Source organism: Aptenodytes patagonicus, chromosome 24 (genome assembly GCF_965638725.1).
Source record: "Aptenodytes patagonicus chromosome 24, bAptPat1.pri.cur, whole genome shotgun sequence".
Lineage (NCBI taxonomy): Eukaryota > Metazoa > Chordata > Aves > Sphenisciformes > Spheniscidae > Aptenodytes > Aptenodytes patagonicus.
In genome coordinates, this window is record NC_134972.1 from 5,537,597 (window position 1) to 5,672,975 (window position 135,379).

The following is a 135,379-nucleotide window of genomic DNA, read 5'->3' on the forward strand; positions in this document are numbered from 1 at the left end:
ACATAGAGCACACCCATAGAGGTGGGCAAGCGTCAGAACATGTGCGTTACAAATAAGGCATACAGAGTTAAGACCTTCCTTTGCCTTCTCAGAGAAAGATGCCTCACATTAAAAATCTTGATTCATGTGGCATGAAAGGTAGAAAGAAAGAAGGAGGACACAATGAATTTGCCTTCTTTAGGGGAAGAGGAGTCTAATTAGTAGGATTTACAGAGTTGTTCTGTTCCTCAAATAGTCATCCATTTTTCCCAGTGCATAGCCAGGACTGGCTAGAGGCATCACATTGAACACTCAGGTGGATGAAGCTTTGCTTCAAAGATGCATACACAATATAAACACAATTATTGATCCATGTAAGACAATGCAAGATTCCCAGCTGTCTCCTCCCAAACACCTCCAACTCAGCCTTGAAGATGCAAAAAAAGCAGGCTTAAGTTTTCCTTCCTTAATGCTGCAATGGCACTGTAAAGGGAGATGAAAGACTTATTCCATTTATGCTGCCAGGGACATGTAGAAAGAGTCTTTGCGCTTTCCTGATAGCTAGTCCCAGATTCTCTGTATGTCCAATCTTCCAGTTATATAAGTAACATGAGTCAAGCCAGGATTACTGTAATGTTTCTGCTGAATTAACAAGGACATTTGACAAAGTGTTTATGTCAGATTTGTCAGCTCGAGGCTGAAGACAAACAATCCCCTATCTACTTTGACCCAGCATGAAGCTTGCTGATATAAAGTTAACTTTTTTTTTAACAAGTGGGGACTGGAAGGATGCATTTATCTTGGACTGTTGTCACCTAACAACAATTTTCCCCTCCCCGATCCTGCAGTGGACACATAACCCCAAATTTCTTACATGGTCAAGCCAGTGTCATAGAGAAGAATCAAAACTTTAGAGTTAGAAGCCAATCCCAAGCATTTGAAAGCAGAGAAGTTTAGAGGGGAATGAAAGTACAATTTTTAAAAGAGAGTAGGGCCATTAAACACTAAACCTTTAGTAGGGCAAGGTCCCTATTGCTCGAAACTTTAAAATCAAGATTATTTCCTCTGTTCTAACAAAAATGGCAGGATGCCCTGGGTTCATCCAGGTGAATACAAGTCTGTATTTAAGAAGGATACCAGCCATGCAACGTCCCTCAGTTTCTATTACCCTCTTGCTGATCCCCAGAGGCTTTACTCTGTAGCAGTTTGAAAGGATATAGAGTTCACTCAGGCACATCTCAGGCAAAAGCATCTGAATTATCTGGATTAACACACATCAGTCCTAGCAGAGGAGAGACAGACAGTAGTTTGTAGCTGCTAATCTCCTTCCTTTTTGGTATTACAGAAGTTTTTAATTCCTTTACACACCATCAGTTCTCATTTTGCTCAGGCTGAGGCTAAACATGACAGAAAGAGGCAAGAATCAAAGTTTAGGAGAGATTATTTTTAGTCATTATACAGTATCCTAACAAAATCTTTCAGCTCTTGTCATGCCCTATTTTGCCGCCTTATTGGCATTTCTGTATTTAACTCCCTTTCCAGTAGGGACTGGAAAGAAACTTTTCAGTAGTAGTATGTGCGTTTTAATGCCAAACATACATGAGTGAAAGAGAAGGAAACTTCAGCCACCTAAAAAACCATAGAAACTTCTCAGCAGCAACAAAAATACACCTGTGATGCTTACTGCAAAACTGGAGTACAAGCAATGTGAAGAAACAGATTTAAGACAAGGTCTCAGATAAACCTGACGCTTCAATAGAAACTTTACTGCTTGTTACTGAGTGGAGCTGTTATATGTCATTACCCCAGCCCAGAGTCTGTGTCTGCCAGCACACCACCACAGCATATGTACACATTTGCTTCATGCTGCTGGGATGAGAGTCCTGAAGAACAAATACAGCAAGAACAGCCTCACTACAAGTCTTCCAGCCCATACCATCCTCCAGCGCTGCAGAAAATTACTGTAGTCCAGCAGGTGACATTTAACAGCAGAGAGCAGTTCACAGCAGATGTCCACAAAGCCATCTCCCAGGCTCTGATACACAATGATTTGGGATTTTAAAAAGCCACGGTTGCACCCTGCATATACTCTTCTGCATTTTGTCCTGTAAAATCTAAAGCATATGTTAATAAGTGCAGTAATAAAGACAGTAGACAATAGTCAAAGGAGATCTGTAAACATGATTAGGAAAAGGATAATTTGACAATACAGCATAGGCTGAAGAGGGAAAAGTTTTCCATTTATCACTCCAGTCCAAACTCCAGTTTGGAGCACATGTCAGTATAATTAACCTCTTCCAAAGGAAGTCTTCAAGGGGGAACAGGGTCAGTTAAGATACCTTGCCTCATAGATAAATGGTCACATTGTCTATGTTTACAGCACTTTGAAAAGGGTGAGTCAGGCACTGCAAATCCAACAACGTGGTAGGATTTATTCTTAAATCCCGTAGGATTATTAAATATCTGGATCTTCCATTCCATGCAGCTCTGCTCCCTCCTGCTGGGCATGTGTGCTTATCCTTTTGCCTTAAAACCAGTGGAAACCAAACTGCAGAAGATCCTAATATTCATTTAAACAAACAGTGCTTCATCAGTGCTGTTTGCATATTCCCTTGCTCAAAGTTAGATGCATGTTTCTAGATCATCACTGTTACCTTAGACTTAATTGTTTCAGGATTCATGCACCTTAATGCCTCCAGGGGGTTAATTACTGCTGTCTAAATATCTGGTCAAATTGAACAGACTCCTAAGGAGAATACTGAGTTTGCATTCTTGTGAGTCACAGGGGACTGAGAATCTGGACACCTGTGCTGTGGTTTGCACTTGGTCATTAGAGTATTCAGACTTTTAAACTCAGGTGCTTAGAAAATACTCTTAACTGAGTGCTTTCATTTTAGAAGGGAGGTCAAACTCAGCCACCCAATTTTCAGAAATGCTGAAAACCAGAAGCCCCTAATGATTTCCTCAACATTTGCTCCAAACTCAGGATCAGTGGGAACCAGGCTGATCATCTTTGTCTAAATTCAATTAGAGAGAAAGATACCATTAATGATAGCTGTCCCTTTGAGTTGATTGGGCTTAATTTTGTCCAGATATAAGTGAATGTAAAAAAAAAACCCCAAGCACTTGCGGAGGCGCTGCAAGGATGCTCCAGCCCTGGCAAAGTGCTTGGAAATGGTCAAAGGCAAACAAAAGCTATATACGTGCAACACTGAGTAGAGGAGGGCAGGCTGTTGAGAAGCGCATAGCCTTATTACACAACCCTGTTTCCTACAGCACTAACCAAAGGGGACAGCAGCTCGTCTGACTGCACCCCCTGCTCCTAGGCAGGTTTAGGCAGAAATTAGAAAAACAAGACTTGGAAAGCAAATGCATTGCCTTCTTAGATTATGGCAGAATTATTATCTACATCGTACTTTCTCCTATTTTATTTAATACATTACAAGCAATATATTTTTGTCTGTATACTTAGTGTAATAGTCCTCTTCAGGAAGAAGTTACATACGTATGCAGAGTTAACAGCCCTTGTTAAAAAAGCTAGTGGAACAAACTCTAATCGCCAGAAAAATCATGCAATACAGCCTTACACGTTGCAGCAGAGGCAAATAAAATCAAAGCAGGGCAAAGTCAGATAAAAGCAAGAGACAAGGGAGTTATTGATCCCTTGAAAAATTAGAGCAATCCAGGGAAAAGCCTTTTTGGCCACCGGGTGTCAGCCTTGAGTTATATGTTGTACAATTGAAATGTACAGGCACACAACTGCTACCCAGAGAAGTCTGTTGTCCTACACCATGTAAGACAGTGTAGCTCTGCTGATACTAGCAGAGCTGTGCTGAATTACACCATCTGAAAACATGGCCAGTGAATTTAAGGACATGTCTACACTGAAGACAGGGAAGTAATTCCTGTACAGTGATGATATATTTGTGATAATAATATTGGTCATCGTAGGCAATTCGTTACATCTCAATTACCCATGCAGACTGCTGTGACAGCTTTCTGAAGTACCATGAAAACTAGGGAACATGCTTTTGAGACCTGGACAGAAGCCATTATCCACCACACAGGTCAGACATTTGTGAGCCAAAGGGAACCACCCCCAAAGACACCCAAGTGAGCACTCACAAAACCCACACGATGCTGTCATGTGCTGTGTCTCACCTATCAGCAACACCGTTACCACAAACTGACAGAACCAGCTTCTTCCAAGCTATGAGTTTCAGAAAAGGTCCCATAGATACATATAAGGGAGTAGATGATAAAACAAGAAAACCTGCTGATACCACTTCCCCCACCATTTACATATGCAAATTCTATTCACAAACCAAGGGCATCAGTTGGAGCTTAATTAACCATTGAACTGCTGTACGCAATTAAAACACCTTACTTCTTGTCTTTTTCACAGAAAGAATACAACACACCCAGTCTCTGCAAGAACTATTAGGTCTTTCACAAAAAGAATGTAGTCTTCATAATATTTTTGTTTCTAGCATTTTTACTTAGGGAGGGACAGACAGAAATTCCAATGCCCCCTCCTGTGTCTCACAGGAGCTTCCTATTATGGAGCTGCTTTTCTCAGAGCATTGATGCTGCTATTACCAGATCATAAACAAAAAGACACATTCTTAAGATAGGCATATGAAGAAGACTAGCCCTGAAGAAAGTCAGAGTTACAGCACAAAGCATGGTGTTTCACTTTGTCAGCAGCTCCCTCCATCTCAGAGTGCTCTAAGCTTCATCTGATGCCTCACTCCTTGGCTTTTCCCCAAGCTTTCCTAGACCGTCTGTCAGCCTGAATCCATAGCTACACAGAGAATCTGATCTCTTCCCCCATTCCCCCTCCTAGTTTCAGGCCAAAGTTATTTTCCTGAGATACAGCTTTTTTTTTTTTTTTTTTTTTTTTTTTTAAAGCTCTAAACATTTGTTCATCTCAGGGCCAGTCAGAAACAAATGGGAGATTATCAGTCTGCTTTTAATCTTTAGGCAGACACAGGTCATAAGCTAGTAACAACAGGATACTTTATCCGGTTGTGGCAGGAGCGCTAGCTGTACCTCAGATCAGAAGCTGGGCCTAAGTACTTTTCCAAAATTTCTCAAAAACAGCACATCAGTCTCTAGAGAGGAAGCTTTTCTTCTACCCTTCCTATTTCTACATCCTCCATTCAGCTAATTTTCTTTTAAAATACCAAAAAAAAGCCATAGACTAGTCTGATCCCCTTCCTTCGGTCAGTACAATATTCAGATACATACACAAAACTCACTAGGCATAACCCCATGTTTGGTGCAATTCAAGCTTCATAATTATAAACAGATTTGTTCCAGAGCATCCATATGAAACTTTAAAATCCCTGAGCCCTACTTGCTTACCTAGCACACCTATACTGGCTACAGGAACTACAGCTCTGCACTTTGCTATCTCCCAGCAGCCTCATCTCACAGGATTTAAGCAACTAGATCACTCAGATATGCAAACCAGGAGGTGGCAGCTCCACCTTTTTTTCCACAGCTACCCAAAAAGGACCACCTGCCCTCACATTTTGCCTGCCCAGGACTGGTGCAGGTGCTAACCCTCAGCTTGGGCAGCATCACAGCTACCTCAGCAAAAGGCTCTCATATACGTTTCTGACATTGTGCCTTGTTTCTGTTTGTTGTAGAAAGCCTGATACCCTGACACAGATCTTTTGCCTATGCAGTAACAAGCTGTGTTACTACTCTCCTTTCAGACTAAGAGATAAATTGGAAGACTCACACGCACACTCCCAACTCCCCCTGAGTTTAGGTATGGAAGCCCAAAATATCCATCTACAAAACACCTGGTTCTGCTCCTGTCTAGCCCTAGAGAAGCTTTGACTTCCAAGGGATCTCCCCTTCCTTCAGGTCTGATCAGGATTTGGCAGCAGGACCGAGGAGGTACCACTTGCCCATGTCTCTATATTATCCACATTACAGGTGATGGAGCTGGTGTACTTGCTGAGCATAGCCAGGTGCAGGAGGGAGAACGCTCCCAAAGTTTTAACCATCAGTGCAGTAAGGTGCCTGACTAATTTGTAATCCAGATGTTTCCACTTCTGTCAGAAGTCTAGTATCATGCTGTTTGTCGTTTTCCCTTGAAACCTATCCTGCTGCTTTTCCTGGCCTTTCCTCAGGTTGTTTGCTTTCGCTAAGAATTTTTTAAAGAAAATTTAACTCTTTAAGCAACAAAGAACAGCTTGAAAGCCTGACTCAAGTGCACTTGCATCCCCTGTCCGAAATCTGACCTGGTCCCCCCACGCTTGATGCAACACCTGAAGCTGCTCCACTAACCAGCAGTTGGTACTTGGAGAACAGGTGTGTTGCTGTAGCCTGAAAGGATTTGAGAGGGAAGGCTAGGAGCCCCTGCTCCTGGGATCTCTAGTTTAGCTCCTGCTGGCATAGGGAGCTGTTCTGACTGGGGAATGCTCTTGCTTTTGAGCTGTCTGGCTCAGGTTTTAGAGCTTGTGGTGCTGTTTGTGGAAGGAGACAGAAAATGCAAATGTAGATGAAGTTACATTTTTCCAGTGAGTTTTCTTGGAAGAGGGAGGGTTAAGGCTCTAGTGGCTGAAATGAACTTGCTAAGGATGGTAAGAGGGGGAAGCCTGTTTCATAGGCACAGACGTTGCTTGGTATTTTTCAGAACTGAGAAAATAGAAGGGATGAAACCTGGCATGGCTTGTCACTTTAACTTTTGTGAAGCTACTCTGGGTTTTTAAAGGTCTTTAAACTCAGATGTTGCCTATGTGAAAACAAAGATGTTTCTGCACAGTGCTGTGTGACTGCTGCAAGCAAACCGCTTCTGTGTTCGCATCGAATGCTGCTGTGGTATGTGTTTAGTATGCTCGGTGCTCAAATGAGATGCTTAAAACCAGAGACTCCCGTCAGCTTGAGTTTTTGCCACAAGGTGGCATTCTCTGAGCTTTTTTTGCTAAGGAAAAATAAAACTTGCCATCCTGAATAATAACAATAATAATTAAGGGGGGGAAAAAACCTCAAACCCTCCCTGTATTTTCTGAAGTCTGTGACAAAGCAAGATTTGTTAGGAGGCTGCTCCTTCTCTTGCAAAACAATGGTGCTGCTTTCAGAGCGCTGCAAGTGAGGCTGAGGGTCAAGTCCCTTTAAAAAAAAAAAGTGAAATACAGTATTGTGCATCTTGAAATCTGAAACCAAGAAACAGAAGTGCAAGGGAAACAAGGGGGAAAGTCTTGCAATTCCTGAGGACAGCTGTTGCAAGTGGAGTTTTAAGGAATAAAATACATAAATATACACATTTAAAGGTCATTGAATGGCTTTTGTGGAGAAACCTGTGAAATAAAGGAGCCTTGGAAGAAGAGATTTCTTTTTCTCCTCCTCTCTGGATATAATGGCCATTGCAAAGCAAAGCATCTTGAGATTTGGCTTCAAATGGCTCTTCCTAGCAACTTTTATGCTAGCCTGTGATGGACAAGGTGGAAAGAGAGAGAACGGTGGTCCTGCCTGTTACGGAGGATTTGATTTGTATTTCATTCTAGACAAGTAAGTCAGTTCTACTCTGTTCTTTTTCAAAGAAATCTTTCTCTAGGCATGAACTGGAATGGCATATACTGATACTGAGGAGGTTTTCTTTGGATTTTGGTTTTGTAGAAGTCACTGTGTCCCTGAGGGACCTGCGAAACTCCGTACTACTTTGGCTTTGTTTTTGTTGTGGTAACTTCTTTGGTAGGTCTAGTATATAATCCCATTGTGCTCTGTAAATCAAATTGTTATAAATTTTGCTGTGGCTGATACAGAAACTTTATTGTGTACTTGACCCTGTAGTTTCTTAAAAGAGTGGTTGGGAGAAGGGCAGCACCCTGGTCACCTCTGATTTCCGTATGAACCGTGAAGGTTGAGGCACTCATGAAAGCAGGGGTTGGAGAGTTATTATTGCAGGCTTTAATTCTGTAGCTGAAAACGTGGAGGAAATGCTCGCCTGCCTGGAGGTGTGCTTCTGTACCGCTTGCTCCTTAGCTCTGAACGTTCTAGAGCAGCAACTTGCAGGTGAAGACCCGGCTCTGAGAGGTGGCTACTCCCTTTGAAAGGGTCTGATTTTGTCTGTTGTGATGGAAAACAGCTAGAGTGCCTTATTTAAAGAGAGCTTTATTTTCTCTAGCTGAGTCACGTTTTCTTTGTTTCCTGTTAATCAAATGCATATTTTGACTGCTTAACTGTTTGTACTGAAGATAACTTCCTACCTCACTTTTTTCATCACCAATTGCGATAGTGTCATCTTCTTGGCACTGGTAAGTTTGCCTATTTACAGGCCTTCAGGTTGTAGATGGAGCAATGTGAAATAGATATGTGCTTAGCTTTGGAAAGCTTCATGTTGAAGCAATATGATAATTTACAAAGAAGTTTTAAAAAAGTACTAGCTAAAATGATTCTCCTAATTTTCTTGATTAAGAATAGTTATTTTGAACCAAAGGTTTGGAAATACTGGAGAATATGCATGCCAGAGGCATGGTACTGACATTATTAACCATAAATTTCAGAGACAGGAAAGTATTTGTAAGTTGCCAAAAGTGCTTGCGGATGAAGCTTTCTGACTGATCCTCTTGAGTGTTTTGCAGTAGCTCCCATGTTCCATTAGTATAAATGACTTGGAATTACATAACACTTTATTACAAAATACTGGGTAAAATGTAAGACTGAGACACTGGATATTTTAGTATGCCAGTTGTCCTAATGCTCCAGGGGAAAGATTATTATTTTTTTTTTTTCTTCTTTTTTACTTTATTCAGTGGAAAGATCTACCTGTCTAATGCATTTTGTTGCTTTGGCTGTTCAGTTATTAGTTGGAGTACTTTTATTGCTACATATGGAAAAAAAAAACAAAAACAACAGAGCATGATTTGTACTGCAGACAGCTTTTGCAAACTGCATTTCCCTGAAAGTTGAAGCAGAATTGAAGGTTTTCTCAAATCTGATGGATGTGCTGTGTTATACCTCGGAGCTAATGTAATTTTAACAGCCGCTTATTTCAAGTTCTATGCTGTCCTCTTTCTAAAAGGCATGACTTTCTAGGCTTGCTCAAGGGATTATGAATTTGGGCGGAAATATGAAGCTTGGCACAAACTGTACAGTAGCCAGGCTTACCTCAGTGTACATATCAAGGTATGCAACAAAAAAAATCCCACTTTGACAGTTGCGGGATTCCTATTTCTGGGATTTTTCTGGTGCAGAAATGAACAGGGTCTGATGTAAAAATGTCCTTGGTTTCCAGTGGAATTTGGAGGAGAGTTACGGTGTTTAAGTTACTGGTATGTACAATATGTCGTGGACCTGATTGTTTAGCCTTTGAGAAGGCTGATGAGATACTTACTGTGGCGGAGTAGGTTATCCTATATCCTTTATCTTTAAAACTTTCTTTCATTCCTCAGATGCTAAGCTAAAGTTCTAAAAAGCTTGAGTCTTATTTAGCCTATAAAACTAGGGTTTTCTACCTTCTAGTTGTTTAGAGAATGTTTTCAAAAATGTTGCTGAAGTCCTGAATGTGGCGAGAGATGATGCCTATAGAGGCCTTCAGGCAAACTATGAAATGATAATAATAGATTCAGGGCTCACTCCTTTTCTTTGAAATAGCTCTAAAAATGTTTAAAAGTTATTAAAAGTGATAAAGGACACTGAAGCAGAAGAGATTTAGATTCTGAAACATGAAATGTTAATTTCAATGGTGGAAGAAAGCCATTAAAATATTAAGCAACCTACTTTCTGGGATCAAAGGAGTAATATAAAAACAATAAACACAGCCCTGGAAGTCACCAGTGCTAGAGCCCTCTACTGACCCTTCTGCCTCAGTGCCTGGTTGGATTTAGTGACTACTTAAGTCCATTTAGCACCGTGTATGTGTGCTGCTCATAGGAGATGTTCCAGCTGCTGCACTATATGCAGTCCTTGTCACAGCACTGGCTCTTGAAGCATACTTCCGGCCACAAGAAGCCCTTCAAAGTGAACACGTAACCCACTGGGGAAAGGGCACGTGTTATAGGCTGTTCTCATGAAGTGATGCTCTAGCTCCCTGCAATGTTCTCCTTAGGAAAACCCTGCAAACTTGCTGTGTGAACTGTTGAAGGGAAACCAGGTTTCCTCCGGCTGTCTGCAGACAGCTGGAGACATGACTCCCTGCAGATGGCATGCTCAGAGGACCTCAAGCAAATCCGCCATTTCTCATGGTCATGAAGGAGAAGAAAATCCAGTATACAGCTATTCAGAAATAATCCTGGTATGCTACGCAGCCTTGATGTGCATGTAACAAACAGAACAGAAGCTTGAATGATACCAGATATGCTTGCCAGGTTACAATAGCATCCTTAATCTCTGTGCGTGCACTCGCATGTCTCTTATCACTTCCAAGAGTTCTCACACAGCTTAGGTAGCAATAGAGAAGGCCTCTCATGCTGTGACCGTTGGACCTCAGGCTAGCAGAGTTATGTTCCAAAAGTGATGCAAAGACACCCCAGAGGACTGCAGTTTGAGTTGGGCAAACTCCTTGCCAAGTAAAACTGAAGTTGTCACGCTTTTGTTGGTGCAGTGCTCCAACTTTGGAGGAAACTAAGGTTTGCCAGCTCTCTTGAGAATTGTTACCTGACATGCAGCAAACTTAAAAGGACAAAAATAGCATTACACACACAAACACCTAACTTGAAATTCTGAGCTGCTGAAGGTATTGTATTCACATGAATTAAGACCAGATTAATCCGTTTCTCTTGTGCTTTGATTGCAAAAAGGAAAAAAAAAAAAAAGTGGAGAGGTCTGCAACTCAAGCTGTATGCTATTTAGAGTACAGTTGTATGCTATTTGCTATTTAGGTTATATGCAGGATCTAGTCGTACAGGGTGCTGAGCACCTCAAATTGGAGATGATACCAAGATGAGCCCAGTGTTGTGGAAGGTAAGGCCCACTTATCTTGGGAGAATTGTTGAGAGAGCTGGTCCTAGATGGCATGTCCTTTTGTGTTACTGTGGTGCTGAGGGGTTTCATGGATTGAGGCTCCCGTAGACTGAATGGTAGCAAAACATATGGCAGAAGATGGTGCCAAAGAATTTACGGCCTGGATGTGAGATAAGATATAGGGCCTTCATTAAGAAGGAAGAATGAGGACGCAGTGAGATGTTGATAAACATAAAGCAAACATTTGTTTTTTCTGACGTTGTCCAGTTATTCTAAAAATATCATCCATGTGACTAATTAATGAAGACTGTAACCCACTCCCTAACTGACATGGTGTCTAGTGCTGTAGTATGTAAACACCCCCCCCCCACACAGTTGGAACATTAGGTAGAGGCAGCTCCCAGATTAATTTATTTGCAGGTAGGGAGGAAGGAATAACAATGAGTAAGTCTTCTCAGTAATCTTTTGCTGTATCCTCTGTATGTCAAAGGTATTCTTTCCTATGCTCTTGCCTGTTGTGTGCAACTAGTAGGCATTTTATACCCATGTGCAGAAAACATGCAAGGAACTGTACATGTGTGAAAGAAAACTTGGCTCTAAAAGATCCTTGGCAAAATGAAGCAAGTAATCCAAGCTGTTTCCTGTGATCCCTTTGTTATTCAGCCAGACAGCTGATCTATTTTTAACCAGTTGTATTGAAGCGAAACTCCTGCTCTAGAGAGGCTAATAGTTGTTTCTTTGAATCTAGCTTCGGTAGCTGTAGTTACCATGACTTAAGTGGGACTAAGTCCAGATTTACACTCAGAGTGTAGAAGAATATAGGGGCCACAGTGGGATGGAAAGCAGACACTCTGCATCACCAGGCAGGGAGACTGACCTACATGAACTGCTTCTGGTAGTAGTGACTCTTCCCCTGGGAAACATGAGCCCTCCAACAGAGCAAACCACAGGACCCTTACAGAGCTGAGTAATATTCTAGCTGCTCTAATCTGAAGAAATACAAGCCTTTACTAGGTAATGGTAAAACTAACTGAGTGTCTGTGGAAATAGATTCAAAATCATCTCTGATCTTCATTGACCTAGTCAGTGATTCCTTGATTGTTTTTCTGGAATCGCAGGCCTGAATCCAGAGCAATGTATGAGTTTTGTTTGGATGGCAGGGGGTTGCAAGTATATGGAGGCATAGTTTTTCTTTGTTTTAGCCTGGAGAAAAGGAGGCTGAGGGGAGACCTCATCGCTCTCTACAACTACCTGAAAGGAGGTTGTAGTGAGGTGGGGTCGGTCTCTTCTCCCAAGTAACAAGCGATAGGACGAGAGGAAACGGCCTCAAGTTGCGCCAGGGGAGGTTTAGATTGGACGTGAGGAAAAATGTCTTTACTGAAAGAGTGGTTAAACATTGGAACAGGCTGCCCAGGGAAGTGGTTGAGTCCCCATCCCTGGAGGTATTTAAAAGATGAGTAGATGAGGCACTTAGGGACATGGTTTAGTGGGTGGTGGTGTTGGGTCAATGGTTGGACTCGATGATCTTAGAGGTCTTTTCCAACCTCAATGATTCTATGGTTCTATGAGGGTTGAGGGATATTAGCAAGGTTTTTTTGCTCATTGCCTGAAGGTATGTAATTCACTGCTAAGCCAGCTCTAGGCATGCAGTTGCAATGAGCTAAGTTAGTATGTGAAATCCATGCCCATCAAGACCTGTGTACATGTTTTTAGCCCGTGGTGAATCTAAGGTTAACTATTCCTTGGTAAAAGGGGTGGGTGGGAGCTGCCTTACATCCAGGATTAAGTGTGTGCCTGCAGTGCTCTGCACTTTATTTACTGCTTGATGTAAATTCAGTCCATGGTTACTTGCCTTTTTTTATGTATCCCCTGCCAATCAGGAAAAGAAGAATGTTCTTGGACTGTGTTTGGGCTTAGAGGCTTGTCCTGCTCTGAACTGGACCTCTGTAGACCCTGTAATCTCAAATGCTTGACAATATCTCTGGTGAGCTGTCTCGTGTGAAGTGTGGAACAAGATAGTAGTGTTTTCTCGAAGAATTGCATCACCTCTCTAACATCTTTGTGTTACGTAGTGTTTTCAAAATTGCTCCTGAAGTATTTGGAAAGACAAAGGGCACTTTTTGGCTCATTTGTGTTATTTTTAAAGAGTTCAGTAAAAAGATGCTGCAAAACTTCTTGGGTCAATGCCACCTCTGACAGCTATGAGACTTCTTGAAGTTAGTCCAAAACTGTGGAAATTTAAGGAGAATTTGGATCAATATCAGTCTCTGCATCAGGTGTCTTTATGTACTTCTGTCAGCTGCAGTGCACGTAACTGGTGTGAAGTCTTTGTATAAGAGTTTGTGGGCTTGATTCTGTTTCCTTCTAGTTTGTGAATTAAAGGAAGCCATGGGTATTCTGAGAAGGTACAGTGACAGAAATGGAAATAAGACGTCTAAAAAGTATAAGAAAGTCAAACTGTAAGGAGGTTTGAGTTGCTGCAGCTTTGGGTTATGGTGCATCTTGTCACGGTGAGTAGGAGAAAAGCACCTGCTGGAGGGCAGGGTTTAGCTCTCTGTCTGAAACCACTGAACAACTGATTCTCTCTCACCCTTGGATTTAGTTTAGATGTACAAAATTCCAGCACAGTTGACCACAGAATGTATCATTCTCTTGTTAAAGTCATAATGGTTTACTAAGTCTTAATGTCCATTTATTGGGCTTTTCTCCAGCAAGAGAATTTGGCATCCTCAGGATGAGCCTTTTCTTAAATTGCAAGTTTGTAGCATCAGCCATTCAGCTGCGAAGTGTTGGCTCGCTGATCATCTTGTTTCTCTTTGGGAATATGAAGAGGTAACGATTTTAAACTTGGCTTTTGTTGCCTTACAGTTAGGCTTTAGAAATACTTGTCCTATTAAGAGTTCTTGGCCTGCCTTATGAGAGGCTTTACAAGTGACAAGTGTCTCTTACTGCGGGGCTTCTGACTAACACAGCGGAAAGCTGTGAAGGTGAACACTGTAAGCTAATGCTGGTTTTGTAAACCTTCCATTGACTGCAAAAAGGTTAGTTTTATTGGTTTTGTCCGTTTTATGCCAAGTGAATACTGTAAGAAGTCTGAAGTGTGTATCAGAAGATGTATTTTATGTATTAGAGGAGTACTTTTTTCTAAAAGCGGACCTGGGCATTTATAGCCACTGACAGCTGGGCTTGACTAGATGGAGAAATTAACTGCAAGTAGACTGCAAGCTGTCTAGCTACAGATAGAAAACTTGCTGCGCTAGAAGGAACGATGTATGGTCAGCAAAAGTGTGAACCTTCATTTTGGGACCCTTTTATAGCTTGCTCTGGTAGAGATGAAGAATAAATGGATTATAGACTATTCTAATTGCCCCACTTCAGTGCCTTTGGAACTGAAAGCAGAAACCGTCCTCCTTTTGTAGGATAGAGTGGGTTTGTTTTTATGATTGTAGCAATGGTAAGAAGTTTCCTTAAAATAGACATTTAATATTCTGCGGCTCTTGAACTTCAGGTTGTTCCTCTTGTGTGTTAATAGATGGGTGGGAAGGTTTCACGGAAAGAGAGCTGTAACTTCAGATGCTTGGAGTTTTGTTCCAGAGGGCATAAAGATGGGACTGTTGGTGGGAGAACAAGAGTGAGGATGATGAAGGGGAGGAGGTGCAGCAGAAGCTGAAGCCATACTTGTGTGAAGCATGAAAAAGCACTGCTTACCTGAAAAAACTGCTCAAACAATTTAAGACCAGCAGAACAACAGTTGCAAAGGCAAACACTTGCCTTTGTGCTATTGATGTGCTATTGACCGGCACATCATTGAATTGAGCTATTGGGTTTTAACCTTTATTCTGGCAAATGCTGTTTTCAGAAAATGCATGACTTCTCAGAGCCGTGGAAAATGACAGGAGTTTTAGATGACGACCTACATACCTCATGTGCTCTGTGACTGGATCTCATTCCCAGCTGCCTTGCTGCAATAGTAATTTTAAGTGATGATCAACTTTTGTTCAGAGGCTTATAATGAAGGGGAAGAAATAACCATACCTTTAAAGGCTAATGCAGCTTCTAGGGCAGTGTCCTGTTGTAAGTGGGGGCTAGCTAGACCTTCTGTGTTGACAGAGGCCGAGAGCTAAGTTTTCCCTTAAGATGAAGTGTAGTATAGTTGTCTTATCTGATGGCTAGGAGAAGGTTGGTTAGGGTATGCTTCTGAAAGGGTCCTAACTTCACATCTCTGCTACCAGATGGTTCAGAAGACATGTGAAACTTCAATGAGGTGCACTTTTATTGAGAGGTGGATATATTGTCTAAAGCAACATATATTTCACTGAAAGAGGTAATAATTGTTTTATGGTTAACAAAACCTTGGCTTCATGTGTCTTCTGGTGACTGATGTAACCATTGCTATAAAGTCAAGTGTTTCTTTTATGCTTCACCATATAAAGACAATAAATACTTATTTTCCAGGCCAGTTCTTGGAAATGATTTGGGCTATTTGGCATTGATGGGACTGGAGTGCCTGTCATATTCAAGGTCTCGGAGTTATTCCATACACATGCTCTTGTACCTGTGGAAGGGTCCTCATTGCATGTCATCTAAGGTTGCCTTTGGATGTATTGGGGTCACATAGAGAAAGAATGGCTTAAGGTATCATGGAGCAAGTAGGTAAGGCCAAGGTTTTTACTGAATGGCTGTAAATGAAAACCAGGTGTGGGTAGAATAGGGAAGGAAATTTGTATGACCTGCACAATGTGGTTTGCATGCTTGCTGTGCTGCTGGAAAGTGAAGTAATGCTATTTGCAGCCAGGCTGGGGTTGGCTGTACCAGGTGTGCAGTACTTGGGTGAATCTGTTCATGGCTATTCATTTGCATTCTCAGATCTAAGGTAGAACAGAGTCAGGTCAGATGCCTTTTCTTTCTGTGAAGTGAAAAAACATTCTCTCGAATGTTCATCTTCTTCCTCAGGCTGCAGATCAAGGAAGTTTCTATTAAAGCTGGAATGGTTATTTCCCCTATAAATATTTTTAATTGTAGTCAATGAATTAAATAAGTGATGACACATTTATTTTCCAACTCTAGGAGGGAATTTTTTTCCAATATTAATATTCCAGTGTTCATAGAAGTGTTTATGCCAGAAGGGGCATTTAGTGCTGAAAGATTCTGATTAATGTAATTTTTTCCTGGTTCTTACAACATAAAGAAGAATAATCCAATCCCATTATAATCCATGGTTTATCTTCCTGAGAGCAAAATGAGCTTGTTTTGCCTTTAACTGAGGTGTGGAAGAATTAGCCAGAACAGTCGAGATGTGGACCTAAGATGTTTTATTTTTCATAGTCTCCAGCACAGTGGAAATGCTAGAGAAGTTTAATAATCTGTTCCTTCAACTGCATTTGATTCTCAAAATACACTTGAGCTAAAAGCTCTGCATAATAGTATGGCAAGTGAGTTGGTGGAATTAATCTAAAATACTGTGCAGAGAGACAGGTCTTCACTCACACAGGGTTTATTTGTATAAGGCTGTGCTAAAGGTCTAGCGTAACTGCCATGTGTTATTGCCAAGTGTAGCCTCAGTCACTTGCTTGGAGTGTAAATTATTCTTGCTTTTCAAAGTTAAGTAGGAAATGTCATTTAGAGTTTAATATCTCTTTAAAGGAAGAATGTGAACAGTGAGTGTTAAACAAAATAAAAACAAATTACTAGCTGAGCAATGTGTAACAAAACGTTAGGCTGGGAAAACTACAATAGCAGCAATTCAACTAATATCTCCTGTAATAATTGTTTCCCTAGATCAGGAAGTGTCCTGCACCATTGGAATGAAATATATCATTTTGTGGAACATTTGGCCCGCAAGTTCATAAGGTAAGAAGTGCTGCTTTGCAGATAACCGAATGAGGAGGTGTGTGTGTGCCAGCAGCTAGGAGATGTGCTCTCAGTTGCAGTCAAGTAGCACATGCTGCTTTCCACCAGGGGACCTGGTGGAGAGAGAGTTCTTAATGCTTTTCTCGGATCATCCCATTGACTGCTTTTCCCCAGGTTTCTGTCCTGCAGGAAATAGGAGTAGATAAGCTAATTGTTCCCTTTTTTCCTGCCTGACTTCCATGGATCAAATTGTTTTTGTGGGGAAGGAATCCTTTTGTTTCTGAGATGGCTGACTACTGCCTGAGGTACAGAAGTTTGGGTCTGCAGGGAGAGGCCTGAGGCTGTAGCTTTCAGGCACTGAATGACTTGAGACTGGATGAAAAATCCCCCAGGCCAGTGGGTGGAATGTGTTATGATAAACATAATTAGCCTTCCTTCGTCTCCATGGTGATCCCAGGATGCACTTAAGCCTTTCTTGCTTTAGCAATCCTAAGGTCATGATGCAAGTGCTATTTACATCTTTTAGAAGGATTCCTCATGGTTTGCCTTGACTAGGAAGGCCCAGGGAAAACACCTTTTGCTGCCTAGTCCTGTCTTTCATCCTGTTGAGTTATAATCTAGATAGCAATCAGAGCATCTTGTGTGTTTGGTGTTACGCATACAGTAAGCTCTGGTCTGGACCACCAAAATAATTTACTTTTTTTCTCTCCTTCTCCAGCCCTCAGCTGAGGATGTCCTTCATTGTTTTCTCAACTAGAGGGACAATTCTAATGAGGTTAACAGAAGACAGGTAAGAAGAGGTTTAAAGGTGCACTGCAGCTTTTGTGTCCTTGTAGTTTCCTTGACCTTCCTTCCTCAATGATTTCCAGTCCACTGTGAGCAGTGTTGTGACACCTTTGTGCTTCTCAATTTAATTGTTTGAATCACCTGCCCATTTTCACATAGGACACTCATTCTGCTAGAATGCATTAAGGCCTCTTAAGGCAGAGGTTGCCTTCTTAATTTTAACTTCTAAATGTCTTTCTGTCAGCAATTAGGGTTTTAACTCAAACTCCTTTCATTGAGGGAGTCTGCCTTCCGCAGATTTTCAGGTTTTCATCAGAGAACAAGAGCCTTATTGCCTTTGAAACATCCTTAGGGAGTTTCTTCTGCAAACAAATAGGTGAAACTCCCTTCCCATAAAAACAACCTTGAAAGCCGTAGGTCATACCCATACCCTTGAGGTAGAGGTGAACATGAGTTCTTCAGAGGTCTGAAGGTATGTTATATATAGGCAAACAGTGTTTAGGATGGATTGCAAGGGTGTATATTTTTTGGCAATGACAGTTTGATTGCCATGTTTCTGAAGCATGTTCCTGTCATCCCTTTGTAGATCCCCAAGTTAATCCCAGTAAAATCTATGGGATGGATTATTTTTTTTAATCTGACTTCAAGGAGAACTGGATGAGGTCCTTTAATTGCTCTTGCTTCCTCTGTTAACTTCATTGCCACGTGGAGCAAAAATATATGTAACACATGTGAAGACTGTATAAGTCAGCATGTGTTTTACATATTGGATGTCTATGAAATTGCATACCAGAGCAGCTACTATAGAGGAATGAATAGGAAACTGGCTGCTTTCCTAAAGAGCAGTCCACATACATATCAACCTTGAAAAATGTCATTAAACCCAGCCAGCCTAAGCATCTCTTGCCACTTACTGCAACAATAAGTATAAAGAGAATGAACCATATCCACCTTGGTGCCAGAGGAAAACCTGTTCCCTGCCTCTCTCTGTTTCCCACCCTGTGAGCACACCCCATTGCAATGATCTCTAGTCTGTTAAGGCTCTAAGCTATGAGACTTAAGTGTTTCCCATGTGGAAATGTATTTCATATTTATCCAGCTGTCCTAGAAATGTTGTCTGGGAACAGGATATTGATATGGTATTAGTCTAAAAGCCATCTGACTGGAGAGCTGCTGGTTTTTATTGGAGGACTGACAAACAAGGTGTGGGCTTCACGCTGGTCCTTTAGTTAACACTGGCCTTTCTTAATAGGGAAGCTGGAGTAGTGGCAAAACCTTTTCTACCTTGCCCATGCCTCATGTGGTGTATCAGCATCTGAACGTGAAGATTGAGGATACTCAGCATCCCTTTTGGAAAAAGTCTGTGCATCTAATGGGACTGGATTGACATACTTTAAAGACCTTTGCTGTCTATTTTAAAATTTCAGTGTTCGCATTTGAAATCACAGGAAATGCTCTTGATTTTATATTCAGCTTTGGCTTGTATGTGCATGGGTAGCTGAATGGAGGAAATATCTGCCCCTAGCCCACTTATGTTATATAGCTCAGTGTCGAACTAGTTTGGGATATCGCAGTTCTTGAAAGTTTGATTATTCAACCCATTGCAAAAGCAGATACTTTTTTCTCCCTGTGGGAGTTACTGCTCTGTAGACTGGATAATATTAATGCACTGCTGCAATCAGCCTCACAAATGTGAGGTAGAGTACGTGATCACACAAACTGGATTTTCTGAAGTAGTTAAAAAATGCAGGGACAAAACTGACTTCTGGCATTCGGTCTTGCAGTGTCAGTATGGCCCTGCATGCAGTGACTTCATCTGTTTCCCATGAAGATTGTATAGTTTGCTCAGAGATATACCCCACACATTGCAGAGAAAGGCTTTAATCTTCAAGTCAGTTTGAACAGGAACTGAAGGTGTAATGTCCAAATAAACTGGAGTTGCCAGGATGGTTTGAGATTGTGTCATTTTTTTGTGGCTGTTTGATTACGTTTGTATAGTCAGCAAGCATAAGTGAGAAAAGTGATCTAGGTGCAAGTCAGCTGCTCTGCTTCTGCATCAGAGGCTTGACCAGGGTTACACAGGGAATATTTATTTAGAAAGAAATGTATGGATATTGACATAGGAGATGCTGCTGTTGTGATGCTTTCCTGAGGCTGTGGGAACACTGGGAGCACATCTGCTGTATTTTCCACATCCTTAGAAAGGTATCTACCCAGACGTTACTGTAGCCTATAACATTACCTTAGCCTATATAAACATTGGGTTAACTCTTTTTTCCCCTCACTGTATCTGGTTCTGCCATGCATGTCTTCACCTGGATATCAGCTCCTGATAAATTTGACCCTGGATCTAACAATGCATCTGCATTAATTTCAGGGAACAGATACGCCAGGGGCTAGAAGAGCTGCAGAAAGTCCTTCCGGGAGGCGACACATACATGCATGAAGGATTTGAAAGGGTAACTAGATGCATGCTATAGTGGCTCTAAACTGTGTCTGGGTGCTCCTCAGGAATTGTTAAACAAAGGAATCTGGTTAATAAATCTCTGGTAGGTAAGTGGGGCTATTTCCCTTTTATGCAATAGGTACACTGAAGGGTATGCATTCAGTGTTGGAGCTGGTACAAGGGAGCTGCAAACCCTACTACTTATCTATCTTCTTGCCTTCAGCTTTTATGGGGGAGCTGCCTTTTCAGCTTAGGACAAGGCAGAAGGCTTTGGCCTTGCAATCCTACATGGAACAATGTTCATGAAGAGTGGAAAGCTGTCTAGAGTCCTGCATGGGTGCTATAGCGGGCTTGTTAGAGTTGGGTGGGGGCTGAGGCCATGGCTTTAACCTGTTCTCACTGGTGGACAAATAATGCTGCGCGGAAATTATTGCCTGCTCTGAGCTTCTCCTTCTGTATATTTTACAAGCCCGGGAGTTTCTCTAAACCTGAACTCCTGAACCCCCTCCCACTTCTGTACTACACATGCATTTGGGAGGATTGTGGAACTGTCTGCCTATTGAAAATGCATGTGAACACACAACAAAAATTCAGGAGACCTGACAAGAGATGCTGGCTCTTAACTAGGAGTCCAAAACCAAACCCTGGAGTTTGGTGACTTCAGAAACTTTGCAGGAAAAGTAAAAAACCCCAAATTTAAATTCAGAACAGAAGTGAAATTCATAAGCCAAATATGTTCAGGGTGGCCTACTTCTTAATTTTGAATTGATGCACACTGAGGTGTTTGCTCTTCTACCTTGAAATGTGCTTGTGCATAGATCAAGTGGGAGACAGAAGCATAAGAATATCTCTCTGCAGTTGGTTTATTTGTGATTAGAGTAGTTGATCTAGACGTGCTGGGGAATATTTATCAATGGACCTAGGATGTTTCTCAAGGAGGAAGATGAATGTGATTTTCAGATAGCAGAATAGTGGGAGACTACATTATTGTTGGCCAATGGCCTTAGGGTTGGTTTGACTGAGTTATGCTTTAGATAAGACCTTGAAGTAATGCAATCAAAACCATAGGCAAGAAACTTGTGCTATGAAGCAGATACCTCTGAAAGCAGAGGTTATGTGCAGACTAGAAACATGACATCCTCGCTGCCATCTTCTCTTTCTTTCTGGTGCATGTGTAGATGCCCACAAAGTATTATTATTATTCATTTATTGCTAATAATCTTCTGATTTAATTTCAGGCAAGTGAACAGATTTACTATGAAAATGTTCACGGTGAGAGACTTTCTTGATCCATTGAATGTTTTTTCTCTCTTTCTTTTTGACTGATAACTTTAATGGATTTGAAATGCAGCTTCACTGTGGGAAAGGTGGGGGATGGTACCTATTCTTACAGGAATGCAATGCTATTCAGGGTAGTTGTTCCTGAAAAGGAAAAAGAACAGGTGGAGCTCTAAGGATCCAGAGCTGGAATGAATGTGTTTCAGGCCAAAAGGGAGAAGCCAGGCTGACTGAAGGTGCCTACTCTTACCAAACTGGTACCTTACCTTGTTCGTTTTGCTTGAGGACTCAGGTAACCATTTCTTCTTCTTTCTGAAACTTGTGGAGATGCTGTTAGGTAAAAGGTTTTTGGTTTGGTGGTTTTTTTTTTAATAAGCAATTATTAAATCCAGTCGTAAGTGCAGACAATTGTAAAAATGTTTTGTCCTTTCCTTCCTTGTAATTAATGTAAAAACTTTCTGCACTGCAAAGCCTGAAGTAGAAATATAAACATTGCTTCTTGGAAACCAAAAGATAGGTGAGCAGATGTTTGAGTACCAAGCCAGTCCTAATGGTTTTGCAGGGCCACTCATGAATAAAATGAAGTAGTGACTAAGCCTGCACAGCTTTGGGACTCAGCTGTAAAATATGACTGCAGCAGAATGGAATAGATAGCTAGAACGATTTGATTTGGGATTGATAATACTTTTACATGCTAGTATACGTATTACATGTAAACAGGTTGCCACCATATGCAAGAAGCAGTGGACAACTGGGTCCTCAAGTCTGAATGTCGGCCTGTGTATTTTGTCTTTAGTTCTGTGTGTGTGTCCTTGCTCCACTAAAGGAGTGTTTATACCACCTGCAGTAGGTCCTAAGGCTCCTGCAGTAGTCAATGGAGGGAGAAAGGCATCTCTGGAGGTCATTTGGGCTCCTAAGTTTGTACAAGAAGTGTTTGCTTTTCTCCCATTTCCTACAAAAAGAGCCTAGGCACTTGAGTTGGGCAACTGCAACATGAATGACGCTGCATGTGGCTTATTGTTTGTCAAGCACTCGACTTTCTTGTTACATCATTACCACGTTATTTAAAACTGAGGATTTACTAAGCGGCACCAAGAAATTTAGGTATCGGATCTCTGTTCTGCAGTAGTTGAAGTTGCTTGTTTGGATTTTTGTCTCTTCAGCAACAGCTTGTTAAAGGCATGGCTACTCATAATGGCAGGAAAATGCCCTAGATGGTTGAAGAAATTTAAAGGTTGATAATTTACACGCCTTGACATATTTAGCCTTTATCATTGCATAACAGTGTTTGTGCAAGATGTACCTACGGAGCTCCTTCATATCTGTAGCAAGTCTATTGTCAGAAATATGAATTAATTCTATTTGGGCACTTGTGAAAACTGATACAAGCTTGTAAAACCCAAGCTAGAATCAATACAAGGGAAAGACTGCAAGGTTTAACTATGTTGCTGAAATATGTTACATAGGAAGGTTGAAGATTTTTAGGCCATTCTCCTACTGTATCTGTTTAAATCCCAATTGAGCTTTTTATCACAAGCTGAAAAAAATCTCTGGATTTCTTGAATTGACAGCATTAATAAAATCAGGAAATAACTAGGAACAATTTGGGTTTTTGATGGGTGCAGTCTAATCTACTGGTCTGAAATATTGAAATAGTTATGAGGGGCTGTCAAAAATCATTGGCACATCAAAGGAATGTGATATAAAACTGGTATTGAAGGCAGGTGCCCGAGTAGAAAAAGCATGCAGAAATTCATGTCTTCTGAAAACTGGTTGGCTGAAGGGAGTTAAGGACATGGGCTTGATGTCCACTGTTTCTGGTCCTTTAAGTGTGCTAACAGGTCACTAGGAGGATGTTTTCTAGGCTAGTTTAACAAATATGACTCAAAAACAAGGGACTAAAGAAGTTTGTGTATTTAGGTTACAGAACTGCAAGTGTCATCATTGCATTGACAGATGGAGAACTCCATGAAGACCTGTTTTTCTACTCTGAGAGGGAGGTAAGTGTCTTACACATTTTTTAGCCAGGGAGACAGTGAAATGTCTGGGCTTGCTGCTTAGAAGGCAAAAGATAGGGAAAACCTTTTTCACTAGCGACAAAACTTCACTTTGGTGCTCTTTAGACATGAATCTTAAGGATAAACATTAACAGCAGCAATGCTTCTGACTCATCAAAACTGAGACTGTTCATAGGAAAGGAGGGGGGTTTAAACTTCCAGTTAAAAAGAATAACAACTGGAGGAAGGAATAGTTCACAGCTGAAAAGTTTCGTTATTTACTGGATTGTTCTGGGAAATACCTGAATCTCCTCCCTTTGACTTTTCTTCTTTCACAAAAAGTAAAGACTGCAGAAGGAGGATGACTGTTGTTCCTGTAATCTTCTGTCACGTCAGAAAGCCTTTCAGATGATCTAATCCAAAATTTCCACAAATGTTTCCAAGATTCAAGCGTGTATTCTCAACATCCTCATTAAATTAGCATATTATGCAAAATGTTAGATAAACAGTAGGTTGAGCACTTGAAAGCTTTGCTCCATAATGTTCCTACTGATGTCCTTTTGATAGTCATCTCTGAAGAGATGAAACAATGTTCACTTGTCAGTCAAACAACTTAAGATGACCTAAACTTGGAAGATCATATTGTTACAAGAATTTGCTATTGACAGGTTTTTTCCTCTCAATCTGTCCAAAGTGCAGCTTTAAATCCAATAACAACAAAAAGAATGGTTTTGTAGAATAAAACCAATATTGCTACAGCACAAACAAATGTCATGAACCTAGAGTTCCCCTCCTTACTGTTCATCTCCTTTTCTTCCCTTCTGAAATCAAAAACCCACAAGAAAAACAAGTTTGTTTTTAGAGGTGAATGAACAAGTTGAGAGGTCAGAAGTGTTATATTTGTTTTGGTTTGGGGAGGAACAATTAGCTAGTAGAACGGAGATCCTGACCTCAGCTCTTACACTGCAAGTTGCTTCAGTTGTTTGGGTTTAAGTTTCTTGGTGTAAAACTGGAATGATGCTTTTCTTGTAAAGCACTTTGTAGTAGTTCAAATTGTTAGATAGCAGTCTTCTGATATAATCTGACTTGCTACCATCTTTTCTGGGAATGGGTTTTCAGTCGGGTGTTCCTGTTCTAATGATATATGATTAAATGACTTAATTCATACTTACGCAGACAAGAGCATTTAGAACAGTTTTTTTTTTTAATAGTAAGTGCCACTTCATCTGCATGTCAATGAAATAGCCTGGAAAAATCAAACCTGTGGATGTTCTCCCTTTATTACTTTGAGATGCTGTGTAAATAATGGGAGTGATACAGTTTTGTAGCAGATGGAATGAAATGTCTCTTCACCTATCGATATCATGAGTCCAGGCACAGATGTCTGAAATAGAAAATACCAAAACATTTTAGGTTACTATTATACTGGGATATGTCCTAAATGATGAAAAGAAAATGGATTTAGTCTGTCTTACATCTGTTGGACAGGCAAATGTTAGGAAGTTGGAGAAGCCTGGAAGGTGAGCTAATCAGGTATAAAAAAAACCCTACCAATACCTTGGGTTTTGCTTTACTAAACAAATAGCTACGCTAGTAGCAGATAAAACCTGTTTCTGCAGAATCAGGAAGGAAAGCTTTTAAAGCTCTTTTTTGACAAGCTCATTTTGCAGAGAAGGACTAAATTTATGATTAAGACCTTTCAGAAAACTGCATCCCATCACATTTGCATCCATGTCATCCTACCTTTCCTTGTTCCAGGCTAATCGGTCGCGTGACCTGGGAGCAACAGTATATTGTGTTGGTGTGAAAGACTTCAATGAGACCCAGGTAAATGAGGCACTTGTCGTGTTTACTGGGGTACTTGGCAAAGGTGCATGTTGAACACAGGCACACGCTCCTGAATCATTTTCTCAAGACTTCTCAAGTGGTCTTTCTCTCCTTCTGTTGACTGTTTGACAGTCTGAAGTGTCTTGGTCTGGGTGTTGGGTTTAAGCCCCTTTCTGTCTTAATCCCCATATGTGGAGAGCTGTCCCTCTGTCTGTATGACTCTTGCTAATGGTGGAGAAAAGCAGAAGAAAAGACACGTGAAGAATAGCAAATAAGTCCAGTTTAAGCTGTAAGCAGAATGAGGTTGTGGGGACTTTTGTTTTCCCCATAAAATTGAGGTATTGCCATGTAACACTTCAGTTTCAGCCCAGCTTTTCTTTCATGGGAAAACTGCTGTAAAAAGCAAACAGCTTCACTAGTGACACTAATATTTTACAATGCTTTCCCATTTGATAAATTTAGAAGTCAGACTATCGGATGAATGTTAGTATGCCCATGAATTACATTTTGCACCAAGTGTAACAGTTGATGTTGTATTTTTCTAACATGCGTGAAACACTTGTGCAGCCCCTAAGTGGAGTGCTGAACTACTTATTGAATGGAGCTTTTCCAGGTTTTCAGTCTTCTAACAAAGCTTCAAACACTGATTCAAATAGGAGTCAAAACAAACTTGGTTTAGAACAATCTCCTTTGAATCAAAACCAGAGGCTAGTGTAACCTAAAGTAATAGAAAAAGCAAAGAGGGAATAAAAATGGCAAAGAGACTGCATCTAAAGTAGCAGCACTCAGACAGGTGCTACTTGAAGTCATTTAGATGCTGAAGAAATTAACTGGAATTAGATGACTGTGTCTGAAGTCCCAGAATGCGCTAGGCGGAGGACTATTGGAAATGAGTTGAGGAAACCGTAAACATCCTGGTTTACAGAAGCTGCTGTATCTTGGCTAACAAGCAATAAGCAGCTTTACTACCCTTCTCGGAGCAGGCAAAGGAAAGTTGCCTGGAGTATTTCTCTGGATGTAAACCAGGAGGTTGGCAGTTTGGTGTTTTGCTTGAGAAGTAGGAGTTCTGAGTGACATGAGCTGGAAAGGTGGAGCCAGTGGGGTTTAGGGAGGAATGTGTGGCTAGTCTGCTGCCTCCAATTTGCAATGCTACAGGAAACGCCAGAGGCCTGCTGGGTTGATGTTACCTCTGCCATGGGAGAGAATTACTATAACAAACGTTGGCCTTGCAGCAGTAAAACTTGATTCTGCTCCAGCAGATGCATGGAGAGCTCATTACTTCTGAATTGGGCTTATATTTCTGCCTTAACCCTTAGCATGCTATTGACAAGTGAACCTGCATATAGCTCTTTACAGGTGATGTCCTGGTTCCCCTTATCTTACCCCCACCTCACGAATGGCCCTCTTCCTTGTCATGTAGGCTTCCAAATGCTCTTCTGCTCCCTTTTTCCCCCACTCAGAAAATATCTCGTTAGCTCCCTGCTTTCTTCTTCTTGGTTCTCTAGTGGTTGAGCCTAGGACAAATAGTCAAATCTCTGTCCTGACAGGAAAGGTGGATCAGGCCTATATCTCCAGATGGGGTATAATTTGCATTAGTCTTCTCCGTATGTGAAAATACTGAATCATTTTGATTAGTTCCCTGGTTTAAGTGAAGTATGTGCTGAAGTGTTTTGCTGCATTAGTGGCATGTCATGTTGATGCTGTGGCCTATTTTGGTTGGGGAGTTACTGTGCTGGGTGATTTACAATCATGTGGGAGACAGTTTTTTGCAATAAAGATCATTAGGCTCTGGGCATCAGTGAAAGCCACGTTCTGTCTTGTCTTCAAAGTTAAGGGAAGCCTTTTCTGATTCCTGATATAGAGCTTTCTAAAATCAATCAGGCTAAAGAGATAAACTTTTCAATGCTTCACGAACTATAATGCACTAGCAATCCATACAGAGTACTTGGAGTATTTGGGTTTTTTTACTCGCAAGCGGATGAGTCTGGAGAAGTCTTAATTTGCTGCCTGCTGGCTAATTTATCTCATTCTTTGCATTTCTGTTTTATTTACTTTTACCACTCTGTCAGCTGGCTAGAATTGCCGACAGCAAAGATCATGTCTTTCCAGTGAATGATGGTTTTGAAGCCCTTCAGGGGATCATAGACTCTGTAAGTATTTTTTAATCATGTGTTTGCATGTGTGCATGTTAGTTTGTGTTAGCTTGCACAGTTGAAGGTTTAGTTTTCCTGTGTTCACAAGGACCTGCTGACTGCTAATAAATTACTTAAACATTTGATCCAAAGAAACTGACCTTTGTTTGTACTAATATTGCTACTTCAAGGTAGAGTTTATCAACAGGTCACAATACAGGAAGGTTTGAGCCCAGCTATTATCTTTGTATGTCTCCCTCCTTGATGGGAAGTAACTGACTGAATGGACTAGGCACATGGTGACAGTTTATAAAATGGCTGCCACGGACTGGGACAGCAGAGATGTGTTAGAGCACATTCCGTACAAAGGATTAGGGCACTCTTTGATCTCCATCTTTCCGCTTGATTAGCGTCCTTTCTGTCCTGATGGATGTGCTGCACTGCTCACCTGTTTAGAATGGGGGAAGGGATCCTGCTATGTATGCCAAAATCCCCAAAACTTGGCTTTCTACATTCAGCCTCCTAACAAATGGACTATTTTTCCACCCCGCAGACCTAGGTTTCCTGATTCAGTTTGATCAATTCCTGGCATTTCCTCTAGGGGTTGGGTGCAGTGTATAAAAGCTGGCTTATTCCTGAGTGGCTGGGATAAGAGCTAGCAGTTCAGCTGACAGAGGGAGGGGCAGAGATTGATTCCTTTCCCATGGCTTGCATAAAAGTCATGCAAATGGCTCCATGGTCTTTACTAGCTATTTCTAGCTCTAAAACTTTGAGTGGCCTAATACTGTGTCACCTAGGACCAACGCTTCCCTTGACTGAGCAGGAAAGGCAATATATGAGAGGATGTGTGTGCCATTTTCATTATAAGTGAAAAATGTGCCAAGTGTTCGCTAGGAAACAGTATGTTTTCAGGATTTTTCTGTTCCTTTTGCTCAGTTGTATCCCATAACCATTCTAATTAGATTGCTTCCCATGGCTACAGAGGAGGATGGGAAATCTTTTTAAGGACACGTGTTTTGTTCATTTTGGTATAGGCTTTTTAGTTGATAAAACACAGATGAAATATACAACTTGAAGCTAGGGAGGGTAGGTTCACCAGGGGGGTCTCAGATTTCTGTGTTTACAGTGGTTACACACTATTCTGACCACATAGTACCAAGCAAAACCATTCCTTCACTGCAGGCTCAATTTTCCCTAGTGCTCTCACATGTAGATGGAATACAATCCCTTGCTTATTGGTTTTCCTGGCACTGTCCAAGTGTGGGGCTACTGCCTCAATTCTCTTGGACAATCAGGTGTTGCATGTCACTTAAGAAAGCAACAAAACAACAAAAAACCCTAGTTTGCTTCCCAGCCCTGCATTCTCTTTGCAGCTGTTTTTAATGAATTCCAGCAGCAGTTCTGACTCCCTTTCCAGTTATACTAAATAGAATGCAAAGACTTCAGCCTCCAGGAACCTCGTCAAGAACTGCTTCAGTTGACCGGTGCAAGATTTACCAGCTCTGGAAAGGAGGGTCACAAGGAAGTGTAATTGTACAGTAATGAATCTGTGACCTGATCAGTTGCATTTGAGTGGAGTGATTGCAATAGGTTGGGTAGAAAGGCGGTGTGTAAAAGGAAATGGCAAGAAGGACATTAATCACTCTGTAGAATAACAAAGAATCTGTAGATTCCTGTTCTAGTTGGAAAATAAGCTCCCTCATTCCTTTTCTTGTCCTTGCAAAGCACCCCTGTCTTGGAGCAAACAAAATAAAGCATTTGTGTCCACAGGAAAGCATTTTAATGTTGAAAGAGCCATGAGATTTGGAAGCTTCTCAATTCCTGTGTAAGAGTTGGTATAGCAAGGATGTTCAGCCATGTATAGAGGGGATTGGTTAGGCTACCAGCTGCTGGTTGATGTAACAGGGGAAGGAAAGATAAAATGATGAGCCTGGGGGAGATTAGTGTTTGAAATCGCTCTAGAGATGTGAAGACTTGGGTTTCTTCTGGTCTACAGGGATTTGGTGTGAACTGCCCTGTATTCCTGCTGAGGCAGCCTGACTCTTCCCTCCTCCCCTTGTCCTGAGGAGTAGATCTTTTTCAACCCTCTGTGTGTGCAGAGATGGTGGACTTAAAAGTCCCTCTGGAATGAGGAAGACAGTGGGAGCTGAGAGTGGTGGATGTTGAGCTGGCCTCCGCTGGGCCGCTACATCTACTGAGCAAAGATGTTCAGGGCAGTGGGTCTGCAAATGTTTCGGTACACCTGCCCTTCCTTTTCTGTGGGAGCCAGCAAGTTCTAAGTTAGCAGCTGCAGGGAGATCTGCTTGGTGCCTTCAGAGGAGGACAATCTCCCACTAAGCACCACCAAGCTAGTCAAGCTGTGCCCTGGAGGCTGCGCTTAAATGAGCTGAAAATATAGTCCCATACTGAAGTCATGCTTAAAAACATGATTCTTGGTGGGAGCTGAAGCTATTCAGTGCAGCATAGGTTTTGGTCCTTTTTCTTCTGTGAGTTCCAGTGTGACTCTTTTTTATTAAGCAAACCAATTGCTTTTTCTCCCTCATCATGAAAAAGCCACTGCTAAAACTTCAGCTTCCCCCATGTTTCATGGGGATTTTGAGTTTGTTAGGAGGGAAGAATCTGGTAGAGAAACAGACATCTGATTGCTATAAGCTGGGAAACAAATGGAAGGAACTGAAGTAATTTATTAAATTTTTCTTTGCTGTGAAAAATTTCTGCAGATCATAACCTGTCAATTTAAAGCAAATGGAGCAAGTCTTAGAAGGAAAACCTGAAACTCAACTTCATCTACTGCTCAGTATGTCTTTGGTAGGAGTGCTGGAGGCAATGGAACACGAAGCAACATGAAAGTCAGGATAGGATCTTGTCATTGCTTTGCTTTGAGCCTTCAACAGAAACTGACTGAAAGCGCAGTCGCTTGGAACAAGAATACACCCTGATCCTTGCCATGTGTTAAACAGTGGCACTAGCTCGGAGCTTATCTCAAATAGAGATGCAATCGCAGGTCCCTTAGAAAGGATTCTCTGAGTGAGCTGCAGGAAGCCTCATGAAGCAGTTGTGATGTGTAAGAAATGAAGTAGTATGAACTAGTTTGTGGGACTGTCTCCTATCTGTATAAATTGTGCAAATGATTCATCCTTTTAATTTCCTGTGTACTCCTTTCGGATCATCTTGCAATGGTGTCCACCTACCCTCAGTATTTTTCAGGTCTTGCCTCAGCTCTTAAAATTGATATGGTAGTTCAATGTACTCCTTCACCTCAAGAAATTTTAGCTTGGAAATGTACTGTCCCTGAATACTTCAGTTACACAAACTGCAGTGCTGGGTATATGTAGTGTGGCAACTTTTGTGAGAACTTGATGTGAGCAGCCGGTAGACGAAGTATGAGAAATGTGGTGATGCTTTTATGTACTTATCCTGAGCTAGCTGTTCAAACTTCACTTGCAAATAGATAAACTGTATATTCCCTGGTGCAGGGAGAGGGGCTCAGGCTCCATGAATGGGGGAGAGATGAGAGAAAGTTACTTGCTTTGCAAGACACATCCTGTATATACAAAATCTGTAATGTACACACAAATTCTAAGTCAGCTGTCTGCCTTACTGCTAACATGTAGCCTGAGCTTTACATGTATGCTGCCCCGGGTCAGCGAGATGGGCTCTTTAAGCTTCTTCAGCCAGTAAGGAAGGGTGGGATCTCCAGAGGGCAATTCAGAGCAGGAGCTTCACGTAGATATTTGGAATCTGTCTTCTGTCAGAGCCAGGCTTTCTACGTAGGCCAAAGAGAAAGTCAATAAATCAAGCTTCTTGGCTTGGGTAGCTAGTTTAGCCATCTAAAGTAGAGGATGTGAACCCCCAGTCTCAACTGTATAGTGTTTCTCATTACTTTTAGTGGCATATGATCATACTTTCTACTTCTTTCTTTCCCCAAATGCATCTTTAAAAGGACTTAAATATATTTATTTTACTTAGCTCATGCAGATATTATTGGACAGGAAACACCTCATAAATAAATTACTGTTTTGTAATTGGCAACAGACTTTGTTATTTAGTAATTCAACAGAGCTTGATAATGAGTACCTAGCCTCAGACCATAGGTCATTCACACTAACACTGATTAGGCAGTAACCTTCTGTTAAACTTCAGCATCCTGTTTGCTAATTAGAATTCCCAAATTCAGTGGAAAAAAAAAAAAATTATAAGAAATAGATTATTTCACCACAGCAACTGCCTATCTGCATGCTTGTGGACCAGAATACCAACTGAAAACTTCCAGCATTTGCAGAATTTCACTCCCCTTCTTCCCTTTGTTTCTAAAATGGCCCAGGTGACCTGCAGGGCCTCTCCTGGTTCTTGGACTTTAATGCACTGCCTGGCAGAAAGCTAAATTAATCACAGGTAGTACTAAGTTCAGTTCTGTCCTGATAGGGATAACTGTGACAAAGCCATGCTTCCACAAGGACGTGTTGCATTTGTTTTTTATTTGGCATGTCAATAAATATTAACAAGAGATCTTCCCAGGAGCCTGTGTGAAGCTGGAACATAACTGGAGCCCCATAGAGTACAACAGGAGACTGATTTGGGAATCTGAGCTTGGTCACTAAGCATGTGCTGCTAAAGACAATGGGATGCTTCCTCACCAAGAGTGAGCACGTGCTTCAAATACTTTTCTGCATGGGTGCCAAGGCAAGCTGCTTTGCCGCCTGCAGTTAGTTACCAAGTAAACCAGAACTGTTGTAGTCCTCCCTATGAAAACGAGGATGTGGAGTCAGTTCTCCCATGTCTGCTGTTGGAGCAGTTTATAGGCACTCAGCTGGGAGATTGCATCACCACTCTTGCATGTTATTTTGCTTTCCTGGGGAGCCAGCCGGCAGTGAATGAAGTGCACCTATAGCCCACACAAGGCTGTGCAGTCCTTGGGGAAATAAGAGAACAGAAGGTTTGATGAAATCTTCTATGGTGATTACGTTGAAGTCCTTTTTGAATATATTTTTATAACGAGGAAGAGACATAAAGGAATTCTTTTGCAATAGTTACTGCTGCCTGATTTTCACTTTAAGTTAGGATGGGTGCTTGGAGCACTGGAAACTTATTATTTGAAATCAAAATAAATATTGCAGTTGGCACTGTAAAAAGTGATTAAGACCAGCTTTTTATAGTCATGTAAATGGATTGGATTGGACTGGAAGGGAGCTCTGCATCATCTAATTGAGACACCTGCTATTCCACCCCCCCATCCGAGTTGGCTTACAGCATGAATGTTGGCAAATGACTGAATAGAAGTAATGAATTTCAAACTTAATCGTGTGAGGTTTTACTTGATTTTTTTTTTAGAAAAATGAAAGTATTGATTGTATTTTTCATGCATTTGTTCTCCAGCTCATTTGCCGCCTTCTTCTCTTTCACTTCATTGCTGAAAGGCAATGAGGAGAAGAAATACGTATCAAAACTTTTGGGGAAGCTGAGGGAGAGGGGAGCAGAATCTTAGGGGGAATTTGGAAAAATGTGAAAAGATTCTCTTAAAGGAAACATTTTTCAGTGGAGAGGAAAAATACTTGGAAAAACATCGACTCTTAGTTGCGCTCATTAGCCCTGGCAGTCACTGGGAGAAAAATGCTGTATCTTCAGAGAAGCAGAACCTGGAATGAGTAAGGGGTGGGTAGTAGAGGACTGACAGGAGATGGGTGGATAGCTACAGATGGATACTTTGGAAGCATGTTCTTACAGTCCTCTTTATTTTTTGTGTATTTTCCTTATTCTGCCTTTCAAATTCTTCTAATGCTTTTCAGTTCAGTTCTCGACTGTTGAATTTCTCTTTTTTTCCACTTGACAGTTCCTGTATAACCTTGTTCCTGCAAATCTTCTTTCTCCTCACTTGTCAGGCTGCCAGCAGCTCAGACGGTCCTGGTTCCTTCAGTCCCTTGGTACTCTTTCAGTCTCTATCAGCCCTACTTCTAAGTAACTCAAACTTTTAAACAAAAGTTTTTAAAAAATAAATCATGGCTCTTTGTACCTTCTGCAATTAGGTATTTAAGGCAGAGCGCCATGATTTTGGAGAAGAAAAAAGATTATCTTTTTTGTACAGAATTTATTGTATTTGTTGCTGTTCTTTCCTTACAGATGTTTCAATTTAAAGTTGGGAAAAATAATTTTCATGTTGGATTTGAGTCATGATGCTTGGCTGACATTTACTTGCCTCTTGGAGCTGACCTAAATTTTGATCAGTATTACCTCGTCTAGGGGCTGTTCAGCCCAGTGCTGAACACCCACAGCTCTCGGTCACTGCTGCCGTGCTCACAGGGGCTTACAGACACTGTCACAAGTTTGCTGACTGTGTGCAGTGAAGAATTTGAGTTGGTCTTCAGAGCAGGGGAAAGGCTGCTGCATGCAAATAACAGCTTGAGCAATTTTAGCACTGTATGGCACAGTACCCAACTCTAGCATGTTCCTCATGCCTTGCAAGCAGTCTGCCAAGCCTGATGCTGAAGTATTTGTATAAATTGCTGTCTACATGTAAAGTCGTTAAAAGCAGTGCCAACTCTTATGAAGACATACTGCTTAATTTAACTTTGGTTTAAGTAAAAAGCAATTGTCCATACATCTTGATTTGAAATCACAGTGCAATTTTGAGGATGCACTCAGGTATGCTGTCATAGATCAGATTAAAAACTTAAGAAGTTTGAACCCCTGTACCGAGGCTTGAGAAGTGGCTGTGTAGATATTCCTAGGATGTTTTAATGCAAAGGTAAACAGCTTAGCTTAAACTTGTGACATTTATTTGGAGTTTTGGGCTCCAGAATAATTTTGGGGAGGGAGGTGTGACTGCAAAGGGAGAGCAATGACATTGCCTTGCTAACACTTCAGAGTGCACCTTAGTTGTTACAGATCATAGTCTGTATAATAACTTGTACCACAGGTAAAGGCAAGTTTGTGCTGAGATACTGGAGAGCGTCAGCATCCGTTGCCTTCCTCCATAGCAATAGTTTGCTGTGGAAGAGCAATGACACCAGTGTGGTTGGTTTAAAGTGAAAAGCTAAGATGGCATAATTGTGACATGAATGCAAAGTGCAATGTTGAGTTAAGCATTTGCATGAGAACAGGTGCACTCTCTCACGCTTTCAGAGTTGTGTTTCTATAGAAACAAGTCTGAGATACTTCATGACATTTTTTCTGTCTTTTAGATTTTGAAGAAATCCTGTATAGAAATTCTGGCAGCAGAGCCTTCCAGTATATGTGCAGGGGGTAAGTATAAACTGAGGCCCTAGTTGTTCATGTTGCCTAAAATACATCTTTCTGTCCATCTCTAATTGCTGGAGAGTGCAAAAGGAACTAATTAACTGGAGCTAAATCTTTTGCTTTTTTGGTGAATTTCTTTTTCATCTTACAGTAGCTTACACATTTCCCATTTCTGCCAAATGATGTCAAATGGGATTTTTTTACAGAAAAGGCTTGAATTTGACAGTTTTGCCTAACTGTTTTTCAGTCAAACCAGTCTGTCTTACTTGGACTATGCCAAACTTGAAGTAGGTATGCTGCAAAATTACAAACCAAATCAGAAAATAAAACTCTGATTGGAGTTTTGCAAATTCATCATCTCAGCAGATTGTTGAGGGAAGTGCTGCTTAAGAAACTAGCAAGAAAGACAAATGAGCACACTTTGATCTGAAGGCTTCTAATATTCTTTGAACATTTCTTAGGCATTTGGGGTTGATACAGTGACTGTGAGAAGACTAGAATTTAAGCATCATTCATCTGACTTGTGTGAATCGTACTGCCCCTTCTTTGTGTGCTTGTTCTAATATGATTGTGCTATGTATGCTGTGGCTTTAAAGTCCTGGCAAGTACTTCTGCATTCAGCAGAACCCAGCCTTTTTCAAAGAAAGCTTGAGAACCATGTTAGCCTCTTCCATCTCCTTCCTGTGAATTCTTCACATTTTATGAAGTGTATCCTAAGTGTTTATTAAATGTGTAGCAACTCATTAAGTAGAGAGGTTGGTAGCAGAGCTGAGTTTTGCAGAGAAGGACGAGTCCCTGACAAGTTCTGCATCTTCCTTTTTCTTAAATCGGTAGTCCAAATAAGAAAGCCAGTTACCGTTACTTATTTGTTTTCACTTCCAAAGCAGCTGCTTTAATCGTCCTTCCTGGATCTCTTGTTCCTGGAGCAACTGCCTGTATACCTAAACATATATAGGTAGTCATGTTTTCCTAGCAGATGCAAGACGCCAGGCTAAATGCCCAATAAGTACCAGGCATCAGTTTTGCATTCCACGCGTGCCACTACAGTAGCTTTGTTGTTTGAAGCCAGGATGGCATAATTGACATGAATTATAGTATTTAGTCATCTATTTCTCATTTTGGCTGGCCATTTAAATAGTTCCTTTGTTAAAAAAGGCTCCAAAACAAGGATCTGTCTACCTTAGCATGGTAGATGATTGTTGTCATGACAGTCTCTGATATAGTGCAGTGATGTTCCATAAATGCTTGGGAAAGGAAATGAAATTGTATGAACATTCAGACCTACTTTACACTCTTACAGATTTTTTTTTTAAATATATTTACGTACTTAGGTAAGTGATAAACAACGATGCTTATGTAATGTTGTAAGCCAGAAAGAAGATGACTTATAACCACCATTTATAACCATCTTTAACGCTTTCTAATATGCTTGTCAGTTGCTTATACATCTCATCACTCCCATTCATTGTGTCTTAATGAGAATGTAGGGGTAATGAACAGCTGTATCCAGCAGAGCCAGCTGAGAGGAAATGTAGAAGGGTTTTATATAAACCGTTCTCACTGCTCCTTTTGTGAAGTACTGGCCAAATTCCAATGTTAACCTTGAAAAATGCCAACAGTTATTTAGATGCTCAATTCAAGGCCTCATCTCTGAGTTTGGGCAAATACTCCATTGCTCTCGAACTGCAGCTAATTTAATCACTTAGGACTTTGAGACTAATGAAAGTGCCATTGAATATGAAAGTTATGTGCCTTAGTGTCTTTTTAAAATAAATTTTACAGGTATAGCTCTGATACCTTGTGTTTTCTTGTTTCTGTGCACATCCTTGAAAAGCGGTGGCAGTTTTTGCTTTTTTTTTTTTTTTTTGGAAGGAGAGAACATGAGGGCTCCATGTTACCTGAGGCCACTCTTGCACTGCAGACTGGTCCCAGACACCTGAGTAATGAATTTCAGCGGCAACACATCATTCTGAAATGCCAGTTTCTTGATGATTTGGTTTTGCATCAGTACAGACATGCAGGGTGCATACTGTATCTGTTCATTTCAGTCTCAAGCAGAGACAGGATCCCCGTGGTTAATCTGACATCATTGATATGCTGTTCTTTGACTGTACTTGAACTCTCATTCCCCAGCAGTTGAGACTTCTGTGATTTCTCTTAAGTATTCATCAGCCCCCGCACTCCAGAACAGAGCTGCTCTTCCCCTGTTCTTCCTAAATGCTCTTGGACAACGCATAATGGGCCTGCGAGGCAGCTTCCCTGGCTAGATGTGGTGGGATGATTTGCAACTTGGCTGTAACTGAGTGGGACCTGGAAGAGAGCCCAAATTCCAGAGCAAATCTGCTTTTTTTTGACAAGTACAGTGTGTGAGTCCTTAAGGGAGATGAAAGAAGATGGGGACTGTAAAGTGCAAGGCAAAAACTTTGAATCTGCAAAAACTAGGTTCCTTGTTGCTCCTGGGAATTTTAAAACCAGGGTGGTTTTTCTGAGGCACTGTAATTACTCCTGCATTGTCTTGGACGGTGAAACATTTTGTGTTCAAACCACATTCACCAGCAAAACATCAGTGGGGATTATCTGATTGCCTCTCCTAGATAGTAACAGGAATTGTGGGGGCTGTTTCCTTCACCATGGGGAACTGCAGAGTTTGAGTTCCTATGTCTGCTGCCAGAACTTTTCTGGGACTATGGCCCTGTTTCAAAATCTGAAAGTCTGAAAATGGTGCTTTCCTTGCAAGGCAGTCTTAATGCCGGTGGCTGCAGGAAGCTTGTAAACATTTCCCAGTACTAGGTTCAAGTAGTTGGAATAACAAGGGATGGTAGACAGTGGTCTGAAAGACTTGTGAGGATATGATCTCATTGCTCAACCCTGCTTGTTCCAAAAAGGACCACTCAGTTCAGCACTCAGGTGTTGGTGACTGTTCTTGATGCTTTCCGCTTGCACTGCAGCTTGCGGTGACCTTGCAGAGTTGAGCTGGAAGAATAGCAAAGAGGAAGACTTGGAGAAACACCCACAGACTCTGAGATCATAGCCTTTGTCCAGAGACTAGAAAGCTGGTCGGTTGATGAAATTCCTCGTTCATTGTATGGAAACGAGTCCAGCCAGGGACTCGTGGTCATTGTGCAGGCTAGTAGGGCAGGATGTGACAAAACTCATGGCAACTGATACAATTTTGCAGTTACCTAGGAAAGTAGCACTTGAACTTCTCCACGTTATCTGTCACTGGAAGATTTTTTTTTTTCTTTCCATGCAAAGATACTTTTGCCTTTCTTCACCTAAAACTTTCTGCCATTTAAAATGGCAACTTGGGGAGGGGAAAGCTCAGTGTCTCTGAAGCTTAATGTTTTCACTGCAGGTTAGTTAAAATGTTTGTTGTGATTATTTCCTGTTTCTGAAAACTCAAGTTGAAATTGGGTAGGGAGAGAGTGGAAGTTCAATTTTTAACAATTTTTAAACTTAAATTGTTAAACTGCAAATTTTAGCTCAAGAGATCTCAAGTGAAAACTGCTGATATGCATGCCTTGTCTAAATGACCATTCTTTGCCTCCCTATATTTCAATAATCTACCATCTCTTTTGCTACAGAGTCGTTTCAGGTTGTCGTGAGAGGAAATGGATTTCGACATGCCCGTAATGTTGACAGAGTGCTCTGCAGTTTCAGGATCAATGACACAGTTACTCTCAGTAAGCTGTTTTGATTATTCCCTGCCCCCTCCCCCCCGACTCTGCACTGGCAGGCATTTGCTTGCAAAACATTTTGGATCTTCAAATATGTTGACTGTGAAGGTAATAATTATGAGATGAGGAGCTATTAAATTTGCAGAATGCAGAAGAGATTATTTTTTTAGAGAAAAATTGCTGGTGATACTGTATGCTGTGACTCTGACAGCAAGTATGTGAATAGATAAGCTTGAGCAGTGGAGGGGACGAAATATAGAAGACAAACTTGCCTGTAAAGAGTATCTATATGTGTCTTGCTGGCTTAAGTATGTAGTGAGATTAGGTCTGTTTCTCTCCTTACCTATATTTTGTGGTACTTAGCAGGCCTGGTCATGCAGCTTAAGTAAACACTCTTGTTGGAAGCTGTATTGGAGCAGGGGCTAAGGCATTGCTCTGCTTCTGTGGATGCGGCTTGGAAAGATGTTTCCTCTACAGAGTTCACCCAGCAGAAGAACCAAAGTAAGAGAAGCAAATTAGACCCCGAGTGTCTGGTCTCTTCGTGAAGTGTACTGAGAGCCATTTAGCTGGAAGAACTAATGATCCTATTGTTCTCATCTGTCATGCCACATAGGAAACCAGAAAGCATAACTCATAGCTAATACCACCAGAATTCATCTTTTCTAACATGGAATCTATTCAGAAGCTGCCTGATTGTTTTGGAGGCGGTTCTGACCCTTTTGAGTACAAAATAAATGCATGAGTTAGTCTATTATGAATTAGACACATGAAAGTCTAATGGCTCAATGTTGGACTTGCTCGTGCTTTGAGCATCTGTGTAACTTGCTCTTCGGAGCAGGGGAACGGTTTGCTAAGGCTGTTTGCCCTGTGAGGAATGCCACTGAGCATTCAGGGCAGGTATGTTTATAGGACAGTGAGTGTATGTAATTTGTGCCGAATGGCTTTTGTACTGTTATGCTTGCCCCCTCTGTAGCAGACAGGTTCTGGAATTGCCAACTCTTGTGTCGCTAAGCAGAAGGCTCAGCTGGCTGTGGTTCATGTTTGCTTAATTCGGATATGGTGAGTGTTGAGGGCATGAAGAGCAGAAACTGGAGGGCTAAGCGTCCAGGGAGGAGCAGGTGGCACTGGAGGGGGGAATAGGGAAGGAGAGGGATCTGGGTAAAAGCACTGGGGTGGGGGGGATATGGTGAGTTAACTGTTTTGGAGGCATCTCCATGCAGCCCGGAGATAAGTGCTGGAGATGTGTGAACAAGTGAGAGGTGGCTTTCAAAAAAGAACAGCAGAGGCAGCCACAGATTCATGCTTTTCCTTTTAAGCTCCATAAAATTGGACCCAAACCTGTTGTGTGGCCAGAACTCCTTAAATCTGGATTGTGGCTGCATTTAGGTGTAGAACCATGTTTGGTTTCTCCCCAGAGTTCAGATCCAAAGTTTCGTTTGGATCATGTGTGTTAAAGTGTCTTGTAGTTCTCTAGAGCTGGGCAGGAAACCTTCCCTTCTCTCTCTACCTGGAAGGTTCCAATGGAAATGAAATTGCTGTTCAAATATTTAGAAGTTTTCTTTTCATCAGTCTGAAGCCCTGTGGTGCAAACCCAAAAGCCTTTGGATTTGGTTGCTGGAAGCTGACAGTTTGCAGCATTCTTAGTTTGCATGTCTACTGTCTTTTTTTAATTTAAAATGTGAATATCCCGTATCAAACATGCAATTTGGGTGAAAATTTCCACTCTGGAGGAGCTACTTTCAGTTCAAGAGAAACGTTAGCGGAGGATTTTCCAAGCAGTTGTATTTCATGCTATGAAATGCATGGACATGTATAATGGAAGTTATAGGAGTTAAAGACCACCACTCAGCGTGACAGAAGCCCCGAAAGTTACAAGATTTAGGAGTGCCCATGTCACTCTGTTGTAGCTTGGCCTGGCCTTAAGTCCTGAACATCCCTCAGACCAGATATCCCTTTGAGAGATTTGTGCTGTTGATGATCTCTAAAGCAAGACTGATTGGGTCAATGTGTGCAGCATTTCAGTTTTAGGACCACCAGCAGCCAGATTTGCAACCTGTGTGGGAGGGGATAAGAGCTAGGTTTGGTCCTTCCTGGGTGGAAGGACATCATTACTCTACTTCCCCAAATTGCTTTCCATTTCTTCTATAAATAGCTTTCAAGAGCTGTAGCACAAAGGTCTTTTGAGCGTGAGTTCACAAGGCCTGAAAAACTTGGATCTTGGGCTTAATTTGAACTTTTTATTAGGAGCTTTAAAATAGATCTTTATCTTGAAGAGAAAAAGCATTGGAAGCTGTTTATGAAATCAGTAAACTCTACTACCCCTGGTTTACAGATGGGGGAACTGAAGTTACAGTACTGAAGGTAGCTGCTCCAAGTGACCTAACTGCAGACAAGCATGCGGATGTCCTGACACCCAGCCTAGTACTCTTCCTACTGGTTTATGGGTCCTCTTCAGAAGCTAGAGATTTGATGCAGGTCTCCTTTCTCGATCGCCTGTTCTTTATTCATTTCTGCCTCCATATCCATCCAACAATTGTCCTTCTTATGGTACCCTTTGCATTGTGAGTCCAGAACAGGACTCTGAGCCTGAATGGAAGGTAAAAGTAGCTACTGTTCCTGCCAGCTTTGTGAGGTAGGAAAGTGATATTAATGCTAGCCTTCTTTTGTCTCCTATGTAAAGTCTTTTCAGCACTTGATTTGCTGTTCCACTTTTTCCTCTGGAGAAGACTACTTGCTCCCTTGTCATTAGCTTGAAAATTACCGCTGTTACCTGAAGCTATGCTAGCGGTGACCTGCTGTTGCACCCCAATTGCTTCTCAGCTCAGCTTCCTCAGAGCTGGCTGGCTCTAGAGCAAGGCATTCATTCCCAGAAACATCCTAAAGTCTTCACAGAGCTAAGAATATCATCCATCAGTTTTCCACTATTCAGTGTGCCCTGTCTATGGAGACACAAAAACATCCAGTGTTGCCAATGGGAGGAACTGTTTGCGAGGGTTACCTCACTCCCAAACACTGTGAGCTGATGTTGGTGGGGGTGAGGAGGAAGACTCCTTCCTCTCTTTTTGTGTGCTGACCACTTGTCTGGCTGAGTAATTTATTATGGTGTCTGCCATCATAATTTCATAGTAGCTTTCAGGAAAGATCAGCTTATCTTGATGCAACCCATGGGCTTTTTTTGTTTGAATCTGTCTTCCTGTGTCCACAAAATGACTGGAAAATGAGGATAAGGGCCAAATATGTTCCCTGCCTTCTGACCTGATGCATTTGTTGTGTCCTGAATCGATGCATAGGTGAAAAGTGAGCTCATTCTCCTTGGCACTGCACCAAGACTTCTCAGTTTGTTTTGCGCAGCACTAGATTGTTTGATGCAGTGACCTGGAAGCAAGAGGCCACAAACTCAATTTCTGAGTCCAAACCATTCCCTGATAGAGGGAACTCAACAGTTGCTCATCAATGTTCTCAAACTCAAGTCTCTTCTGGTGGGAACTGGCACAGCTCTGTTAAGTTTAAGTTGCTCCAATGTATCTCAGTGTTTCGCTTTACTGGAGCCTGCAGCTCCAGCCTGAGTTCTCAGTGTGCCTTTGTGGCAGTTAGCTGCAAGCAGCTTAACATAAGAGTTAACCGAATGAGAATTTTATGGAAACCTTATGGAGATTGGATAGCCTAGCTGTTTTTGTTTGCTTGAAACCTCTCAGCCTCTGATCGTATCAGGGAGGGAGGTATTTTTAAAGATAACACTAAGCCAACAGTTCCTGAAACCTTAAATTATCCCAGATGAGATGTAGACCAGCACAGCTAGGACTTGCTGAGGTTAAGGGCATGAGCTAATAGATTTTTATTGCGATTATTGGCAGAGAAAAGTGGCAGGTGAAGAGAGCATCAGCTCATAATGCTCATAGCTATGGGATAAAAAAAAGAAACATCTGTAGAAACCATGAAGAATATTTGGCTGAGCAGAACTGTAATCAGATGCATGTTCAACAGCAGGGTGTTTTCTGCCAGCAGCAGGACCTAGGAGAATTGGTTTCAGACTGCACAGAGTTAAAAGTAATTATACAGTGCAGTGACTTATGACTGCTTTGTGGTGCTAAAGTGTCTTTGTCTGCCCAGATTGTGCAGGATCCAGCAAAGATAGTTCTGGGCATAGAGGCAAGCTCTGTCCTAGGCAATTTAAAACTGAATAGAGAGATGAAAGGTTGGTGAGGAAACAGCATGCACCACAGCAGAGGTGGGGCTAGATCTTTTGCATTCTGGTGAATGCTCTGGATGCTTGGCCAAAACTGATCCTTTGCACAAACTAGCCTGACTTTTTTTTTTTTCCAGCACCAAGTACCAGAAGCGAGGGAAAATGATGCAAAGACAGTGGGAGCAGGACTTTGCCAGGTATCAGCGGAGAGTGAGCTGTATAGGGAACTGTATCCCAAAACTGCCCAACAAATGCCTTCTAAAAATTGTCTTCTGTTTTAAAGCCTAGCAGGTTTCTGCATTTTTTCCCCATATTTCCTTTTTCCTGGCAGCACAGTACTTTTCTTGTGATATCTTCTTTACTTTGTAACAGCCTGGTCTCTCTTAGCACAGGAATGTTTTGCTTTGCAATTCCACTCTCTAATTCCCAATTTCCCCACTTGATCATGTCACTTTAACCCTCCGCTGAATCTTTTCCTTTTATTTTCTTATAGTAGCTTTTCCCTCTTTCTACTGTGGTACTAGAGAATGTCCATCACTGTGCACAAACTTCATCAGGTGTTTTGGGGAGTGTGACCTTTATGAAGGATGCAACCTATGTCTCTAATTTTTCCTAGGTGAAAACATACACCAAGGTGAACTTGGCATCCTATTTTGAAGGGTGGTTCAAGTCCTTGCTTGACAAAGAATATGAAAATAGGAGAAATGGTCACACTTCCCTCAGATGCTCTCCTAGCCTTCAACAACTTGCAGTATAGGAACTTTTAAAACAGGATTCCTGTGTGTCTACCTCCAGCAGACTTCTCTGCAGCTGTCCAGGCCGAGTGTGGAGGAACAAGCACAGAGCAGTCAGGAAACTTGGGCTGAGTGAGGAGGAGAATCTCTGTGCAATGTGGAGTGCTTTACCAAGCTCACTAATTTGTAATGTGTGCTGCTGGGGGACCAAGGTGGTTTCTCACTGTGACATTAGTATATCTGTGCAAATAAGCATGACAGAGCTTATGGTAACAGCTCTGAGATTGGAGTGGAGCTGTTGCAGTGCTGGACCAAGACTCCCGCCTGGGAGTGACCCTGTTGTACTGCAGCATGTGCTGCTCTCCTGAGCTGCCAGTTGTGAGCATGAGCAAATTAATAGCGTGGTGCTTTGCCAAGTTCTATTAGTAGTCTTGAAGCTATGTGTGCTTGTTGAACAGAACTGTATGCACAGCAGATGAAAAAGCGATTCCTTCCAGATCCCTTCTCTCCATCTAGAGATTGTTATGAATGTGATATCATTGTTCTGTGCTTATCTGTCTCTTCCCCCCCATCCCCTAACTCTGCTCTGAATGGCTTTGGCATTCAAAGCTCATGTGTCCCTACACAAAGCAGAGCAACTATAGTGTGATCTCAATGTGGTTTTCATTACAGCATTAACAAAACATTTCTTATTTATGGGTCTTTCTCATTGGCAGTTTCTCTAGCTCAGAGAGTGTTCCAGTGTCTTTCTACATTCCTATCTCCCCACAAAATGGGTTTGAAATAAAAACTTTGCTTGCAGAGTTGTCACAAGGAGTGGCATAAGAGGGGGAGTCAGCTAGGATGAACAGAGATTGTGCTTTGGTAGGCGGTGCAGAGAATCATGGAGGTATTTCTCATCTGAGGTGACAAAGGGACAGTGGAAGCGCTCAGGCTCACGATGGTTCAGGGCTCCCCATCTCGAGTGGCCTGAGGTACAGAGGAGAACAGCTGCCTTAGCACAGAAGTTCCTGAGGGAATCTTATGTGAGAGTAGCCAGACTCCCACCCCTAATTTGGCTGTACTAGTCTGATAGACCAGAGTCGTCTTCTTCTGTAGTAACAGAAGACTAGGTCAAAGTGTTTTCTGAGATGTACTTTAGTTGAACGCAAATCATAAATACAGGGATAACAGAAGGAAATTGTTAGTCTGTGATATATGGGAAGTTTGGCAAACAGCTTTTGCAGCCTTTTCTGGACTAAAATATTGCTGATATTGCGAGTCCAACAATCAGCACTTGCGATATTGCGGTGGCAATTTGAAAATATTGTGCTTTCTTAAACCCTTCTGCAAGGGATCTTTGCAGTCAGTTTTCAGTATGCCAGTCAGTTCTTGGATGAACCATTAACCAAAGAAAAGGCTGCTAATTTTAGCTTGGTTATATGGCTAAAAAAGTACCACGATCTGTCCTGGTCACCTTCTTCGGGTTTTTGTACCTCTCTTTTATTGGGGTTTGCTCTTCTGTGTTAAAACATCATGCATATACTGAGGCTTTTATTATTATGGTTGGGAAGTACTCCAAGTCTTGGCTTGCCAAAAGGTTACACCCTGCTAATGGCAAAAGAAACTATTCACTAATGCTGGGAATAATAGATTTTACAGGCTACAGATAGTTGTTAAAAGGTGTAGGAATGCTGGGTAGCGAATTACAGGAATTTGAGCAGTAGAGGGTACCTTGTTGGAAGGGCATCCACAGAAAACACAGGTATTTTTGTGAGATGTTTGACCCTTCTTCATTTCTGCACGCTGCTCTGAATGGCTTATGCCTCAGGACTGACCAATTTTTAGTTGCCCATGAGTACAGTGTCCTGTGGGGGTTTTTTATACAGTGAGAACCTTATTTTGCTTGATGGAGTGATTAGAGGTGCATAGGTAAGGAGCAAATTGTGCCCATTACTGTGGGTGGACTTTCTCAAAAGTGAGGTATTGCAAGATTTCCTGAAGATGTCCAAGCTCTGCCCTTGATTGGTGTCTGAGATGCGATTGAGGCCTGGGCATTCTTTCCATAAAAATGGCAAAGGAGGCAAAGTGATTTCTTCATGGTTACACAGCTGGCTAGCAGCCGAGCCGAGAACAGAAATCACTTCCTGGGCAGCAAAGTCAGCTACATCGAGTCGAGTGCTCTGGCCCCCGCCTTCCACAGCTCTTCCACTAGTATTGTCAGCTGAGAGGAGTCCAAACCACAAAATTCAGATTTTTGGCACGAGATCTAGAGTTTGGGAGCATTCAGGCCTATCTCTTACTGCACAGGAATACAGCAAGTTTTTTCTGTAGCAGACAAGAAAAGCGGCGTTCTTTCAAATGCATCCTGCAGATACAGATGTAATAGCAGATGAGAAGTGTTGTTTTATTTAGTTTCCCTATGTAAGTTTTCCAGGAAGGAGTCAGATGGCCAGAGTTATGCAAACCAAATGGATCCTCTTTTGTTTAGAGCAAAGGAAAATAGTCACTCATTTTTGTGGTGAAACACAAACATTCTCCAAACAAAATAATCTCTCCCTGTAGCCAGCCTGGCCAGCCATGAGTCCCCTCTTGGGACTCCGAGTCTGATAAACTTTCTAGACAGGCATAGACTTTAATGCAAGTTGGGGGTGGGAAGGGAGAGGAAGAGAAACAAAAAGCTAATGAGATCTAAGTAAAAGGCCTTGCAAAATGAAGCCAGCTTTTGTTTTAGTGAATGCTAGCATGGAGAATTCTTTGGCCTTTGCTGCCAGTGTTAACAAAGGAAAAAACAAGACATTGGTCTTCATTCTCTTGGCATGTGTGCGCTGAGACAATGTCATCAATTTACAGGAGTTAATGATACCTTCATAAAATCAGGGTGAGAACAGAACTGTAGGGACAGACTCGCCACCACTGTGCGTCTTCCTTGCTTGTACAAAGTGGGAAATGCTGCTGGTTTGATTTGGTAACTCTGTTGCAAAACCAAATGCCTGTATATGATGCAAGCTCACCATAAATCCAGTGCCTGTGCTGTAGGCGATAGGAAGTGAGGGATGTGCGTTGTATCACTACGTTGCATGCTTTAAATGCCTATTGTCTGTCTGCCTCTCTTTTAATGAGGAAGTCATCTTCTAGATAGTATGGGGCTAGCAAAGGAATACTCTGTGCTGAAAACATCTGCTCCTAATGTCTAGTGTAGTGGAAATGTTCGTATGTGTTCTTGTACTGAGGCTGTGGGAAAACAGCGATAATATGGTACTTTCCAGGCCACCAGCAGGAGCAGGGATCTAGAGAGATCACAGAAGCTTGAAGACTGCTCTCAGTAGGTGAGCCATGATGCAGAAGCAAAGCCTGTCTGTGAAAACCATATGGGTGGCTAAAATGTTTCACTTTCAGCTGTTTGCCTGTGTCAAAGAGTCCTTAACAAAATAACTGCTGTGGGTAACCCAAATATTCAAGTGTGTATGTGTAGGCATGGGATTTGCTGGAAGCTGGAAACGTAAGGAAAATGTCAGGGAAGGCTACAACTTTTCATTACCGTTTCATTTTTTTTAATGGAGTGTAAAAAATAAACATTTCCTAACCTGCCTGAGGAAATAATCTTTTATATTGCTGCCAAAGAAATACAGTGGTATGAAATAGGGATTATAATGTGTGATAGGAATTACTAGAGCAATATTACTGCTTTCTAAAATTTTGTATTCAGTGGAAACCTCTCTTTTAGGAATGTCTGGGAAAGAATGCTTGACTTTGTCCCCTCATGCAGAAGCAGGACTCACTCACTCTTGCAGTCTGTATCACTTATCTTTATGCCTCATTCACTGCAGTAAAGTGTGCTGCGTGACCCTGCTTCTGAGTGAACCCTGCTGAGCTAACCACTGAGAATGAGTCCAGGATCAATAGTGCTCTACTGCTGTTGCCCTAATCATTATTAGACACCATCCATGTGAACAAATTTATCTCGGCAGCCAAGTGAAGAATGAACAAGGCTCACAGCTGATGCAGAAATTACTTTGGAGAAGGTTGCCACATTCTCTTTGGCTTGGGTCTCTTCATGGCTTTTCCTCTTTCCACTGGCACCTTAAATGGAATTTTAACTTGCACAAGTTTCCTCAAAAACAAAAGACCAGACAGTCAGAATAGTTCAGCTCTTCATTGGATTGCTAAACAATTTGGTTAAACTTTTATCCTTGCTCCTTTCCAATCCCTGTTGCTGTCAGTGATGCACTGAACACTGTAATCTTGCTTCCACATTGCCAGTGTTATGTGTACCCTGGGAAGTTAAGTGCGCTATGCAGTTGTGAAGAGACTTCAGATGGTTAGAGACCCCAGGTTTGCTGTCTGTATTTCTAATAGCAAAGCAAGGTGGTGATGAATTGTACTCCTGTTTCAACATGGCCCCATAGAATGAAGGTCTCTTCCACCCTGCAGTATATAGAGATAAGATTGAAGATTTGCATTGAAGATGAGATTTGAAACCTACAGGTTTGAGAGGAGAAGGGGAAGGAATCTGTCAGGAGAGGAGGGGCTTTCAAACAAAATGAAAATTTTAGGAAGCTGGTAATATTTGGTAACAGCTCATTTCAGGTCTATAAGCATCTCTATAGAAGGCCCTAGAGATGGTTATAAGTACAGCTGGTAGAAAGCTTTCTGATGCAGTGACATGCTTCTGGATAAATGCTGATTCAGCAGAATCAACCCCTTCTGTGGGAACGTGTGGTTTCCAGTCCAAAAACCACCCAGCCTGTCTGCCTGGTTTTCTGCCAACCTGCCTGATCTCTAGTCAGCTGGCAAATGGGCTGGGAAGTTCCTTGGGATCCCTATCTCTCTGGTCACCAGAGAGATGGTATAAAGTTCTGATTTAAGTCTACAAAAGAAGAGTATTAGCTGATGTTTGTGTTTCCCAGGCAATTGCCTATTGATAACTTTTCTCACTCCACTTTTAAAGCCATAGTATAATTTAGGTTGGAAGGTTTAATTTAGGTTCAGATGAATCTGCCTTGAAGTGCAAAATTTTCCATGATATACAATTTTCTTAACCCAGCTATTTTCAATTATATGTAATCTGTTGCAACTCCATCTGGTCTCCTGTATAGAGCGGCTGTAATAATTTACTCTGACCATTCAAAAAGCTTTGTATCTTCAGTTTTATTGTGGCTTGGATGTCTGGCGTGATAGATTTCAACAGCATGAAGCAGCTGTAGGAATGGTGAGGGTGCTGCATGCAAGATGTGGGTCATGGGCGGCACAGGGCTTCCGATTGCCTTGAGGCATTCAGCTCTGCAGGGGCAGGTACTCCTCAGCCCTTTTGTAGGAGTGGTGGCACAAAGGGCTTTGTGGAATGGTGTTTCACCGTGAGAATGATGGAGAGCTGTGGCAGCCTGTAAAGAAGACTATTTTCACGAAGGCTCTGCAAAGAAATGAGGAAGGAGGGTCAGCTGCCGTATTTCCCCATCTTTCTGGGGGGCAGGTAAATGTGAGGTGTTGAATTTTTTTCCTGAGGTGCAGGGTATCTACTGTTACCTTGTATTTACTCTGTAACTCCATGGGCTGAAAGCATGCTTACAGTTACCCCTGAACAACTGCCATGCAGTAGCTTTTTATCCCTTATTCAGTATTTGATCTTGTTTATTTATCAAGAGCGAGGAAAAACATTATTTAAGCTTGGTCTTTAAGGCCTGTATTACTGACCAGGTAATAAATCCCAATATTTCTTTTTTTCCAGATGAGAAGCCTTTTGTAGTGGAAGATACCTACTTACTCTGCCCAGCACCTGTGCTACGAGAAGTTGGCATGTATGTTTTTTCTATGTACTCAGATATTTACTTTGCCTGTGGGAAAATGAGTCTGCATCGTCTCACTATATTCTATTGTTCTTACATGCATCTAATTCTGACATTGTCTCTTGTGCTTGTTGGGTTAATTGGCAGCTGTACATTGGAGCACAGGGGAGAGAGCACCAGCAGGGTGAATCAACCTGTACAAAAGGCTTTTCTGTGCATCAGGAGCCCAGGTTCCAGAGGATATTATCTAGTAGAGGGCTGTGGACTAGCTAGCCTGACTTGTTTCTTGTGGTTTTTTTTTTTTCAGGGAAGCAGCTCTCCAAGTCAGTATGAATGATGGTCTGAGCTTCATCTCTAGCTCCGTCATCATCTCCAGCACACACTGTGTAAGTTTCGATTCATGTGCCTAAAATGATTTAGTAGGATGGTGGTACTTAACAACAGATCTTTGTTATGCTGGTATTAGGGCTTCCAAGTTGAGTAACCCTGGTGTGTGAGGGACCTGTTTCCCTCCTTTAAAGGTGAGCTTGTGAGTGTGGGAATATGACACTTTGTGTATCATGTGTGCCATAACGTGGCAAAGCTCTTGAGTCTTCAGTAAACACCTCAGACTTGTATCTGCTGTGGGATGCAGACTGGAACAGGACTAGCAGCCAGTGGTCTGGAGGTGACTATGTCTGCTTGTCCATTGCACAGTGAACAAGAAGCAAGTCTGCTGGCTTTGTTAGCTAGTCTGTTTCCTCTGCGGCAATGGTGCTGCTCATTGTGAAAGGCATATGGCAGTTGTGATCACACCCTTTGTCTGGAAACCAGTATGGTTGCCAAAAAAATGTGGGGGTTTCTCCACTGAAGTAGCTGGCTTATAGCTGGCGTCCTTGGTTGCCAGTAGTGAATTGCTGCACTCAGTCTCTGGTGGAATCAGGCAAAGGGACGATGAAACTATGTATAATTCATGGTATTGCTGAAGATGCTGCTTCTGCTAAGTCATGGCTGTTGGGAATAGAGCATGAAATGACTTGTGCTAAAGGGAGGTAGTGGAGGAATTTGCTTTGAGTTCAGAGCAGTCTTTCAGGCTTCAGTGTATTCAGCTTCTGTACAGGGAATGGTTGAGGCGCTGCTTTACTTCTCCCATATACTGACTTAAACTGTTTTTTGGGAAGCCAGAGTAGTCTCGCCAGAAAGACTTGAAAATCTGTCCACAGCCTGTTTTTCTCCCTATCCAGTTAAAGGCACATTGTGTTTCCGTACAGAATAAGTGAAAGGCAAAGTTGTATACCATCGGATTACCAGCAGTCTTCTGTCGTCCACAAAGGCTGATGCACAAGATGAGGAAAGTCTTTTGTGTCACTTGATCTTGATACTTGTTCAACAAGGACAAGATTGTATGAAGAAACAGTTTTCAGAGCTTACATGAGGGGTTATATTCCAAAACTTACAAAGACTTCCTTATGCCTTAAAAGAAGGGAATTTATTTTATTAGTTAATTTTTTGGTTCAAGTTCTCTTTGCTCACTGGCAAAAATGTATTTGCATGTTGTCAGCAAATTACAGGAATATTTTCCTGTGTTTTGTTCGTATGAGGCAAGACCTGGGAAAGAATTCTTAGAGAAAAATTATTCCTTCCTGATATGCTTTCTTCCGGGGATAGAAATATTATTTCTAGGTTATAGGAGATGAAATATCTGTTCCTTTTCTATTGTTTTAATAGCTGTAAGGAAACTTTTGAAAATGCCTATGCTTCACGGCAGTGCCTGCTACTCTGATGCCTCCAGACTGCGAAACTGGATTTGCAGTGCAGCTAAGTAGCCAGAATTCAAATCCAGATCCTACATCCAAACTAGATGCAGCGACATTCAGTGGCTGCTTTGAAAATTATATCGCAGGCTTCACTAATCGAGGAAGTTTCTCCTGTGTAAACAGGCATTTTTTGTCTTTGTAGTAGTGTTTATTTTTTTCAAGTTCTTTTTAAAGATGAAACTGTTTACTGAGACTACAATCCTCTCTTAATTAAGGTTACAAGGGCTCCAGTCCTGGAAGTACCTGTATATAAAATGTCTTGTTTAATTGACTTCAGACCTGAAAGTTAGGTCTGTTTGAAGATCTGCAGCCGAAGTGGGACAGTCAGAAAGCTGTGGAATGAAGTGATGGTAACAAGCAGGGAAAAGACTAAGGTTTTCTTCCCTGTGTGCAAACTAGCAATCTGTGCTTTGCGTTTCCTCTCTGCGCTGTATTTCAGAAATGATCAGGTTTGGAAAGAGGTCTGGAGCGTCATCTTCAAAAAGCTTCCCAGATGGCAATTGGCAGTGACTTAACATGGCAGCCCCACAATTGCTTTGATGCAAAAATGCCTTGAACCCCAATCTCATTGCTCTCCAGAAATGGCTATTTAATGGGGGAAGGAACAAAGCAAGCAGCTTGACAGCCTGATAAGCTCTACCATTTCTTTATTTTCTTATGTAGCTCCACAACAAAACCTTCTTATGCAACATGTAAATAATCTGCAAATATCCTGTTTTCCCTATAAAAAAAATGCCTGTCCTGGTCTATGAACTACCCATTTTCAAGGACTATCTGGAGGTAATCCAGGGAAGAAAATTCTATTAAGAGCATAACTGAAGCAGACAGCTACATTCCCAGCAAGTGAAGACCAAAAATGAATAGTCAGAAAAGTCAGTCAGACTTTGACTCCTAAGTTATGGATGTAGGTGTGTGAGGATCAGGACAGATAGAGCCTAGACATTGAACTATCTAAAGCTTTTTTTATCACCGTGGCTGGCAAAAATTTTAGTGTAGGTTTTCATGGTAAGGAAATTGGGCCAGTTTCTCATAGGTTAATAGGGCAAAGCTATTTTATACGAGCATAGGTCCCAACCTTTATTTAATATCTAAAGACTCCTAGGAACAAGGCAGCTAAGTAAATGTCAGTTTTATTGAGCAGTAAAAACTCTAGAAGAAAGAAAACGCTTTTCATCTTAGACATCTAGGTCACTTTTTGGAAAGAAACAAAGGATCAAAGCCTTTGCCTTTTCTAGAAGTGCATCACATCTTCACTGCTGTAACTCAGCAAGGCCCGACTCCTGCGATTTGCCAGAAGCGAGGAGGGAAGAGCACTTACTACTCCTGTGCTCACACTGTGTTTTCTAACACTGAGTGCCAGCTGCTGAAAATGGGATATTGGGATTTTTTTGCCTTGCCCAGTGCCGTCATTTTTGTGAGGCTGCCAGTTAAAAGTGCTTTTCACAGACTATGCTGCCTTCATATTCAAATACTGAATGTGTGGCAGAAAGTGTTCTGTGCACTTGTCCCCTTTAGGAAACATCACTGTTTGTGTCTCTGAATGCAATAACGCACATACCTCTCTAGTATAAACTGACTCCCTCTGGGAACAGACAGAGCTTTTGCTTGAGCCCATATTGCCTAACTGAAGTAATTATTTGCACTTTTTTCCCTTGAGGTGTAAAATCTGCTACAGCATTTCAAGGGGGAGAAAATGTAGAAAGGTTAGGAATGAAGGCATACGTAATGACTGACTTAATCTCCCTCTTAGTCTGAGAGACACTTAAATACATCTTGCTTTCCAGCATTAAGTGATGCTACTTGTCAAATCTGTCAACATCAAATTAGACCTTACTCTTTGAATACCAGTTGGGGTTTGGGGTTTTTAGTTTTGTTTAAAGGAGTCATACATACAGCTAAAACAGCCTTAGAGCTTCTACCTATGCTTTCAAATCTGGGCACTTTGGAATCCACTTGCCTGGACTGCAGGTGTCTGTTGTGCTTTGAGGGACTTCTCATTTTCCCTAGCTTTCTGCTTCCTGAAATGTGGCAGGCTTCAAGGTTTGCAGCCCAAAAAAAGTGCAAGGGGTGTCAGAAATTAAAGTGCATGGGTTCTGTTGTATTCTGCCTTTTGCTTAATTGCTTGTGCTTTCCAATATCAGAGTACAGGCATGATTGTATATGCTTTTATACCTCCTTTTCCGTGGGACTCAAGGAATTGCTGGTTTAGATTCCCAAATAAAATTGCCAGAACTGCTTAAATTTTGTTTTTTTTTTTAAAGTGAGTCTCCAGGCTTTCCCAGTACTTCACTGCAGTTCTCTCCTCTGTTGAAAGGTAACTGATTTTTCATTTAACAAAAGAAAACAGAATAAGGTGTGGGAGAGGCTTGTAAAGATGCTTTTGTTGCAGAGGATCTTTCAGCATTTCCACTTTAAAGTACATTTTGGGAAGACTTGCAGTCACATAAAAGTGATCTCAGCTGGATCAGGTGGAGCAAAATCTCCATTTAAAAAAGAATCAAAATTCTTCTCAGTTGGCCCAGTTATTTTCAAGCCTGAGGTATGAAACAGTCCATAGGAGGTCTTTGGGGATTTTATTTTGTTTTTCTTCCTCAGGATTTTCAATATGAGTTTTTAGAGGCAAAGGAGTTGATTACACATGGGAGGCCCTTTTAAATCCCTTGTGATAAGTATCAGTCTGGAATTTGCCCAGGCACATTAGCCAACAAATGAAACTCCAAATACAAGGTCTGTCTGATGCGTAGAGAAGTATCAGTCAGAACAAAGCTTGACTCCCCGATCTCATGCAGGGGTGGCTTTTAGTTAAAGGTGGAGTTGTCATTTTCTGGAGATGGTAAAAAGCATTGACTGTGGAATTGCATGGGACTGCTCAGTTTTCAGAGTACAGTCTTTACCTCAAAGAAGAGTGAAAGAAAGAAAAAGGATAGAACCAGGTTAGTAGAGGAAAAATTTTTTTTGTTTTGATGAATGCAACTCCCTCTCCCATCCCCATGTCAGTTCCTCGGGGAATAGTGCTTTTGTTGTGGTTTGTTACCATCTTGGCTTTTCTGCTGGTTTTGGTGGCTCTAAAGTCTAATGGGAAACCTGGCTGGACAATGCCAGATGCCCTCAAGATGATAAAGTATCAGAGCATATATCTGTCTGTCAGGAGTGGAAAATAAAGGCGTGCTGGAGAGAGACCAGAGTATTACACCCACTGCTTTGAGATTATAAAGCAAGCCTACCCCAGTTAATCATGTCCCCACAGGTGGTTAGGAGCTGCAGCATACATTCTCACTGATTCCCAAGTGGTGCAGGGCAAGAAGAGGCATGTACTTCAGGGGGGAAGAAATTGGGAGGGCTGTGTCCTGCTCACCCTCGCAGGGTGCCTGCAGCAGCCCTGAGGAGCTGGGCTCAGTAGGCAGGGGCCTGTATGTCAGTAAGGAGCTCTGTGGACAAAAAGAGGTTTTGCTTGTTGGAGGAATGTAGCGACTTTCATTTATCTGTCAAAAATGGGCTAGACACAGGAGCTGTTGTGGTTGGGCAAAGCATTTGTTTTATTAAATTATAGAATGCAGCTGAAACCCTCTAGCTTAGGGCAGAATGGTAATGCATGTGAATATCAAGCTTGCTTGTGCCCTCTCTGTGGATGGCCAATACTATTTTTTCATTCAAAGGTTTTGCTGACTGCACACCCCAGACTGAGGATTACTGGCTGGCTTCTGGTAAAGCTGCTAACAGTGGCTGGGTTTATTTCAGAAGCAAGAGGGTCACACTGTGTAAATCAGGGACTGCAGACAGAAGTTTAATCCTGCTCCCCACTAACTTACGTATTACCCAGTTGAACTAAGACAGGGCTGTCCTGAGTGTAATTTAGGGTGTTATTTGGCCTGGGCTATGTGACCACTGGCAGCTGCCCCAACAGAACAGGGGAATGGCTGGAATGAGAGTGTTCTTAAAGTTTAGAGACAGCATGCTGTTTATATGCTTAGCTGGGGGATAAGATGCCAGCATCTCCAGTATGACAAAGCTCAGCTGGCTGGGAGTATCTGATAAATTTGTCTCTTGGCTTGCTTGTCTTGGAGAGTTACTAATTTATTTCTCTGAGGTTGGTTTTTCAATATCTGTACCTTTTAAATAATGTTTTTCTTTCATTTGAAAGTTCCCCATGGGGGAAGGAATCCCCCCTTCCATACAGAGGGCAATGAGGCTGTGTTGTTACTGTATTACCTGAGCAAAACCATGCAGGGACATCCAGGTGACCTCTGCTGCTGGAGGAAGGTGCTAAATGGCAGCCCTGAATACTGAAGCCTGCAAAGGCCAGGCATACGTAGGGGCAAGGCATTGCTTCTAAAGAAATGTCCTTAAGGCTGCGGCATCACACTGGCCCAGAAAGAAGCTGGGCTTGTTCCTCTGTGTTCTTCTGGACAAGGTAATCTCTTCTCTATAGAATCCAATGTGGATTTAAAACTCTTCCTCTCTCCAACCCTTGGAATTGGTTGTGACTGCTTGGACTGAGATTTCAGGAGGAGACTACCCTTGAAAGCATTCTTTAGGAGGCTTGTGGATGCATCCTGGTCACCTGTTTAGCAACTGGGTCCTCCAGTTCTAAGTGTCAAGGAGCTATTTTGGTTATAAATAATGTTTATTGGCAATGTCAGAACTTGCCACTATCTCTCTTTGTTGCTTGACTCAAATTAGACAGAGGACCCTTCTCGGGGGCAAGATACCTCCACCCCACTCACCTTCTGCTGATATTCTTACTTACTTGGCCTTTGTACTGCAGTCACACTTAGGGATCTGACTTGCTCCAGGTGCTGTGTAACCACAGAAGACAAAGACAGATCCTGCCCCCAAATTGCTACTGTCTAACTCCTTGCAGCAAGGCTATTTACTTCAAATGTTACAATGCTTTTTCTGTCAGCCAAGTGCTCTCAGCTTTCCAGTGCCTCAGAAGGGCATCATCTCCCAGGGTGGGCTGGGCTGTCTGCTTTGCAGGTAAATGAGGTGCCTTTGTTCTCTGTTGCAGAGGTCTCTCTGCAGTATGCTAGCAGAGGCCAAAAGTACCCAGTAACTGAATAAAGCTGTCAGTGATACAATAAGGGATTCAGAAACGATTGACACATTTAGGTGTGACTTTACAGTACATGAACAGTATATTTTCACATACCATGAAAGACTGAATTCTTGTTGCCATAATTGGTTTCCTCTCTCTTAGCTTTTAATATTAGGATTTTTTTCACATGCCTGCATTTTCAAAAGAGATGTTAAGGCAGAAAACAAAGATTAATGTAGCCTCCAGTCTCAGTCTGGAAGTTGACAACTTACATTGCTACAGGTGTTATCGTGTGGTTGCACACTTTCTACCTGACAGATCAGAATATCTTCATTGGGTGGCAGATAATTAATGATGGGAGTTTAAAAAAGTAGTTTCATTCTACTGCTGACATCAGTGGACCTTTGGTAGTTGAAGGCACCAAGAACTATAGTTTACCCTCTGCTAAACATAAAAAAAAAAAGCCCATCTTGAGACAGCAATAATAGTATAAGGCATAGGACCACGAATGCAATGGGAACTGAGCATCCTCAGCTTTCACTAGTGCTAAGACTTTAAAAAAAAAAAAAATTATTTCTTCTTCCTCAGCTATTAGTCTCAGCATACCACCAATTTCATATGCAAAGTTGCCCCACATCAGGCTTTAGTGGTATGAACACAGTGTACGTTGCTTTCATTTGCACCTGTTAATGCCTGGGGAGCATATGCTGCAGTGGTTTTCCCGCTGTTTGAAAAAGAATTAGCAAGTAATGTCTGGTGGAGTTGGGAAGCTCTTAAAAAGGTATTTACTCCGGTTCGTGTGTCAGGAGCTTGAAGAACTGAAAGAGGGAGAAAGTATTAAATGCTGCTTTATGAATGTGTACGCGTGCAGATGTGCACAGAGCAGGTTGCACACCAGGCATTGTCAGGAAAGGGAAGGTACAATAGAGGAAATAATTTACAAGGCAGCGTTTAGAGGCAGGAAGTCAGTCCTACTCTGCTGACCGGAGGGCTGCTGCCAAGTTCTTCAGTGCAAAAAGAGAGCATCTTGGAGAGAAGCCAGGATGGGAATTAAAATAGGTCTTTGTTCATTTTCTAAAATGCTCCCAGAAGAGGAAAAACCACTAATGACCTCTTGCACTAGTAACTCTGACTCAAAACTGGAAGGGACATGAAAACTGCAGGGCTGCAGTGACAGTGTAAAACAGGTCTTCTGGGCAGCTCTTGATTGGAAGAGCAAGGAGTATCACTAGGTAATATTTCTATACTCCCTATATCGCCTAGTGAGAAACACATGATGCTTCTTTGCAAGAAGGTGAGACAATGGAGGTACCCACATGTGGGCTGGGAGAACGTTTCTCTGGCAGGATATTAGACTTGCCTTAGACTAGCATTGATTGAAACTCATTTTTATTTGCCATATGTATCCAGTTCATAATGGATGTCCTCCCATGTCACGCCCTGTTCCTTCAGGAGGAGGGCTACGGGAATTATGCTTGTAAAAAGGAGTGCCTTTCAGATGAAAAGGGACATGTTGGGTCAGGGCAGGTTGGGGAAGCAACTGCATTTGGCAGGCATATGCAATGTCTAAACTGGGCTTGCCCTCGTAAGCCAGGGTCTTATCCAGTGCCAGCAGATACCAGCCCCTCCTTACCTGAGATGCTGGTGCTCCAAAAACACTCTTGGATGGGAAGATCTCAAGGTGGTTAAGCATGCAGCTGGGCAGTTAGCCCTTCCACGATCCTGGACATGATTTCAGATTTTGGAAACCAGAGGAGAGCTGCTGGTTAGCAGCTGGGCCAAGCCAGTCCTTGGCGGTGGAAAAGGATCTTCTTGAAGTTGTACATGTGGAAGAGAATGGATGCAGTGGCTTATTGCACCTGACGGCAGCTTGGGGCAAGAGAAGGTCTTGCATAGGCAGATCAGAGAACTGGTTATCTTATAATGAAGCAGTTATCTTGGTGGCAACCATTAATATATGGCTTGGGATGATCAGTGAGGTGACAGATGGGGAACAGGCCTACCATTCTGGAAAGAAATAGTCCCTCTGGTCTCACGTTTCCAGTTGCAAGGATGCAGGAGCCATTGAAGTCAGCTAAAAAGGAAAACTTGGTCTCTTAACCTCGACAGGTTTTGCATTTGACAAAAGGAGGTGGGTACTGGCACAGCTTTACTATATCTAGGTATCCGGTTTTCTTCCTGTGGCTGTTTGAAAGACTGAAGGAATTTGCACCTTTGAGTTAAACAATAGTAGGTGGATTTGATCTTTAAATATGGAGAATGAAAAAGTTAGAAAATCAAGAAAGCACTGCAGGCTTGTAGTAAAAACTAATGATGCCCTTCACTGAAGGTGTGTGGTTTTTTGGGGGGTTTTTTGTTTGTTTTAATTCAAAAGGAATGTAATTCAGTGCTACAGTAGGGGTTTTTTTCAATTGTGACTTTGTTCTGGGCTGCACAATTAAGGTTCTGCTAGTTATCAGTGTTCCTAAGTCTGCAGGTAATTAAAGTGCATTCACTATTGTATCAATAGAGGCTTTATGAAACTGCAGAGTACATTTAATGAGCACTTTCCTAGGCCCTTGACCTGTATATTATTAGTTGAGGTATTGCTCTGTGGGAACTCCAGGGCATACGATTTCAGGTTTATTTCCAAAAGAAATTGCTTTTCAATGCTTTATGCTGCAAATATAATAGGCAATGACTGTTTTTGCTAACACAGGTCACCCTAAGAGTTAAATGTGCAGAGATTATTTCACTCTAATATTGCTACATGGGCTGTTTTATAATACCCTTAAGTGTAGTAGGCATATTACAAACAGCATGTTCCTATGCTTTAGAAAGTAGGGACTCACAAAAGAGACCAATAAATTGGAGGTGCGGGCAGAATCACAGAATGGAAGTTTTGAAAAGTTTTAATTTGGAAACATCAAAATAATTTGTGGATATGCAGACTGTTTTCCTGTGACAGTGCTGAAATTAACTACAAAATATGTGCTATAATATCTGCACGCATGTACACCTCTAATAGTGAAATCCCATTTAACGTTTAAGTTGAAACAGAACACTTTGAAATAGTGCATTTGAAACAAAATGTTTTATTTTATTGAAATGTTTTTTTCCATTGAAAATGTGATTTCAATTTAAACTGAGTTTCAGAAGGAAACTTATCCCAAACACATCTTGTTGTGTGCATTCAGGTCATGCTGGCATGCTCTTAACCTTGTCAGAATCATGGCAAGCTGCCTGTAATGGCCTGTGAGGAACTACTTCTGTTCAGCTGGGGATGGGGGGGTGGGGTGGTACATGAGTGTAGGAAGGAGTGTAGCTTGAGTGTAGCTCAAGGAAGGTGCTCCTGAGATTTTTTTTTTAAGGGCTGCTTAAATGCTACAAATCTCAGACATGCACAGAGGCAAGACATTCCAGAGCTGTAGCATGCTGTTTTCCTTCCTTTCCTGACTTGCAAAGAAGTAAACCCAAATCAAGCCATAAATGGTTGCTGTTATGACAAAGTCTAATTCCACAGAATTTTGCCTGCTATTGTTCCAGTTGCTATTCACCTCCTGAAATGGATTTAACATACTTCTTATTAAGGACTGTCTTCAGGCACAAATGGAAACCAAAATAACTGCTTAGGTTTCACCTCAAAGGTTTTGTTGTTTAGCTACAAGTGTTGGGGGACAAGAGATAGCCGTTTCAGAATAGGAGCTCCTCAGTCAGTAGTTCCTCAGTCAAAACAGAAACATCTACAACCAAACATGCACTGTCAGGGGAGCCCTCAAGCTGTTGTCATGTTTTCAATGTGCAGATTGAACCTAAAAAGAGCACTCAAGAGGCCTCTGCCTTTGTGCTAGCTGATTTCATGCCCATGATGTCCCAGCCACAAAGCCAAGACTCACACGCTCACCTCCAGTACAAAATCTGAGGCCTGACCAGATGCTATGTCCTCTGCCTGTAGCTGTAGGGTGTGATTATTAAGATGCTTACCTGTAGTTAGAGTGCTGAAAGCTTGCAGCTAAGAGGCCCTGCTCCCTTTGATCTCTGCTGCTTCCTGCAGTGAGGCTGTTAAAATTGTGACACCTGAATTTTGACGATTAACAGGTAATGGCATGACTAGTAGAGGCCTGAGCAGATGTTCAGTGTTATGAAGTCTTACCGCTATTTTTAGCCTTTGGTTCAGCATGGGTCTCTTGGTGGTGAATTTCAGGGGTCAGGAGCTTTGTATCAGAGACAGTAACAGAATTTGGAGCATTTTACCAAACCAGATGGGATGTCCCAGGGAGCTAGAAAAGCAAAGAGGAGGGCAAAGGCCTTTGGACCTCAACACCTCTGAATGGGGAGGTGCTTGTCATCTGAAGACAAATGAAGCCCAGTACTGATGGAGAGTATATACAATTGAAGAGGGAAAGCTCGTCAGTCTGCAGGGTTTTGTCATGTTTTGTTTTTCCATAAACCATCCCACCAGACCCTGTTGTATTTAATGCAGGATCCCAGATGCAATGCCTTACAGGTGAGGCACTAGCCGGGGACTGGACAAACTTGAATTCTACCATTAGTTCTGCCACATCTGCCTTTCAGAAGGCTTGCTAATACTTCTGTTTCACTGGAAACTTTAGGTATTTCTTCTGAAGGAAAAGTTCAGCTTGTTTTCATAAGCATAAACACAGCAATCAGGGGGTAGAGAATTGTTTTCCCTGACCAAAGATCTTTCCTTGTAACAGAGGGAGTAATGATTACTCCTCCTTCCCACCCTGTGTTTGCCTGCTCTGTTTGGAGTGTGAACTCTTCAGGACAAGGGTTGTCTCTTGCAACCCTTGTTTATACAGCATGTGGTGAAGTGAGACTTCACTGGTGTTTCTACTGGGCTATAAAGCAAATAACGTAGGATGCTGGAAAAGTCTTTTGTAAGATGGCTCTCATCTCCTTTCAGCTCTGGAAGGAGAGGAGGGAAACAGATCATTGCCAGAGGGGCATCTCATTTCACAGCACAGTAAACTTGGAAAAAAGGAGCTGAGAACACCTACACTGGGTGACCTAGAACAGGTGTTTCTTGCTCGCATCCCCTGCTGAGCTTGGGTCCCACTCAAGCAGCTTCACGTAGATGCCAGTCAAAGAGGCTAGCACTGCAGAACAGTGCATTCAGTGAGTGTTTTAATTTCCTTTTATAAATTAGGCCAGATTGTTTCTGTTATATTAAAAAAAATTCCTGTGTGTGAGAAAATAAATGATAGACATCAGTTTCTGTTGCTGTGATGGGAGGGTCCCCAAGAGAGTTGGGCAGAAATGGAGAGTGTTTCCTTCACAATAAAAGCTGCCTGCGCCTCTCTAGTGTGAAAAGGCAGGGTCATCCTTTGTCTTGCCCTCCCCTATTGACTAAAGGACAACAAAACTGTTTCTCCTTTCTCTCCAGGGAGAAAGCCTCTGTCAGATTTTGGATGCTTATTCAAAACTGTAGTCAAGATTTTCATAAAGCTGTTTAAAAGCACTTCATTCTTTTCCTACTACCTCTGAAGGCTTCCAGCATGTTATTGCTCTTCCTGCTTGGAAAATGTAAAAAAGGACTTGGATACAGGAGACATTCACACATTCCCTGTCTCTGGAATGACATTAACCGTGTTTCTCCTCTTTGTAAAGCACCTAAAGTTTAGCAGTGATAAGTGTTATTTAAGTTGTTATTACTGTAGAGTCACTCTGAAGTGAGACTCGGTTATATGACTGTCTTCAGGCTGCTGTTCCCAATTCTTGGTAGCAGTGCAGATGTTTCTGCGCTCCTAGCCCTGAAGCAGTAGTGACGGCAGCTTGCCAGCCTGCCCTGGAGGTGACATCATGGGGCTGCATGACAGCCTTAGGTCCTCTGCTGCAGTTAACAGCTGGAAAGGCTCCCACAAGCAATTTTGCACAGCACAGGGGACTGATAGAGTGCCTGTAGTCCTGAGAGCAGCTAGCTGATAGGGCACACCACTTTTGTTTGCTGGAGTGGTGAGCGCAGAACCAGATTAAACAGAGTATTTAGGCTTCTTACTTTCCAGTGAAGTCTGTAGGAGTTAGGACTAAATACTTTTACTGAACCCAGCCTTCAAGACCTACTAAAGCCAAGTGCTTGATGCATGTATTTAACAGAATTCCATCCCTCTGGCACAGCATGAAGTCAGCACATTTAAACACATGCTTAAAGTTAAATCCATTTACTGCTGCGGTAACAAGCATGCATGCTACCCACCTCCCTCTCCCTATAAATCAACGGTGCATTAATTCGTCAGCCACAGCACATGAGCGCATTTATTAGATGCACCTAGTACTTCGTTCATCACTCCTGAACATCAGCGGTCAAAGCTTTTGAGGGTCCGTGCGCTTTGGGGTTGTTATTCCAGCTTACCTCTCTGGAATAGCTAATGTATGCTGCAAATGCCAGCACAGTAAAGTAAGAAACTAGGAAATAAATTCTTAAACAAAAATAAGAAGATTGGAAAAAACAAACCAAACCAAACCCAAACACAACAAAAAATGTCCATCTGGTGCACAGTAGCATTTTTTTGGAAAACCCTCAGAAACAAGCCATAGGTCCATTGAAATGCCAATGAACTGATTTATGTTTGTTTCTATGTTAGAAGCATCGAGGATGTCTAAAATTAAATAGGGGGCTTAAAATCACAGATTCTGTCTTAGCTGTGTCTCTCTGCACGATTGCATACATGTTGCCTGGGGCAAAATTTTAGGAGCTTGGTCTTAGGCAGCAACCTCAGTAGGCAATAGCAAAAGAACTCTGGAGGATGAGTCATTTCCTCTGTGCCATGACCACCGCTGGAGCGGTCATCCCTGTTCCCTGACTGTTAAAGGAATGTGCATGCACCTGGTTTCTACTAACCTTTTTGTTAGATAGGATCTTCCCAGGGATTGTGTGCATGCCTTAAATGAGTGTGTTCCTTTGTGGGACAGCACGTATCTGAATGTTTGTGGGTAGATTTAAGGAAATAGCCCATGCCACTTACTGGATCAGACCCTGCCATCCCTCCCCTCTTCTCTCTAGGAGTACCTATAGTCCAAGAGGTGGGCCAGGTTTCTTTCTTGTCACAAAAGGATTCCCCCACTCACAGTCTGGCTTCTCACAGTCCGTAACGGTTCCACAATAACTGCTGAGTGAAAGCATATATATATATGTGTGTATATATATGTGTGTATATATATGTATATGTATGTATGTATAGTGTGTATATACACACACACACACACACACACACACACACCGGTGTACAAGGAAAAGCCTCTAATGTGTCCTGCTTCAGATTTCTTGTTATCTTTCTATTTTACAGTATCTTCCAGAGGTCGTTTTTTATTGTACTTCAACTGCCAGCAATACTTGTTAGCATTTTCTTGGCCTTGTTGGACTCTGGCAGGGAAAAGGAGGCTTCAAGGCACAGCTGCCTTGCTTTCCCTACCAGCTTACCTGTTTCAAAGTCTACACGGTAGAGTTTGAACATGTCAAACGTGTAGCACCTTGAAAGGTCATTTAAAGAGTCTGCTCTTTTTCATATTACTGTTTCTTGATACAATAGCAAGGCATTTTGAAACAATGACTCCAGGCATTGTCTAGGTCTTCAACAGTTGTCAAGAAGCAAGTTGCCACTGTTTTACACTTAGCGTCCTGATGGATACTTTAGTTGTCTGGCTTTTCTCAGCCATTCAGGTGTGATGGAGTTTTAGGCTGTTGATCTCACTACGGGTACAAGCCCTACAGTTTTATCTCGGTGTAAGTAGTCAAGATGAATCCCTACGGGAAAGTAGTACTGATTTCGGATAACTGCGTGTATTTAGGGGCTAGCCACGCTTTGTCTCCATGGATATTTTTTATGGAAAATTCAGTAGTTTAGCATTAAAATTCTCTTATTTGTCTTTAAAATGGAAGTTGTTTTCTTGGTCTGAATTGACAGCCTTTATTCAATGGTTCTTTGAATTATTCTGTGGTTCAGTGTTTCCATGAGCATTTGTATTGTTCTTCCAAATTTTGATTAAAAATAATAATGGAATGAAAACAGACATTTCAAATGCTTCAGTCCTTTTTAACCGACTATAAGACTGGGAGAAAGATTTCAAAATGTCAGTGGAACTTTTGCAAACTATTTTAGCAGGCATATTTTCCTTCTTGTTCATCATTCAGCTTGGATAAGTGGCAGTTTCTATCTAAGCATAGTTCTAGCTGTATAAAACCCATAGATATTACACAAATGGTAGCTAAATTCTAGCAGAAACTGACAAAATAAAGATAAAATAAAGATAAAACAAACCAAAAGCAGAATTCAGGCCACTTTGGATGATTATAGTAGGATTTATTGTGTATATATGCTTTGTCCTGGTCTGACTTGCTAGTTTACAGCAGTGACAGCACAGTCAGAGCAGATGAAGATAGGATTTGCAGTTCCTGATTAAGGATCTCAGTTTGACACTTTGTAGCTATGACTGAGCCCAGAAAATTCAGTTTATATTTGTCTGGAATATTTTGATGTTTGTTCAGATATAAGAAAAGGAATTAATCCAACCAGAATTTTTTTTTGGGGGGGGGGGGAACGGGGACGATGGTCTCTATTTTTGATATCGGAAGAGAGCTTATTCCTGCAGACTTGCCAGGCAGCACTGGCTTTAGTGAGAGGCATTACCTGAGTGAGAAATGTAAGATTTGACAAATCAAGACCTTTTAAGTGCTCCGGACTGTTTTGCTGCTGTGATACACAGAATACCAGCTGGCCACATCAGCTGCCTTGCAGAGAAACAGATGTGTTAAGGTAATGTAAGTTGGTCTTTACAGATTGTCGGGGGGGAGGGGGATTTTAAAATTCCGTTTTAAAAAACAATAATAAAAAATCCCCAGAACAAAACTGTTAAAAGGCTACTTTAATTTGTTTTGTATTTTTGCAAATTGATTTTGTGTTTGTTTCAATGTAGGGGCAAAAGGGGCAGACAACAATTAGACATAAAAAGCCTTATTTCTTCTACAACTTCATGGCAGCAAAGAGTCAGGATCTCATTTTCTAAAGCATTGAATATCAGCAGGTTCCATTTTTAGATGATGGATGTGACTTTATGCCGTCTGTCTAGAGGAACAGCACCAAATGTACAGCTCCATCTTCTCAAATGAGCTTTTATTTTGTATTGGGGTCCAAGTTCCATTTCCAGAGATGACTTGGGTGAATTCTTTTCCCTGTGTGGACTACCTCTCTTTTGTTTCCAAGTGTCAAAGATCAGGTTGTCTTGATCCAAGTTCTCCAGAAATTCCTTCTACACCAGAAGAGAGTTTAGAAAATGCTTTCAACCTGACTGTTTTTTTCCATTACTCTTCCCATTATGGTATGATGGGAGATCATCTGGCCATTGAATTACAGTGACTTAAGCAGGCACCCAATTTTCCCATCCTACAGGTCAGTCTGCTCTTGAATGTGTCCTTAATCTGGCATTGTGATCTTGACACTTGGGTGGGGTTTTTTAAACGTCTGGCTATTACATCAAGAACATCTCAAACAGGCTTAAGTCAGGACTGCCTGCTTGCTTATCTCAGAATAGGATGATATTGGGGAGGAGTGGTACAGGGAAGTCGGCATGGCTCAGAAAGCCAAGAACATCTGGTTTGGGTTAAATCTAAGCAACAAGAAATAATGCACGTTTGGTTTTGATTGTTGTATTGAGCTGGCTTGTGCGGCAGTTTGCGTTGTTAATCGATATCAGAGATTTGCAAATGCCTTTTTAAATGGGGGAATTATCCTAGCTAGAGAGGAAAAAGATCTAGAGTCAATGGCTTCAGATGTGGAAAAACCCTGTATATTGTTGCAATGGTGTGTATGTTCAAATCTCCTTGAAAAGCTCATGGTAGAACTACCCTGACTCGGCACTGCTAAGAAGAGCAGAATGATCTGAGTCGTGGGTCCACAGAGATCTTGCTTGAAGTTTTCTGTTTGGAGTAAACTTAATTCTAACGCCGCTTTCAAGTTTACACTGCAAGAGGGGAAAAGAGTTGCAAAGAAAGGAGAATGCTTAAACTGCAATGAAACATTGTGTTGTGAGCTCTTTTTTAAATATTTTTTTCAGTCTTCACAATACTCTGAGGAATATTACACTAATTTTGATCTGAAGTGAAGTAAGTGTTTTACGTAATCGTGAGGCTCAGAAAATTGAGACAAAACTTGTAACTCTCAGAAGGGAACTAGAGGTCTCAGCCTCTTTGCAATGAGTTGGGGGGGGTGGGTGCCACATTTGGGTGTATGAGGAGGGAGGAAAACTGCATTTTGTCTGAAAAATAAATGGAGTATGGCAATGGCCTTTGGGGCATGTACTTGCCTGGAAGCAGGATGCACAGGTGAGGTACGGTGGAGAGGAGAGTTTTGTGTTAGTGGTGCTCACGTGTTCTCTGTGTTTCTCTTCTAGTCAGATGGGACCATCCTGGCTATTGCTTTGTTGATTCTCTTCCTCCTGCTGGCGTTGGTTCTTCTCTGGTGGTTCTGGCCTCTTTGCTGCACAGTGGTAAGTGACAGAAATTGTTAATACAAAACAGCAATTCAGTGTTGCCTGAATGTAAGAAATGAGTGGGAAGGAGGCAAGGTTTTCCAGTAAGGAAGCATAGGAGATAGGTCATTGAACAAGACAGTATTTCTTCCATTGCTGGCACTGTTTTGTGCTTTTATTTCATCTGCCTGACTTTTGGATTATACCCATGAAATAGCAATGTTGCTAACACACAGACCTTGTCAGGAGCCTTTTAGTCTTATTTATTGGTCACAAAATGGAAATGGTTTGCAGAAATGTATTAGTTGCTATGCCTTTTTAGAAAGGAATGGCTCTTCTGGATTTTTCTAACCCCTGTGTCAGTATCTCGATGCTGGAGGGCTCCTATAGAAGGGCAGGCATGCTGAACTCCGGCTGGAATCCTTGTTCTGCCTCAGGTACAAGGAAAAGACGTTTCTAAGTGTGCAAATTTTTGCAAGATTAACTTTTTTCCTGGCTCACCATGTCTGAAAAGCACTTTAAAATATCCAAATGACAGTATCAGTAGAAGTATGACTATGGTTCACTGAGCATTATCTTTCCTCCATGCTTTTTCACAAAATGTTCTGCAGCATTAAAAAGCACAGTCACAGAGTTAATAATTCAAAAAGGCAGACAGAAATCAGAAGAAAACAGGAGAGAAGGAAGAGGTCAAGGGAGGCAAGAAGGAAATCACAGGACTTAAGACAAGCTTTTCTCTCGCACGTGACCCTGCTGTTTGTCTGCAAGGACGTGTCATACCCCTGTACACCTCTGTTGATCATCCCCTAGGGCTGCCTTTTCCAATGAAGATCAGAGCAAAGGCTGATTATTGTGGAATACAGTGAAGCTCTGCTCTTGCTTTGGGTCTTGTTTGTGCTGCAAATATAGAAGAGGAATTAGGAATGTACAAATGTCAGCAGAATTGGAGTCCGGTTTTGGTGACTGGCTGTGTGTAATGTTTCAGATGCTTCTTTTAAGACTACCCAAACTGGCCCCAGTTTCTGGGTCACTATCATTATTCCTGATTTTAAATCACTTACCCAGTGTTGTAAATTTGCACCTTGTTGTACCAAACGTACGATCTGGTGCTGAGACCTTTGGAGCCACAAACTGCAGCAGCAGTCACATTTGAGGATGAGTCTTTGCAGTGAGATGTATATCTCTATCCAGAACAAGGGTGGAAATCTCACAGGAAAAATCTTAGTTGTCCATTTCTGTTTCTGGTGGGAAATGCTAGGGGTAAAACGCTTCTTTTCACAGTAGTTGGACACCTCTGTCCTGAGATGAAAACCAGAAGGGAAAAAATATTTATTTGGACTTTTCAGAACAATAAAAAAATCAGTTCTAAAAATGGACAAAGGATTAGCAGTGTGGTAGGTTGCTCAGAGTTATTTGTCTAAACTAGATGGCACTTTCCCAGAGAAGCTGGGTCAACTTCTTTGTTGGCGCATCTGCATAGAAGTCAATGGAGATGTGCTGTACAGATGTTTACACTGGGATTTGGTGGAGAATTGAGGTGATACAAGGAAAGGCTCTAAGTGATGCTGCCATTTTAAGGTTTTGTTAGAGCAGAAAGATGAAGCTGATAGGAAAAAGGCATGAATAAAAGCAGCAGGTTATGAAGTAAAGGGAATATGGAGAGGGTGGTATGGGTCTGCTGCAGTGGAATGATATGAGGATAGTGGTCATATAACAGTGTTCTTGAAGTGTGAGAAATACAGTCCAGATAAACGAGGCGGTGCAGCAGAGATAGGGAGTCTCTTGTCCACATGAAACTTTATAAGCTTAATATTTTCCAGATTTAAATTCTGTACTTAAAAAGTTTGTTGTAGATAAAAGCATTTCCTCGCTCTCTCTCCTTCTTTACCTCCCACATTCCCTCTTAGTCCCCACTTGGAGATCCTGCTATCTCACTGATATTTTCCAAATGTAAGTCAAACACATCCCTCTACTTGCTGGGAAGATTTTAATTCAAGACCCTGTATGAAATCTCTTCCGTCTCTCTGGGATGGCAGTCCAGTATGTATGGCAGTAGATCAGCAGCTAAGATACCTTACTGTGTATTGCTTACCCAAAGATTCTGTAAAATTAAAGATAAATCCACAAAGGAGTACCCAGCCTGTTTGGCTTAGGGTAGGGAGAAAGAGCAGAGCAGTGCTTATTTACTAGTTTGGTAATGGCACATTAAGGAATGCAGTGTTGTCAGAAGCCCAGAGTGAATTAAGGGCAGAGGAACTGGCTTGCACAACAGACAACAGAGGCAGGCAAGCAATAACCTCTAATAATCAAACCGCAGACCCAGAGACACTGCTGTGGATTCAAGCCCAGGGATGTTTCAGAGGTAATTGTGTATGTGTCCAGGGAAAAAGAAAAAAAAACAAACTTTTTTTCTTACCAAGTATAAATTTGTTTGAGTGACAAGCACATTTCTAAACCCTGAAATTCCTTTTGGCATGCTTTTTAATTAAATAGGAATCATTATCCAGCAGTTCTTCAGGAAAGACACCAAGCCAGCTTCATCCCTGGAGTAAATGGACTGAAGTCAATAGACTTACTCTGGAGATTCATCTGGAACCCAGTATCTCCTTGGCATGCACCCATAAAGAAATGCTCTTTCCAAGTGTATCCAAGTTTATTGGTCTCAGAAGTATTCTGGGATGAAGTCTGGAATTTACCACTCAGTTTACAGTAGATGCAATTGTTGCTTAGTGGATCAGAACAATAATTAGGTCTTTGCTGTGCCTGATACCAGGACAGGCAAAATTTCCCTTGATATCTGTGGGGGGGATATTACAAAAGCATGGGAGCCAGGTGCTAACCTTTCAAAAGGTTTCAAGGATGTTTATTCAACAACAGAAAACAAAGAAAGATAATTCTGCTAAGCTGACATACCCAACACTGTACACGTTAGAAGAATGATGGCAAATACAAAGACATCTATAGCAGGACAACCCCACTTTTCCTGGGCAGAACATATCTGCAAAACAGCAGATGCCAGATCCTAGCCTCATTGATGTTAGTGGGCATTTTGCTGTAGTCTTCCCATTCCTCCTCTTTCCTGAACACAGCATAACCTGAAGGAGTCTGAGCGATCGTAGTAGTAACTGTGCGTGCAAAAGGCTATTTAGGTGCCCAAGGGTGAAAGCGTTCTGGGTAGGAGGCCAACATAAGGCTTAGGTTTAATATTGATGCAAACCAAATAGATTTTAATATGGATGTAAGCCAAATAGATAATAAGCCTCCAAAACTGTCTTAAGGAGGATTTTGCAGGCATGTTGTTAGATTGGCTTGGAAATGGAGCTGTTTAAAGTGTTTTGGATATATAATGAAGACTTAATTAATACAATAGTTGGAAGGCTTGTCTATGCTGGGACAGTTTCCCTGTGCCAATGCGCAGGACCACACTGAACATGTGTCTCCTGTAGACACTTAAAATTGGCAGGCTGAGCAAGTTATGTTTGGGCCATGCTTTGCACCTGAACAGGATCTGCATGAAAGATTAGCCCTGGCATAGCTGAAGCGGTGGCTAGTCAGCCTGCCCCAAGCCTTGGGCTGAATCTTAGCTGGGGCAATCCAGGGGATAAAATGCAGAGGATATGAGTGGAAATATCTCCCTGGTGCAGCTGAGACTGAGACTCAAAGCATTTCCCCACATGCTCGTACATCCCATCTCCTTACAGTTTTATGAGGTAAACATGAGTCTTTGCCTCCCTTATGTATCCATATAGTGTGGCCTGAGGGAATGAGAAGCTGGTCTGTGTTGATTGCCCACTTAAAATATATGCACCATCTTACTCATTTTTGTACTGCAGCTTTTTTAAATAGAGGGGTGTGGATGGCATATAAATGAGGTGTTGGTATTTAGGCATCTAACACCAGTTTTAACTTTAAAGCTGCTTTCTGGAAGGAAGCATGGAAGAACCCAGCAATTTGTTTGGCTCTCAGTCCGTACTGCAGCTGACCAGAAGTTTTGGAAACAAAAAGCTGGATGGAGAAAATACAGAAAATATATATTAAAGCCACATGAAAATCATGGCTAAACTAGAGGAAGAGGAGGGGAGGAAATGCATAGACTCTACAGCAACTCTGAAGAGTCATAAAATTACATGGTGCATGTTGGCTTGATGGAGATTACTTAAAGGTCCACGTATTCTGATTCCCACCCGCTCCCATGTGCACACGAGGCACAGGGGTTTTCTTCTGCAGTTATGATGATTTTGGGAGAAGGGAGAGCAGAGTCATGAATCATCTGAAACATTATTGAGACAAACCAAGAGAAAGACACAAACGTGCAGGCAGAAATTGCTTGTGGACCCCGCAGTCCCTGCCTTTGGTTTGGATCTGAGCTATTGAGGCAAGCACTCCCCTAGTATAATGTGGTACAGTTTCACTGAATTTATTGGAGCTTAATGTGGTGTGTAACATCCAAGCTCTGAATCCATGCATGCTGCCGCAAATGAGTGTCTTCATTTATAGCACAGTCAATCCAAAACATTTGGAGGTAGCACTGTTATTGTAGGTTTAAAGTAGTGTAAATAACAGAACCTGACTTTGCAATTGCTGTGCACAAAGGGCAGCAGAAAGATAAAGACAGTCTTATTAATCATCCAGAATACCCGCAGCAGTTCACTGTTCCTCTCAGCCTCCTGTCAGTCAGATCAGGAGAGTTCAGATACAGATATAATGCCCTATAACTGGCCATCTTTAAACAGGCTAGCATGGATCCTGAAAATAGCATAGCAGAGGCATTTTGCCTGGGCTAATACCATCCAGCTCTACAGCAGCCCAGGTAGAGAAATGGGCTAAAAGAACAATGTGTGTGCCAGGCACTGAACTAGGGTGCTTTGATGTGCTGCAGTGATGTGTCATTACCAAAAAGTTAAAGCCAAATTCTCCAAAGTGTCTGTCAGTTATGAGGTGTCCAAAAGGAAAGATCTCCATGGAGTTCCCTCTTTGGAAAGTGCTAAGCATTGCCCTCTGAAAGTTAGGAAGGTAGCCATTTGCCTGTAGATGACATGCCTAGACTTCAGATTCCCAAACCATTTTACTTGCTAATGCATTTCCTTAAGGCCAGATCCAAAGGGCAATTATATTAATTTGACCAGCTTCAGCACCCTTTGTTCCAGACCACAACAGATACTTAACACAGAGGAGGCACTGTTGTTCTTTGCCCCAGTCCTGCATGGGAAGTAATCAACTCAATAAAAATGACTTCTTCCTTTGTTTTTTTTCCTGGCTGCCTCTCACCTCTTCCAAAGAAAGTTGGCTCAGCCCAGCTAAGGAGAAATAGGTCTTTAGGATATAGTCTTACTTAACCAGAAAATTCACTAGCAATCAGCGAGTGAGGGCAAGGGCGTCTGCATATAGCTGAAAGTATCTATGATCTTTTCTTTAGTCCAGAAAAGGAACTTCATTTATATAGTCTTCCAACAAAGGTGGGTCAGAGACTTGGAGCAGACGCCACTGGTTCTGGCCTTGTTTATCTGTAAGTGAAATAGCCTAGGAAAAGGAATGACCTTTGCAGATGCTACATTTTTTTCATGCATTCCCTGGAGAACTGCATGTCAGCCCCGTTCAGTTGCAAACTGTACCAGAGTTAGTTAATTGGAGGACTTTTTTTTCCATGATGTCATGTCTTTCATAAGTGGATGATTTTGACTTGTGCTATGATCTGTATTGAATGTGGTTTGTGCACATCAGCTTGAAGTCTTAGGTGTGAAACAGCCTTATCTCCCAGTTTTAATGAGTTAAAATTGAGATTCCTGGGATCTGCTTCCAGGCTGACAAGAGAGGTTGACTTAAAAGTATGAGTTAGCTTTCTTATTGGACTTCATTTACCTCTTACTACTATGTCTAGGAAGAAGAATGTATTGTACCGCAGATGAAGAAATAGGGACAGGCTCCTGCTTGTATTAGAAACTTTGAAGTGTAGACCGAATCTCCAAGGATTTAATAGGTACTTAGAAGTCATGGCAGATATGAAACAAATAAAAAGGAAATGTTTCTTTACCCAACTCATAACTAAACTATGAAACTCTGTCACAGGACTTAGAGGAGGTCAAAACTATAAATATGTAAGGGGGGAAAAAAAAAAAAAGATGTCAGATGGGTCACAGTTAGTGCTATAAAAAAAAAACCAACCCTGCTTATTAGGATAGCAAAAATAGATATTCTGTATTTTCCAGAAGAGTGAAGGTAAATAAGGACAAAAAATCTGCTCAGTTAACTGCATGCTCCCTTCGCAAATTTTAGTCCTAATTAGAGGTGAAGTCTTTTATTTCTTATTTTGTACTGTTTTATCATGTAGCCCTCATCTTAAATGATGATCTGTTCCATCTTAAAGCAGATACACTTTGCTGACAAGAAACATATTGCCCCTATCTATCATATAAAACTCCAGGGAGAGTTACTGAGTATGTGCTTGCTGGACACTGTAAACTAGTGGAGTTATCTGGTCTCCCAAGATGGAAAGCATCCTAGACACATTCCTGGAATATGCAAAATTTGGATTCAACATGTGCTCTCTTATGCCTGAATGGCTACGGAAATTTCAGGGCAACAGAAAACCTGTTCTCTCCAATGCTTTTAAACTTCTAGGAGGTGGCTAATAATATTCCTCTGCTTTTACACTGGGTTATTCATCAGAAACAGCTGCTCCTCCATGCATCTGTGACATCAGGGTGGGTCAGCTAACAGAGACCTGTGTCAGTCACATGCATGTTGAGATCTGTGATGAAAGGTGATAGAAAGGCAAAGAATTACTTTACTGTCCTGAATTTTTGTAGCTAAGTATGTAGAAGTGCTGAAAACTACTCTCGAAGTTCCTTCCTCTGCCAAGAAAAGCCAATGGCCACCTCTCCATCCCACAGGCCTTTGCTACTTGAAAACAAAAGACCGCGTTGTAAGGTTTTTACAGCACAGCGATGATGTAGAAGCCCTCATGTATTCCTCACCTAGTGAGCAAACACAGTTGCTGAATGATCATCTTTTTCTTCTTTCAAACACAGGGACAGGAGATACAGTTGCAGCAGCAATCACAGAAATGGCTTGGGGTTATCAAAACAATTGCAGCACACATGAACAAACACTTCAGCCTTGCCAAGCTAAACTAGCCTAAGCATTTTGCTTGGCCAAGCATGCTCCCAGCTGATCGCGTTCAGCAGGTCCATGTGTGTCATCTGGCGGGGCAGAAGGAAAGCGAGAGGTGCAGCCCAGAACAAAACGTGGCGGACTCAAGTCTTCTGTGCCAGTGTGGGCTGAATCCTCACCGAGTTCCCTGTAATGGCATTTTCTTTCTTGTACTTGAGTAATTGTTTCTATTTGTGCAAAATGAGCAGGTGTAAGGCACTGCCATTCGGCTCTTTTGTGAGATGGCACAAAGATCCCATTTGCTTCGCTGCCTCCAGTATCCCTGAATGAGGGTCTTGTGCATATACAGCTGTAACTATAAGAATCCAAAATGGAGAAGGAAAAGATTTCTCCTTTTTGTAGACCAAAAGCCTTTCCAGACCTGGGCAGCGAGACAGAAAATACATTTTTTTGGTAAGGCTTGAACTTTGAAAGTTCATACAGGCTCAAAGGCAAAGACTAAACTCTCCCCACCTCCGGACTTGTCCAAACTAACCAATCTATGTTGCCAACTTATGGGGCGTTCAGTTGCTCTTAGAAGTGCATAGCACTTAACAATTGAAGGAATTTCTTTCTTTTTCTCTTGGACTGTGATAGAAAAAACTTGATCTGTTTATAGAAATCAGTTAGTTTGCGTGTATGTGTGTGCATACGTTATGAGAAGGAATGCAAAAGTATGAAAAACACAGCCATCTCTTCATTTCCAAGTCTGTAATCTTGAGAGTTTCTAGTGATACTGGCTGAGAAGCTGTGTTCGAATGCTTAGCTGGACCAAATATGTTGGACAGATTATCCTGATGTTTCATGCCAATGCAAATGAGAGAAACTCCACTGGAACCCATGATGTTCCACCAGAGTAATGTTAGAGGAGGGAATAAGGCCACTTCCAATAAGTATATTTTGGATCAGATATCTGAAATTTCTCAGCGTCCAGTGGGTTTGGATTAAGGGGTTTGGCTCAAAAGGAGGTCTCTTGACAAGTGTCACCCCTCACACTGACCAAAATGTATCTGAAAACGTGGCTAGGAAAGTCTTCTATGTATTTTGGTGCATTGTACACACCGAGTCAGTATTTATTGTGTCAAGAGACATGTAAGAGATTATGCTGTCTCCATCTTAAACCAAGGAGCAGCACTTTGAATAAACCATACTGATACCCATGATTTCCCTTCCACAGAGCAATACTCTGATGCAGACAACTTTTCATCCGCTTCTCATCATTTGCTTTCCATCAGGGGAAGAGCTGGTATCCCCCAGAGCTGCAAGCACAAGCTGGGTAGACAGAGAGATGGATGCTGTATCAGACACTCACCAGCTCTGCTAGTCAGACTGAGCTCCTCTGGGGCATCACCCCGCCCTTTCTCCCTAATGTGGTCAGTGGCTTCACAGCCACAGCCTGACCCACAGTTCTGCTATGTCAGAATGAGCGATGTTGTGAGCAGGGCAGCAGGTGCGCCTACCATGCTCCTCAAATGTCATTTCATGCTTCCACGTGTGCTTTGTGCTTCTGTGCATATAAACAAAGATTCAATGTTGATTCCTAAAGCACAAAGATTCTTTAGCAGAGGTTCCCTCGAGGGCACTGTAAGCCACCAAAAAAAAGCCCTGCTGCCCAGGAACAGGTAGTGGCAGAGCTCTACAACCATCATTGCTCTGGGCTGAGATACAAACAAAGGACTGATCCAGCCCCGATCTCCTCCTTAGCCAGAGGCATATGCTCTTCATTAATGGCCACATTGCATGACTTGGGGTTTGCAGAGGAAAATAAAAACAGTGAGCTCATCAGAGAAGGAAAAACACGAGTGAGATGAATTGTTGTAAATATTTATATCTTCAGGGCCTTTAATGTGATTGTCATTTTCCCTTTCTGCATTTAAACAGCCAAGCTATTATTGTTTGGGACTGTGATTTATTTTTTTTTTAAGGGTAATTTTTAAGCCTACACATCTGTACCCTATGCCTAGGCAGCCTCTACAGCCAGTCCTGAGAGGAGCTGAGGACACTCAGTGCTATCTCCACAGGCGCTCAGCACCCTGACAGCATCTGACTCATGGCCTGGTGTGTAAAGAGCTGTCCTCATCCAGATGGACTTAAAACTACTGCAGAAAATCCATCCCTGGGGCAATTGCCTTGACGTGACTGGCTGAATTCAATCTGTTGACTGCAATGGCTGTGCATTGGGGTGCGTCTCGTGTAAGGGAGAGATATTTGACGTGCCTGCATGCAACTGCTTTCCCTTTGGAAGGCTCTCTGTTGCTCTTGGAGTGGAGGGCTGTGATAATAGCCAACTGCCTGCCGAGCCCTAGATGCAAACTTTTTGCATGAAATAATAGCCTCACGCCCACATAAACTTAAATTGTTTCTATGGAGAATATCCTGGACCAGTCTAGAACCTCGCCCTGCTTGCTTTATTAGAAACCCTGGGAGAGAATCAAATGTATATATATTTTTATATTTTTTTAAAACCTTATGAGAGTGAACTATATTAGCCTGATAATGTAAAAAGCATTTTTCATGAGAGCATGAGGTGGCATAGCCTTCTGGAATGAAGTACAGGCCTGGGAGACAGAGGCTGGGGGTTTATTACTGCTTTGCAATGTCTCCAGGGCATTTTACTTAACCTTCGTTTCACTTTCCAGTCTTTGTTCAGACTGTAAATTTTTTGAGGCAAGATCTGTACGCATGTGCAGTGGCCAGTAGAAGGAGACGCTGATTTTTAGCATGGTTGTTCAGGTGAAACAGTGATTGCTATCTGTTGCTTAGACCCAGCACTGACTGTGTGCTGGGATTAGGAGGCTAGAGAATCAAAGATACATGACTTTGAATTTGCTGTTACCTTATATAGGGCAGGGGTCACCTAATGACCAATATGAGTCTGGAGCTGTAATTAGGAAACGTCTGTATGGCAGGGATTTGGGACGCCTCCTATTTCCCCTCTTACTCTCAGTGACTGTGACACCAGTAGCACACATAGTCACCCTGTAATGACGCAGAGATGTTCACAGTGGCATATCCTGTTGTTTTGTTGCTTGGGTGTTTTTTAAGTGACACTTGAATTGTGCTAAGGAACAAGTATGGAAGTATGGATTTACTATTCTGTTTCTCTTTGATCCTTCTAGATCATCAAAGAGCCTCCCCCACCCCCTGCAGAAGACAGCGAGGTGAGTAGCACTGACAACTTGATTTCTTCAATGTTTAGGACAAGATTTTGTTCAGTCTCCTCACAAAAGGTTGTGATTCTGCTGCATGGCAGAGTATGGACCATTTCAACCTTTGTGCTCACTCTGTAGCCTTAAAGTCAATAGTGTTCTAGCTAAACTAGGGGCTTTTTAGCTGATGTGTGCCATGTGTGTTTCGCTCTGCTCACTTTGCTTTCTACAGAGGTAGAGGTGTGTGTCTTATTTATTTAAGAGTGACTGTAGATCTATGTATACAGTGCCTCCATGGAGCAGGTAGGGAAGGAGGACAGAGGCAGACAATACTTCCACTCGGTCAGAACAGCACTGCAGAGTTTGGCTGTGATTCACAAAAAGGACAACTCTTAAGCGTATGTTTAACTTTTAAGTTAATGGAACCTAAACATATGCTTAACTGCCTTCCTGGAATGGCACGGTAATGATTTTGATGGTTTAGCATATATAACAGCTCTTGGCAGCTGAGCAGTAACTCACAATGCTGATCCCTTGGACTACAGTTGCTGTGAGCAAAGGAAGCCCACAGTCTTTACATTGTGTCTGAAGACAGTGGACCAGATTCTGGGCAAATGTAAAATCATCTTGATATCAGAAGAGCTGCAGTAGCCAGGGAAGTTTTAATGGAGAGAAATGGTAAAGCAACATTAAAACTTCATCTTAATTCTGCTTACTCTTTTTAGATTAATCTAGCAACAAATGGTTTAAAGCTATGTCACTATTACTTAATTAGTAGACTCTCCCCAGAAATATGCCCAGTTTTTCATCTGCCTCTTTCTATGTCCTTCTGCTTTCAGCACACAATGAGTCTCTTCTTTGCTTTCACTGTTTTGCACGTGGGACTTCATTGAAAAGTCACTGGGCTGTGTTCAGGGTGCATTGATGTCAATGGGAGTTTTTTCCATTGACTTCACTGGGGTTTGGATCAGTTCCTCTTAACTATGCAAGTAAGAGAAGACTTAGATCTATGCTCAGAGTGATTTGGTTGGTTAGTTCGCCTTGCTTATTGCATCTGGAGACAAATTCATTGCCTGCTTCAGCTTGCAAGTGGAAAAGCATGCTGAAATGATCCTCTGTGCTCTCCATAAAGTCTGGCCCGGTGAGTGTTCTCTGTGCCAAGGCAGACAGACACCCTTAAAGCTCAGTCCTCTGCAACGCTACAGAGGTGGAATCCAACCTAGCTTCTGCCTGCACTAGGCACAGAGAAATAGTTCAGGGCAGCTGGAGCCAAGGCTAGTACTAGAACCTCCATCTTGGTGGCACTTCAAAACAAGCCTGAAGCAAAACTCCAAATCTGAACATTCCTGGACCCAAGGGAGATTTGTGTTTGGATCCAGTGCTCCCCATGCCTCTATATGCAGGCATCTGGCCTGTTTTCCTAACTAGACATTTCTGTTTGGGCTGTAGGTAAATCCACTAGCTTTGTTAGCTTCTATCCTCTGAATGAAAAGGAAAATATTAACTTAAAATTGCACATGCTGTGTTCTGCATCACACGTGCCTCCAAGCCAAGGGATTCAATTGCTGAAATTAGTTAAAATACATCATTCTGGGATACTGGCTTACTGGCCAAGGACTGGAAGGGGAAATTACATCTCTGTGCTGAGAGGGAAGGTGTGCTTCACATATAAGGAAACCTTTTATCAAACCAGTAAGTGCTGCAAAAGCAGACCAGTTGCTGCAAAATAAACTAGTTGCGGCAGACCAGTTATATTTGCCTCAGGTTAAGTTTAGTTAAGCTGGTGTAAAGATATATGTGGGCATATTATATTTTCTCTCAGCCCTGATTCTGACAGAGAAGAACAGTCTGTGCAGCTCTTTGGATGAAACAGTCCTCAATTCATCTGTCTGTTTCACAGCTTTCCTTTAGCAATGTATTTGCCACTGGCTTTTTATTTTAAACTAACCTGGTCTTGTACTGTGGAGAACGTGGGGCAGATCCTCTTTGTTTAGAAGCAGAATGTTGTTCTGCTTGCTCCCCATAGATGACTGCTTTAAATGCAGACTTGTCCAGGCTTTGGTTGTATCCAGAGTAGGACACTGCACAGTGCCTGAAAAATTGCATTAATCTCTTACCTGTAGTTTACCTGCTTCCCTGTTAATACAAGAGCAGATCTGTACAATCTTTTGGCTGTTATTCTTACTGTTTTGGGACCCTGGGGTGGGGAGCTTTGGTTACAACAACGTGCCAACACTGTAGGGACTAGTCTGATGGTATAATTTCAAATGTACTTTCCACCAGAGCACATCCCCTAAGCTCAATACTCAATTATCCTATAGCTATCTTATACAATTAGCAGCCAAAGGTGTCTTAAAAAAGAAAATATGGTTTATGCTATTTTAGAAACTATATAGCATCAGAGCAGTGCTCAAAAATTAGTAAAGCTTGAAGCTGTGACTTGTACTATGTGTTTTTTCCCAGACAGAAGAGCTTCCCACTAGTGGAAAAAATAGCAGAAGCTCTGAAAAGATGCATTTCATTGGTCCCATTTACTCTTCTAGAGCCTGGTCCACAGAATGGGATTGGCAGTAGTATGATACTTTCACAGAAGGTTGGATACTCCAGATTTTCTACTTTTGCTCAAAACAAATAGAAGATGCAGTTGATTTTCTGCAATCCCATTTTTCTTACATGTTGCAGATAGCTTTCTCCCTTGCAGAAAACCTAGCAACTGCTCGTCTCCAGTATGAAAGAGTGCTAATCCCTTAAGCAGCAGCATTACAGTTACAGTAAGATTTTTTTCTTCTCCCAAAGATCTTGGCAAAAAAAAGACAAGAGGAATTCTTGCATCAGCAGATTTGGGAGCTGAGGCCCATATGTCTTTGCACTGCAAGGAGAATGCATTATACTGTAACAATGAAGGGAAAGTAGCATTGCTGTCAAACCCGCCAAAGGTTTTATTGAACTCTACTTTAAAGGCCTTTTGAGACATATTGGAGGCACGTTCACTATTGGTGAAGGAAATCATTATTGGCTAGAAACTTCCAATTAATCCATTCAGAAATTGCAAATGTCGTCAACTTACCGCTGTGCTCCTCAGACAACGCAGGATACTAGAGGAGGTTAAGCCCAGATGAAGGACAGATGGGTTTACTTACAGCCAGGAAAGATTGAGTTAATGCCAATCGGAAGAGGTGAATGCCTCCAGGAGCCAGTGAGCACCTTTCTGGCCTGTTATTAGTCATTGAGGGTGGATCAAAGCCACATTCTTCTACCTCTAGTGGATAGGAAGGCTTTTTCTAGCCCTGTTGGAGGAAGACACAGCTGCTTTTATTCATGTGTCCCATCACTTTCAGGCTGGGCTTATTGGAACAACTCTTACTCAACTCAGACCAGAAGCTTACCATGAGGCTGAAGGTGGTCTCACTATAGCAACCCATCTTCTACGTCAAAAAAACCCAACCTGCAGGGCTCTGCAGCTTCCAACAATTTTCTGTTCGCTGCGTGACCCGTGCCAGAGGTCTGCTGCTAGTCAGTCCCACAGAAGGACAGACTCTGACTGCAGTCAGAGGGTGCATAAACTGGAGCCCTCCAAAGTATCCCCAAGAGGCACGCTGTCTTCTCATTGCTTCCTTGTCCTGTAAACAGAGACCAGGCAATGCTAAAATACACTGCTGTGTCTTCATTGTCTGCCATGGCAGCACTTTCTCACACAGAAGGGATTCAGGGACACAAAGTTCCCTGAAGTCTCGCAAAACCAGGCAGGAGATCTACCACGTGACCAGAGCGTGCCCTTTCCTCATCACTCAGACCCGTTTTTTCCATGCTGTTCTATCACCCAAGCTCCACAGTCACCCCTAGCATGGCACCAGAGCCAAGCCACCAACCAGCCTGTAAGTGGATAATTCTTATGTCTGTTGTCATCTTACCCACATACACCAAAGCAAACTCGCACAAGAAAGTCCTGGAGAGAAAGGACCATTCAGCAGCACAGGCATGAGGTGCTGAAGGGTAATTATCACTGTCGTGGGAGGCCAGCATGAAAAGGAGGAATTTAACTCACTGCATGACAGCTATTGTTAAGCCAATGGATGAAACCACCTGTTCAGCTTGAACCAGTTTGATCTTTGTGAACTAATCTCTTTCTCCCACAGCTGAACATTTGTGAGGCCAGAGAATGGCTAACAGGGATTCATCTGCTCGAGGAGCTGCTTGCACCCTCACTTATTGGTGTTTATTAATCTTTTCCAAATTGTTTTCCTCTCTCTTCCAGAAAAGCCTTGCTAGGGAGATAGCAGAATAAGCTCCAGAGAAAGGATCTGATAAGAATTTTTTGTAGACACCAAGGCAGGAAATGTATTCTGTTATTCCTGAAATAAAGCCAGGTCACAGTGGTATGCCAGCTCTTTTCCTTCCCTTTTACTCCCCTTTTACAGTGAGTTGCAGAATATGGGGGGAGGAGTAAAGGAACCTTTCAAGAGACAGGCATTTAAAAGAAAAAGATTTGGGATGTTATTGGCAACAGATGAGGTGTAGGTACTACATATGAAGGTGTGGACTTTTATGGCCAAATTTTGTGTGAAATATCTAGGCAGGCCTAGCACAGCAAACTCAGTTAGCGTAGAGGCTGTGAAAGTTGGGTTTAATAACATCACAGTTGCAATGGGAGTGCCAGTGTTAATTCCCTTGACCTTATAAGACCTTATTTAATCTTCCTGTAGCTCAGTGTCTGAGCTATAGAGTGGGAATAACTCAACATCCTTTCTCCTTCATCTTCATCAAAACAGGGGTTTTCTCTTACCTGTGCCCATGCAGCGCTTTGCACTTGGAGGATGTAAGTTCAGGCAGGATATTTAAGAATCTGTACCATAAATAAACTAGGAGTTTCTGTGATCAGTAAGACCAACAAAGGCTGGTTTTCTAAGCATTTGTGTCTCGAGGATAAGATTATATGTGAATTTTTTGGTGCCTTGTGAGAGTTGAGCTCTTTCTTCAGTCTGCTCCTTAGTAGAGCACCAGTAGAACATCTTCTCTTTGATGCTCTTGTGACTTGTGAGTGCTTTCTGACAATAGTTTGCAGGCTTGGGCCAGTGACAGGCAAAGATACGAGAGAAAAACCAAAGCGATGAGTTTATGCAGTTGCAATTTAGATGCCCGGGAGAGTATAATGTAACAAGCAAAACCTGCCACAGCAGGGGGGAAATGTTTCTTGAGAACTGAGCAAGGTGTCCTCGAAGTGTAACAATGCCTCTGCATCTGAGAGGCGGCCATGCAATTTGGAAATAAGTTTGGTGTTGGGAGAAAAAGGAGGCAGTAAGGAGCCGGAAGCCTTGAGGACGGCGTATTCACCTCCACCGTTTCCTCAGCTGTAAAATTAGATAACATCTCTTACTCAGAGGGATGATTGTCCTGTCATGTCTTACAGCGCTTTGTGCAGGCAGAGCTCTCTAAAAATGCTGAATTCTGACAAGATTCAGGCATTGCAGAGACAACTGTGAAAATAATTATAAGGGCGGGGAAAGGGGTAAGTTGTCCAAACTTTTTTATATCTGGCCAAATTTAGTTTGAATTCTTACCCTGAGTGGTTCAGATGTCCCTAGTGGAGCATGAATTATCCTTGTGTTACCCACAGATGAGGTTCCCTCAGGTCAGGGTCGAAGTATACACAGCCTGGCATGGACTCTGAGATAAACACAGATCTTTGTTTTCTGAAATCCAGCAGTTATGAATCTGGATCTCTGACTGTGAAATGTAGCTCTGTCTTCCTGCTTCTTATTTTTTAAAAGAAACTCTAGCTCCATCTAAAGCAGATTTTGGGGATGGAAAGATGCCAAGTTCTGTACAGTCAATTTCCAGCATCCTCAAATGCACTTGAGTTTTCCGGGGCTGTTTTTTATACTGCTGCTGGGTCAGAGCTGAAGTTCCTTATGCAGTTCTTCCTCAGGCAAAAACCCCATTGTAGCAAAGTGTAGAAAAATATGGGCAAAACTGAGCCATAACATGAGAATTCAGCCTTGTTTTATTGGCTCAGATTTTGTGAATGGGGCAGTGAGCTAGGATGCTGGACATGGGGATTGTATGCCTCTTCCTTCTTGTTCTCCTGCTGTCTCCCTACCTTGACCCCCAAGTTTCCAGTTGCTTTCCTTTAGCTACTCACGTGTGTTGTGAGGACATTTGCCAAGCGTGTAGGACATCACTGGTGGGATTTTTTTTTTCTTGCTTGTATTGCAAAACCTCCCATGCCCTTCAAAACATGTAAACAGACTCATCCTGAAGGAAGCTTGTGACTCCTTTGTTTTTCAAGTGTCCACTGTTGTCTTTTTGTGCGTGTGCTGTTTCTGTTGTTGTTCTGGCAGAAACACTCCTATCTTAGATTGAAGTGACTTGCAGGGCTTTTAAGGGCTTGTGGGGAAGATTTCCTAAACCTTGGTATTTCCTGTTGTGAGAAGTCCAGTCTGTGCTAAACTGAAGAGAGAAAGAGAATTGCTGAAGGAAAATATTTAGATGGCTTTGATTCCAATTTTTTGAAAAAGTCCTCATGGAAAACTTCATGCAGAGATATTAAGTTCTTAGGTTGCAGCTCTTTAGCCTCAGCAGCTCTAACCCAGAGCAAGAGAAAGAGGTCAGCTACGACAAAGAACCACCTTGTATTTATGACTCAATTGTTCACTCTTCCTTTAGATCAGGACAAATGTTGCAGCCGAATTTATGTGTATTTTGAAAAAGAGAAATGTTTTTGTTTGACATGAGAAGCATAGTTTGTGTTGGATTTTTTTCCCCCAGTTTTTCAGTTTTCCTACTGGGGAGTTCAATTTCAAAGTATTTTTGGCTTTTCCAGTTTTGGAAAGCTCCTAAGTTCTGGAGTTTTGCCAAATCCCTGTGAAAAATTAAAGAAAGAAAAAAGAGGGAGCCATTTTTCATCTCTCTCCACATTTTTCACAGGAAATACTTCACGTTTTTGATGAACTCTGCTTTTCTGCTTTGCCAGTTCACAGCCTGAACTGTAGAAATTAAAGGGAAAGGCACTATATAGGTCAGAGCATATGTGGAATTGTTATGTAGTGCAACAAAGAATATAGAATATATAGAATACACTCTCTAGAACTTTAGCTAGGCTCATTTTAAATAAACTTAAGGACGCCTTCCTGATTTGTTAATTTGTCCTGAACACGTTTAGCTTTGTGTATGGTGATGTACCATAGGTTTCTGCCTGCGGTATGTAAGGGTAGAACACATTCAAATTTGTACAGAATTTAAGTCTCATTTTTCACACAGGGCCTGACTTTCTGCTGGCATAAGCCCATGAAAATCACTGAAGCCACATGGACTTCCATGGGCAGCCTCCCCAGCAGAGGCAGAAGTTCATTATAAGAGCTAATTCCATTCTTGTAACTTTTCCATTAGACTTTTCCATCCTATTACGCTTGGCCAGCTCATCCCAAAAAAACCCTCATCTCCGTGTTGGGCATTCATGCTGGGGTTGTTTCCAAATGTACTCCTAATTTGCCTTCACTCAGGAGCAAATTTGACTTGCTTGCTTGCTTTTCCCCCCATTCCGTCAAATCTGAACTACAATACGATGATTTATCTGGGCCCTGGAGGGTTCCTCCAGCATGGGGAGCCATGAGTCAGGGAACGCTCCTCAGAGCAGCAGCTTTTCTCTCCCTAAGCACAGGCATAAGTGAAGGGATGGCAAAGAGGTAAGTCCCTGCTACCATCACTCATGGCTAGCATATCAACCAGACTTGCAGCCAAAAGACCCCAGCTCTTGAGCTATGCTGAGCGCTATTTTGGTAGCTGCTTCAATGATTTTGCAACTTGGAAACAAATTACTTCCCTGAATTTAAAGATGATGAAAGATAATCTCCTTAAAAAAAAAAAAAAAGGGGGAAGGGGGGCAAAGTCACATTCTTGCTGGAGCTGGACTGTACCTTTCAAGTGGTGGTGGTGTTTATATCATGAAATGTTTTCTTTTCATGAGTGTACATCCTCTGGAAAATAACCAGTGAGTGACCAGAAACTTGACTGCACTGGCTCTAGCAGACTCAAAGGACCGCATAGCCTGTGACTGTTTATTCTTTTCCATCTCTAGTCATGCTTCCTAACAGTGCAATCCCTTCCTTCTGTTTTGTAGGAGGAAGATGATGATGGCCTTCCAAAGAAAAAATGGCCAACAGTAGATGCCTCTTATTATGGTGGACGAGGAGTTGGTGGCATCAAACGAATGGAGGTAATTAGATACCAGTTCATGTATCAGAAGGTCTTATTTGTGAACTGAGCTGTGATATCCCCCTGCAATTTACCCAGAAAGAAACTCAGGAGATTGGCACAACCTTCTTTAAGCTTCTTTTGTACATCTGAGCTCAGATCGTTTTTGTATAGGAATATTTGAGAGCCAAACATAGATTCCTGAAGTTTGGGACTATCTTTTTCCTCTGGTACAGTAAGATCCTGGTCCATGCCTGGGATACAGGGGCAGTGTTGCCATACAAATTACACGGAAATGTTTTTAGTTTTTCAGAAAACCTTCCTCACTCTCACATTTCTCATAAATCACAAAGAAGAAGTTCAAAATTTGGGCTCTAGTCTAGAAACAAGCTTCACAGCCTGTGGCTCACTCTTCACCTTGGATTTGGACACTGGGAGAATATGGACCAGGATCTAGTTATTCCAGCAGGGGTGTAACTCTCTACAGCAGCTACTATTGTAATATGCCCTGATGCCATGTTTTAAGGTGCGCTGGGGAGAAAAGGGCTCCACAGAAGAAGGCGCTAAGTTAGAGAAAGCCAAGAATGCCAGAGTCAAGATGCCAGAACAGGAATACGAGTTCCCTGAACCCAGGAACCTTGCAAACAACATGCGCAGGCCTTCCTCTCCTCGGAAGTGGTACTCTCCAATCAAGGTAAGTCCAGTCCAGTGTTATACTGCATAGGATGTTTCCAGGAGAACTGTATGAAGTGTTTTCACATCTGAGGCTATGATGTAGAACTGTCCACAAACCTGTGATCTCAAGATGTTGCTAGAGTAGCTGTGCATGAGGGAGTCCCACTGAACACGTAACTAGGGAGGTGCTGTAGAAAGGAGCCACATGGGGCAATGGGAATTTTCCACCAGATTGATCGGGTTTTGGGGTTGCATTGCTTTCTTAGACCAGAGTAAGATCCTGATCTCTTCTGGTGGTGTCGCTAGCTTCTGTAAAGTGCTTACAGACTCGACTGCACTTCCAGGGGCAGGCCCTTTAGCCCACGCTGCATATGAAACATAGGGAATAAATAGCATCCTCTTTCCTTAGAAAGAGGAGAGAAAATAGGAAGAAAATTGCTGCTAGGTGTCACCAGGGAGAGTTGTCCTCGGCAGATCAAGGATTGCAGTGCAGCAGATGGATGTGTGCCAGTGCGCATGGGTCACAGGGGCAGGCTTGCTGCAGGGCAGCATGCTCACCTCACAAGGAGGGGATGCCCTGCAAGAAGTGTTTGGCTGAATTAGAGTGCCTCAGATGTGGAAGGTCAAATTTACACTGATATCAGGTCACGTGCAATGCAAAGCTGCACAACAGTTGCCCACAGGAACTGGGAAGACTCTTCCTCTCTGCCATCTGTCCCAAGGGCAGGCAGCTGTTCTTCAGTTTGTCTTCACTAATACAAATGATTGGCAGTGTACAAAATGAAACAAGCAAGCAACTGAATACTTCACTGAAGCAAAACTCTTCATTGCATATGTGAATGCTTCTCGTGGATTAAGAGAAACAAGCCACAGAAAACAGATATTAGTCACATCATCCAGGGCGTGGTACGAGGGCACTCCAATGTCAGAAAGCTCATCTTTTGCATTCAGGACAAACTAAGCTGTCCTCAGGAAAGGAGGACAGCTTAACTACTGTAGAACCACTTTAATGAAAAGGAAAAAAAAAATAAAAATCCCATACTCCTATTTCTCAGGTTTAACTCTTTTGGGAAGTGCTATACCCTTCTCGTCTCTTTTCAGTCTGGGGCTATTTGTAGCAGCACTGCAGTTATCAGTTTCAAAAAAGACTGAAAATGCCCAATTCATATCCAAGTGCCGACCTTGCACCAGTGGAGCTTGGATCTCATTTTGAAGAGCGGAGATGCTGGTTAGGGTTTTAGCAACCCTCTACAGGCAATTTATCTGCAAGTAGTCTGCAAAAAGGGTGCATGTAACATATGTAGTAAACATTTTGGTGTATAGAGCTCACCTTAAACTTTATGCTGGGGAATGGGGAGGTGCCCCACTGCTGGAAATCAGAGGTTTTATTCTCCTGTTTTCTTCTTCTCCAGCAGCAGTCAATCTAGTCAGACATATTCTATTAGCCAAGTTATTGCAATGCAGATTTATTACACTGCAGTACACTCAGGTTTCCCTGCATTGTATCTTGTTACTGATCAGCTTCAAGCAGTGCCCATAGGAATTTGGGCAAGTCACGTGTTTTGGCTTTCCTCAGTCATTGATCTTGCAGCTGGTTCAAATCCAGTGATGGGAATGGCAAGGATGCACAAGGGAGTAAGAGTGGTTTCCGGAGGATACGCAAATGTGAGCCTCTTTGAAAATTTGGTCCAATGCCCTCTCTCTTTTCCCCCTTAAAGATTATCATCTAATAAACATAGCCTACCAACAAGTCGTGTGCAATTGTTATAATGACTTCAACATGTGTTCACAAAGGTTATTCATTCCCACAGTGGGACAGGTTAGAGAGTCAACTGTTTTCAGTTCAGAGTGGGGAATGCAGTAAGCACCATCCCATATAGCCGCTCCTTTGTTCCTAAATGCATTGCATTGTCATTTTGCATCAGTGCAAAGCATTTGTAAAACACCCTCATCCCATCTGGGAGATTTTTCACTCCCACTGTGTGCTCATGGAAATGACCTCATCCAGCTGAGAGACGCAGCTCAGTTGCTTTTTGCATGCTGCAGTCAGAAGTGTTCACAGCACACAAAGCTATATTCTAACCACTGAGGAGCTGACAGAAACACTGATTTTAGCACAAAGAGCCCAGCCACAAAGGCAGCTGGAATCCATGTGGGTACAACTACCTGAGATCATTAGTTGAGAGCCGGGTCCTTTCCCATAGAAGATACTGCTGAGTTTCCCCCCCTCTTGCTTCACCAGTTCATGCTGTTGGATTACAGCCTCAGGAGACTTTCAGTTAATTATTTTCAGCGTTTATTCAGCATGATAGGAAATCAGTTCTGAACAGAGGAGTTAAGTTTTGCAGATCTGTGTCCTAGCTGGAAATTCTCCAAAGTTCAAGAGAGGCTTGGAGAAAAGATTCAATGTATGTAATGTGTTCAAGTTCAGGTCTGACTCTAAGAACAGCTTTTGCTTCGTAACAGCAAGAATTCAGTTATAGGAAGGCCTACAAATATTAGGAGTATCTCATGGGTGATAAATATTCTTAATTACCCTAGAAATCTCTCTCATCTACCATTCAAATTGTATACAGTATAAGGACAGTTCCAGTCCAAGACACCATATCCAAATACTCCCATAACTTTGGGGTGTTCCACATCTGGATAGTATTTAGCAGCCTGAGTCTGTCTGTGGACAAGAATTTACCTAATTATTAATTGCCACCACGCCCCTTATTGAACTGCACCCAAAAAGACAGCGTATGCAGACAGGATAACTGTATCCAACACTTTCCCTATGTACAATCACGAGCACTCATCAAAAACAAAGGGAATCATTCCTATGAAGCAGGGGTCCTGCTATTACTCTCCCTGTGCAGTAAGGAATCAGCAAAATCGGCAAAATTCATCAGCACTCTTAGCAGAAGCTCTTGTCCTGAAGATGTGAGCACATGAAGATGAATTTGCATTGTGTTATGCAGGGGAGCTATCAGAGTCATAACAGGCAGAGAGAGGCGAGGAGGGATAGTCTGTTAGGTCATTGGGTTTGTACTCTCAGCCAAAGCAGGACTGCTAACTCGAATCTATCCTTCACTGCTTTTTCCAGTCTGGTTTTTAAAATAACATAGAGGCTTCCACCACTTCTCAGGGGGGAATATTTCACAGACTACCAGACCTCACCCATAGGAAATGTCTCCTGATACTCAGCTTAAATTTTCCCTCATCCTCATGCTCCAAGTGCACTCGGCTCTTTTGGTTAAAGCAGATGTTAAATTTCCACCCGCTCCACTGGACTGGTTGAAACACCTCTTTAGAAGGTAGATAAATATGCATGTAACAAGCTACTTAAAAAAAAAAAAAATCATTGGTAAAGAAGGAGGGCAAGGAATTAAATCTCAGAAACAGCAAACCAAGGTAGCTTGAATCTGACAATGAGCCAGGAAATTCACATTTTAGGGCCAGTCATCTTGCTGGCCAACAGGCCTCCTTTTCTCCATGCAGCACAAGTGCCAGGCTTTACTTAGTGTTCTGCCTTTTGCCAGTTTATCTGATGGAGAGTTTTTCTTCCCAGAGTAATGTCTATAGGGTAGGTAGACAGCTGAGAGTGGATAGATTGCTTTTTGAAATGCTCCAGAGATTTATTTGCTACCGAATGTGGCTACTGACACTAAACAGATTGTGGTTGTTATTATTATTCTTATTTGCTGCTGTTAACTTCTTAGCACGATGCCAACTGGATTATTCCACTTTTAAAATATCATTTCAACAGTTTGAAAAGTCAGTGCAAATAATCCAACGAGAATGACAAGTCTGAAAACTTCTTAAGAAACTTGCCAAATCCTCAGTTCATCTGACAGAGGGAGGGGCAGCACAAAATGTAGATGCAAATGAGGGATCGTAAAGGACCATGCCTTTAGTTTTAATTTGGTTCATGACATGCTCCCTGCTAAAGCCAGCCACGCAGCTCTGTATGCTTTGGTTTGGTTAGCAGCTTTCCTCCTACCTCTATTTCTACCTCTGCTTTTATCTGTCTACCTAGCTACCTCCCCTTTCTTCCTCCTCCTCAGCACATTTATAGTACTTGTTTGACTTCAAAAGGACCGCTATCAGTCTCTAAAAACAATGCAGAAAGGACCACAAGACAAGACTAAACTCACTGTTCATCCACAAAAACTCACATGCAGGACCTGCCTCAAGCCTGAGGTTGAAGCAACAACTGGTGCTCTCAAAAAGAAACCTCAGGTGAATCCTAAGTGGAAGCTACTTAAGCATTTACTAAGCCATGTGTCCCTGGCACATTTTCTAGCCTTTGCCCCTCCTGTCTCTTATTTACAAAGCTGACATGGCACAGTTTCCTTGCTAGAAGAGGCCCAAGGGCAGCTTGGATTTATAGGCAGCTTACAAAACTGCCTCTAAACTGACACCACCAGCTACCAGGTCTCAGGAGCACTCTAGGTGTCAGGTCATTCACTAGACCAGGGTTGATACAGTGCTGAATTAACCATTATTCAGGAAGAGAATGCATTCTTGTTAAAGCAATGGCTGAAACTATGCCCTCCTTCATTTGTCATCTGCTCTGATTGTTTGTTCTTTCGTATCTAGTTGGACTCAAAGCTTTATTTGCCTCCAGACCTTTTTTTTTCTCCAAGCGGCCTTGTGCTTCAATTGCAAAGGAGTTCCTAAACACAGAGACACAGCCCATCCACTAGAGAGCACAGAAGTGTTTATATTTCCAAGTGAATGCATTGCCATTTTCATTTCTTCAACCAACATCATTCTTTCCATGATCAACTCTCCTTCTCTTCCACCCATATGTCTCAGGCAGACCCTGAAGCTCCATTCAGACTCCCAAAGATGGAGCTCTTGGCTTTTCCCAAGAAATCTTGGTAGGCTCTTGGAAATTAGGACTGCGGAGTAAAAAGGACTTTTTTGTTCCATGGAAAGTTGTAATTTTCCCTCTGGTTTCCTAAAGGAGAAATCAAAGAAAAAGGTACTTATTTCTTAAGTTGTCAGAGGGGACAGGAGCTTCAACCAGTTCTGATGTAGGGGGAAATATGGATTGGGATAGACAGGTATGGCTTCCCTCAGGTCTAAGATTTTGTGCTCTCCAAATGCAGAAGAGTCTGACAGAGGAGTTTCTTGCTTCTTCCTTTGAGAATAACAGACTTTCCTGACTCTCACCTTAGGAAGTCTTTTCCTCAGTGTCGTGGTTTAACCCCAGCCAGCAACTAAGTACCACACAGCTGCTCGCTCACTCCCCCCACAGTGGGATGGGGGAGAGAGTCGGAAGAGTAAAACTGAGAAAACTCGTGGGTTAAGATAAAGACAGTTTAATAGGTAAAGCAAAAGCCGCGCACGCAAGCAAAGCAAAACAAGGAATTCATTCCCTCCTTCCCATCGGCAGGAAGGTGTTCAGCCATCTCCAGGAAAGCAGGGCTCCATCACGCGTCACGGTGACTTGGGAAGACAAACGCCATCACTCCGAACATCCCCCCCTTCCTTCTTCTTCCCCCAGCTTTATATGCTGAGCATGACGCCATATGGTGTGGGATATCCCTTTGGCCAGTTGGGGTCAGCTGTCCTGGCTGTGTCCCCTCCCAGCTTCTTGTGCCCCCCCCAGCCTGCTCGCTGGTGGGGTGGGTGAGAAGCAGAAAAGGCCTTGACTCTGTGTAAGCACTGCTCAGCAATAACGAAAACATCCCTGTGTTATCAACACTGTTTTCAGCAGAAATCTAAAACGTAGCCCCATACCAGCTACTATGAAGAAAATTAACTCCACCCCAGCCAAAACCAGCCCACCAAGTATTCTGTGGAAAAAAGATCTATGCAGTCATTCTGTGTGTGTGTCTGTCTCCACCCATGTATCCCTCCAACTCCCAAATAAGCTTTGAACCATTGGCTCAACACACTGGTTGAGGAATATAGGTCTCAAAGCAGATTATGGCCCTAATGGTTTCTTGAAAAGGGAGGAGAAAGACCCTATGTCCCCATGAAAGGAAGAGCATACATTGAGTCTTTAATTAGATATCAGAGAACCAGGGTCACAGAAGGACCTTATAAATACCCAGGCTGGCAGGAAGGTCTTACCTTCACAGACACTGAAGGTTACTATCAGCCATGAGACCCAAGCTCTCAGGTAAGCAAGCTTCCTTACTGTTAATGAAGCTACCTGCTCTTTTCCCACCACCACTGCAATATTCAGCTTACATTTCTATTTGCTTAATTTTGCCCCATGATAGTTATATGAAGCAATTCTGCTATCATAAAATTTTTGTAGTCTTTATTTCCAGGAAACAGGTAGTGATCATCCATGAGTTTCTGAGTCCAGTCAGGGGTAGCTAGGTCTTTGGGTTTGATACTCTTGACCACAGGAAATAGTTTTGTACCAAGGGACAACTTTGTGCATTCTCAGAGTAGCTTGTCTCCATCTCTGCAGATACAATAAAGTTTAGTGACTGTTACTGGTAGGGGTTTCACTCATGGTGCCTGCTCTAATATCATAGCATTTGTAGCATTCGGAACAATATTAATGGAAAGCTTAATAAATACTGTCTGTTGTTAACCCTCTCAAGAAAGTTTTACAAGTCTCTGGGTATCGCGCACTTAACAGACCAAGGGTCAAATGAAGTTAATGTGAAGAGAGTTTGATAAATTAATCTTCAGCTTGTAACATGTCTGTAGCCTTCCATGGAGCCAGCCAACGTGCTGCACTTGTGTAAACCCTCCTGCAGATCTCCCGGAAGCTGAATCCATTTTGAAAGTGAAACCCTGGCTTATTAGAACAGGGATATAGCAGGGAATCATTCAGCAGCAGATGTATGTTTCAGAGCAGATTATTTGGTGGATATTTCTACATTGCAGAGCCCTGTGCTGCTCCTTCTGGCCTTGTTCAGCTCATTTGGAAAATAACTGCAGGCTTGGCATTTTGTGTCACTGCTGAATTTCAATCAGGAATGAACGCTTTGTCTGCATTGCAGAGAAGGATTGCGGGAATGGCAGGGAGGGTCTGACCCCACATCTCAGCCAAACTTTCTGTCAACAAGAGATTTCAACACGTTGGGTTTTCAGCAAAACTTTGTCTGGGTTTGTGCATCTGCACAGGTTGTGCATTTGGGTATGGGCTGTTGGGTGTGAGACCACACAGTGAGGTGAACAGCTTGTCAAAACCAGTGCAATGTGTTGAGGGTGGCATCTGTAGGGCAGCTGACACTGAGCTCGTAGTAATGGAGGACTTTGAAAGATGTGTGTTATTGCCTGGAAAAGATGCAAATATTAACTGACATATGGGGTACGATGGGGGAGCTTGTGTGAGACCCAGTAACCTGATGCTCTCTTGCTAGCATGTAACTGACATGAAAGATTAAGTGGGTCGTTACACAGCACCTAGTTGTGACTCAGCTGTCTTGGCTGTGTGGAGAGACAGTTTTTCAGTCAGTTCTCCCCAGCAGATTGTTTTGAGATATAAATCAAAATTATTTCTAGTATGTCACAGTGGTTGCCTAGAGCTAGAGGCAAGCCACTCAGCCAGCCAGAGGAGGAGGCAGAATAGTTAGGAAATGCATCGTATAAATTCACCTGATCACTTTCTGCATTGATTTAGCATTTTGCTAGCAGCGATGTCAGGAGCTGAGTATGTATTGGACTCTCTCTCAGCCCAGGAGGCATCTAAGTCACCTATTACCTTTGGAGATTTTCAGAAGAATACATAAAGGCTAGACACATGAGTACTGTTGACTGTCAGACATACCTGCTTATCGCTCATCTGAAAGCCTCTTCCTTTGCACTTGCAGCAAGTTTGGAGCAAGTTTCTGTGAGAGAAAACATTGCTCTTCAGCATCTTGTATAAGCACAGGAAATGATTAAGTAAAAAATGTGTAGGTCTAAGCTGCATTGTCCCTGCACTGCACTTTGCACAGTGCACTTGTTCTTGCACAGAAGATAACACCGTGTTTCATTTCATTGCAGGGGAAATTGGATGCTCTCTGGGTCTTGCTGCGGAAAGGTTATGACCGTGTATCTGTGATGCGCCCACAGCCAGGAGACAAGGTACTGTGCCTCAAAATATTTTTTTACAGCTAGGGAAAAATAAAATTCCTCTAAAGTTTCTGACTGCCTTTACACGTGGGACTGAAGGCGGATACTCATGATAGCTTAGCAACAAAAATTCAGTCACGTCTATCAGCTTTGTTTGCAACTGCAGTTCATGCAGTTTGACTGATACAGTTTCAAGTATGAAAACTGTCCAGGTGCAGTGACAGAAATAGCCATCGAAGAGCCCAGTACAGTCTTGCTCTTAGATAATATAGCTGCTTTCAATTAATTACATAATTAAGTCTAATGAATAGTAAGGAATATTTGTGCATATTTTCCTTCATTAAAATCTTACATTCTGGAATAACATTCTGAACATACACATAAATATATATATATTTTGCTACATAAATTTAAACTTTGTGGGCACTTTTACAAAGCAAAGTTTGCAGAATGAGGTTTGGACTGTTGTGTGAGAGGGAGAAGTGTTCCCATATATTTCTAGCAAAACCTGCAAATTTCTATACATTAATGTGTGCTTGTGGGTGGAAACAGAAGCCATTGAAGAAAATAGACTAATGTCACTTTACAGGAATGATACTATCTATGACAGCAGGATACTATAGAGCTACCTCTCCTCTCCAAGGTACTAATCTCTTCCTTTTCAGTGGAATTAAACGTCTGAGTGCTTCCTAAATCATTTCAGGACAGTTATCCCCAACTATCTCTACAGGTACCTAGCTGAGCACTGAAGTGGCCAACACACACTCATGTGTTGTGTTCAGCTCTAAGCACCCAGCAGACACGCAGGGACATGCAGCTGGGCAGGGAGAGCGAGAGCTGCACCTGAGCTTTGCAAATTTAGTCTGTGTTCAAGGTACAAAACATGGGTGAATTGAAATCCCTGCGGTAGCCATAGGACGTGCCCTAACTCCTTGCAATTTATACCTAGTTGCCCAGGGCTGTTCCCAATCCAAGGGTGGAGATTCAACATCTCTCTGAGGCTCTGTCCATATTCACCTCATGGTGAAAAACGTCAGTTATATTAATGTCTCGTGCAGTCGTTTACACACCTCTGACATAAATCAACAAGGGAGATTGGAGTTGCTTCAGGAATATATTTGGCCCAAAGTGTAAGTAACTGTGTAGCATTGTGAAGGCTTCAAGAAACTCAACTGCACATGAAACAACAATGTAATTTTTTGGTGGAGAATCATAGTTCTGTAACTTTTGGTTCCCTGTAAGATTTTTCCATTGAATGCAGGACCAGTGAACTTTTGTGAATAAAAAGGTTTAATATTTTATTCCTTCAGGGGGAAGATTTGCTAAAATATATTCACTGAGTGTGATACTGATTTCTGGGAGAAAAGGTCATAATGTACAGATTGCTAACGCCTGGCAATTTTCCCACAGAAATCAGGGTTTGAAGAACGCCTATTCTATAAATAATTTTTTTGTCTTGACAAGCTAGGATTATTTACATGAAAGATGCCACTTCCATTTATGCTGGGGAAAATCCAGAGCAGTCTAACTGAAGCCGATACAGTTAGCAGCAATTTACATTAGTGCATCTGACAGTAGGCTCCATCCCTTTGTGGTGATATATCTCTCAGATATGCAGTTCTGTGTCCTGTCAGCATAAGCAATAGCAGAATTAGCCCATATAGGTGTTATGTGATCCAGCCTCAAAGTAGATTAAGCTCTTTTTGATTCTGCTGTGCTATAAAGGATCTCTGACTTGGGTGCAAGTATAATTTAGTGTGAAAGAGAAGCTGGCTGAAAATGTACTCAGGCTTATAGCTGCTAAAATACCTGTTTCTCTCCAGCTGACTCCTGGAAGACTTGCAAATGTTTGGGCACTTTCCTGTGCAGATATGAAGTGCTTCTCGGACTCTCTGTGAGGGTAGACTGCTCTTAGAACATTTGTTTTCCTTCGCATAAGCAAAACTATGAGCCTGAGTGTTTGTCGTCTTTTGAATAACCATGTGTAACCCTCTTGATGTTTTTAATCACTTTCAGACTTAAGTGAGCAGTTTACGTTTATTCCTTTACAGTAGTGACATAACTGCCAGGTGATGTCACTCCCAACAGTACAGGCAAAACAAATATGAAAACTCACTGTAAAACACTAAAATGACATTCATTAGTTTACACAGCTGAAATGGCAGAATTAGGCAGGGTTTTCCCCTCCCCTATTCAGCAAAAATGTGGGGATTGTTTCCCTATTTCAGATTTAAAGTAGGGAGAAGAATCTAGCTTTCAAGCACTTGGGTTCAGCTTTGAGATTTCTGAGTCATCTCCCATCTTGCTACAGACATTCCCCGTGATTTGGATGCTGGGCTTAGTCTGTCATACCTCACTTTCTCCTTTGTAGACATAGAAAGTGATTTTACCAGAGCTGGGCGTTAGGAAGGTTGGCTTTACAACATTTAGAGGCTTCTGTGCAAGGGACTGGGAAGGAATGAGGCAATATTGCTGTTAACTGAACTACCACAATCTACAATTGTGCCTTGGGAGACAAATTAGTCAAAAAGAAAAGCAAAAAGGTTGCAAAAATTGTTGCAAAATTTGCACCTCACAAAATAAAGAGACTCTAAGCTCTATCTGATCCCTGCCAATCTCCCTCTATTCTTCTCTGTGCCACTGTTCTTCTAAGAGAAATTTAAATGCATGTCCAAACCTTAGGATACAAAGGCTGCATCATTCAGGCTACCTTAAGGCTAGTGGCTTCTCCCAGGTCAGCAAACATCAAATATTATCTCGTAAAATGCATTAGTGTGTTGGTGTGATTGGAAATCCAGTGGGAAGGTCAGTGCTGAATTGATGGGGATGGCAGCATGGAAACATCTGCCAGTGTTGACTGCAGCTGTCAGTGCCTTCAGTGCAGATAGTCGTGAGTCAGCGCGAACAGTTTGCTTTCCTTGCAAGAAAAAATATCAAGGAAAAAGAGCAATTTCACAGAAAATCTTTTTTGAAATGAAACCTGTGTCTGTAGGACAGTGTTGCAAAAGAAAAGGACCAGATGCGTTGCACTGAAATGATGGGAAATTTCTACCCATACAAACAGCTGTGTGGCCAGAATCCCCCGCCCGGGAAGTCAGGGCTGGTTTTGATGAGCTTGGATCCAATCCCTGCCATTTGCTTGGAGACTTTTCACCAGTATCACAATGAGAGGGCCTCTGGATTACTTATAAACACAGCCCTTCCTCTGAAGTGGATGTTTGATTAATACAAGTTTAATAATCTCTTCATCATTTCCTTCATCCAACCTGGGACATAGTTCTTGGCATCTCTCTGGCTTGCAACAACACTCACAGCAACAGCATTTCAACCCTTTGCTGTCCAAAGACAGGACCACTTTTGTGATGGATGCATGGCCTGTGCACTGGGTCACTTAGCAGACACATTTATACACCTGGTCGCATGTCAGGAATACCGCCAAGCATATGGTATGTCTGACGGTTGACAGCTAGTGTGAGGAAGGTGTCTTTTGACACAGTGCTCTGAGATATGGCACGTCACCTCCTTGACCTGACATGCAGACTGAGGCCAACGGGCTGTATCCAACAGGTTTAGATGTTCCTAGTGCAGGAGATGCTGAAGGACAGCACTGTGGAGGATGTTCACACCCAGGCAGCCCTGCACATTTACACACAGACACCTAGATGCTCCCCCAGCCATGTGTTTCTGGTGTAGGGTTTGCCAGCACTAAAGATTAACCAGTGGGGTAGAGCTAGAAGAGTCATTTTGGCAGTGGTGAGCTCAGCTATAAATTCCTGTGGCCTCTCCATGTGATTCCAAATAGCTCCTTTGGACCAGGCAGCGTGGACCAGGGGCACAGCAGGGACAGACTTGGTCCTCACCAGGTTACAAAATCTTCTGCCACAAGTCTGCGGACTTTCATAGCTGTCCACTGGCAAATTTGGATTTGATCCTGTTCTACTGGGAAGCGTAGGTAAAGGACTGCTCTACCCAGCTTGTCAGCAAAGGGGGCCCATCAGAGCTGGTATTGACAACTCCAAGCCAGTCGTGTGGCTTTAAAGCGGAGGCACAGATGGTTTGAAACTTCAGCCCTGATGCACTGGTGTAAACCAATCCTGGCCAGTCGCGGAAGACAGGAAGCTTCAGGCAGTCAGATGCAGGGCTTTGAGGTATTGCTGCACAAGGCAGGGCAGCTTCAGTTTTCCAGCTTTTTCCTGACTGCCTAACTTCATCCCAATGCCATCCTTTCACAGGGTGCTGCGGTGCATGCTATCTGCTGTGCCACAGGGGACCAGGCCACCCGTCACTCCTATCCCAGGTCCTCTGCAGGAATGCTAGGCAACAGAGGCTGGGCTGGGTGCTCTGGTTCACCTACCCGGCAGTCACCCAGAGGAGTTTCAGACTAACTAGCTCAGTTTCAATCATACCGTGCAGCCACTCAGTGTAGACTTCACGACACAAGCTGAATAAATACTTCAGAGTTACTTAGCAGCAAACTAGCATGCCCATGCTGCCAGCTACGTACAAACTGCCAGCCATAGCAGTCTTTGCAGCAAGGATGTGCCCTGGGAATGAGAGAACCAGTGATTAGCAAAGCATCCTACAGTTACCAGCAGCCTCAAACAGAGCCACCAGATTAAGAACCCAACACATGGTGCATTCTCAGGCTAGATAAATATTCAAACCCTTGCAGGCAAAATTTATGGCTAGTAAAGAGGAGCCTGAAATTTGCGGACCGTATGATATTTCTAAAAGATACAAGGAGGAGCTGTTTTGAAAGCAATTTGTACCTCCTTCCTTCTCTTTCCTGAAGAAAAGAAGGAAGCAGATTTCAGAGTCTTGGTGTTGTCGAATGGGCACCTTAATTCACCCACTGGTCAACATAAAAAAGTGAAGCCAGATGAAAAATAACTGAAAGGCATCTCTGTTTGCTTTGGAGCCTGAAAAGGAATGGGACTTAATCCCAGGGTTACATCATTTTCATATATAAGCAATCCCTTGCTATAATCAGTTACTTTATCCACTGCCAGCACATTAGCTGAGCTGTTCAAAAAGATCACTTGCGTAGAATGAAACATGGATTTAGCTTCAAACACTGTGTTGACTAATTGTTACTGTTTATCTGCTGTAACCCACGCAGCTTCCTAGGTACTATACAAATTGTCAAGAAAGACGTCCCCTGCCCTGAAGTTCTCATTAGTCTGAAACAAGACATTGGTTCAAGGGTAGTGACTAATAAATTTGCGATTTATATACACTGTAGCGGATAATGTGGGGACTGATGCTTAAGATTCCAGCGTGTGTGACCTCAGACAATCCCTTCTTTTTGCCTTTTGTCTGTTCATGCCCTGAACCCTTTAATCAAGGTTGAGATGCCTTGTACTAGGACTGTTTCTTCACTGCAAAAGGTACAATTATAGAAATAACTGACTAGTAAGTGCTGGATAGAGGGTTAGATATTTCTGGACAACAGAGAGCTGAGACCTCTTCAAGGAGAACTGCCAGAAAGGATGCCTGCCCATAGTGTGGCAGCAGCTTGAACCAGAGTCTTACCTGGCTTTGACCACTATAGCTCTGTGAAAGGTCAGATTGGTATCAGCAACAGGTCCTGATCAGCATGTTGTTATATCTGCAACAACTGGCCACGTGCCTGTCTGCATTTGCAAGAACAAACCATGAGGTGAACTTTGGTCTGGTTTGCAGAAGGCTTTTAAAAATGCATCTTTTATCCCAAAGCAAAAGGAAAAGAGAGGGATGCTCAGGACCTGTTTTGAAGTGCACCCAGAGAGGCTGAGATGCACAAAAAGGTTGTGAAACTTTTTTTTGGAGTTAAACCTGGAAATGGTTTGAGGTTACCAACAGACACAGATGTTTCCAATAAGGCAAGGAAGTCAGAGTCACATGGGATTCCTGTGGTCTTCTCACATTTTCGAGAGACTAGGTTTGCATTCTTGTCAGCATTAATGAGGTTATTTTTACATTTGAAACATCATCAGATAGGGGTGATGTAAAAACATATATATTTGCTAAAAAACTTTATCGCTTTTATCATGGAGTAATGGAATGCTTATTTGTGCAAATTACTCACTAAGCACAGGATCCAAATAATTAGTGTCTCTTCAAAGTGTCAGTTGCATTTCCTTGATAAACATCGTTCTGTCAGGAATTTATGGGGAGATTATTAAAATGTGTTTCAAGCTCAGACTTCGCCAGGAACATCTCAATCTGGGAGCAAACTATATTTTAAATTTTTATTGCATTAATTGCATTTTCATTTTGTGTTTATATAGGTAAATATAGATATAGATGGGTGTAAACATGGAGATTCAGGGTTTGGAGGTTCAGGTCTGTACATTTTAGACCTGTATGGTGCTCAGATAGTTTAAAGTACAAGTCCAGCAATGTTTCTTACATGGTGTGCCAGAGTTAATTTTTCTTTTGCAAGCTGAGGTGTTACAAGAAGAAACTCAGTGGGAACTGGGAGCTAACTTTGCCAAGTCTGTCCACACACCATCTTTGGCATCTGTGCCAGGAGTTTACCTGTTTCAGCAGACCATGATTCTCAGTTTGTGGGACAGCCCCCCCTGAGAGCTCCTAGCTGAGTGGGCAGTCATCATTGTGTCTAAAAAATGCAGAGGAAACAAGCAGCCTGAATCGTTACCATGTTACAGTAAAATTTTTCTTCTCTGTCCGTTCTTATGCTTTGAAAAACCTGAAAAATCTTTAATCTGCTGTACATAATTGGGTGTTTCACAGAGGAGATTAGCATTGGCTGCTGTGCCATTTGAGGAATGTGAGTGTCTTTTTATTTCTGGCAAATTCAAACACTCAGAAAACGAAGTCTCCTTTCCGTGACTTTCCCTGTCTTGTGGAGAAAGCTGTGTACTTGCAAAGACCTATCTGGGAAATAACTAGTCATCTCTCACTGCCCACACAGTGCTGAAATGGAAGGAAATTAAATCTAAACTAAAAAGAGAGGGGCAGTGCTGCCACATAGCCTGGGGCCTTGCTCCTTGTTCATTATAGTGGTGTATTCATATGCTCCAGGCATCAGCTTAAATCAAACCCATTGTGCCAGGTGCTGTACAGGTGTAAAATAAAACCAGAATCTCAGCCTTGTTTGAGGCAAGGAGCAAGAACAAGTATAGACAGATATAGTGAGAAACACTGAGACAATGTGGCAGTACTAATTTATCTGAATGCTGAACAGTGGCTCTATAACACCAGCTGGAATAATCTGTTGATGTAGTTCAAATCTTCCTTTAACCACAAGGAACAACTCTTCTTGTTAGTTCATTCTCCCTCAGCCCATCTCCCATGCAGCTTCCAAAGAAGGAGCAGGGCAGAGTTCCAGCCAAAACTGAATGTATGTGTGCCTGCATGTGTGTTAGAGCCCGGAGCAGGCACTGCCTCAGGAGACCAGGCTATAGGAGGGGGAGAGTGCAAAACTCTTGCTGGGTTAGAGCAATACTCTTCTGGACTAGTGGGACAGGGAATTAGACTGTCAGGTGTGTCTAACTGTGCAAAACTTGCAGAATATGTTTTTGTTTGCCAGAGGACAGATGTCTAGGTGCAAGTACTTAAATGGTGATGTGGGTTTCTCCATCTAACTCAGTACTACCTCCCCTCTTGATGCAAAGGCAGGTGCTTGTGTTTCCATTCCGGTTCCTCTTCCCCTCCCATCCTCCCTAGCCCCAAGCACACAACTGCATTTTGCTCCTCTGAGAAGCTATACAAAACAGGGTTTGTCTGGATTTTAGTACACCACTGAAACAATCACAAGTGCTGAGCTTTACTGTAAAGTGTGATTTGAATTGAGGCAAGAAATTACCCTACTTAAGTGTTGACTTGAGATTTCCAGAGCAGTGAGGGACTGGGCAGGCTCTCTGCTCGGAGGATATTCTTGCATGGGGCTTATGGAAAGGGCAGCCTTCAGTATAATGAGCTGAGAAACAAAAGGGGTTCCTAGTTTGTTTTAAAGAGCAGAAGGCAAAACAAGCCAATGGAACAACATAGTTCAAACTTTCCTCTGTATGGAGTGAGTAGTTCTGCAGCTGTGGGGTGAGTGAAATAACTATTGGAGTAAAACCCTTACTGGAGCAGTGCAATGATAATAAAGCTATGCTATGGGGGTCGAATTGCAGAACCCAGGAGACAAGATGCAGAGGAGTGTCTAAGTATGTAAATTCTTACAGAAAACATTGCAAATTTGTTCAGTAGGTGTTTAGGTTCTTAGAAATCAGTAAAAACATAGGAAGTGAAACTCCTATAACAGAAAGAATAGGATTTTGATGCACAGATAATCACCTTGTGATAGATGTCTAGAAAACCCATCTCTCCCATGCATGTTTCTTGCTGAATGAATGTAGGTGTTGCATTTGTGTTGTGTTTTCCTCTTGCAGCTTCCAGCAGTGGGCTGGACTTATTCTCCTTATCCTTATGGGAAAGCAAGGTCGTTGTTTCCTGTGGGAGTGCAATAAATTCCTAAAAATAAGCAGCAGCCCCAGCTGAAAAATTTGGACTGTGTCTGGGTCCATCTGCACCGAGAACTTGTGAGGGGAACCCTAGGTCTTACATCAGCTATCAGAGGGCCCTCAGGGATTTGATAGGCATGCAAAGCCACCCAGAAACAAAAGCACCGACAACAGATGCTTTACCTGTAGTCCAAGGCACAGAAAGGGTTGACTTAAACTACAGCTTAATTCAATCCTTGGCTCTCCCTGGTCAGGCCCCCATCCTCGATGTGAAAGAATGTGATACCTGCAGCTCCCTGGGCAAATATCCTGCACAAAGTGCAAAAAGAGCAAACAGCATCAGATTGAAGATTTAGGATGGAAGTTGTGAAGGCAAAGGCACAGTGGATCTAGGAGTGGGACAGTCGGTAGAGTGGCTCACGCCATATCAATGTATCACAAAACAGACAGGTTGAAGCATAACATTGGTGGTGTTAGAGCCGCACCTCTCTGGTCAACCGTCCCTGGCATCACACGTGTAAGTCCTAATAACTGCAGGGCCCTGCTTCCTGATCTGTTTTTGTTAATACACATACCAATTCCAAACATGTAAGTGGTATTTCAGAAGAGCCATAAAGAGACACGGTGGTGCATGGCAGGGCAGCAACCACCCTGTGTGGGTGGCTAGTGTAACTCCAGCTGGCCTTGTGCTGCTTTATGTAATGCTGTTCTGTTGCCAGGGCTTCAGCTCTCCCTCTTACCTCTGCTGTAATTGGTGTCCCACTGAAACCTGCAGGTACTGTGCTGTGTGTGCCGCCCCTTGCCCAAGGCAAGTGGTTACGCAAAGCCCTGTCTCTTTCAAAGAGGAGTGCAGGACTCTACCAGTAATGAAGACCCCCTTCCTGTATGTCCCTACAAGCAGTAGGCACCTATACTTGGTAAATCATGGCCTACATCCCACCCCGTACCACTAGCGACTTACAGACCATGGGGAGCACAAAGGCAATTTATTTCAGCATTAGCACCAATGATTGGTTGTCAGCCATTGGCAGGTTCATGAGGAACTGTAAAGCCCATTAAATATTGCTGGCACACAGGAATACTGTTTTTAACTTAAGGCTGCATTGTTAGAGCTATATCAAAAAATACAGAAGGAATGTAGCAGTTAGCCTGGGTCTTTGCTTGGAGTGCACAAATCCAATGAAAACGTCCCCAAAGCTGTAATTATTTGTTCATAATTGGATACTGAGGAGCAAATTCTGCCACACAAACCTCCAGTGAGTTCACTGAAAGTCACGAAATCTGTTTCATTGTAGAGTAGCCAAGATGAATGGTAATATGGGGAAGGCTAGGTATTACTAATTAACTATGAATATCACAAAGCACATGAGCAAAATCTATCACCGTGGAAAGTCCTCTGAGTCCTCTCTTTCTTTTAATTAGGAGTCTATTTTAGAGATGAGGAAATTCAGATTGAAGGTAATTGTCTAATTTTACACTATGCTGTTTCACAGTGTCATGAATAGAAACCTCCTCCTGAAACGAAGAACAGAAACCAGGAGAAATGATTTCAAATTCTCCTGCTTTAAACACTAGACCACGTTCCCTTTTCAGACCTGAGAATAAAACCAGTCGTGTGGACTCCCAAGTCACCCCACACACACCAGTACCTTGCTGTGTTGCTACTTGCTTGATGATTCTTCTTTCTGCAGACTCAAAAACGCACAGGCGCTAATAAGGAGCTATTGTTTAACCTATCATTAAGTCTAACCTAGCAGGTTCCTGTTGATAGGCTGCAGAGCTTAAGAACAAAACTGTAACCTTTCAGCACATACTATTGCTGTGTGGTTTTCCATTAACAGCCATGGAAAAGTTAACTTAAACATTAGCTCTTTTTCCTGGAACTAACAGCTCCAAAGCCAAAAACCCAGTGATCTGCTCATCAGCTTGCAGGACTACTGCAAAGCAGACTGCTCGTTACTGTAAAAACAAAGCACAGAGCTGGCTCTTGAGCTGCCGGACCTCTGTTTCTGAAGCAGGGAGTAGCCAGCTCATAAAAGGGAGTGTCCAAGTCATATCTCGATCCAGGGCAAAATTTCCCCTAGACAGAATTACAAGGTTATGCCTTTGACATTGATGGTCAGAGATCTGCCTTAGAAGCCGAGGCAAATCTAGCAAACAGGGATTGCAGGGATGGGAATTATTTCTCACTAAATACTGGTAGGACAATGTTCAGCGGACAGTAATTCCCGTTTCCTTGAGCCATTAGCACTGCCCTGCACAGGGTAATTTTCCTGAGTCATGTAACGTGAAAACAGCTATTGAGTTGTGTTCTTCCTGCGTTCACATCATGGAAGATCCTGTCCTGAACCATGCCCTGTCTTCTTTGCCCAAAGGCAAATTGCATCCAGAGAGATCCTCCCCAGATCACCAATTTCTGCAGGCTGCAAGGTCCTGCAGGCTCTTTCTTCCTCTAGAGCGATGTTTACCACTGCCCTTGATTAGTTGTTCCAGTTATCACTGCCAAAAGAATGTGTTTCATTTTTCATTTGAATTTTTCTCTCTTTTCCTCATACACTGTAGACTTTGTTATTCAACCTCCAGATGAAAGATTACAATCCTGTGTGAGGCAGTCTTTGATGTGTCACTCAGCATTTCTCCAAGACTAGCTACCTCTTTCCAGAAAGACAATGGGAAGAATGACCAGATCTTCCTGGAAATGACACCCATCCCACAGCATAAATAAGCCAAAACTAGCTCCTGCAAAAGTAATCAGGCCTGTTTGCTGACATACAAATGCCCGCTCATCACTGAAAGAGCCACGCTCCTGAACTCTGGCATGAGCCAAAGATTGAGGCTATTAAGCTCATTCCCACGCTTGAATTTGGCAAGGTAGAAGCCTGTATCATCTTGTTTCACTTTTTGTAGGAGTTTGCTCTGAATGTTTTTTCAGTAGGTTCCCCAGCTGGTTCAGTCCTGCATAATGTAGTTACAACTATCAAGAACCAGAGGCTGGCAGAGCAATGGGTATTATCTGGGTTGTGGTAGGTCTGAAGAGCCAGGCTCAGACGAGAAGTTGTGAGTAAGCTTATAAGCAAGATTTCAACTGGAGGTTGAATTGGCAGAACCACTCTTTGTACTGTAGGGCCCTCAGATACACAGTGCTATATACACAGGTACATGTGAGCTTTAGTCATAAGCCAACATGACTGAGCTGATACTCTAAATAAGCTCTTACTTATTTCAAATTCTTTGAAAGATCTACAAAAACTGCAATACTTCATGGTGTTTAAAGTAGTTTCCTCTATTCTTGAATGTATGCTGCTTTTGGTTTGCTTGAACAGAACAGGATCATATAAATACAAATACAAACCATTGCTTTAACATCTGAATAGACCAAACCATATCAAGGCATCAAAGAAAGGTAGTTTTTCAGCTTCTTTTTTCCTTCTGAATTTAGACCAGATGCTTGTCTGCAGTGTAGGAAACTGCCTCTGATAAAATTGGAGTTCAGCGGCCATGTGTAAGATCACTTGTCACTAGTTTTGATAATGTGTTTATCATTCTCATTTGGGGTAAATCCCACCTCCTTACTGGCTCCAGAAGGAAATACTGTTTTGTACCACTCTGTTCCTGGGAGTTAGAAAGTCAAATCTAGCATGGCGTGTAGTACTGAGACCCGACAGAAAACTCTGGATCTTGCTCCAAACTTTATCACTCTGCAGTATGTTTCACAAGGTCTTTTAAGGTAAACCATAACAGTCCATAGTTTTCAGTGCTGCCTCTGCAATAAGAGACCAGGTTATTAGAACCCTGTTGGAGTGATAATCTTACCAATGGAAGAGTTCCTCTTAATTTTGGGAGAAAATAGGTCAAGCCTCCAATTTATTATTTATTGAGTGGCCAAGGTGGCAAGAATGCCTTGGGAACGGTAGGTTTTATGAGCAACGCTGAGTTCTAGGCTCTGTATTTAGTAATGAGACACAGATGGGAATGGTTTTGTTGCAGTGATGTTTTATCACGAAATGAGACAGTTTTAATAGTTGTTCAGTGACTAACAGATACAGAGGTAGCCATATAATTAGCGTGCTTGCTGCAGGAGGCAGTGTTTCCTGGCATTACCAAGCATACTCAACACAGACTGATCTCACTGAGAGAGGCTGGCTAACAAAGCCCAGAAGCTAGTTAACAGTTTCCTAAAAGTGTCTCCAGACACCCTTGTGTGATTTAAAAGGCAGCACGCTGCCAGCTCAGGTCGTGCAAGCAGGGATATTTCAAGCTCGCAGAATCCTACCACATAGCAGAAGCCGCCTGGTATTTTGGGGGTTATCTTGACAGGGGTTCAGAACAGCAAAACCCCCTGGGAATCCAAGAGCTCCCCGACCAATGCTGTTCCCAAATGATAAAATGTTGGTGAGAAGCCGATATTGATTATTCTCACCCTGGCCTTTTCCCAGTATCACCTTTGTCCAGGCACAAAGGGATGCATTTTTGGAAAGAGGTTTTGTAAAGTACCCTATGCAAAGACCACTTCCACAAGAGGGGATCCACACCACGTTGACTATAGGCAATTTTTCTCTGTAGCCACAGGAGAGGCAGCATGAGCTGTCTGTGCCACTTGGCTCTCGCAGGCTGCAGACAGGCAAACTGCCAGTTTACCGCCTTCCTCTCCCTGTGGGGCTCAGAGCTGCTATCAGATTCACTGTGACTCTCCACTCTGTATTCCTCCTTCTCTTCCCCACTCATCACCCTCACAGATGTTTGCGGAAATTTCATGCCTGGACTGAGTTCAAATCAAGCACCCGGGATCTTTGGTAGGGAGTGTTTGGCTTGGAGAATTTAGTGTTAGTTTCTCACATCCATGTATGTGCTTTGCTTTTAAAGTAGCTACAGTTTAGTAAATCATGTCTTTGCAGAGACTAGTGGTAACTCTTACATATATTTAATGTTTGCCTGTTATTCATTTGGCCAGTATCTCCTACAAGTTTTTGTGCATGCTTGATTCAGAATCAGGTATTAAATCACAAGTTAATTTTTACATTTCTTTTTTTTCTCTCTCTTTTTTTTCCTTTTCTCTTTCTTTCTCTTTTCTTTATTTCCGTATTTCTTTTTATTTCTCTCTCCTCTTTCTCATAACAACAGGGTAAGCCAGGATATTGTTTATGGAAAGTTTGAATTACTAAAGACCCATACAAAACAACATTAAGAATCATATCTTTTCCAGTGCCTCTTTTTAAACCCAGGAGCTCAGAAGCCAGTCCCAGTGTTTTATGATCTTAAAATGTTGATATTTTTCCAGGTATTAATTCCAGCTTGATAGGAAACCAAGAGAAACAGAAACATTTTTCATCTTCACTTCAGAAAAATGTGCTCCATCTTCCTCTGTTAAAGAGATATCTTTTCAGTACCGTGGAGGGCATGCCACTGCTCTGGGACCAACTTCCCTTTCCTAAATTACCTTTCCGCTGTGCCGTCTGTGAGCCTCACCCTGAACAGCTGGAACCACAGAGAGCAGGGCTGAAATGAAACAAAGAAAAAAGCTTCCTCCTAGTTTGAGTCCTGCTGTGATGGGGTCCAGAGAGCTAGCTGGTTAGAGAAAAAAGAAATACTGCAGTGTCCCAAGAGAAAGGTCCATCCTCCCCGCAGCTGGATTCAACGTGCTGAATCCCTATCAATGTCTCTGTGCAGGTCATTGTGCACTGTGCTCTAAGTGACAGTCCCTCTCCCAGTTAGTTTCCAGACTCAGATAAAAGCAGAAAGAGAGGCAGGAGGAGGTGGGAAGTGGCTTGGGCAAGGCTGTGGAGTTCCTAGGAAATGCCACATCTTGGCTGAGGCATCTGCTGCTCTTTGCGCCTCTGCTTGCCACGTCCGTGTCCAAGACACAAATGCTCCAGCTCGCTCTCTTGAATGCTCAACAACTGCCACCCTGTGCTATGACCTCAGTAGCCTAATGTCCCCCTCACCCCACATCCCACCCTTCTCTTTCAACCCTGGCAGCTCTCCTCAATCAACCAGATGTGAAGAACAAAAGGAAAAGCTTGGATCAAGTGTGCAACCCTACGGCACTCTGCATGCAAAGAGCTCGCAGGGCGAGGCCCATGGTCAGAGGAGACGAGCCTCCCACGGCTGAGTGCTTTGTTGTCCTAAAAGCAGTGCTGCCTGCCTTCATCCCTAAGATAATTAGCTGCTGAAGGTGAAAGAGCAAGGCAACTCCAAGCAGAATTCATTATGCATATGCCTGCGAGCAGTACTCTCTAGAAAAACAACATAAAACGTGAGAGTGAATTGCCCTCACTGATTTTGCTGATTCCACTAAATTTCAGATCTAATAATGTCTCCATATTGCTTCAATTGTCTCTTCTGAGGCACAGCTGTGACTCTCCCCCCTGAAGCGTTGTGGCTGCAGAAAGGGAAATAAAACCTAGCCAAGGCGTTCAACACCGCAGCCTTTTAATATCAGCCTGTTCCCTATGTTCATACATTCTGTATCTCCAACTACTGTCTCCCTGCTAGAAAGACTGATAGAATTGGCTCCTCTTATTCTCAAAGCTGTGGTATAATCTGGTTAAGGAGTTTTTTCTCCTGGGATGAAAGGTGACTTCTGTTTAAGGATCCAAAGTAGCATTTAGTGGAAATGGGTTCATTTCCTGCCTCCTGGATGTTCTGCCACCATCTTCCACATCCACCCCATCTAAATTTGGACACCTAAATGAGGTGATAAACCTTGGTGGATAGCCAAGAGGGGCTGCTAGCTGGTGGCCTTTGAGACCCTCCTAAAATCACAGTCATGTGAAGGTCTGTATGTTTCCACTGATTGTAGAGAGATCCTGCACTCCTCTTACTTGTAGTACCTCAGACACTCACTCTGCTTTTGCATCCAGATGCCAAGGCTGAACAAGGCATTTGAGCCCATTTATTTAGAGGGTCTGTTATTGCTCTGGTCAACTTCTGTTATCTGTGGGATGAACTGAACTGTGCTGGCAATGGAGAGCCCTGTAAAAGCTTGAATGGATGGGTGATTAGCCAGCCAACTTGATCTTCATCCAGACAGTTTTCCAGATAAAACAGCACTGAACCATGGAGTAGGTCGATGATGCTGGTGTTTTATTTTTCTATTGCAATTGCATGGTACAAAGCCCAGCTGTGAATCAGGGCCCCCGTCTGGTAAGTGCAGGTGGGAAAACACATCTCTTGCCATGCATTTCAGAGAAAGCTGGGTCTTCTGGAGCTCTAGGATTACTTGTTTGTGGTCAAACTCTGGCTAGCACAACCTCTGCACTTTTGTGTCTGTTACGTATTCCTAGATACAAGATAGCTGTTTAACATCCAGCTTTTTGGTAGCTCTCTTCCTCCTGGGTCTGATTTGCATTTGTACCCAGAGCACTAGTAAAACATTTTCTGCCTCTCATGTGCAGTGGCATAGTAATTTGTTTCCTGAATATCTCCTTGTCATTCAATCTGACAATTCTCCTCCTCTAGGAGATGTTGGCTTCTCCATCTCCTCCGAGGCAGTATAGCTGCCAAAGTCCATCTCAGTCCATCTGGACTGAAAACTCCTATCTGGCATTCTCCCCCCCCCCCCATATGCATGGATGAAAGAAATGTCAAGAAATGAAACACAAGAACTCCCTTGGTCTGTCAGTTCACGTGAAAGGAGGAGAAAGCCTCAACTGTGTATCTGCCCTTCACACATGTTGGATGCCCTGCAGAATTACCCATTGCACAGTAGTAGAAAGTGTTGCCAAACGGGTCACTGTCAATTCACTGCAGAGCAGCTGACCCAGACAGCAAAGGAAATAGGAGGGGATAGGGAATGGCATGCTTGAGCAGAGAAGAAGGCGCACTCTATCCTGTTTTAAGGGGAAGAAGGTTTGAACTCTGAAGTTAGACCAGCATAATGCACAAGGGAATGGGGAAGAGGTATCTGATGAGTACAGCTACATGCTGTGCTAGCTCTGGGTCAAGTCTGGCTCTCGTGTCTGCACTCCCGTGCTGTCTGTTCTCTGGTCTGCATCTGAGTGGCTTATGCTCAGACTGCAGTCTGACTACTTGTTCAAACCAGACAGCATGTCCAACAAGCCCATGTTAAAGCACTGTTATCAAGGATAGCGGAGATTTAATCATGTTTGAAAACAGAACTCTAATTTCAAAGCAACCCTATTACTGGAGAAAAAGAGTTATCATTAGTCATGGATATAAGCAGTAGTTCATGGACACAGGCTCACTAGATCATAGCTGACTACAAAAACTAGTGTAAACATAGTGCAGCTATATGTTGGTATGAATTGCTAGCACCTTTTTTATGATAATGGCACTGCTGTTCTATCCAAGCCAGTTTTCATCAACAAGAAGTCAAATCTTTGCCAGTCCACAGGATGCACACGATGTACTCTCTTACCATTTTGGACAGTGCCTTGAGCATTGCCGTGAGTACTAGATGGTTTTTAGTCCTCAAGCCCTGCCCCGGCCCAAACCCCAAAGATTTCTGAGCCTCAGTGCACCCTCTCGAATGCTCTTAGGGCGGTGCTCAGTTCCATTTGGATCAGCAGCACCATAACCTCACCCCTGGAGCATCCAGACAGAGTATCTCTCCACACAAAAACAATCACAACTTTTTGTTCTCTGGCTGGGATTCCTGGACTGCTGCTTTTTGTTCGGGTTTATTTTATTCTCAACATAAATAAAGAAAACAAAACTAGTGCAAGTAATAGTCTGAAACTACTAAAGTTGCATTGCAGGAGACGTGGAACTAGAACAAGGAAAACATAGTCATGGGGGGGGGTCTGAGTAGAATTGGTTAATCTTGGGTTCAGACTTCCACTCACTCAGCAGGCCTGCCCCACAATATTTACTTAAAAGCACAGCAAAGTGCATTAAAACAACATTAAAGCAGAGACACCAGCCCACAAAGAGCAAACAGAACCAGGGACGCTCTGAGATGAGACAACGGTGTGCTTATTTCAGGCTTTCCTCTGCCTATCAGATGGTGCCCCCTTTTTGGCCAGCACCGGAGATGCTGGGATGCTGTGGAGGGAGCATAGTGTTTCTGGTCAGGGGCATTGCCCACTCTGGCACTTCATTTTGTATTGGCATTTTGTCCTGCACAAGGGATGGAGAATATGTACCTGCTGCACAGATGCTAATGGTAGCACAGTGTACGGAGCAGTGGTCAAGCCTCTCCTCCCTTTTCCCCTCTGTGTTGTCGTGCTGTAAGGACAAGCCTTAACTGAGAGAGCATTAATCCTCAAGGAGGGGCATTACCATGGGCGTATTCATGACCTTTACGTGGGTCTCTGCTCTGCCCCGAAGTCTGATTCCTCGAGGAGAGCCTGCGTTGAAGCCAGAGGTTCTTCCTGCTGACAGAAGGCCAGGCCGAGCCATGCAGAGGGGGTTCAGCTGCCACCGTGCTCAGAGCAGCCCTGAGGTGATGCTCTCATTTTGAACTTGATGCAGTTCAAGGCGCTGTAAAATCTTTGTTTTCCTTAAATAACCTTTGCTTGCAGCTGTGGGCTGCTCTGCATACTTCATTGCTTCAGCGAGGAATCCACTTTCCTCTGCTGAACGGCTAAGGCTCAGACAGATGTTTCTTCATATCCACAGAGCATGATGATATAATTGGCAGAGCTCTTGGAGAGGAGCTGTCTGTGTCTCTTTATGTGTCAGCCCCTTCCACACCAGCTTCTTCTCATCTCTGTCAAATCCTTCTCCAGCGCCTTTCTGCTTTTCTACCAGCATCTTCCTTACTTCACTTTGGATCCCTCTTTTGCAGAGCATTTGTCCATAGGCTGGGTACAGCAGGGAAAAGATACAGAGCCATGCAGAGGATTCAAAGTGGCTGATCTACTCCAGCCTGCATGGGCTCGATGCTCCAATGCTCCATTTGGCATTTTTTCACCAGGAAAAACATTTACTTTGGGAGAGGAAAGAAGAAAACGGAAAATAAGCTCACGCTCACAAATCCAAAAACAAAGTACGGACTCAGAAATCCTCTAGTGCCTTTTTGGGTGATTTCATATCTAAAAGAATGAATCCATAATACAATAGTGCTGATTCTGACATTTGAGTATTTACAGTGGGATCTTTCACAGGTGGAACTTAGGAGAGAAAGAAAAGAACAGCTTGGAGGGCAAAGGTTTTGTTTAAAAATGTACAACAAACTGTATCTTAGCACCGAAGAGCGAGAAAAGCAGTTTATTGGCTTCTCAAGAGCGCTAGAATATCAAGACATCCTAATGAAGAATGGATGTATTTCAGGAAAAGTTCTGAGCAAGAAACTGTCTTAGTTAAACAAATCTTTCCTTTTGCCTGGTTGGTAAATGATTAGAAATAGGAGACAAAAGCCAGGTATTTGAAGGGGAGAGAGGATCCAAAGGTGCAAAGTCCAGATTTCATGCTGGTTTAAGTTTAAGACTGAGGTCTGGGAAGAGGCATCTGTAGAGGCAGGGACCACGGGTCATGCACTGACCCAGGCACCAGCTCTGAAGAATAGGAACAACTCTTGCCAGCTCTCGCAGCTTCAGTATGACTTGAAGTACTTGATGCTCTGTTTAAAGATCCTGGAGTCAGAAAAGAGTATGAGAGGATTGCATCCTCCTTCACTACAAAAGCTGTTGTTAGGGTTTTACCTCTTGGTTGCTTGGCACAGGACTTGCTCTTATAACATCCGTCTCTGAGAAAGAGAGGGAACAAAGCGGTGTGCCCAGGAGTACTTAAACTGACATCAGATTTGCACACAGGAAGGTATCTCAGCTGCGATGCCATTGCCTCGATCAGTAACTGTGCTTTTCCACTTTGTTCTCTTTTGTTATAGGGCCGTTGCATCAATTTCACCAGAGTGAAGAACACAGAGGCCCCACCCAAATACCCGCTCAACAACGCATACCCTCCGTCATCTCCACCTCCAGCACCCATCTACAACCCCCCGCCCCCAGCTCCAATCTATACCCCGCCTCCACCCAGCTCACCCACACCCCACACTCCATCCCCGTCCTCCACACTCCCACCACTCCCCCCACCGCCCCAAGCCCCACCACCCAACCGGGCCCCCCCTCCATCTCGGCCCCCACCCCGCCCAACAGTCTAGGGGGTCAGCCTTGCTCCCGTCTCTTCCACAAGCGTTTGAGAGGCTTTTTCAGCAGTACTGTATCACATCCATCTTCTGGGGGGGGTGGGGGGGGCTAGAGGAAGCCGGACCGTTTTTGAAATGGGTGACAACAGAACGAACGACTTTGTAGTCGTCTTTCTCCTTTAGTTTTCTTTTATTTTTAAAATCCCTTGTGCATCAGTGCCACCAAACTATCGAAGCAAGAAAAGCCAAGAGACTGCAGGAACAAGGCAAATAACTTGAGTTCCACTTCAGCAAGGCTCTCCCCTCTCTTTGTCCCCGACACTTCCCTGTGTCTTATCATGGTGATTCCAGGATACATTGAAAAAAAAGGAATGAATAACTACAGCAAGCTCTCTGGAAAGGCAATTCTCCCCAGGGAAGGACTGCAAAAGACTCTTCCAAGTGCAGACATCCCAGCTAGCTACCTGGAGACAACTGCACAAACTTCATGGTACAAGGCTCAAGGTATGACAGAAAGCTGATCACATCTCACTCACGTGCCAGCTGCCAAGCAAATAATGACAACAGCAGGTCTGCAAGTACAGAAACCCTTGTAAGTCTGAAAAGTCTGAAAAGAATTGATGACAGGCAGCTGTTCCCAAGGACCATGAATTGGAGAAGGGAAGGTATTGTCATCTCGGAGAAAGGGTAGGTCGCTGGTGTCTGGATTTGCGTATGTTGGTATGTGGAAGTGCAGGTGAATGAAAATGGAGTGCCACTAGGAAAACAAATTACATGGAAAAATAAACCAGTCAGTATGTCACAAGGCTTTGACCCCATCCCCTGAGGACAAGGAATAACTGACGACAGGTCAGCCTTCAGCGCTCCCAGTGGGACAGAGGAGTTCATAAAAATTGAGCAAAGGAATCTGGGAAAGGTATGGTTGACAGAAGAGTCTTTGCATTCAGTTTAGACTAATTATGTCCATCTAGTTAATAGCTCTGCAGTTCAGCAGTGTAATTTAATGCTGGTTTCCATTTTAAAAGGAAAGTTTCTGAATATAAACAAGAGGTTAGGTGTATCAGTTTCTCTAAATCCAGTCTGCTTGGGCTCCTTGTTATTGTCAGTTTGAAATGGTTGCCACTGATGCGTTTCTGTTTTTTCTGTAAATTGCATTCTTTTGCCCTAGAAATGTTTCCACATGGATTTTTATTTTTTGTTTTCCTTTCCTGAATAAGTAGCAGATGCCTTCCAAACTCATAGTGAAGAAGAGCCAGTGTGCTTACTCACTCTTGTCAACTCTCAACAACATCACTTCTATTAGCAGTTGTTGACTAAGGCAAAAATCAACACACCGGACATGCAAGATGGGAATCAGTCTTCCAAGAAATGCACTGGCTGCATTTCTCCATGCTTTCTCCTCGCCTTCATGGGACCCCCACCATATTCCACAATATTACGTATGCACATGTTTTATCCTATAGCAAAACTTCTGAGCACCTGCCTTTGCAACACAGTGCTAGAAATAGGTGAGATCACTCAGCACTTCAGTCAAACCTCTGGCTCTCTTAATTTACTGTCAGGATCAGTTCTCACAAAAGGACTCTCTCTCTGGAAATTACGAAGTCATAAGAGGTAAACCGTCTTTGTAGCTGCAGTTCTATGAATATCTAAGGGTTCTCATAATCATGTAATTTTTTACCAGATAAAGAAATGCTTTGCCAAGTACTTACTTCAGTGCTGTTGGAAATACTAATTCTAGCTTTTCTAGCAAAAAAGAAAAAAGGAAAAAGAAAAAAAATGCTCAAGGAGGAAAAGGAACAGACGAAAAAGACTCAGTGGAGACTTGACCTGGGACCCTTTTGGTAAGGACATTTGTGAATGAACCTTTACCATGAGACTCAGAGTCAGTCTAACTGGCATTCACCAGCCTTACTCACCGCTAGGTCAGTATGTCATCTATTAGATGAGATAAATACATCAATCACGATGGATCTGAAGACTCAATCTACAGCCAAGGCTGGCTGTTCTGCAAAAAGGCTGATTAATTCACCCACAACACTGTTTTGTCTGCAGGCAGCACAGAGCAGTCCCCAATTAGGAGCAAAACCAACAGGTTTGCTACCCGCTATGTCAGATTGTATCAGCTACAGGCCATGGTTAGTTCAACAAGACGACTTTGTGATTGTCAGGTGGGAGTGGGAAGCTTTTAACACCCTGACACAAGTTTGGTTGGACTCCCTCTTGTGATGGATGGGATCTAGTTAAATAGCTGTTTGATTTGGTTTCATGATGAAAGTGTAAAAACTGGGAATAGTGTAATACAGGATCAATAGCTATTTCTCTTAACAGATCCTCAGTATTTCAAAAAAGTCTGGAAAGGAAATTGATTTTCAACAATACGGCATTGAGATTTTTTTTTTTTTAAAGTGTCAGTTAACCAATAAATCTAAACCTACTGCTGGGGAAAAAAATAAAAGCAGTGTATACTCCATGACTAAAGCTAACTTCCTGCAGATGTATATAGAAATTTTCATTCTCCCCAAACTAAGGGGAAAAAAAACCCTACAGTATTAAAGAAGCAAAATAAAACCTAGATCAGGCTAGAAAAATCAAAATTTTAAAATACCCCCTATGTAATCATCCAGTTTATGAATAAAAAACAAACTCCAAATTTTTTGTTGTACATATTGTTACTGCATGCTTACCATATGTTAGATGGAAGCATTTCCTATCCATTGTGGATAAAAGAACATTTTTCAAGTTGTAGTAAATTATTATAAAGCCAATGACATTTCATGGCATGTTATCGTATCAAGCTGTGCTTGTTGTATTTTTTTCTTTATGGTTGTATTGCTTTTTTATAAATGTACAAATATTTCCTGTAGTGACGAACACCTATTTTACATAGCATTAATTGAAGCCCTAGAGCTCCAGACTGTACACTCCCTTGATCCATTGGCAAAGATCCATTTTGCACATCGATCCAGGGTGGGATATGGCCAGAGCGCAGTGGGTAGAGAAATGGAACGGCTGTGGGGTAGCTGGATGCCGAAGCAGAGCACCCATGCTGCTGCCAGTGAATTGGTTTTGGTGGAACCTTGCTAACGATCTCAGAAAAATTAGAGCACGTTTGGTGGCGGACTTTGTACCTGATCTTGTATTTAGGATCAGCCGAAATGTGGCTGCTAAAATGGCTTCCCAAAAGTACCGCGTGTGCTTTTAAAAATCATACTCCTTTTATGCCAGTCCCTAAAGATTAACTTAGGAACTTAATGTAAGGCAATCAAGAGTGAAAATTTGGTCCTGAATTTCAATCAGCTTCCACTGACAGTTAATGCTATGTAAATGAGGTTGAATTAGCTGGTGTACCATATACTGATATATGGTACCCTATGTATTCTCTGTCTATAAAACTTTCCTAGAAACACATTACACAGGCTATCAATCCACACTAGCCAATTTTTAAGTAAACATTCATTATAGATCAAAAGGAGTTGAGTGGCACTACATCTGCTCTGCAATTTCAAAAGACTTCAGCAGGTCTCACTGTTTACCAGTTGCACATGCTCCTACATAGGCTGGTCTAAACAGCAATAAACAGATGTCTGATGGCATTAAATAAACAGTTGTTTCATTTGCTCTAAATAGGTCACTTTGATTACTCCCGTTGTTTTTCATTCATGCAAAACTTTCTGTCAGTGTGTCTTGCAGCCTCAAAGGACTAAGCAGCTGCATTTGACAAGGATTCAGATTTTTTTTTTTTAATTGCTAAAATGTTACAAATTGTTGCTGGCTGTATTTTGAAGCATTCACCCACATGAACTTTGTGGTCATCCAAATTCTCTCTCTACTCCTTGGTGTGTGAAGGCATCTTCTGTCACTGTTTATTTTGTGGAAGGGGGGGAATGTCTGGCTTCTGAGAGCTCTGGCAAGATTTGAGGGTAACCCGTTGGTAACATTGCCTTATATGTGGTGCTGATGCAGCAAAGGAAAAGAAACAAGCCTTCTGTTTTGATGTTGAATTACATTTTGTCAGTTCAGCCAGTGCTGTGCAATGATGTTTTACTCCCTCTGTTTGTTGCATGTGTCATTTGTTAAATTCAGTCATTACTCTTGCTGACCTTGATGTTATTATTAAAGAACTACACAAATTTGTGTTGGGCTCCATAAGATTCATTGACTAGGCAAAGTGAACGAAGCAGGAGGCAGGGGAATCCTGGGCAGCAAGTTTTCTCATAAAACCGGCTTTCCGTCATCCTGGAGAACTCAAACTTGGTGATTTTCTTCCCAGGAGCCCAGAGCACTTCTGCCTGGCACAAAAGCTATTTTCATTCGGATGTGACACAGCCTAAAGTGTCTGCTCCTCTGCTGATACCCAGAGCCTCACCTTCCAAACGCAGGGTAACTTCTCATTTCGCACAGCTAACTCGGCAACCTTTAACAAAGGCATCCTTTAACAAAGCATAACAACTACGAGAAATAACTAAGCATGTTCCCTCTCATATTTGCTGATAGCCCTTCTTTCTTCCTCTCTGCTTAACTGTCACTAACTCATCTGGATTCTGATATGGTTGGAATATTTTTTTCCACAAAGAAGATTAACAGGGCATGAAGAAGTTCAGCCTCAACACCCTGCCCTCTTTCAGCAAAGCATGCAAGCCCAGGCTTTTTAGCTTCCTCTGAAAATGTGAGCAAGCAGTTTCCTCAGCACATCAAACCTTGCAAGTCTAGGCTCAGTCTGGATTTTTCTTGCTGTGTTTTATTTAAACCAAACTTGTATCTAGTAAATGCAAAGAGGGAAGCCACAGTAGTCAGCAGGTCCTGCTCTCTCGCTCTGAAAAAAAGGTGCTTTTTAAATGGAGACTATCAAAGAAAATCAGTTGCTCTTCCTAGAAGAGGACAGGTGAAAAAAAAATGCAAGGAAAGTTAAACCTCAGCATACCCCAAACTCAGAAGAGATGATGCAAACCTACCAAGCCTTGATGGTAGCTCTGGGTCTTTCAGGGCATGCACTTACACAGAACTGGCTGTGCAGCTAGACTTTGCATAAAGTCCCATCGCTACATTGAGGGGAAAAAATGAGGAAAAACACTCTAGCGAGACCCAGGCAGGTTTGTTTGCCCTTTCAGTCAGCTGCCAGCCCTGCTGCCTCAGGAAACTGTCCACTCCCTGAGCCTGTTCCCTGCTCAGGGAACCGCATTGTGCTACCATCACGGCAGACTTCATCACCATACATGCAACAGGACAAAATTTCCCCAGACAGAACATTTTTTGGAGCAAAGTTGCTCCAGAGCAAGGACATGCAGACACGAGGCTGCTAAGCAGCCCTGAGCATGTGGCCACCCCTCCATCTTGGGCTTGGTCCTAATTAGCTACCTGTCTCCCTCAACAAGCCCCACCTGGGAGCAGGTCTGAGTTCCAGAGCTGGGCTGCCGAGGGAGGGAATGGGGGGCTTTGTGGTTGCGTGAGGTGATCTTGGAATGGCTGGTGACAGAGTGTCTTGGGAGCCAACTTGTCTACAGAGCGGGGAAGTAAAGGAGACCGGAACAGTGCCTGCAGCAGCCAAAATGGTGAGTCCTGGCTGGGCCATTTCCAGCAACTTCTTTTATTTTTGTGTTGAGGTTGCAAGGGAGACAGGCTGCTTTCTCCCAGGCTTTGCACCTCCGGCTAGATGCCGTGCCGGGGTAGACGGTAGTCAGCAGTACCTGCCTTAGCACACAGGTACATGAGTGGGGTGCAGAGAGCAGCCCCTTTCCTGAACAGTGGTTGTGTTTGTGTTGGGGGTCTGCTCACAGGGCTCTCCTTGCAGATGAACCCTGCTTGTTCCTCCAAAGGCTCATCTGGCTTTGGGCAGCTGAGGAGTTCCTTGCTTGGCAGGGAAAGAAATTACTGTTTTTTCTTATTCTGGCAGAGAAAGCCCCGTCTGAGTCATAGGTAAGGTTTTTGTATGGGGGCTGATGGAAACGCCAGGGAGACTCAAAGTGTAGTAGGATCCTCTTTTTGTTGCTAGTGTTGCTGGAGAGTGTAATGCACTTTTTTGAAGAAACAGCTACAAAATAACTTGTAAAAATAACATGAGCTACAGAATAAATCTTGTCAGACACAGACAGTGGTTGAAAGTCTGCAGCACATTGCCAGAACAAACTTATTAAGATTATTTAAATATCATTTAATATTTAAATGCTTTCAAAGGTCCTTCTTGCTAGCAGGGGAAGGTAAAAGGTCCAGAGCACCAGAGAAGGTATTTTCTCATGCCACTAGGTCAGTGTAGATGTTGCCCAAAGTAACATGTCCCTGATAGTGAAGGACTGTCCCCTCCACCGAGGGGATTTCCTGGCTCATGCTGGATGTGGCCTGGAGCTGTAACCTGTGCTGTGCTGCCTTCAGCTGCGATCTCGTATGATCTCATGAGCTAACCATGCTGCAGCCTGAACAGGAATTTTTCTAGTTCTTCACAGACATTAAATCATGGGGCTTTTTCCAGAGCTGGAGGAGTTAATAGGGATGGAGAAACTATAGCGTGCAAAAATACCACAGAGAGCGGAAAACTGAACTTAGCAGATGAGGTAACTTTTACTTGCAAGAAAGCTGGGGATTTCTATATTCCACTTTCCATTCCCATTTAAAATCCTTCCTGGCATATCCTTGAGGCCTGCTGCTGGGTGTGTATGTCTTTAGCTGCTTCTAGAAGATGCTTAGTGCTTATTTCTTCTCGCATGTGAGATCTTGTGGCCTCTTTGTACATCCAGAGCTCACTAGTAGACGGCTAGGAATGGGGGTGTCGGGATCCTTTTTCTAGGTATTTCTTACTCAATGGAAAGTCTCTGGGAAAGTAAAAACCAGGCAGAAATAGAGTATGTCTGCATTCCTTAAATCTGGTTTTGGTGATGGGCGACATGTGAAATGTGAGCATCTTTGGCCTTAGAAAGGTTTGTCTGCCTGTTAGCATTGCCATGTAATATCCTATCTTGCCACTGCTATGACCCGTGTAGGCAAACCTTGAACCATTTTTAAGAAAAGCTGGGAAAAATCCTCTGGGAAAGTGAGATTTTTTTGACTCATCTTGGATCTGCAGTGCCTGAGTTCAGATAAAATTAAAATTTCTGTACATCTGAAAAGCTCCAGACTGGACTGAAGTGGTACGGCTGAGGACAATGCTGGTTTTGTTTCCCAGGTTTTATTTAAGGTAGGGCTCACAAGCACCCTGATGGGCTGTGATACTATAATTTTCAAATGAAAATCAGAAATCAGTGTTCCTTTTCTTCCACTCAGCCGCTTGCATCCTGGTTTGGCCCCAGTGTTCAAATGTTTACCTGTGCTTTTGGCATGGAGTGGGGATCAGAGCAGTGGGGCAGAGCTGGGGAGTCACTGGGAGCAGGGCCAGGGTTCAAGCTAAGCATCGGCAAAGGGATATTTCTTGGGGACAGCAAAGGCGCAGCGGCTGCTGGTTTGGGAAGAGCCCCTGCTACTAATGGAGCCTGATTCCAGGTGTGCTTCTGCTCCTGGGAAACCATAGCAAATCTTGCCGGCACTCAGAGGAGCTGCTGGGAGTGTTTCACAGGGTGCGTTTAATAGAGAGATCGTGTTTCTGGACGGTTCCTTCACCATCCATGGCTGAGCAAAGTGCCTCACCCTCCCTATTCAGAATGGCATAGCAGGCTCTCTGGTAACTACAGCAACGGCAGATGTGGAAAAAAAACTAGGAATGGATCGAAGGTATTTTTAGCTGTCTCTAATGCCGTGCAGCAGCAGGGAGCCAAGGGAGTCAGCATGGGATATATGGGCAGCATTTCCACTGACAGCCAGAAAAGAGCCCACAGGGCAGAACTTGGGATTTTCTGTTTTGATGTGATACACTGTGAATTTGATAGTAGTTACTTTTTTTGGTGTAAGACTAGCGTCTTTGTGTGTGATACACTGTTGGCTTAAAGTAATAGCAATTACAGATGCCTATTTCATAGGCTGTCATGGAAACTGGAGAGATTTGCAGTTGCTAAAAATGTGTTGAAATAACGGTAGTAGCATCAGACAGGTTTTTGTTTGTTTGTTTTAACAGTCCAGCTCAGAAGGTCAAATTCTGAAGTCAGTCTTGCTTGTCTGCCTCTGACTCTGTTCCTGTCTGGGTAGGGATGTGGATGACTTGGACCAGACTGCTCTCCCAGCCTGCTTGAGATAATCTGATGAAAATAATTGGCTCAGAGTGGCTTGCAAAATAAAATAAGTATTATTTTGTTGTTGTTGTTAGAGAATGATGTGGAGGTAAATAACCTGTCAAGGATGAAAGAGGTAGTTGTTGGCAGAGCTATTACTTGCATCCTAGGTGCTTAGGCTCCTAGGACAATAGCCTGTCCTCAAAACATGACAGCAAACCACTGTTTTCTTCCTTTCAGTTGTAGGAGATCTTATAAGCTGCTTTTTCAGGAGAGTGAGTCATTTGCATTGACCCAAATAATGCAGTGAGTTAGAAATGCAGTTTTAATTCTTGCCTGTGACACTGGGTAAACTGAGAGGACACATGGCACCGTCAGTCTTCAGAGGCAACAAAACCAACAAAAGTCCTCAGTAATTTTGTTCCCGGTCCCTCTGGCTTTACAGAGCAATAGGGCTTCCCCAGCTGAGGTCAGTGACATTATGAAATCAGGTTCCCATGCAGTTTCCTTCTCTGTGTGCAAACCAGTCTGGAGGTGCGTCCACAGCAAGAGAAACCATTTATAACGGATGACTGGTGATGCGACCCATTTCCCGGACAGCAGCAATCTGTGTGACCCCAAGGGGCAGCCCCGCATGGATAGGAGCATCCCCTGGGTTTGGGAAAAGCCAGATTTGGAGGTTATAAGGAAGGAAGCTTCTGGACCAGAGTTGTTGGTGGCACTTGTTGCTTCAGAAATAAAATTGGAACTCAGGTGACTGGAATAACAGGTTACAATGAAAGCTTTCTTTTTTTAGTAGTTAAAACCTGGCCATTTGCTACCTCACAAGCCATTTCCAACTGGCGCACACATTCCTTTGGCATTTATGGTTAATGACTCGAACCAGGTGTTGCACGTGTACACTGAAGAGATTTGTGCTTCTGACCCCAGGTCTGGTGCTGGCTTTGTGCAAGAGCCTGGGCATCCCTCATGGTGCCCGTGTCCTTCAGCCTTGCAGTTGGACCTGGGGCCAGGATCTTGACTAGTGCCATCCCCTATAGCTCGATCTCGGTTCCATTGCTGTTCTGTAGGGGCTGGCATGACTGCATAGTTTTTGGGGCTTTTTGAAAAAGAAACCCAGGATTAGTTCCTGTTAACAGATTGCTGGTTCTTTAAATATCCAAACATTTGCTATAGCAGGCAGGGGAAAGTTTAGGTAATGCTGCAGATATGGAGGTAACTCTATCTACTTATCTGAGGCCAAATTGGCAAGGTTTTAAAGAGTGCCCATTATAAATGGAAGACATCAGAGATAGTGACTAAGAAAGCCCTGCTCTGGCTGCTAATCGTGACTGGATGCTATCAGTACCCCATCCCGTCTTGTTTCCATGCAAAGGCCAAGCAGACAAAGGAGTTCCCTGTGCGGGGCTGTTCTGTCTGACATGTGGGAACAAATGAAAGACAAATGTTAAAAGGGAGCGAGGGCTTGGGTTTTCTTCCCAAAGCCAAAAGCTTTTCAGGCATTCCTGAGAAGCATCTCGGAAATGGGAGGACCAGCATCAGTAACTCTATCCTGTGATCTGAAGGTCCTCTGCAAACCATGAAAACTCTCCAAACTTCTTATTAGTCTGGGACACAGTGTGAAGTGATGGTACAAATGTATCTTGATGCGTGCGTATGTAATGGATCTAATTGAGTCTCATTTCACTGTGCCCCATTGCAGGCCATGGGCGTGCTGTTTCCTGTTGCAGTGTGGGTAGGAGAGGCCACAGCAGCACTCGGAGCTTTGCAGAGGTGCTGTTTGTACTCCAGGTAGCATTGATGTATATTTGAGAGGTTGGTACAGTAGGATTTGGGCCAAGAAAAGTGCTTCAGGATTTAGGCCTTGATCTATAGGATGCCTTAGAAGGGAATCTGGCTCCCCTTGGAAAACAACTTTTGATTTTTTCTCTTGGCAAGAGCTTCCCTTTGTATCCAGATATATTGATCTCATGCCTGTTCCAGCTGTGACTCCATAGCCATACTTAGAGCCTTCCAAGCCTGGCCTTCAATAACAAACTTCCTCATAAAACAGAAGGGCCTCATGTGTCATATATACCAGGCAGCTGAGAGAAGCACTCGCGTGAATGCCAAAGAAATGCCACGTTCACTTTGTGCCGTCCATAATTTACAAAGGAGCTGCTGCAAGCAGGTTGTAAGCAGCAACAGAGCAGTTCTGTGCCTAGTGTTTCTCTCCTGTTCTTGCAGTGATGGGTGGCTGTTGACCTCTGGAGTGAGAGGGTTTTCTCTGTGCTGTTCAGTCAAAAAGCACCAGGGAAATACAGAGGGGCTCCACCCAGCCTGCGCTGGGGCCTGTCCCTGGCTCACCCTGTTGGGAGATGTATTTGCAGATCCCTCCCATGCATCACGCTGCAGCAGAATACAGTACCATCACACGTATGTTCCTGTAGCCTATGGTCTTAAGGCTAAGCACCCCTCAGTGGCTGGGTGGCATAAATCAGAGGGGTCCTGCGTCATTGTCTGTGCCTTTTTCTAGCACAGATTTTCCTGTTTGCTTAATTTGTGCATCCCCGTCTCTAGAATGGGCAGAGTTACACGGCTCCTGACTGTGGAGGTAATTTGTCCCATGCTGACGCAGGTGGCTGCATTGCAGTGAGCTGAAGAAGAGAAAGGACTTGTGTCTGGAGAAGGCTGCCAATGCTGTAAGTGCTGGGGCATCCTGCCCCTCACTGGTCTGCAGGGAGTTTTGCCTGAATAAGGACTGTAGGATTTGGCCTTTGCTTTATACCTCTTCAAAATGATTTCTTACTGAAACAATTTGGCTGAAACAGACACCAGCTGAGGCCAAGTGCTGGACCACCCAGGCCACTGGCCTAATCCACTGTGGCACATTTTTACATTCCCACAACATAAAATTAAATAAATAAGAAACAGACCAGAATGTGAGAAACAAAAAAGAAGGCACGAACCGCTGGAAACCCGCCAGAGAATCCATTGATTCAGTAGGATAAACGCAGATCTTGATCAGAACAGCAGATAGGAAGCCCACTAGCTTATGGGATCTTTTAATACTTCGGTGTTAGCAGGCGAAGGTCATGAGAACATAATAATCTAGATTTAGAGAAAGAACCGTACTGTTGCAAACACTGGCAACTCAGAGCACCAGCAGCAGAACAACTCTGAAAGCTGGGGGGGGAAATCAGTTTAAAGAAATCGCCGCCTCGGATTGCCAAGGAGGAAGCAAAACTTCCCCTCGCTCCAAAGGTCGGTGGTGAGCTGGGGCTGCGCTCCCAGAGCAGAGCACGTGTGGGAGATGGGACGGCGATTCTGCGGGGGACGAGGGCACGACGCGGAGCTGCAAAACCCACTGGCGGCAACCACTGATATTTTGCAGGGTAGAGCTGTCTGCACAGAGGCAGGATTTTTCTTGGAGATCTTCTTTTCTTGTCTGTGTTTACTGCAGTATTTAGTGGTGAGGGGAATGCTGATGAAAAGCCGAAGGGAAATGTTTTCATTTCCCTAAAAGTAATTCGGATTTGGGCTTTAACAAGTGAGCTTTATTTATTTGTTTAAAAACTACAACAACAAATTATTTATCTGAAAAAGAATATTTACTGAAAACTGTGGTTTGGCCAAAAATGAAAAATAAACCTCTTTTTTTTTCTTTTTTTCTTTTTTCTTCTTTTTACTAGAGGCCTTTTTAAGGTTGAATGTATTTTTTAAACTGACAAATGTTACTGTAGGCTCTAATGCATATGTCTAAAACATGTCAGACTTGGCAGAGCCAAGTAATTTTCATACAGCCTTATGGATCCCTTCTCTAGAAGACTCATCTGATGGGTGCTCATGGCTGGAAGCTGTGGGATAGTTTCTCTGAGTGGTTCCCCCTACCAATTAGGCCAGTGACAACTGGGGACAACTACGTCATGCAATGGTGCGCTCCTCCTGCAATGGAGACGGGAACTTTGCTGCCACCATGAGTGGTCCTGGTCCTTGGTTCATCCCTGCCTGCAAATAAAATCCATTCAGGAACTAAGTAAGTTTAGTGCAATCCTCTTTTAAATAATTCTGAGCTAAAACAAACACAGAATTGTTTTTAAGTTCATTTGGATTGTTTTAATCGTAGGTGGTGTGTTTGTGTGCAGAAGACCTTGCCTGTAAGGGGAAGGCTATAGTGAATTATGTGAGGATGTTCCTTTCCTGCGCTCCCCGCCTTGTTCGGAGGAACATGCATATGCCTGCAGAAATGCGATGTGGATTCAAGTAATGCCAACTCCTTCTGGGCTTGCAGCTCAGCTGAGCTTGCACAGACCTCGGTGAGAGAGGGATTTCACCACCATCAGGAGAGGAGTCTGTGGCAATGGGGGATGGGGCCCCCCGGCTCCCAGCAGGTACCTGCCCCTGTGGCAATAAAGTCCTGCCCCAGACTGCTGTAGGAGGAGGACAGAAACTGTGCACCAGAGAGCAGTAAACAGGTCGTGTCCTTCACGCTTGATATGCCACTCCCATTTAATCCTCTTCCCTCCTCTTCCCGTGTATTTCCTGTCCAAAAATTCCTGACTTCTTTTTTCCTCCCTTTCTGCTGTAGTTGGAATATAATTTAATCAAAGCTAACTCCACTGGGGAGACAGTTAGGCAGGACTCATTTGCAATGGTGATGTGCGTCTGTCTCTTTGCAGCCAGCTCAGTGATAAATCACTTCACTGGAAGCTCAGGATGTTGGTTTGGATTTGGTTTTTTTTTTCCCTCCACCTCCCTTTCTGTAGAAGAAAAGACGTGAAAGAGATGAGCTGCGCTGAAAGCTGTTTCCACACTCACCGCCTTCCTCGATAGGGTTTGCAGCTGGGGGTGGGATACTCTGTGTGCTGGCAAGTTCAAAATGCTGCAGTTTGCTAATGCGTAAATACTGCAGGATTTCACAGTTGCTGCCCATGCTCCAGGGAAGACAGGAACATACTCAGGCTGTTGGAGGAGTTTAGAGGATCTTTAGGCCATGAAAGAGCGGGGGTGTTGTCTCAAGTAGCAATTTCTTGCACAGCTGCACAGATTTGCAGTAGGAGTGGATCTGCTGGTTACGCTGTTCAGCGGCAGACAAACTGGAGCAGGAAGGATTCGAGCAGCCTTCGGACGCACTTCTGCACTGTTGGTGCTTCAGTTTTGTGGGGAAGCATCATCGTTTTTCCAGCTTTGCTTTGTCAGTCTAATTTAGGCTGGTACAGTCTGGAAACGTTTTTGCTCTATATTAATTTTTTTAAATGCATTTCAATCAGAGGAGCAGATTTGTGCTAGGTTCAGCCCGTGGTGTTTGTGAGTGAGTGTCCTGTGCAACGGTGACTGATGTAAGTACGGAGAGTGCAGTTCAGCTTGTTTATTTAGGCCTGTGTGCAAGGCTTTTGAAAACAGTGCAAGGAGGAGAGGACAAATTTACTTTCGCATACATGCAACTGTCCTTTATCATCCTGAAATATGGTTCTGGCAAACAGCAGCCACACTCTTGTTCAGATGGCAGGAAAAGTGAGGATATTCCAGGGCTGACGTGGAACAGTGCCCAAGCAGGAGTGTACTGTCCTGGTTTAGGAGTAAACGTTTGATTTGAGGGTGGGATTAGGTGGCATGGTGACCCCAGGCTTGGAGGCACGAGATCTCTTCCAGTCCTGCATCCCCCCCTGCACAGCCTGATCCAAAGCTTGCTGAAGCAACTGGGGAGATTTCCTGCAGTTACATCAGACCCTAAGCATCTGTGCTGCCGCTGGGTGCCTGTATGAATGAGTGTTATGAGTCAGGCAGAAAACTCATCCACTGTCTTCAGCAGATTTACCTCTGCAATGCTGCTGCAATTAATATATCCTCCTGTTTGCAGTAGCCTGCCCTCTGCTACAGAATGAGCTTTGTCTGCATGGCATGTCTTTTAATTTTATCATGTGCCCTTGATCCGGAGGCACAACTGCCTGTGCAGCTTCCTAGCCCAGGCCAGCCAAAATGGTCTGGGTTAGCTTAAACATTACAAGCAGTATTTTGGGGTCTTTGTTGTCTTTTAGATTTTTTTTATTTTTTCACATTCTAGGTCATATTGATTGAATTGGGATAAGGACTGATTTATAACTTAAACGACCCACGTGCCAGGGGCTTTCTATACTCTCCAGAGCACTGGTGTTGCTAGACTTTACACAGCTGAGCATGCTGGGGGACTGGCAGGCAGGCTGTGCACTCTGTGCTTTGGTGCCCCGAGGAAAACGGGGACCCTGGTAAACCTGCTGTCAACAGATCGCAGGCACTCTGGAGGTGGTGGCAGGTCCTGTGTAGGTCTGTGGACAGCCTTGGGCACAACCGTGCCACCCACCTGTCTCTCATGGCATTATCACAGGTCTGTTAAAGCTTTGGTGCCTAGAGGTGTGTGACTGAGCATCTTGGGTTGTGTTTAAAAACAGAAAAGCTTGATCTTTCACTCCAAAAAGCTGCGAGCAGAGGGAGGCAAATGAAGGCTCCCAAACTTACTGCCTTCAAAATCTTGTATAACCCAGCCTCAACTATTGCCTTGTGTCACACCAATGCCTCCTTCACTTCCTCACTGAGATCTGTGTTATCAAAGCTCAAAGCACTTTGCAAAAGAGTATCAGTCCTGAACGACACCCGTGTGAACACTGCATGTGCAAAATGCTGGTAGTTGTCACAGCTAAATAGTCTGGGTGAATCCTGGTTGTTTCTGGGGTAATAATTGCCAGATAGTGATGATCTCTGACCTGTGACCAGGGACCAAGTGGGATCTGGGGTTATTCTGGCTGGCTTGGTGCTTGATACCTTCAGGAATTCATAACCCGCTGGATTTATAGCAGTGGGAGCTTTATGCCTCTGCAAGTCGGACTCCTCACCTCTCCCTAGCTGTGTCCTCAGCCTGTCTGTGACGATGGTCACTGTAAGCAATGTTCCCCACCGGGCCAAGAGGCCTTTTTTGACATCCCAGCCCCCCAGTGTTAACACCAAGCTGCCACTCCTCTGCGTCTCGTACTGTTTTTATAGTTTTCTAATCTAATCATGTGGAAGGTGGTGGTTTTTCTCCACTCCCAGGAGCTTGCCATAGACATTTCAGCAGGTTTTTGGGTTTTTGGGGGTTTTCTTGGCTAGCTGTTCTTGTCTGCGTGGGACTGGCATGTTAAACATACGAAGCGAGATTCAGGGCTGTCCAGCCAGGCTCTTGTGACAAAACCATCACAAGGACTAAAGGTCCAACCTTCGCGTGCTGTCTATATAAGATGCATCCTCACCACACTAGCATGCAGGCTAGAAATTCAAGTCGAAGCAATGCTGACTTAAGCCATCAACCTGTCATTGAACAGGGGAAGAAGGGGGAGCAGGGGGCAGTCATGAACTTGGCTTTGTTTCTTGGGCTGCAGAAGCCAAGAAGGGAAGAAACCATCCAAGAAAAGGCAAACTGGCATCTCCAAAACAGAATGCTCTGCTTTTGGCATTTGCTTTAAAAATCAAGACATCTTTGGAGACTTTTGTTATTTAAAACCTAAAAACAAGGCAAAAACTGCAGTGCAAAATGCAACCAGCAAGTAATTTGTGACTGTCTGTCAGTTATCTAGGGGGGTTTTCTATGCCTTAACTCAGTGCAAAACACTCAAATCTGGGGCTGCCAGCCTGTGCTGCGCAGAGCAGACAGGATCTGACTGATGCTCGTGGCTGCCACAGAGGACCCTTGGGTGTGGGCAGAGAAGGTGGCAGCCCAGGGATGTCGTTTTGGCTGCCTGCAGCTCACCCCTCTCGCTCCTTCTCCTTGAGGCTCTCGGACAGCTGCACGGGAGGCGAGTTGCTCACACAGCGGCGAAGCAGTGATGGCGTTCAGTCTCTGGAGGCGGCAATGCGGTCCACCTGCAAAAAGGACAGGCAGCCTTGAAAAGAAAAGCCCTTTGAGCAGGGAGGTGCGGCTGTGCTTCAACACCAGCTGTGGTAAGGAGTGCCGATCCGGCACCCGGAAACGGCGGCACCGCTGCGGACGGACAGTGGTTCAGCCCCATCAGCCACAGAAAAAGTAGCGTGGGGGTTGAAAAACCCCAGAGATAAGGGTGTCTGCTTTCTGCAGTGTTAATTCTGGGCTTAAACAAAGGAGGACTTTGTGTGTGCAGGATAACAATCCAGACTTGATGGGATTACTCACTGTAACTGAGATACTACAGGACAAACAGGAAAAACTTGGCATGATGGGGGGGGGTTAATCCTTGCTCTCAGGGGACATGTGATGTAGCGTAGCTCCGCTTCTCTTTCTTGCCTATCTGTTAATGACTATGGAGGCTAATGCTACCTCCTCTGCACCCTTGGGACCGTGGTGGGAGTTTGCAAATAGCTGTGCAGCCCTAGGGGGGAGTCAGGTGTTTGTGAATCAGAGATTGTATTTTTGGGACACTGAGATACAGTTACTGTCAAAACATGCTGGGCAGGCTGGAAATTGGGTCATTTGCTGCAAGTCCAGCACTGAAACAGGTCTGGTATTGGCTGCTGTTTCTCTGTGAAACAACCTTGCACTGGGCCTCTGGTAAAGCTGTGGCTCTGGAGGGACCAAGAGTCTGGGGCATGAACTCCCACACTCATTTGAGGGAAGGCAGGTACCGACAGTGTAATCGGCACTGTCAGCTACAGGCTCTGTGCCAGGTTGGGTCCTGCTTTGAAACTGCCTGTGGGTCACGCAGGATCCCTCGCTTTGGGCTTTTCTACCTGTTTCCATTCTGGGAAGCAGCATCCACGCAGGCTACATGGTCTTAGGAGCAGCTGTAGTTCTTCCTCTATTTTTTCCAGCCATAGAATAATGGCAGATATTTCCCTTTGGAACAGGACTTTATATAGTGCTTTCCATAGTCACTGAAACAAGCAGAAAATGCCAAAGACTGCAGCATTCACAGGCTGGTGAGTCCTTGTCCCAACTGAACGTTTCCCTGCTTGTTCCTACTGATGAGAAAAGTGTTTCTTAGCTGATGTTTCCATGGTGTTAAAGCCCAGGTCTTGCTGCAGTTCTCTTTTTTTCCTATGCTAGAAGCAACCACCCACACCTACTCAAGAACAGTTTTTCAGAGCTGTGACCAGTGTATGTCCAGTTATCCACAACCCCCTGGCTGCTGGCCTGCTACAAACTAGCTGGTTGCATCCAGCTGGTGCATTAAATTGAAGACAGCTACAAATAAATTACTTGCTTTATTGCTTTTCCATGTAGACATTGGCCGTGATGCCACTTGGACATGTGGTAACCCAAACAGGAGGGGTAAAGTGATGAGATAAAGAACACTTCTTAGAGAGATGTGACAGATTTTAAGCTGCAACAGGTATAGGAGCAGGTTTGAGCTCTCGCTTTGTCTCGCCTGCTCACCAGCAGCCGTGCCTGCCTTTCAGCGACACCTTATACTGCACAAAGTGGCATTTAGTGACTGAACAATAACCTTCAAATCTAGACTAGGAAGGGAAAGGACAGATGTCCTTTTCTGGATCCAGCAGTGCCTGGAGGAGAGATGATTGCCTCCAGGCCTCTGCCTCCTTCCCCTTTCAGGAGGTAACTGTCCTGCGGCTTCACCAAGGTGAGACCCAGCCTGCAGGCACTCCCTGAACCCATTCCTGCCCCCTCTCAGCTAGGCTGGCAAAGCCCGGGATGAAGCTTGGGACCATGACAAGCCCTTGTTTCTGGCTGGCAGCACCTGGAGGGGGATAAGGGCAGATGGCTTCAGTCCCTGCTGATCCCTACCCCAACTCTTGTGTCCATACAGCCCCACAGCAAAAATTCCTTCCTAAGCCCAGCTGCTCCGCTTGCAAGCAGGTGCCTTTCTGGGTTAGCTCATGTCGGCCTCAAGACCCACTTGCCCCCTGCCTTACTTGGATGTGGTCCTGCAGGGACAGTCCTCGAGGCAATTAATTCATCCTACATTTTAAGCCCTGTCGTGAGCCCTTCCTGAAGGCTGTCTGCCAGTTTTGCTAAGGGAGATGATGTGGCTGTTCTGTAGGCTCAAGTCTGACCTATGGAGAGGAGGGGGATAAGGACTGCCATTGTCCTTTAGCAACACGATCAGCGAGGGGTGTAATACACATTCACTGGGTCACAGAAACCTGTGACTCCTCGTGGTGTGGTTCAGTGGGAGTTTTTCCTGTGTGTGCAATTCCCAGCTTTGTGCAACTCTGAAATCCTCCCTAAATTCCACCTGGCGATGGCTGTCAGCACAGGCTTGATGTTATGTTACCAGGGAGGTCACCCTCTGAACATGAATGTCCTGTCTTGGCGTGGGGCATGTGTGTCTTGAGTTTTCCCCAGTGGATCAGTTGGGGCTGTTTGCATAGAAGAGAATTCTAATTTTCAGCAGTGTTTCTGGCTGGGCTTGGAAAAGCAGGTCTTCCTGAGGATAGGAGATGCTGCAAAAAATGCAAGAAGGAATGTCAGTCCCCACCACATTTACAGCAGAGTGGTCCAGCCGGTGACCACAGGGGCCATTCTGTCTGTTGGTAGTGCTCTTGCACTGGTTTCGTGGTGGGGCTGCAAGTGCTGGAGAGGAGGTTTTGTAGCTCAAGCTGGGTTTTCCCAGGGTGGGTGTGCCAACAGCTGTATGCTGATAGCCCTCAAGAGTGGCTTTGGTTGTGAAGCCAACTTCCAGGCACATCCGCGGGGTTTGCCAATGCGATGTGAGTCATCCTGTGCAGGCAGGCGGTGTCTTGCCCAGTATTGGGTGCTAGAAAGCACCCGCTTGTGAGCTTGAGAAAGCCTTGTTTAAGTGGCAACTGGCATCAGAAGGGAGGAGAGGCAGCGACTCCTTCCTAGCAATGACTCACTGGTGCGTGTGGTGCCACCGAAGCGGAGAGGCTGCTGGAGCATGCCATCCTCCACGGTACTCTTGTGTCCCATGCCCTGCTCTGCTGGGGATGCAGAGATCTGTCAAAGCAGAGCTGCCAGCCTGCTCTAGCTGGGAGGCTCCCACACATCCCCTGCCCCTGGACACGTGCTCTCATCTAGTGTAGGTTAATTCTGGGCAGAGATGGAAACAAGAGGAGCAGGGAGGTTTTAGCTGCATCCCATGCAGGTTTGCTGATTGTTCCCCTTAGCAGGAGCTGCAGCGTTACTTTGGTACAGCCGAGGTGCGGGGTTTGCCTGTGCAGGGTAATTTTCTGCTTAATAAGGTCTTTGGGCGCCCTCCTACTGCTCAGAATAAGCTGGCCGGGCCTGCTGTGCTGCCATCCATCCTGCACATGGTCTTGAATGTATCTCCCGATGCACGGGAGCCCTTGGGAACCTAATTGGCTCTTAGCTCTGAGCTGTGGTGGTATTGTGAGCGTCTCCAGTTCGTCTGGGCTCACCACCGCTTTTAGGATCCTGTGTTAAAGTAATGCTGCTGCTCGCTGTCCAGACACAAGGCTAGCAGCTTGTTTGTTTAAACTTGTTTCCATAGGAATTTGTAAGGACCATGGGAACATATTTTATTTGACCTAAACAATAAAGAATGAGACTGAAGTGGGGGGAAGGAGTCCCGTCATGTCTGATTTGTGGGTCTGACTTTTCTCTTAGGCTAGGTAACCTCTTCAGCACTGAATGAACCATCTTGGCAAGTCAGCTTGCTTTTTTTCTTCTCCTTTGTTTTTTCAAATGCCTGCAATGTATTCCAATCAGCTGATAAATGCATGGAAATTGGTCAGAAATAGCCTCTTTTTAAGCACAGGAGGCAGCTTTTGGTTCAGGCTTGCAGTAGTTCAGATATCCAGTGATGCTCTCCTGTCTGATAAATGAAATGCGTAAGGCTGTGCAGAGCGACGTGGGCTCCTGCGGTGCTGTTAGTCCTCTGATGGGAAGGTTGGGGTGGTCTCAGGGGCAGCGTGGGCAGAGATTGCACAGGCAGTTGTAGCAGAGATGGGAGATGCAAGCTGAGCTGTTGCAGCGTGTTGCTTATTGGACCTTCCAAGCTGTAGGAGCTGGAAACGTGGCGAGCCAGAAATAGATGTAATAGCAGCAAGGAGATGCTGGAAGAGCAGCCCAGCAAAGAGGGTGTGTGGGCAATGGGGAAGGCAGCTACTCAACAGTGGAGCTGGCCAGGATGCTCCACTGAGATGAATTTCCATCCCCGTACAGCATTTTTTAATGTTTCCCAGGAAGTCCCATCAGCTGTCACTAAAGCTAAGGCCCTTAAATCCTCCTCGTTAATGCTCTGAATGCCAAGGGGTGCTGCTAGGGCACTGCATGGTGATGCTGTGGGGTGGGTGAAACCATCAGGAGCTCAGGACCCACAAGCTCAACAGGTTGGGCTGTCCACTCAGTAACGGTGTGCTGCCCTAAATGCTTTGTGCTTTCTGCTGCTGGTCTCTGTACAAAGTAGGGGTAGTTCATTCACTTTGTGTATCTTCACACCATCGCGACGAGTGTGGCTGTCTGCTTTCTTAGGGGAAAAAAATTAGAAAATAGCTTTTACCACTTTCTGAGGTGGTGTAAGGAAAGGTCGCTTTTCTCAAACCAAGTGCAGTCTACGAACACCAGCCTGCCCCGGGTAGCAGATCAGGCTAATGTGTAAGAAAGAATGGCCCCACTGCTATTCAGTGTTTCTGTGAAATAGCACCCTAGTAACTGGGAGTCAATTTTACAGGCAAAACATCCCCTCCTAGTTCTGCCTATGTCCAGAAAAAATGTTGCTGCGTACTGTTTTCTTTCCAAACTTGTTCATGTCCAAAAGGGCTCTGGGGCAAGAATTCCCCATAGCATACCCTACTGCTGCTTCCCCATTGAGCACCTTACAGTGACCTGAGAACTGGCTTTTTTTTGTGGGGGGCAGGTGGCATTTCTCTGATCCCAGGCACTACCTGGGTGTTTTCTGTGCAAGCAGATACTGTCCAGGGCTACAGGTGTGCTCTGCAGTGGTGAAAAACAGTTTACCAGAGAGCAAGAGGAGAATAAGGTGTTGAATAAACACCATTCCCAGGGTCTTGGCTATGCATAGTACTGCTGCAAGCAAGGATGAGCGCTGCTGTAGAGCAGAAAAGGTAAATATATAAGTTAAAGAAACTTGCATGAATGTGTATAGTCAGCAGCTTGAGGCTCAGCACTGAAGCTGTGCTGAAGGCCCACGCAGTGTGGAAGCGTGTGAAGGGTAAATGTCAGGAAGCAGGTTGCTCTAGAGGGGCCTAGGAGTGCTTTGGAGCAGGCAATCTATTATAATTTATTCAAACCAAATGCTTATGCCCTTCTGTAACTCTCACTTAGCTTCTGGGAGCTTATTTATCTTCAAATGTCATATTGTATGAGACCAACTCTATGCGGGATTGAAGAGTTTCTGTGCAAAAGGCCTGCAGGTCCTCTGCCCCTTGTCTTACTGCTTTTAGCCACGTCAGGATTTAAGAAAAATGGCTTTCTTGCAACCAGAGCTCAGGACTGACTTGCTAAGGACCCTGGATGTGTCCCTTCGCATCTGCCTTCTCACTGCCATTTTTATTAGCTTAAGTTATATGTGCTGTATAATGTGTGTGCTTAGATGGCCCAGATGGAGAAATGAGCGAATGAGAACCCTGGCAGTGTCTTGTAGCTGTTATGATACAGCTCCCTTGCTCTTCAGAGTATAGTACTTGGAATGTATTAAAGAAACGTGGGTGCCCTGTCCCCTACCCGATGTGACTGGAAATGCAGCCAGCCCTGTGACAGCAGCTGACGAGAATCTCAACTCTCTGCTTCGCGGTGTATAGCCTGAGAAGGGGTGTCTTGTGCTAAATGAGAGACTGAGGGTGCTGCAGCCCTGGACTCACTTTGGGAAGATTCTGCACAGCCAACTTCCCGTGCTGATTCGTTGCAATATTCCCTGCTCCTTTAGTGTCCTGAGCAGATGTGACCTACAGCTCTGACAATGGAAGCTTTGAGCTGTTTGACCCGGTTTTGCTTATGACTGTAATACAAGCTAGAACTGCTGTTTATGTTTGCAGATCTGAGCAAGCAAAAATGGACCGTCTTGCTCCCAACATCTGTGTAGGCATCGACTTTTATTGTGATACTAAGGACATATATGTGCATTGTTTCAAGGCAATAAGCCTTAAAAAGTAGCGTCGTGACCTTTCAATACCGGTACTTGTATAGGAAGGTATTTCTGAGAAAAGCAAGTCCAAGCTGCTCACTTTATCTAGGAAAATAAATGATCGTGTTTGATATTCTTCCCCTGGAGAGGTGAAGGTCCCTGAAGAAATTAATCCACGAATGGCTCTGACTGGAGGAGGGGTGAAATTTCAGACAGTCTCTTGTCGTTGTGGGTTTCGCTTGCAAAGTTATCCTGGCATTTTTTAGACATGAACAATCTCTAAGCCCCCAGCTGTTGTCTTACAAGAATGTGCACTTAATTATACTATCATCTCAGCATGTGTGTCATAGTCCTCCACTGCTGGGTTTGCAGAGCAGCCTGTCTGTGCGTTACCCGAACAGGTTTCTTTCTTGGAAAAAGAAACCGTGAGGAGTATTTACTAAGCATGGGCTGTGTATGGGCTGTGCTGACTGCA

At 43.2% G+C, this 135,379-nt stretch overlaps 1 protein-coding gene across 1 annotated transcript; it reads left to right on the plus strand.

Moving 5' to 3' along the window:
* The first annotated feature begins 7,028 nt into the window (after positions 1-7,028).
* ANTXR1 (ANTXR cell adhesion molecule 1) lies at positions 7,029-112,799 on the plus strand. Its single transcript, XM_076358871.1, has 18 exons — positions 7,029-7,506; positions 16,678-16,749; positions 17,468-17,539; positions 19,913-19,994; positions 21,220-21,253; positions 23,180-23,259; positions 25,015-25,083; positions 27,153-27,233; positions 34,394-34,454; positions 38,033-38,131; positions 48,753-48,822; positions 49,118-49,196; positions 66,028-66,123; positions 76,374-76,415; positions 84,520-84,615; positions 85,120-85,287; positions 93,216-93,296; positions 112,527-112,799. Exons 1-18 carry the CDS (start codon positions 7,355-7,357, stop codon positions 112,797-112,799), a joined length of 1,707 nt encoding a protein of 568 aa, XP_076214986.1. The 5' UTR covers positions 7,029-7,354.
* The last annotated feature ends 22,580 nt before the right edge of the window (positions 112,800-135,379 follow it).

Coding starts and splice junctions, on each gene's coding strand:
- ANTXR1 (XM_076358871.1), top strand. CDS start 7,355: ATGGCCATTGCAAAGCAAAGCATCTTGAGATTTGGCTTCAAATGGCTC. Junction 17,540..19,912: donor ATGAGGTTAACAGAAGACAG/GTAAGAAGAGGT, acceptor CATTAATTTCAG/GGAACAGATACGCCAGGGGC. Junction 49,197..66,027: donor TCATCTCCAGCACACACTGT/GTAAGTTTCGAT, acceptor TTTCTCTTCTAG/TCAGATGGGACCATCCTGGC.